This window comes from Brugia malayi (genome assembly GCF_000002995.4).
Source record: "Brugia malayi strain FR3 genome assembly, contig: Bm_v4_Chr3_scaffold_001, whole genome shotgun sequence".
Lineage (NCBI taxonomy): Eukaryota > Metazoa > Nematoda > Chromadorea > Rhabditida > Onchocercidae > Brugia > Brugia malayi.
The window spans coordinates 4,554,456-4,698,634 of NW_025062477.1; the positions used below are offsets into that span (position 1 = coordinate 4,554,456).

General features: G+C 27.4%; 25 protein-coding genes and 2 non-coding genes across 30 annotated transcripts; 11 read left to right on the forward strand and 16 right to left on the reverse strand.

The window, feature by feature from the left end:
* Window positions 1-9,655: 9,655 nt before the first annotated feature.
* Window positions 9,656-24,010, forward strand: Bm5951 (Uncharacterized protein; the record flags this gene model as incomplete). Its single annotated transcript, XM_043079976.1, has 13 exons — window positions 9,656-10,984; window positions 18,209-18,326; window positions 18,805-18,939; window positions 19,286-19,793; window positions 19,971-20,116; window positions 20,373-20,478; window positions 20,717-20,793; window positions 21,110-21,272; window positions 21,545-21,711; window positions 22,474-22,555; window positions 22,972-23,158; window positions 23,459-23,669; window positions 23,814-24,010. 13 exons carry the CDS (start codon window positions 9,656-9,658, stop codon window positions 24,008-24,010), a joined length of 3,426 nt encoding a protein of 1,141 aa, XP_042935910.1.
* A 1,482-nt stretch (window positions 24,011-25,492) lies between these two features.
* Bm12987 (60Kd inner membrane protein) lies at window positions 25,493-28,672 on the reverse strand (the record flags this gene model as incomplete). The annotated part of the gene is made up of 8 exons (XM_001902334.2): window positions 25,493-25,608; window positions 25,870-26,023; window positions 26,277-26,384; window positions 26,467-26,578; window positions 26,824-26,962; window positions 27,305-27,451; window positions 27,660-27,900; window positions 28,490-28,672. The coding sequence occupies 8 exons, from the start codon at window positions 28,670-28,672 to the stop codon at window positions 25,493-25,495; spliced, it is 1,200 nt and encodes a 399-aa protein (XP_001902369.1).
* Window positions 28,673-29,664: 992 nt separating this feature from the next.
* On the reverse strand, window positions 29,665-32,453 carry Bma-oxa-1 (60Kd inner membrane protein; the record flags this gene model as incomplete). Its single annotated transcript, XM_043079977.1, has 8 exons — window positions 29,665-29,716; window positions 29,793-29,962; window positions 30,232-30,342; window positions 30,632-30,743; window positions 30,846-30,984; window positions 31,460-31,603; window positions 31,760-31,994; window positions 32,250-32,453. 8 exons carry the CDS (start codon window positions 32,451-32,453, stop codon window positions 29,665-29,667), a joined length of 1,167 nt encoding a protein of 388 aa, XP_042935911.1.
* A 1,014-nt stretch (window positions 32,454-33,467) lies between these two features.
* Bm12986 (uncharacterized protein) lies at window positions 33,468-36,021 on the reverse strand (the record flags this gene model as incomplete). Its single annotated transcript, XM_043079978.1, has 8 exons — window positions 33,468-33,784; window positions 33,974-34,127; window positions 34,359-34,481; window positions 34,766-34,877; window positions 35,009-35,105; window positions 35,179-35,274; window positions 35,505-35,712; window positions 35,848-36,021. 8 exons carry the CDS (start codon window positions 36,019-36,021, stop codon window positions 33,468-33,470), a joined length of 1,281 nt encoding a protein of 426 aa, XP_042935912.1.
* A 1,898-nt stretch (window positions 36,022-37,919) lies between these two features.
* On the reverse strand, window positions 37,920-48,681 carry Bma-mks-6 (RIKEN cDNA 5730509K17 gene, putative; the record flags this gene model as incomplete). Its single annotated transcript, XM_043079979.1, has 24 exons — window positions 37,920-38,205; window positions 38,598-38,794; window positions 38,990-39,183; window positions 39,513-39,624; window positions 39,836-39,992; window positions 40,600-40,709; window positions 40,832-40,940; window positions 41,228-41,394; window positions 41,703-41,846; window positions 42,178-42,285; window positions 42,361-42,532; window positions 42,715-42,897; window positions 43,170-43,403; window positions 43,531-43,700; window positions 44,073-44,346; window positions 44,691-44,879; window positions 45,341-45,477; window positions 45,644-45,811; window positions 46,497-46,617; window positions 46,761-46,884; window positions 47,142-47,268; window positions 47,559-47,811; window positions 48,046-48,092; window positions 48,475-48,681. The coding sequence occupies 24 exons, from the start codon at window positions 48,679-48,681 to the stop codon at window positions 37,920-37,922; spliced, it is 3,990 nt and encodes a 1,329-aa protein (XP_042935913.1).
* Window positions 48,682-51,305: 2,624 nt separating this feature from the next.
* Bma-aex-5 (neuroendocrine convertase 1 precursor, putative) lies at window positions 51,306-57,405 on the reverse strand (the record flags this gene model as incomplete). The annotated part of the gene is made up of 16 exons (XM_043079980.1): window positions 51,306-51,449; window positions 51,833-51,966; window positions 52,065-52,222; window positions 52,402-52,501; window positions 52,630-52,760; window positions 53,182-53,282; window positions 53,514-53,726; window positions 53,928-54,100; window positions 54,337-54,425; window positions 54,548-54,618; window positions 54,841-54,885; window positions 55,302-55,400; window positions 55,856-55,999; window positions 56,339-56,440; window positions 56,715-56,822; window positions 57,211-57,405. The coding sequence occupies 16 exons, from the start codon at window positions 57,403-57,405 to the stop codon at window positions 51,306-51,308; spliced, it is 2,007 nt and encodes a 668-aa protein (XP_042935914.1).
* A 2,103-nt stretch (window positions 57,406-59,508) lies between these two features.
* Bma-lin-28 (Cold-shock DNA-binding domain containing protein) lies at window positions 59,509-60,733 on the forward strand (the record flags this gene model as incomplete). The annotated part of the gene is made up of 3 exons (XM_043079981.1): window positions 59,509-59,622; window positions 59,799-59,974; window positions 60,430-60,733. The coding sequence occupies 3 exons, from the start codon at window positions 59,509-59,511 to the stop codon at window positions 60,731-60,733; spliced, it is 594 nt and encodes a 197-aa protein (XP_042935915.1).
* A 1,494-nt stretch (window positions 60,734-62,227) lies between these two features.
* On the reverse strand, window positions 62,228-65,243 carry Bma-thoc-3 (conserved hypothetical protein,hypothetical protein; the record flags this gene model as incomplete). Its single annotated transcript, XM_043079982.1, has 7 exons — window positions 62,228-62,369; window positions 62,486-62,593; window positions 63,179-63,346; window positions 63,688-63,892; window positions 64,258-64,414; window positions 64,766-64,870; window positions 65,067-65,243. The coding sequence occupies 7 exons, from the start codon at window positions 65,241-65,243 to the stop codon at window positions 62,228-62,230; spliced, it is 1,062 nt and encodes a 353-aa protein (XP_042935916.1).
* Window positions 65,244-67,296: 2,053 nt separating this feature from the next.
* Window positions 67,297-68,601, forward strand: Bm4562 (Uncharacterized protein; the record flags this gene model as incomplete). Its single annotated transcript, XM_043079983.1, has 3 exons — window positions 67,297-67,369; window positions 67,922-68,042; window positions 68,436-68,601. The coding sequence occupies 3 exons, from the start codon at window positions 67,297-67,299 to the stop codon at window positions 68,599-68,601; spliced, it is 360 nt and encodes a 119-aa protein (XP_042935917.1).
* A 2,910-nt stretch (window positions 68,602-71,511) lies between these two features.
* On the forward strand, window positions 71,512-73,926 carry Bm6963 (Uncharacterized protein; the record flags this gene model as incomplete). Its single annotated transcript, XM_001897294.2, has 6 exons — window positions 71,512-71,568; window positions 71,811-71,969; window positions 72,095-72,250; window positions 72,783-72,927; window positions 73,249-73,522; window positions 73,785-73,926. The coding sequence occupies 6 exons, from the start codon at window positions 71,512-71,514 to the stop codon at window positions 73,924-73,926; spliced, it is 933 nt and encodes a 310-aa protein (XP_001897329.2).
* A 2,583-nt stretch (window positions 73,927-76,509) lies between these two features.
* Window positions 76,510-77,848, reverse strand: Bma-cox-5B (Cytochrome c oxidase polypeptide Vb, mitochondrial precursor, putative; the record flags this gene model as incomplete). The annotated part of the gene is made up of 4 exons (XM_001897293.2): window positions 76,510-76,625; window positions 76,931-77,030; window positions 77,208-77,281; window positions 77,722-77,848. The coding sequence occupies 4 exons, from the start codon at window positions 77,846-77,848 to the stop codon at window positions 76,510-76,512; spliced, it is 417 nt and encodes a 138-aa protein (XP_001897328.1).
* Window positions 77,849-79,230: 1,382 nt separating this feature from the next.
* Window positions 79,231-83,910, forward strand: Bma-nra-2 (nicalin, putative; the record flags this gene model as incomplete). Its single annotated transcript, XM_001897292.1, has 10 exons — window positions 79,231-79,414; window positions 79,676-79,845; window positions 80,238-80,356; window positions 80,531-80,645; window positions 81,108-81,272; window positions 81,690-81,798; window positions 81,989-82,196; window positions 82,521-82,635; window positions 83,110-83,333; window positions 83,691-83,910. 10 exons carry the CDS (start codon window positions 79,231-79,233, stop codon window positions 83,908-83,910), a joined length of 1,629 nt encoding a protein of 542 aa, XP_001897327.1.
* Window positions 81,387-81,462, forward strand: Bma-mir-100.3. Its single transcript, XR_006228140.1, has one exon. It is a non-coding gene; the product is annotated as a pre-microRNA Bma-mir-100.3 (primary transcript).
* Window positions 83,911-86,620: 2,710 nt separating the features above from the next.
* Bm1658 (Uncharacterized protein) lies at window positions 86,621-87,158 on the reverse strand (the record flags this gene model as incomplete). The annotated part of the gene is made up of 2 exons (XM_043079984.1): window positions 86,621-86,718; window positions 86,987-87,158. 2 exons carry the CDS (start codon window positions 87,156-87,158, stop codon window positions 86,621-86,623), a joined length of 270 nt encoding a protein of 89 aa, XP_042935918.1.
* Window positions 87,159-87,943: 785 nt separating this feature from the next.
* Bm18107 (Uncharacterized protein) lies at window positions 87,944-90,677 on the reverse strand (the record flags this gene model as incomplete). The annotated part of the gene is made up of 2 exons (XM_043079985.1): window positions 87,944-88,071; window positions 90,575-90,677. 2 exons carry the CDS (start codon window positions 90,675-90,677, stop codon window positions 87,944-87,946), a joined length of 231 nt encoding a protein of 76 aa, XP_042935919.1.
* Window positions 90,678-92,134: 1,457 nt separating this feature from the next.
* On the forward strand, window positions 92,135-96,816 carry Bma-gcna-1 (uncharacterized protein; the record flags this gene model as incomplete). Of its 2 annotated transcripts, none has more annotated exons than XM_001897291.2 (14): window positions 92,135-92,274; window positions 92,580-92,731; window positions 92,855-92,955; window positions 93,051-93,172; window positions 93,571-93,653; window positions 93,870-93,933; window positions 94,362-94,543; window positions 94,713-94,783; window positions 94,891-95,052; window positions 95,190-95,310; window positions 95,512-95,611; window positions 96,119-96,226; window positions 96,420-96,633; window positions 96,769-96,816. In XM_001897291.2, the coding sequence occupies 14 exons, from the start codon at window positions 92,135-92,137 to the stop codon at window positions 96,814-96,816; spliced, it is 1,668 nt and encodes a 555-aa protein (XP_001897326.2). The 2 variants fall into 2 exon arrangements, with proteins under 2 accessions (XP_001897326.2, XP_042935920.1); XM_043079986.1 differs by having other exon boundaries at window positions 94,362-94,444.
* A 490-nt stretch (window positions 96,817-97,306) lies between these two features.
* On the reverse strand, window positions 97,307-99,475 carry Bma-mrpl-15 (zgc:92856, putative; the record flags this gene model as incomplete). The annotated part of the gene is made up of 5 exons (XM_001897290.2): window positions 97,307-97,683; window positions 97,914-98,073; window positions 98,351-98,516; window positions 98,847-99,004; window positions 99,365-99,475. 5 exons carry the CDS (start codon window positions 99,473-99,475, stop codon window positions 97,307-97,309), a joined length of 972 nt encoding a protein of 323 aa, XP_001897325.2.
* Window positions 99,476-100,911: 1,436 nt separating this feature from the next.
* On the reverse strand, window positions 100,912-105,460 carry Bm7191 (Uncharacterized protein; the record flags this gene model as incomplete). The annotated part of the gene is made up of 14 exons (XM_001897289.2): window positions 100,912-101,121; window positions 101,409-101,504; window positions 101,728-101,814; window positions 101,949-102,058; window positions 102,166-102,313; window positions 102,472-102,627; window positions 102,731-102,903; window positions 103,154-103,289; window positions 103,520-103,642; window positions 103,862-103,944; window positions 104,091-104,187; window positions 104,394-104,620; window positions 104,958-105,105; window positions 105,329-105,460. 14 exons carry the CDS (start codon window positions 105,458-105,460, stop codon window positions 100,912-100,914), a joined length of 1,926 nt encoding a protein of 641 aa, XP_001897324.1.
* A 1,632-nt stretch (window positions 105,461-107,092) lies between these two features.
* Bm12983 (Uncharacterized protein) lies at window positions 107,093-110,140 on the reverse strand (the record flags this gene model as incomplete). The annotated part of the gene is made up of 4 exons (XM_001897288.2): window positions 107,093-107,209; window positions 107,544-107,596; window positions 107,839-109,239; window positions 110,095-110,140. The coding sequence occupies 4 exons, from the start codon at window positions 110,138-110,140 to the stop codon at window positions 107,093-107,095; spliced, it is 1,617 nt and encodes a 538-aa protein (XP_001897323.2).
* Window positions 110,141-111,292: 1,152 nt separating this feature from the next.
* Bma-gpap-1 (Inositol monophosphatase family protein) lies at window positions 111,293-113,858 on the forward strand (the record flags this gene model as incomplete). Its single annotated transcript, XM_001897287.1, has 7 exons — window positions 111,293-111,426; window positions 111,670-111,850; window positions 112,049-112,229; window positions 112,513-112,608; window positions 112,791-112,887; window positions 113,300-113,415; window positions 113,632-113,858. The coding sequence occupies 7 exons, from the start codon at window positions 111,293-111,295 to the stop codon at window positions 113,856-113,858; spliced, it is 1,032 nt and encodes a 343-aa protein (XP_001897322.1).
* A 1,696-nt stretch (window positions 113,859-115,554) lies between these two features.
* On the forward strand, window positions 115,555-116,917 carry Bm12982 (Uncharacterized protein; the record flags this gene model as incomplete). The annotated part of the gene is made up of 3 exons (XM_001897286.1): window positions 115,555-115,685; window positions 116,014-116,082; window positions 116,677-116,917. The coding sequence occupies 3 exons, from the start codon at window positions 115,555-115,557 to the stop codon at window positions 116,915-116,917; spliced, it is 441 nt and encodes a 146-aa protein (XP_001897321.1).
* A 1,011-nt stretch (window positions 116,918-117,928) lies between these two features.
* Bma-rpl-22.1 (60S ribosomal protein L22, putative) lies at window positions 117,929-118,900 on the forward strand (the record flags this gene model as incomplete). The annotated part of the gene is made up of 3 exons (XM_001897285.1): window positions 117,929-118,084; window positions 118,480-118,587; window positions 118,709-118,900. 3 exons carry the CDS (start codon window positions 117,929-117,931, stop codon window positions 118,898-118,900), a joined length of 456 nt encoding a protein of 151 aa, XP_001897320.1.
* A 2,313-nt stretch (window positions 118,901-121,213) lies between these two features.
* Window positions 121,214-122,216, reverse strand: Bma-rpl-22.2 (60S ribosomal protein L22, putative; the record flags this gene model as incomplete). Of its 3 annotated transcripts, XM_001897284.2 has the most annotated exons (3): window positions 121,214-121,378; window positions 121,498-121,605; window positions 122,061-122,216. In XM_001897284.2, 3 exons carry the CDS (start codon window positions 122,214-122,216, stop codon window positions 121,214-121,216), a joined length of 429 nt encoding a protein of 142 aa, XP_001897319.1. The 3 variants fall into 3 exon arrangements, with proteins under 3 accessions (XP_001897319.1, XP_042935921.1, XP_042935922.1); XM_043079987.1 differs by lacking the exon at window positions 122,061-122,216 and having other exon boundaries at window positions 121,498-121,557; XM_043079988.1 differs by lacking the exons at window positions 121,214-121,378; window positions 121,498-121,605 and adding an exon at window positions 121,684-121,689.
* Window positions 122,217-123,618: 1,402 nt separating this feature from the next.
* On the reverse strand, window positions 123,619-123,690 carry Bm14664. Its single transcript has one exon. It is a non-coding gene; the product is annotated as a tRNA-Asp (tRNA).
* Window positions 123,691-124,691: 1,001 nt separating this feature from the next.
* On the reverse strand, window positions 124,692-127,130 carry Bm12980 (Uncharacterized protein; the record flags this gene model as incomplete). Its single annotated transcript, XM_001897283.2, has 6 exons — window positions 124,692-124,912; window positions 125,164-125,377; window positions 126,086-126,180; window positions 126,341-126,485; window positions 126,743-126,808; window positions 127,098-127,130. 6 exons carry the CDS (start codon window positions 127,128-127,130, stop codon window positions 124,692-124,694), a joined length of 774 nt encoding a protein of 257 aa, XP_001897318.2.
* A 2,172-nt stretch (window positions 127,131-129,302) lies between these two features.
* On the reverse strand, window positions 129,303-132,723 carry Bma-ufd-1 (Ubiquitin fusion degradation protein UFD1 containing protein; the record flags this gene model as incomplete). The annotated part of the gene is made up of 6 exons (XM_001902930.2): window positions 129,303-129,426; window positions 129,758-129,960; window positions 130,373-130,522; window positions 131,210-131,401; window positions 131,921-132,079; window positions 132,589-132,723. The coding sequence occupies 6 exons, from the start codon at window positions 132,721-132,723 to the stop codon at window positions 129,303-129,305; spliced, it is 963 nt and encodes a 320-aa protein (XP_001902965.1).
* A 1,565-nt stretch (window positions 132,724-134,288) lies between these two features.
* Bma-imb-1 (Importin beta-1 subunit, putative) lies at window positions 134,289-141,865 on the forward strand (the record flags this gene model as incomplete). Its single annotated transcript, XM_001902931.2, has 19 exons — window positions 134,289-134,337; window positions 134,761-134,819; window positions 135,033-135,169; window positions 135,456-135,591; window positions 135,928-136,011; window positions 136,198-136,377; window positions 136,831-136,977; window positions 137,215-137,377; window positions 137,653-137,845; window positions 137,934-138,054; window positions 138,429-138,581; window positions 138,784-138,920; window positions 139,133-139,307; window positions 139,660-139,787; window positions 140,219-140,286; window positions 140,457-140,647; window positions 140,860-141,009; window positions 141,163-141,370; window positions 141,690-141,865. The coding sequence occupies 19 exons, from the start codon at window positions 134,289-134,291 to the stop codon at window positions 141,863-141,865; spliced, it is 2,655 nt and encodes an 884-aa protein (XP_001902966.1).
* Window positions 141,866-144,179: the final 2,314 nt, after the last annotated feature.

Consider the following 144,179-nt stretch of genomic DNA (forward strand, 5'->3'; position numbering starts at 1 on the left):
CTTTTTCTAAAACCCAAAATTTGATCAAAATTGAATTCAAATTTATGCATTAAATTTTAACTAAAGTTTATGTATTATATTGTTTGCTATATTTCAAAATTTGCTAATGATTTTATAAAATTTCTTTTGCTGTTGCAAATATATTATTTTAAATAAAGATAATATAGCATCAGTAAGCGTGATAGTGGCGCTCAAACGTGTCAAGATTCCGCGTGATATGCGAAATTCGTAGCTTTTCACTTTATACGTAATACGTGTTCATCTTGGTTTACATATGTAACTTTAAAAATTTGTTGCAAAAAGAAAGGTAAACATTCGATAACAATTACTTTCTCATCTCATAACAAAGCTCAACGTTCAATCTTGTTTCTTTGGAAAGATATATTGAAAACAAATAAAATAAAATAAACATATAGAATTTAAAAAAAAAAAAAATTTAAAAACAAAAAAAAATAGAAAAATTTGAAAGAAAGAAAAAAAATTACTCTTTGAAAGAATAAAATCGATAACCAAATGAATAGAAATTTTACAACCTTGCATAAATTTTTGCTTTAATTAGAAATGATGTAAACTAAGTGTGAATGATATTGATATCATTATGACAATTATTTTATTATCTTACTATTAACTATGTTAGAGTAAAATTTATCACCTCCTATAATTCAATTCACAGTTTTTAAAAAACTATTTCTATCTTTTTTTTTAAAAAGCTTCTATGCATTTCGTACCAACCATATTTTTTTTCTATCACTTCAACAACATTTATTGCAAATTACTTTGTATATTTTTTATACAAATTAAATTTTATAAGTTATAATAACTATTTAGGCACATTTAAAGATAATAATAAAATAATTGTCATGCTATTTTATTTTTTGAATTATTTCAAATTAATTTAAAAAATCTTTATCAAGAATAATTTGGCAGAACGCTAAATTATTGAACAACTTTAATTTCAGTTTAAACTTTTTTTTTAAATGGATGACCACTTCATTTCATGCAATACTTTAACTGTTAAATTGGGCGATAAAAAAATATTATGACTGTCAGAAAAAATAAAATGATAAATGGTTTCTGTTTACAATGTTGAAAAGTGCTGAAAACAAGAAACAATCATCACAACTTCAAATATAAAAGAAAAAAGACAGATTACTTTAAACTACAGTGAAAATATTATTTAAAAAAGAAAAAAAAAAAACTTGCTGAAAGTTTTGATGCATCAAAACAAAAAATAATAATAATAATAATATTGTTAGCAATACTTACTTACATATTTTATGTATTTTCATATTACCCAAAATATGTTAGTACTGCTAAAAGTTTAATGTTTGACATGATGGAAACTGAAAAAAAAAAAAAAAAAAAAACAAGTAAAATAAATTTAACTTTTTAATGGATTACAGACATTTATTATTTTAACTTTAAATAAACAATATTCCTGAAATTCTTAAACATAAAATTGGAATAGTAAAATTGCATATGACTTTATTCTTTTTCTTATATTCAATCACATTACCAAAAAAAAAATATTATTTGAGAACCATTTAGATTAATATATATGCGAGTAAGTCTAAAATATTATAAATATTCGGGCGCTAATGAACAATATGATTTTGCATAGATTAATTTAACAAAAAAAAAAAAAAAAAATACACGTTACAATTTATGCTAATTTAAAAACCTTCGGTTACAACTTATATCAAACGTTAAACTTTCGATTTTTTTTTTCCTCAAAATTCTTTTTGTTGTCGGAATGATAAATACGAGTGCACAAGGTCAACTTAATACAATTTTATCAATGAAACCATAATAAATTAGCAGTGGTTTTTTTCAAACGAAAAACAACCAAATAAAATTTTTTTGAATTTATTTTAAAATTCTTATAAAAAAAATAAGCCTAGAAAAAACAATCTGTTATGGATTCCGAACGAAAATGAAAGTTTTTTGTGTTGAATTAATTGCAAAAGATTGAATAACAACCCAATAAAAATTAAATTTAGTGGATATAAAAAATTCAGATTTGGACATAAAATTAGTAAAATTAGTGAAAGTAAACTGCAACATTTTCTTGATAGAAAATACATCAAAAATTTGAATTCAAAAATTATTGATTATTATAACATTGAAAAGTATATCATTGAACAGTTATACATTGTCGGTTTGATAAGAGACAAAGCCAACAGAATCGTTAATCCTTTCGCAATTTGCTGACCTCGTTGAATACAATAAATATCCAACCTGAATATCTCTTCACTATTTTCCGGTTCATGCCACTAACTACCATAAAATGGTATGCTATCCTTTGATATTTATCGAGAAAAAACAATTTCTCCCGCAAAAAAAAAAAAAAGAAAAAAAAGGTTAAATTAGCAAACAATGTAACGATCATATTTTGATAAACGTGAAATAATATCAAAAACGCAGTAAAAAGTAAAAACGTAAACGTGAAGTTTTAATACGTAAAGTTTGAAAATCTAATAAGCTTATTTGGCATGTGATATTATTTTTAATATAAAGATAACACCACAACATTAACTTTTATGCGCATGTGTACCTGTCTCCTTGCGAAACAAAATAGTTTTCCTTTCTTAATAGTTCAGATCGTTGACTTCTTTGTCCTCGATACTGGTAGAATCTCGAGTTTGTACTGGTTCCGTTCTGTGTACGTGTACTGTGGGAGTCTTCCTAAAATACTTTATTTTCAAACCTCAAGCTTGGGTAATTAAACCACAGATTAACATTAAATATTATACAACATTACAGTAATGAATTGATACATAACACACAAATGTAACTTAATTATAAAACATTTAAAGATATTGAGAACCAATTTGAGCAAATGAATAAGCCAAATCCTTCAGTTTTGAGAATTTTCGTCACTTTTAGCAATTACGAGACAAATTGACGCTGCACGTCAAATCCAGAAAAGATTAGCATCAAACTAGGATAGCTTGATGCTTTAATATTAGCCAAATTTTCCTTTATTAAAATATTTCTTGTAATAATAATAAATTTATTTATTCTTTGTTCATTGGATTATAGCCTAATTCTTAAATTAATGCATAAAATCCCATGCCTGAATATTAGTGTAATTAAAACCGAAAATTCTTTTATTATTCCTTCATTTCAAATCCATTTCATAGCCATGGAATTATCATATTTAAATTACAGAATTTTTTTAAACTAAGCGAATATGCAGCAATAGCAATTGGCACACAACTGAAAACTTTCCTAATAATTGGGATTGCATTCTGTGCTTGACTTACAACGTTTTCTTGAGAACTTTTATCATTTATCAGATCATTGTTATTGAAATGCTATTAGAACTGCATCTGATTATCTCATCGGATTGATTGTTGATTTGATAATTTGATCTTTTAATTTGATGGAAAACTTAAGCATCAAAATTCCAAGTAGAATTCATTTTATTTTATAAAAAAAAAAAAAAACTAATTACGAGAGCTAAATGAATTTAACTGTAAAATATGTTTTTTTACATATGCCCTTATAAGTACTGATTGCTTTTATTTTGTATTTTTTATTGTAAATATTGACTAATTAAATTCTAATAAACTTGCCCAAATTTGCTTTATATTCTAAAATAAATTGGTCAGTTCGAGACTACTAAAAAAATTTGCTACAAATTAAAAACAAATGTAACAATAATCAAATGTATTCATTGCACATTCGATAGAGTTTTGCATCGATCTTTTGATGTAGAATTAATTATATTTTAATTACATTCTTTAATTAAATTACTTTTGCTATTGTCTGTTTGGCTTCCTTTTCCTACTATATTAGTCATAAGAAAAATTTTGCTATCACTTAAGTGTGTTAACCATTTCATAATAATATTAAAAGGAAATTTAAACTATTAATGCAAATTTTGACACAAATATTTATGTCAAATTAAATTCCAACATCGATTAGCTTTATCACAACTCAATTGATCGTTGCAGTTTGTTTTTTAAATATAAAAATTGATCAATTCAGTGACCTCCGCTACCAAATTTTTAATGAAAATGTTTGAAGAGCAACTCAAATCTGATAAACATTCCATTCATTGGACTTCCTTTTGTTTTATCGATGACAAAATGAAACATTCATGCCTGAAATTACAGAATAAAGAGTATTAGCAGTGGTTTAATGCTATTTCTTGAATTAATTAAAGTAAAAATTTTATAGAAAAATTTATTTCAATTTTCTGTCTTCAAATACAGCACTGAGCCTATTTGACCTAATTGAGCCTCTGTGAAAGTTACGACTGTATTCAATGATCAAAAGTTAATTACATGTATTATATTAAGGGTAAAAAAAAAAAAAAAAAAAAATGCGAAGAGATATTTGTCAGATAACATTCCTAAAAATGTTTTTCTCTTATCAAATCTCTCTTCCTCCAATATTTTGAACTCAATTTTCTTGATTGAACTGAGAAGGAGGAATAATTTGCTCCTCGAATATCGCTTCTAAAACTTTCTCTTTTTTATTCAAATTTTCATTTTCCAACTTTCTTTTGCAATTTATCTATGTTTTAACGATTTCTATATTATTCTTTCTTTTATATTTTGCTGGATTTTTGTTTGCATTTTTTAGTTTTATTTCTTTTATAGAATTAAATTATTTTTCTTTCTTAAAATAATTCTTTTTTTTTGATATGATATCATTTTGATCTTTTTTAGTTCATCAAATAATGATAAATATTATTGCAAAAGATTTTAGAAATTTATAAATATTTGGGCGCATCATAGTTATGAAGTATAATAATATATAAATTACAATAATAATTTTTAATGAGACAACAATTAATAAAAATGATTTACATTTAAATAAAATATTTCTTACATGTCAAAAACATTTAAATAAAATATTCCTTAAAAACAATTTAAATCAATTACTTCTTATCACCAAATCAGTGATAAGAAATATGATTAGCATTAATTGAATAATCTCTAAAAATTTTTCGTTTAGTTTTTCATGCACTTTTTTTTGTTATTTCTCTTGAAATAATATTTTCTTTTTTAATGAAACGCTAATCACATGAACGTTTGATAACAAAAAATATTCGAGAGAAATTTAGCAGATATTTGGGAAAAAAAAGGATGAAACATGTTAAAGTAGGAGCAGAAGTAAAAGTAAGTGGAATAAGTAATGAAAGAATAAAAGATTTAGTTGATTTTATTTAAATTGAATTTCAAGCTATCAGATGAAATGACATTCAAACAAATTTCCTCCTCCCAATATATCAGTAATTCCAATTTTGTCTAACTTTATTATATAATTATCGATTACATCATTTATAAACAAATTAATTACTAATTTAATTATTGCTGTAATGTGCAATTCAAATATAATTTAATATATGCTAGAAAATAAAATATAATTTTGACAACACATTTTTAAAATACTTTAATATAAATATCAGCAAGATTCATTGAACAATTTTTGAATTAGCATAAAAAAATTATCCAATAATTTCAGTTATTCCTTCAACACAAAAAAAAAAATATAATATTTTCATTTATTAAACAATTTCCAATTAAACTTTTCATTAACTGTTGTATCCTTCAAATTTCTCACCCATTTATACTTCTAATCTTGTTTCTTATTCCTAATACATAACTTAAATTAATAATTTTTTATCTTATTACTCATCTTTATTAAAAAAAAGAAAAAAAAATTATTTTTCCATTTTACTTATTTTAATCTTTTACTCTCAGAATTTAATGCAATCTTTTCATGAGATTAATTTCAACTAAACAATATTTTTTTCCACAATTTACACTGTAATATTTTAAATTTTGTCATTTATATTTTTGCCAGAATATAAGAGCAAAAAAAAAAAAAAATATTATCCTAACAATTTTGGAATTTAGAAACAATATTGAAGATTATTATCAAACCTGAAGTTTTCTTCATTTCTTCTCCTCATTTCTTATCATTCTTCTTCTGATAGCAATCTCTAATTTCCTAAAATTGCTGGAGAAAAAGATGAAAGATTCACTTGAAAAAACTATTACAATGCATAATTAATTTTGTAAATTCATCCAAAATTGTATCACCAGAAAGAATATTCTCAAATATTTAACAGATATTTGTATCGTTTGACAATTTTTTTTAAAAAAAAAAAAAAAGGAATGAATCAGGCAAAGAAGTATTTTAGTTTGATTGATCAAATAGACATTATATAGATGGATATTTTAAATATATATTTCTGCCATTAAATCAAGATATTCTTTTTTTTTTTTTTTTTTTTTTAAATCAAAAGCTTTTTCTTTTAAGTAAAGATTTAATAGTTTCAAAAGAAATTGGAACAAATAGTTAAATCGCTGTAGAAATGTTATAAAAACAGGAATATTTGAAAGTTAAGCATTTTAAAATGTTACGAATGATTTCATTTTTATCAATTAAACAAATAATTAGAGCAATAAACTTGATTGATATTTCATTCTTAACATAAATATATATATTTCTTGCAGCTATTATTGTTGAACAAATTGATGTCATTCTATTCTTAATTGTAATTGCTATCATTTTCTTAACTATTATCATTCGATTATCACCTTATCTCATTGCTTAATGTTAATCTAATTTGAATATTTCATAAATTTATCATTATTTATACTTATATTTTATATCATACATATCAAATACTATTAACATATGATTTTTTATTTTCATTAAATTACCAAAATATCATAATTTTTCTCGCAAAAAGTAGGGTAAAAAATAATTTAGAATAATCGATAATTCCTGTTTTTTTTTTAAGGAATTATTTAATTTTTGTTTGATATGTTTGTTAAATGTTTTGAAAAAAGAAAACTTTAAAAACTTTATTCATGTATTGCATGACAACACTGACGACACACTCAATTTATTTCAGACATATCAAAATGCACAAAATAGGTTGAAATGTTAGTATTTGATTTTGGATGAATTCAAATCGCTTTAACAACACGAATATTGGCATTTCAATTGTTTAGAGTTTGAAAGAAGTTATCATTTAATACAATCTGTAGATAGTAATTTAATAAAAAAAAAAGTCATTCTTAGCTTAAGTAATTATTTTATTCCAAATTTCTGTATGATTGCAAAATAGATAGAAAACAAAAGTCATTTTAATAAAATTAATTTATAAATATTGATTATTAAATGGAATTTATACCAAAATATTAATTTTTTGGTAATAGAAAGAAAAGTTTTTGGGATTTTAACACTTTAAAATTCATTATCGCACATCATAAGGAACAAAATTTAATTTATTATCGATTTGATAAAGTCTGAAAAAAAAAGAAAAAATTTTGCCTTTGGCAAGCAAAACAATTTTTTTTTTTTGCTGTTGGAGAAATAAAATGAGAAAATTGCAAAAGTTTCATTTCACTTTACAAATTCACCGAGGAAATTATCAAGTTTCATGTGAAATTTTCACTTTTCCGGTAATTATTTGAGTTTATCACTTTTTTCAACATCATTTTAAGTGTAAAATTTGCTATTAAAATGTCATTTTAAAAAATGATTTATCGGTAACAAAAAAATATTTCATCTTTTCCTACAACAATAAGTAACGAGTTAAAATTTAAGTAAAAAATTAAATAGGATGAAAAGTGAAGGAAATTAAATTCTATGATAAGTCTGTTTGCACACGCATATAATTATATAATATTAACTATGTAATTCAAATGAAATGCTTAAATTGTTAACTGTTAAATGTTAATTAATTATTAGTTATATTATTAATAAAATAAAAATGACTTTAGCAAATTGAATAAGTTCATTACAAGGAATATTTATCAAACTTTCGTTCCTTTTCATCAAATGTTAATTCATTCTTTGGCTATGATCGCTAAATGTCGAAAATTGAAATTTGATTAAAAGATTATCATACTAAAATAGATAGCAATCGAATGATAGGATAAAATGAAACCGGTTATCCGGATAAAGGACAACTGGATATCTTTGTAAGCACATCTCAATCACAACTACACATTAAACTTATCCTTTCCGAACCTTTTCTCTAAAATCTTTTCCACACTTCCTTTCTTTCCTCATTCTTACAAAGATTATAAATCCTCGCAAATTGAAACTTATCAAATGATATTAAAATTGTTAATCAAAAAGTATTATCATTATCGTTATTATTATTGTTATTATTATCGCTATTATTACTACTATTATTATCACCATTACTGGTAATATTAATTGATAATATTATTATCACTATCACTAGAATAATATTATTATCATATAATATTATTATGACTAATATCATTATTTATTGATATCATTACCGCTAGTATTGATAATATTGCTTATTATTGTTATTATTAATATTATTATTTATTGCTGTTATCATATTGTCACTAATATTAATATTGTTATTTATCATCACATTGTTATTAATATTATTAATTACTATTATTATCACAGATACTAATATTATTATTTATCATTATCAACATCGTTATCATAAAGAAATTAAATAATCAAATTTGTTGGATATTAGTAAGAGTGTAGGAGGAGGAAATATTATCAAATTTTGTCAAATTTGCAGAATTTCTACTTCTTTTGCTCGTATGTCTTACCGCTATCGCTCATCAATAGGAGCCAATAGACGCGATAAATATGAGAAAAAGGGGTGAAATATAAGGTGGTCGATTAGATAAACCGAAATTCACTAAGAAATACCGAACGAAATTGTTCGTTTCGTTTCGTCGTAATCGCATGCCACTCCTTTTATCGTTGTTCTCTTGCTACACCTATCCAGATCACCTATCCATCCAGCCACATTTACCATACGTCTCGAGAATCTATTCATTCGCATCACTATTTGTCACCACCATCATCATCATCATCATCATTATTATCATTATCAGCACCATTATCACTATTACTCACATCACTATCACAACTGCCAAAGCTATATTTTGACCTTTAAAATAATCTTTCTACAATTTTATTTTTACTATAATTTTTGCTACTATTAATAGCATTATTATTTAATCTATTGTTAGCAGTATTTTAATTCTATTTTAAACAAGAAAAAAAAAGAAAGTAATCTATTTTTCTTCTTTTTTTCTGTGGCAAAAAAGAATACTATTATCTTCTTAATAATCTTATTTGAAGGATTTTTTTTAATAAAATTTTTTTCTTCTACACTGATCTCATATAACTGATATAATCGTTATCACTATCATTTACAATTATTAACGATTATAATTTCGTTTCACATTTATTATCAAAATCTCAGTTTTGTCTTAAAAAAGAAAGGAAAAATAAAGTATTTTGTCTTTTTCTTTTTCACATACAATTCCTGAAATCAATCATATTCAACTGGAATTACGGCTGGAATTACGACTCAAAAAAAGAAAAGATTCCAACGAAGCATTTTTCTTGGCTTATATATTCCTTTTCATTTTTACCTTTATTAATTAAAATGTTTGCTTTATTTCATATTCTTATTAGTGCTATCGTTTGAATTATTTTTACAAACGCACTTTTTATTGCTGTTTAGAGAGTGTTAATAATTTCATTTAAAAAAAAGCAAAAAAAGAAAGAAAAAAAAAAAAAAAAACAAAAAAGGAAAAAAGATAAACATATCTGAACGAGACAACAGCAAACATACAATTTAACGAACCATCTTTTTGCTGGTGTTCCGTTTATGCGATCGTGGAAGACGGTGGTATCACGGGGAATATGTGCTATGTTCGGCAACCGTTGCTGTTCCTTGCTTCATCATCCATTATTCCCAATGGAAATTATTTCTGCTATACTGATTATTTTAATAACTATCAACAATGGTACTCAGGTGGAAGCTATACAATCCCTTAATTCATTCCCATCATCGTCATCATCATCATCATCATCATCATCTTCTACGGTAATATCCTCAGACCGCTATGGTTCAGAAGATATTTCAGCTGGAATACGAATACGACGAAATGCTAGTGATTATTTTATTCAACGATTACATGCTTTAAGACAAGGTAGAAAATTGGATGTAAATATTGTTCAAAATGATGATGATATAAGAAGTAAACAAAGATTTGTAGAGAATGATATATTATCGATTGATCAAAGCATTCAAAATAATGATGATCGATTCTTGAGCCAAACAATTACTACTACTACTACTACTAGTACTATTAGTACTACTATTGTTGAAGATGAACAACAACAACAACAGCTATTGCAACAACAATCAAAATTACTTCAACAAACACAGAATATAGAATTAGCTAATTCACCTTCAATTTCAAAATTAATTCCATCAAATTTTCCAAGGTTAAAAAATCGACAGGATTGCAACGATAGCGATTGTTTAAAAAATAATGATGCGATATCATTATATATACCACAAGATAATAGCACCAGTGATGGACAATTGCCACCATTACTTCTGCTAAGCAATAATCCTTCAAATATTAATAGCCGAAGAGATCGTAATCCTCAACAGGGTACTACATTAAAACTTTCTAAATTGCATACCGGGATTAAGGTACTAGAATCGGATGTTCAGCAATTTCAAAAGCCAGTCTTATTACCTCCTTCATCAGATCCTTCCTATCATATTTCACAAATGAACTCAAGAAATCATGGTGAATATACTGGTGTAAAATTAACCGAAGTTGGACCAATACCACCATTTGCCGGTGGTGCCGAATTGACTGATTTCATACAACCGCTTGATACAACATTGCAAACTCATCGTATATATGAAAATATCATTCCAAATCATATTTCATCTAATAATTTATATGCCAAAAACAAGTATTATTTATTATCAGCACCTGGAAATCGCGGTATCTATAATGATTTTCACTCAGTACCATTGATACCATTCAATCCAAAATTGGGGATTTATGAATCAGTAACTACCTTACCATCTATTCCTTCTATTCATTCTACTTATTCTGCTCAAATTATCAATCATCCTACATTATTATCATCATCATCATTACATTATGGTTCACAATATGATTTGCAGTCGGTAAGTTTTAATTTTAATTACTTATATGTTTGTTTTCTTTTTACACATTAACTCTCACTTCTATTTTTTTTTTTTTTTTTGTTTGACAAACGGTAAAAGGAAAACGATGACAATTATGCATAATTTTATAATATATTCCTTTATTATTTGCATTTTTTTATTTTAATAAATTAAAATATAGAGGATGACTAAATTACAGTAAAAAAGAAAATAAAATAATGTTTATAAAAACACCTGGTAGTGTTTATCATTACTTGGTTGCTGTTTATTTGAAAGCATCATCTGTTAAGTATCATCAATTTTGTTTGTAAAAATTCAAAATGTTATTCTTCTTTTGATTTATGCTAATTTTTTCTTTAAATTTCGTAGCATTTTAATTTATTTTCGAAGTTCATATTCAACTTTTTTTTTCTTTTTTTGCAAAATTCTAGTAGGAATTTAAATTAGCAAAGAGACAGTAATACTAAGTGAACATTAAACATTTCCTCGCCTTATAATTTATGTTCGTCCGATTTGTCATAAATTTCGCTTGGACGAAATTTGCCAATTTTGTGTCATACATCGAATGATATCCGTAATCGAAATATCGAATAAAATTTGTTAGATTGAAAACGATGAAATTGAAAATAAATTTTGCAATTTTCATCAGATTATTTAAATGATGTGTGAATAATGTCATTGTCTTTTTCTTAGCTGATTAAAATTTAAAAAAGTTAAAAATAAAAGCTTTTTCATTAAACAGAGAAAAAAGAAACGAAAATTATAAAAATCAAATTAATTGTTTAATGTAATGATTAAAGAAATTATAAATTTAAATCTAATCATATGTAATTATTTATAAATTAGAAAAAAAAATCTCACATATTTCTCTCTCTTCGTCGATTTTCACAGAATTAATTGATTATTGGTTACCGAATAATTAAATCTTTAATAAGTTTAAACAGCTCTAATCAGCAATTAATTAACTCAAAGAATGGCATATTAATTTCAATTTATATTTATTCGGTGAAACAATTAGCATGAACGATGATATATGCAGCTGTAGTGCTTTATTATTATCATTATTTATTGTTGTTATTGTAGCTGTTATTATTGTTGTTGTCATCGTTGTTATTGTTTCTGTTAAAAAAAAAAAAAAAAAAAAAAGCAAATATGCTTCATAGTTTCTCTTTTAAACTATTTGTCTTAAGCATAAGATTTAGTAATATTATCCAAATTTTATGTCTGAAAATATGGAGCAAATTATTTCGATGCAAAGATTGAAACGAAATGATAACGTTAAAAATGTGAAATTTGGATTTATTTATTTTTTCTTTATTCTCTCCCTCTCTCTTCCTCTCTTCCACTTTTCTTTTTTTTTTTTGTAAAATAGTCATTTAAATGAAAATAATGATACATGTAGATATTTTCATTACATTTGGAGGGAATTTTCATCATTGTTATTTTATGAGAATTTTAATGAAAAATTAAGGAAAAGAAAAGAAAAAAGAAAAAAAGAGAGAAAAGAAACAATCAAACAAACAAATAAATGAAGAAATAAGTAAATTTGTTTCAAATGAATATTTGAATGAAATTTAAGACATCAAAAAAAAAAAAAAAACAATAATGTGTGAAATTCTTCGAGAAAATATATTTGAATTATGTTTAATTGGAATATTTTGGCGTTTACATTTCGAGAAGTAATTAATGTTCAGTAATTCATTAAAATAAAAATCTCACATAATTATCTTTTTATCTCTTTCATTCACTGATTATAAATACATTTATGTTTAATGCATCAATTAAAATTGATAAACAAAAGGAAATTCGTTCATTTAATTTTTTGTTAAGTTTATTAATTAAAAAACAATTACCTTTTATTGTTTAGTTGATTTTTTCCTACGTAATTGAATTATTTGATTAATTAATGTTTTTTGTTTTTTTTTTTACTTTCAATATTTTTTCCTTTCATTCAATTCTTTTCTTTTCTTTCTCAAATTTAAGACAATTATTAGCTTATATAAAAATCTTTTTGCATATTTCCTAAAAGATTTTCTGTAAAATTAATGGAATGATAAGTAATTTCAACATTAATAATAATAATTAATTTTCATTAATAATAATTTTCATTTATTTTTTTATATTTTCATTTTAATCTATTTCAATGATAAAATGATAACATCTACTACTGCACTAGCAAAATCAATAGCAGAAAGAAATAAAAGCAATGACAATAAAATAATAAATAAATAAAAAGAAAAGGGAAAAAATAATTTGTGGGAATAAATTTTGCTCTCTAAGATTTGCCATATCAAAAAAATAATAGAAACTTCATTATTTAATTTATGTCATTGAATTATAACTTTTTAACATCATTTATTGTTTTAAATATTCGAAAAAAAAAAACAAAATCTCATTTAAAATTTTTTTGAATATTTCATTTACTTTAGTAATCAAAAAAATTCCTCCAAATTTTATTAAAAAAAAAAAAAAAAAATTTCTGTAAAAACTTAATATATACATACATAAATTAGCAGTAATTTGTTTTGAACATTGTAAACATTAATCTAATATTAAAAATCTTTTTTTTAATTTATTAGCTTTTTTCAAACTATTTTTAAATTTTCTTTTTTCTTTTATATTAAAATTCTGTTTTAACTTTTTTCTTAATGATAAAGACGAAAGGGAAAAAAAATTCAAAAAAAAATTCAAAAAAAAAAAATCATTAATGATTGTACATCCTTTTAAATGCCGAACAAAACATTTTATTTAATTGTTTTTATCATACAAAAACCAGATGTGATCGATTTAATTTCCATTTCTTGCATTATCTGATCATTAACCCATTCTATCATATCTTCCTTTTCACTTTTTTTCTTCATCTCTCTGTTCTTTTTTTTTGTTTTTAAAAAAAGAGAGAAAAAAAAAGGCAAATTTTTTAATTTTTTTTTTTTTTTATTCTGAAATATTTAAATAAATGAAAGATATTCACTGTCATTCATTGTTCTTTTTTTTTTCGACAATTTTCTCATATATGAAAAATTAAAAATAATAAAATTTATCTAATTGAATTGTAAAATTTGAATTTTTGAATTTGTTTTTTACAGGAAAAAGACGCATTTGAATACATAATATAGTCGATGTTATGATAATTATAAGGGAAAAAAGAAAATTAAGTCATTCTTTAATTTTTGATGAGAATATTGTAAAGGGTTCAATTTATCAAAGTGATATTTATAGTTGACAAAAAAAGAAGCAATGACCATTTTATGATTGGTCATCTACGAGATAGTAGTAGTGACCATTTGTGATCGGTCTTCGATAAAATAGTATTTGTCACCTCATAAAGTTGATTAATAATTGCAAAAATTAAATCGATAATTTTTTAGAATTATCAAATTTTAATTACAAATTACTTTCATTTTTTATCTAATTTTTATCATGATAATAAGGAGAAAAGATAAATGATTAAATATCATTCTCGAACATAATAATTTTGCATAAATGATTAAATATCATTCTCTAACATAATAATTTCGCACTTGCAATTATCATAATTAAAAAGCAATTCTAGTAGAATGCAAAAAAAAAAAAAAGAAAAATTAACACTGAATATTAATATTAAATGAATATAATGGATATTAAAATATTAATAAATAATGAATATTAAAATAATATATAAATATATGCATGATTTATTTCAGTTTAATATTATATTTGCCTCAGGAAAAAAATAAGTTAAATATTATTTAGATATCTCAATCAATTAATAATTAGTAATTTTAACAATAATCAAAAATGAATTTTAATTATTGACGTAGAAAGGTAATAACGAATATAATTAATGTGTGTATCGTTTTTTTTTTTCTTTTTTTTCAAACGTTTTGTATTCATTTCCATTCCATTAATGGACATTAGTAATTATTATGACAATTTGGCAACAATAATAATAGCTTTTGTAGTATTATAATAATTACTGTAATAAATTTTTAAATTCAAATAATTTGAGGTTTCATTTTTACATTTTAATTCTATTTTTAGAAAAACTAATGGAGAAGAAAATTTTTAGGGAAAAAAACTCTTTTTTTTTTGTTTTGTTGAATGAATAATTATTCATTCAATAAGCATTTCCATTATGCTATAAAAATATTAATTTTTCTCTATTTTTTTGAAAATCAAAAAATGATGAAAATTCAACATTTTCTAATCAAAAAGTATTTTTTTAGAAAACAGATAATAAGAATGAGGAAATTACGACAATAAAAATAATATCTACGTAGTAATAATAATAATAATAATAATAATAATAATAATAACAATAATAATGACAATAATAATAATAACAATAATAATGACAATAATAATAATAATAATAATGGTGATAAAAGCAAAAAAAAAAAATAATAGTTATAATAGATTTATAGCAATTACTTTGTTTTTGTCACAAAACGTATTTAACAGTTATAAGTTCATTTCGGAAATTTATTGCTAGAAAATATAATGATTTCCTTTATTGGGAAAAAAACTTTTCTCAGAATTTTTCAGAGATTAAAGTGGGAAAAAATTTTCTTCTTAATAAAAATTTTAAAACATTTCATGAACACGTCATTTAAATTTCATTTCATTAATTATTAATCACTTCCTCATTAATTAAGAAAATGATTATTGATAATTACGAAAAAAGAAATTAATCAATCATTTGGTAATTATCACCAGTGATAACGTCTTCTTGATGTGCTTCAAGCATTGAAATCATTGCTTTAGCTGCTTGATTTCAACTTTATTTTACTTTAATTACTAATCTAATATTACAATTTAATGTTCATAGTCACTTTCATGTTGTCATCTTTGTTCAAATTTTCATAATCACTAGTTTCATCTTAATTTTTAATTTTTTTTTTTTTTGTTGTTATCATCTTTGCTTGAATCTTCATAATCATTATTTTCATCTTAATTCTGATATTATCATACTTTGTTTGAATTTTCATAATTATTAGTTTTATCTTAAGTATAATATTATCATCTTGCTTGTTTCAGCTTGGTTTCAAACCTTACTGTGTTACCAAGGTCCTTTGTTACCTGTAGTAGTGCACATCAATTACATAAATTACACTAAGCATCACTATAAGGGTGATTCCATTACAACCATAGCTATAATCTAATCACAAAATAAATTTGAGAGACAAATTAAGCGGAGAAGACTGGCTCAGTCGGTCAATCTGATGTTTATTTTGCATACAATTGAAAGTGGAGCATTTCGCTGTTGTTGTCACTCCTACTGCCTAACTGTTGTCATATCATTTGGTTCGAGTAAAATTTCTTTTTGAACTGAAATCATGTAGACAACGATGACAAACGATGAGAACGACGATGACGATGACAATGACGATAACAGTGACAACGATGACTAAAGGAGATGAAAGAGATGATTGGAAAGAAAGAAGAAAGAAGTGAACTGGCCATCAACAATGATGTGATTAAGTATTCTGTGGGGGAGAGAGGGAAATGCCCGAGTATCAGGGCATCTCATGGGAAGGAGACGGGAAAGGGTAGCTGTTGCTCATTTAATAGAACCGGATTTCATCCAAATTTTGGTTTGTTTCGACCTGTTAAAATATCTCTTCATGTCTAAATGTCCAATCATTAGGTTGTTTTTAATTACATGCAAATTTTAATTTTGCAATGAAAGAATAAGAAGAAAAAATTAACGGTGAGAAAATTTAAAAATGTTATTTTTATTATTTATATAATAGCTGCTAATTTAATAGCAATTGCTTCAAAAATGTATTAAATAATGTAAAAATATCATAAATACAAAAAATAAAAATAAAAAAGGAACTCATACTACTTGCTATTATGAAAAAGAAAGAAAATAAATTAAAAAAATATTGCTTCAATAAACTAATCTAAAAATTTGAAAAGCAAAACTAAAAAAATATCATTTGCTTAGAAATTGATGAAATTGTTCAAACATTTTACTATAACAAAATTTTAATTGAAGAAAAAAGAAAGAATAAAATGAAATACGAAAAGATAAGCATTAATGATTAATTCACCTAATATTTATATTTACCAATAATTTTTGCCTTATTTTTCTGTGTTAAAATTAGATTGTATTACTTTTATAAACTTACTTAATTTATACTAATTTTTTTTTTATTTCCATCCAATAATTCTTCTATTTTACTAATTTTTTTTTTCAGCACATAATTATTAATTACATTCTTGATCTTTTGATAGATTAAAAAAATTTTCTCTTTTTTTCTTATCAAAGAAAAAAAAAATAGGAAAAAATCAGTGAAAAAAAAAAAAAAAAAACGATTAACTATTTTTCCTTTTTTTTCTCTCTTTTTCATTATTCAAATAAAATGTAAATTTCATTTTATCGTTAAATCCGTCTCTTCGATGACATTTCTAAGTTAATATACCTGTTTCACGGCAATATTAATTGGATGATGTGCGCATTTGTCACATACCTAAGTGAACAAAATAGATAACTAATGCACAGGCCTATAATCTAAATGTTCTATGCATTTTATAGAAATAATTCCGGTTTTATTATATTTTGTTTCAGTTTTGTTTTTCTTTTTTTTTTATAGTGAAAAAATAATAAAATAAAATAAACATTTTCCGTGAATTTTTTATAATTGATTTTATCAATAATTTTTTTTTTGTTTGTATTTTCATTTTTAACGAAAAAAAATTTTTTCTTGTAATTAAATATGATAGAATCAAAAACAAAAGAGGAGTGATTTCATTTTTTTCTAAATGTTTAAATGATTTTAAAAGTTTTGAAGTTTTTTTCGTAAATTTATGAAAATAATATGATAGGTAAAAATTGTTAAAAATGTCGAAAAAATTGCTAAAATTTTTTTAAAAAATCAACATTTTTTGAAGTTTATGAAAATTTTAAGTTAATGATAATATGTGATAGATTGAAAAAAAAATGGAATAAATTTGTTATTAAAACAGTTCAAAATTTTTACAGTTTATATTTCTTTGCTTAAACAAAAAAAAAAAGAAACAAAATTTTTAATTAGGATAAATTTAAATATGAAATATGAAGAAATTATTCAATTTTTGAGATAAAATTAAAGTAATTTTTCAGTTTTTTTTTTTTTTTTTTAATATAAATTTAACTCTTTTTTCTTCATTTGAATTATTTAATATGTAAAATTTTCATAATTTTTTTTCTCTTTCTTTTCTCTCCCTCTCTCTCTCTCTCTTTTTTTTTTGCTATTTTAGAGTGTAACACAAGATGCTGCCACATCCGAGGATTCATTCAATTCCAGAAATACTGATATCAATACTTATCCATCAGTACAACTTACTACAACTAATTATGAAACACAATTAGCAGATGGTAATGCTTTTATTTTAGTTTGATAGCATAAAAAATTTTAACAATAAATCATATTCAAATTATTTTCAGTAAGTAAGTAAATAATTTCAGTAAGTAAGTAAATAATAATAAAGTAAGTAAATAATTACAAGTATGTGAAAAAGAACAAATTTGATTGATTAATTTCTTTGTCACTTATCCGGAATAACAGAAAATTATTATTTATATTATACCGGTAAACGGAATGAGAGAAAATTATTGTCACCTTTTTTTAAAAAAAACTTTACAATATTATATAATGAATTTTTCTTGAGTAATTCAAGTTCATATTTAAATCTAAATTTATTATCTTTTTTTGTGATCCTAAAAATTTATAATTTATTTCATCCACTTATCCTTTTTCTCTCTCCCCCTCCCCCCTCTCTCTCTCTCTCTTTCACTCTATCTATTTTAAATGAATATTGCATAAATTATCGCTAAATTATAAATATACTTTCAGGTAAAAATCTCGGCCCAGCACCTCCGGCAGCAATGCCTATTATTGATTATTCTGATGAACAAAAGCAAATTGCTGATATTAATTTTGATAGCACAGAACAAAATTCGAGAGTTTCAACTGATTGTGCTAATATCAGTGAGTTTTTGAATGTAAAAGATTTGATATTGAAATTTTCATCTATTAAATTCAGAGATTAGATGATATCTTCTCATATTTAAACTTCAAATTTAAGTTTAAATTTAACACAAATAATAAAAGGAATGCAAAATTTATGTAAATTAATAGAGTTAATAGAAATTTAATTTCTGTAATACTTTATTATTCAGCATTATTTGATATAGAAATCTGTTCCATTTTATTTTAAACTCTACACAATTCTCTCAATCAATTAAATTTGAATTTTTTGTTTTCCTTTCTTTTGTCAAATTATCAACTGTTAGGTTGGAGAGAGGAATTAATAAATTTTTACAATTTATTTCAGTGACAACTGTAAGTGTGGAAAACGATGAAACAAATTATGCAGCAAATATAGAATACACATTTGCTACTACATCTGAACCTATAATAACTGATACAACTGCTACTAGTACTGTCACACCTGTCACCTCTCCTTGTCTCATGCAAATACCACATGAAAATCAGCAAACATTTCCGGTAAATGCAATTTCAACAATTTCAATTAATGAAATATTATTGGAAGAAGGACGAAGTACAACGATTGAAAATACTGCTGAAAAATATGACACAACAACAACAACAACATTGACAACAACAGATTTGGAATTAGTCGATGATCATTCATCAAGCATTAAATTTACTATTAAACCATTATTAGCTGCAGTAAACAATACTACGCTATCGTTACATCAAACAACAATTATTCCTAAGACTGAGACAGAATCAGAAATAGAAATGAAACATAAAATGGATGAAATGGAAATTATCAATAAAAATAGTACCATAATTTCTCAACCATTACAAATATCAACGTAAGTCTTCATTTCATATCATTTTAATGCTATTATTACTTTTTTTTAAATTAATTTGTTTATTACCATTTGCTTCTTTTTTTTTTTTTTTTTTCAAGGAAAAAACCATTTATAAAATTCAAATTATTTATTTTTTATCAGCAGCTTGAAATATTTATTTTGAAAATATATTTCAAGACTGTCTTATCCATCATTATCATCATTATCACCATCATTATCATCATCACTATCATCATTCAATATACACAATGTAATCGAAACAACTTCAGTACCCTTACATAGTACCACAGTATCTACTGGAATTGTTCTTAATCGTTTACGTGGTCAGTTTAATTTTATTAAAATTTGAAAAAAAAAAAAAACTTAAACTAATTTATATTTATACATTGAAATTTTTAATGCATTATTATTTCATTAGTTAAAAAAATACGTATTATTTCTTACCGGTTTTTCCATACTTTTCAAATTGGTATGTTAGAAAATTTCAAAATGAAATTTTATAAAAATCAATTTTTTTTTCAATTCTTCACTTTTGGGTTATTTTTGAAAAAAAATATTTTCAAGTATTTCAATTTTTAGGTAAAGCTCGTCTAATCTGTAAAGAGGATGGTTTACAGTTCGAAATTACCACATTATTTCCATTTACCGGGCAAATTTTTGCTCATAATCGAAAACCTGCTGCTGAGTTTGTTCATTTCCTTTACTTTATTATTTCATAAATTATAAAATTAAATTTAATCCCAAAAATACATAATGGATTGGATGTTTAATTATTATTTAATTCAAATAATTAACAATTTAACAACAACATCCTACACTAAATTCAATTAATTGCTAATAAAATTTGATTTTGTCATTTTACATATTCAAAAATTTTAATTTTATTTTTCCTTTTTTTTTTTTTTTTTTTTTTTTTTTTTCAGATGCTATTTTACGTTTAATGAAGCAAATTTGATTAGAGTGACAATGCCATATTCTACATGCGGTATGCGAAATAGCGGTAATTTTTAGTGTGCTCTCTATAAAATAAACTGCATTTCATTAATAATTAAATATTTAAAAAACTTTCTCAAAATTTTTCAACCAAAAATATTCTAATATTTTTTGATAATTTACAATTTGTTAGTGTTAACTGTTATCAGTAATCATTAACTAGACTATTACGATACTGTTAAATTGGAAAATTTTAAGAAATACAATGGGATTTTAATTTTGCCATATTACAATTAACTCATTATCACTTCATATATTATCTGTTATCAGAATTACTTCATTTAATATTTGAAAAATTTCATTTAATTGAAAATAATTTTTAGGAGAACAACGACCAGAAACTCAATATCATATGCAAATTATTGTTATTTTTCAACAAAAAGACAATACAAGCACAATGCAATCATTTCTAACCCAATGTGTTCATCAAAAAGTACAATATCAGAAGCAAATAATACCGAAACATATTGAAGAAGCATTGGAAGAGTATATAATCAAATTACAATTATTTAAATATTTCTTTTATAATAAATTTTATTCGATGAAATTTTATGCTTACAGTTTGATAATTAATAATACTCTATGTCTTGATTTTTTTTTTTTTTTTTGAAAAGTTGAAAATTTGGCAATAAAGTGATATTTGCTTGAAAAAAAAAAAGGAAGTTATCAAATGATTTTTTATTTTCCATGCATTTATTTATTGACTATTATTGATTTGTCACAGAAATTCAAAACAAATGACACTTTTTTAAATTCAGATTACGCTTAATACCAATGAAATTGGAGCATAAAGCGCAAATTCCGGAATGCATGATGCGAATTGTCACCGAAGAAGAACACGGACACGGTGATGATGGCACTGAAGTAGACGTTGTCAACCTTGGTCAACCGATGAGGATCGAATGGAGTTTACTACCCGAATCAGGTTTATAAAATTATACTCTTACATAATTCCAGAATTTTCTAGCATTTTAATAATTCGTTTTCTTTTTTCTTTTTTGTACCATTGAATTAATTGATGGATAATTTAGTTTCGGAACATTCTATAAGATTAATCATATTTCTATTTTCACGTATTACATATTTTTCAAAAGTTATCATTAATTTCCTGAATTATCAGAATTCGTAATTTTAAAGTTTTGTACAATTCTACTACGTTCTTCTCTCTTTCTTCTCGGAATTCTATGTTCAGAAAAAAAAAATTTTTGTAAGATATATGATTTCTTATGCTAACGATTTGCTAATGACTTATATTTTAATGGTTGATTAGAAATAGCACATTGCACATTTGGAAAAAATAAAATTTTACATTTTTAACCTTTTTATTTTTTATAGAAACTTTTTTATATAATAAATCAATTGCATCTCATTCAATTACCTAAAATGCTTCAAAGAATTAATTATAAATATATTTAAAAAACAAAAAAAGCTTTTGTTTTGTTTTCATTTACTAATATTTCTTGTTAGCATTATTGCATTATTCTTCTTTTCTATTCTATACATATAAATAATGACTTATTTTTATTGAAGTAAATGAAACTGATATACATATATATCAAAAATATTTTAAAGATATATCTAATCAAACAATTCTAATACAATATTTTTTTGCATTCTTAAAATTCTAATGTAAATTTAATTTTAAATTAAAAAAAAAGAAAGGGAAGAAGAAAAAGAAAACTTTCAGATGCTTACGGTTTTCATGTACGGAATTGCACAGTTCGGGATACGGTTAGTAATGACGAATATATGGTGATCGATGAACGAGGGTATATTTGCATAGTCAAGCTTTTTTTTCGAAAAATCAAAAGTAAATTTCGTATTTACTGAGAAATGGTAAAAACAAAACAAAACAAAAAAAAAAAAAAAAAAACAACAATGAACAGAAAAAACAATAACAAAAAAAGTTGAAATGAATGATAATGTTAGATAATTTTTTTGTTAATACAATTGTCACTCTTTGCTTTTAATAGTATAAATGAAATTTAGCTATTTCTTTTCTCATTTTTTCTTTTTTTTTTTAAATAAAGAATATGAAATTTGAATTTAGAAAAATTTTTAAATAAATAATACAAAAAGTATAATAGTGTTATTATTATTATTATTTTTTATAACAATAACAATAATGTGAAATTTTAAACAAACAAAATTTTTAAACAAGAAATATAGCAGTGATAATTTTCAGTTGTTCAACAGATATCAATATCTTCAGTCATCCACACTATGATACATATCATGATACAGCACAAGTTCATTGGCATGCATTTAAGGTACCAGATATTAATCAGTTAAATATCAAATGCTCAATCGAAATATGCACTGATATTCCGGATACTATATCCGGTTTAACAAGTTGTGATAGTATACCATCTGTAAGTTTTCTTTTTTTTTTTATCAAAATTTTGTTAGTTCGTTTATGTTTGTTTGCTTTTTTCTTGGTATATTTTAATTTTTATGAAAATAAAACTATCATAATAATTTATTAGTATATTATCGAAAAGTATAATATCATTGTATATTAATAATATTATAATATTGTTACAAATATTTATGATAATGTAGTAAATGTGATTACTACAAATATTAGTATAATATTTTAATAATGTTAATTATTTGCAGTTTCTAAAATTGAATTATGAAGAAATTATGCATTCTTATTTTATCTATTACAGCCACCGTTTTGTCCGGATTTGATAACATCAGCTACAAATGCCCTGTTATCCGATCAAGAAGTAAAAGTGATCAGGAAACGACGAGAACACAAATCATCTCAGCAACATGTTTATGCTGATATTTGTTTCGGTGATAAGAAAGATGAATATTGTAATTCGAAGAATTATCGAATAGATCACGAAAGGCATATAAATATGCTAAAGGATAATTGTTTGTTTTAAAAATTATTAAATTTAAAGTTTAATAAAAAACAGTTTACAGAACAAAAAAAAATTAGTGAAATTTTTTGATATTTTTTAAGTTAATTACCATTCATTAAAAGCTTATAAATGTTTCAAACATACAATTTTGCAGCGTCGAAGCAATATTGCTTATCTCGCTTATGGTTAACTATTTGGACGGGTTTATCAGCATTAACAGCGTTACTGGCGATTAGTGTTTACGGGTATTGTCGTTATTCTCGACGACCACAACAGTATGGAGCAATTAAATTAGCAATACACTGTTCAAAGGTAACAGTAGTAAAGCAACAACAACAACAACAACAATAATAATAATAATAACAATAACGACAATACCAAAATTAAAAGTTATCATTAGTTCATCATAACTTCAGATAGGATTAATAATAATACCAATGATAATAGCAATACTATAATCGTAATCATTATTACCCTTCCTTTTATAGTCATTCTTCATATATTGATCTAATTTTCTTTTTTTCTTATTAATACAAATAGATATTTAATTATTAAAATTTTTTCATAAAATTAATATAACATTTTAATAGCTTTATGGAATTATTTTTCATATAATTTTCTTATTTATCAATACTTATGTGTAATTATTTCATAAAATTTATGAAATTTTTTTTCAAAAAAAAAAAATGACAATTTGTATTATTAATAAAAAATTTACATTTTTTAAACATTAGTTAAAAATGGAATTAATAAAAGATTTAGTTAAGATAAAATAAGTAAAACTAAGGGATGTAAAAAATTTTAAATAAACCTTTATTACTTTGTAACTATTTAGATCATTTTGTAATTAATTGCAATACATTTTACATACATGAAAAGAACTAAACTTCTTCATATAGCAAAATTAACACTGACAATCTAAATAGAAAAAAGAAATTTCAGTTGAAATATTAAATTTTATTTACTTTTACTCTATATTAGCTCATATCCTTTCTTCTTTTCTACTCATAGCAATATATTAACTAATTCATATGATCTTTACTTAGCTAAAAATTTCTTTGCTACAGCATTATGTGCAATTGTTTTTCTTATGTAATTTATCCAAATTACTTGCAATACCTATATATCTCCATTAATTGCATTGGGATAACTGAAGGGATAATATATTATGTAAAATAAAGTAAAACTAAACTGTTTCAACACTGAAAAACCATATAACATTTTTTTATTCCTTATTTTACTGAAAAAAATCACAGGTTAAAAATTTTATTTAGCTATTGTTATAAATTTGTTGTGGAACTATTTCAAATTTAACTATGTCACCTTTTTTCATTCAAAATATTTGCCAACAAAATTTGAAGGAATTTTTGATCATCAAGAACAGTTAAGTAAATTAAAGATTAAATTTTAAAAGAAAAAAAAAAACATAGTTGGGACGATTAATAATGAATATTTGAATGATCTTCTCTGTATATTCCGGTATGTATCTGTTGTAAATTTTGTATGCTGAGTGCAATATTGAATCTGGCAAATTGATTGTCAAAATTCATGTAAAAAAAAGAAATCCTTTCAGTGCAATGGAAATTTATCTGAAGCGCAATGAATTATGCTATTTTTATGGAATTTAAGTCTTTTAAGAATAAAATGCTGCTATTTCATAGACATTTGTTGAGAACAGTAAATGGTTACTATCGAGATTATCCAGAAGTAATTATTTATTTGCTTCAAATTTGATTAATTTACTGCAAAAATCAAAAAACTTTTTGTAGACAATTTCAAAAAACCATCAACAAAATTACAGCAAAAGCAAAAAAGCCATCAATTCATTAACTATCACTTCGCAGCGCTTGGTCTACCAGCTCTTGCAAATCTTTCTAGATCTTGTCTCTGCATTATTTCCCACATTACAGGTCGTGATCGAGCTTGTTTTTCAGTTTCTTTCTTCCAACCTGAAGAAACGAGGCGCAAAATACCCACAGTTTGATCAGCACATTATTCAAACAAAGATAAGAATAATTGTTCAAATATATCTACTTTTTTCATGACTTCTAATTCAGGGAGATTTTATCTACAAAATCTAAAATTTCACCACTGTTTTTCATCTAACATTAATATACATATATAACAGGATAATTAATTTAGTTTATTCAAACCACTGACATTAGACTGGTAATGAGTTTAACCGTATAAAATTTCGAAGAAAAGATTACCGAATGCACGCTTCCATGCTTTTTGGAACGTCACGGAACTTGATTTTGTCACTTTCAATGGAATGTCGAGAGCATAACGGATTTTAGGCATGCGTAGAGTTGTTGTTAACAAAAGATTGAAAAAGTTTGAAGCACACCAGTATATTGAAACAGCCTAAAAAATTCACAATAAATCAGATTAGTATCAAATTTTATTTTAAACTTTTAATATATATAATTTAAGCTATATGAATAAAGCATTTAATTGCGGAAGAATATTTTATTGGATTTACCAAAGGTGAGGCTATTATTATTTTAGTATCTCAGATAAATTTTCATCTTCAATTTTTACATGGAAAAAATTTTTGATATAAGAAATATCAGGAAAATTTCATGAAGCATTTTGAAAAAGTGAGAAAAAGACTTACAACAGGAACTCTTGAGCTAAAAAAGAATACACCAAGTGGTACTGCAACATATTTGAACGCTTTAACGTATTTGTTAGCAGATGCGGTACCGGTTGGATCATATCCAAGCTGCAAAACGGTATTCATGATTTCTTCATTTTATAATATTATTTAAAAAATGTAAACTGATTGCCTAGAAAAGTTAACTTACAAAAAGTGTGCATCCAATGAGAACAGATGAGAGTGCGGGCACCAAGAAATTAGGATCTGTCGTTGTTAAATCTAGAAACCATAGAGCACCGCCTGTGTCCCAACCAGGAAAACTGTAATATTTCATTTTTCCATAAGAATAAAATCAAACCAGTTTTTTAGATATTGCATTTAATTTTTCAATTCTGGTCGAAAATTTATCGAAAAAAACCTAACCCAATTAAAATTTTTTTAATCAAATGATATGTGATATCTCATTTCACTTCTTTAGCCAAAAAAAGAAAAGAAAAAATGAGATTTTACCGTTATTCGAGATCGGGACATTGTTCAAATGGAAAGCAGAACATAAAAGACTTACTTGTTCTCTGCCATAAGTATAATTCCTCGGTACTGGGAAATGAATAAAACTGAATTGAGCGCAAAATAATAATATCTGTTGGAGGATCTTAAATTATAAGTGTCTACATAAATATTTTCGTCATGCGAAATCTTCCGATCTAAAATGATATTATTCAGATGAAATGAGAAGCAGAATGAATTCAAATTATGAAATAACTAAGAAACTACAACAAAATATCAAGAATTGGAATTTTTTTTTTCAAATCGTATTTTTAGAAATTGCAAACAATATTTTTATTCTGTATTTTACATACATTACTTAAGAAAATAAATAAACGTTTTTGATATATCAACTATTTCTGAAATTTTTTTTTTGATGAAGATGACACAGTCATCATATATCGTCTCTAATATAGTTGCTTGGACAAATTTGCAGTATTTCCACCGCATCCAAAGGTAATGGAATCATCTGAAGTAAAAAAAAGAAAAAAAAAACTAACATAAAGCTTCACTTCGAATTACTTCTCGAGCTTCTTTCTTCTTATCATCAAACATTTTCAACGTATCATCATGCATCATTTTCATTGGTGCAAATCTTTGTAAGAATAAGGTTGCACGCAGAAATGCTAGCCGTAAACATAATGTGGCTGAAAACCATGAATAAATGAAAATAAAAAATGAAAGGTAAACGATAAAAGAAGAAAGAAAAAACACATTGTAAAAATTAAAATATTATCAAATCTTGAACTGCTGAACTAAAAATATACGAAAAACATTTTTAAACTATTCAGATTTAAACTATTAAATCATCAATATTTTTTGTTTAGAACAACTTGATTAGTTTTAAGAGCTTACTACATATGATAGAAGCAAACCAGGGAAGATCAAAATGATTGTGGATAAATTCCAAAGCAATTCGATACCAGGAAGCAGGTGAATACCAAGAAAAAAGCCCAGTACTTTCTACAGCTGATATACCACTCAGACCGAATAAATCCAAAATATCGACCTTTAGAAGCCATTTCTCATAAAAAGAAAAGCCTGAGCTGGCTACTGCTTCCGGAGGCATATTTATTACCGGGATATCCGGTATACCCTAAAAAAAATCTTCAAATATTGGTAGTATTACAGATGCGAAAAATTTAAATGAGTTGACAATAGAAATAAGACTCAAATTCAGCTTACCGACTTTATGCTCGCAGGACTGTAACAAGCTTAATTAATTCAATGCTTCATAGTATTAATGTTTATTTAAAGTAATAGCAAACTTTCCTAACCTTTTCCGATAGCTTTAACTTAATTTAATTTAACTTAATTCAATATGTGGCTTCGATTTCAAGAGTCCGCATAAAGAAGTTAAGATTCGGGCACTCATCTGCATTTCTCGTTTTAACAAATTCTGCTATATATATAGAACAGATCTAAATTCTAAGCTAAACTTGGTCAAAAGAAAATTTTCATCTCAAAAGTTAATTTATTATGAGTTTCTGAGCAAATTTTGTTCTAATTATTCTACTGTATTTTTTAACGATATATTTATCCGTTTCAGTGAAGCAAAAAATTATTAGTTGACTATAACTAACTCTTCCTATTCTCCGGGTAACTAAAGCTAATAATGGATTATATCAAAATTGGAATTCTTTTATGCTAGAAATAAAAACAGATTTCAATTAACTTTAACACACCGTTAGAGAATCATTTGATACGACAAAGATATCCTTCGCCGTGGATGCATGGCGAACACCAACTACGCAATTCTGTGACTGAAAATTAGAACGGCGAACCGTTGATGCAGCAGCAGAACTAATTGCAACATAAAAGCGTTGAACTGTAAGACGAGAACCACTAAGGGAAAGTGCTACCGCCATCCCAGTAATAATTCAGACAAAAGAGATTATTGAAATTTCACACCATGCGAATTGAAATCTAAAAATTATATTCATTAATAAATCGTTCGCTTGATACATCGTTACAAATTATACTTGCGCCAAGTTATAATCATTAACAGTCACGTAATCTTCGTGCTACACGTTTCGTATAATAGCGTAGTTAAATAAAAACATGTATGAATATCAGCTTAAGCAAAAGATATAAATAGAAAAAAAAGGCGTCAATCCATAATTATAATTAATATGTTTAATGTATTAATCAATCTGAAAAAAAGAATATATATATTGTAAAACAGAAATTTCAAGTACGCCTTAAACTGATTCAATAACAAAACGTTTTGTTTAAAATTTTTTTTCATATATATTTAAACAGAAACAACAAAATTAGACACACATATAATAAAGTACTGCCATCTTGAAATCCAGACTAACTCATTCATATATCGAAATTAATAGGATAAATTCTTTGGAAAAAATGTAAGAAAATATTTAAAATTGAATTTCATCACTATGTGATAATATTCATTTAATAAAAGATTAAAATAAAATCAAAATCAAAAAAATCACTCTATAATTAACTACAAACATTATTACTGAAAAAGAAGTTCTAAGTTATTTCAAAGACCAATTTTGATTTGTTTTTTTTTTCTTTGTAATCCAACTTCATAAAATACAAGTCTGGAAATCAAGGAGAATTAACAACCATATATTTTGCAACACTTGAAATATACAGTCATATAACAATCTCTTCTTCCAACTATGCTATCCTCCTTCCATTGGCTTCTCAGTTCTGAAACGAACATGAATTATACAAACTGATAAAACATAAACGAAAGAAGATAGTAAAATTAAAACACTGCATATAAGGTCTTAAAACGTTATCAGAAAAAAAAAAAAAAAAGAAAACTAGAAATATTTTACATATCTATGAAATATATGAAAACAACCTTCTGTATTCCACTGAGAGATTTCTACTCATCAGAGACACTTCTTGTCTTCCTAGTAAATGTCTCTTTATTTTGCCTAAAAATAGAATAGATCAGTAACAATAAAATCTAGTTAACTGTTTACGTAACTAATAAATATTCTTAAGATTCACTTTTGCATAGTGTCGTGATTTATATTTTGATTAAGTGCTTTCTTATACAATTGCACCTGCTTCGATGGTAACTGAGGTATCTTTAGGAAAGCACGAACTGATGGAATCTTGAATATTCCAGAAAACATTACTGAGATCATATTTGATGTACACCAGTATAAGGCTATAACCTGAAATTCTAATGTTACAAATTCTTTTAAAATTGAAATATTGCAAATTTACCTTATTTTAAGATAAATGTGCAATCGGCAGAATGCGACAATGAATCGGTTAAACACGAGAGGAGGAATAGGAACAGACATATTAGTGATAAGTTCACACCAAATATTTGAAATCCAGAAAAATAAAAGTTCTATTGAGAAACTCATACATTACAAATTTTACATTCAATATTTTTTTTTCGAAAATTACATATTTTTTGAAAATTACTCAAACCCACCGAAGAAACTTTGGTACTACATGCAAAAACCATAATCGGTCCGATTCTTGTCAGTAATTTCTGTATTTGCGGACTGACACCTTGGTTTGTTCCACCAGTCTCGGCTCCGATCTATTCGGAAAAAAGTTCTAGATTACGAAAAAAAAGAAAAAAGTGGAAAAAGCAAAAGTTGTTCTGGAATTCATATTTCCCATTCATACAACGTCTTTTTTCAAATTTGAATTTCATTCTTAGCTTTTTAGAACTAAAACTTGAATTTGTGGCACTTTTATAAAACTTCCAAGTAAATTTTCTCTCTAATAATTAGCGTACAAATTTAAATTCCCTAAAAATATAAGATTTTTCCATAGTCCTTAAAAACACCGCTGTATGTTCTGATAAATATTTCATTTGGTTTTACCTTAAATACCGCAGCGACAGTGATAGCAGAAACCAATGGTAGTAAATAATAGGGATCCGGTACAGTTAAATCTTTGAACCAGTACAAACCACCGGTGCTCATACCAGGAAAACTGAAAAAAGAGACAAAAAGATAAGGAAGACAGAAAATGAAAACAATATTTATTGTTCTAAATAGGGTAATTCACATTTCAATATCTAACATTGAAGCTTACGCAACATCGGCCATTTTTTTGACTGCAATAAACTGTGTCATGAAGATAGCGCCATTGAGACTCATAAATACAAACTGTCGATATAGCTTAATATTTTTCGTTTTCAAGAAATCTTTCAGCTCTTTTTGAGTTTCCATTGCTGAAATCCATATTTCTTGAGACTGTGATTTATTTGACTTATAAAATATATGATAAATGCACTCAGTCACAAATTTTTGATGAAATAAAAATCCTAATGATCAAAAAGCTTTTATTTCATATTAACATTTGTAGTGTTTTATATTTCAAAAGCAGAAAAATTCCAGCAAAAAAGTTCCCGCACTAATGACAGAAACACTTGCAGAGCAACTATTATCTATGAGACACTGATATAAATAAAAATACAAAGAACAGAAGGAAGAGAATTTGAAGTTGCTTCAAACCTTTGAAGAAAAAAGTTTTTGAAGACAAGCTCAATTGTATAGAAAGTGTTGAAAAGAACTTATTTCACTATATAACCAATTAGAACAGCGATTTATCCTTGACAAAAGAAATTTTTTCCACTAAAAAATGATTAAATTAGTAAAACTTTTTGAAAAAAGCACAGAATTCACTTAGAAATAAGAAAGACAAACTTTGCAAGAAATTTCCGTTTCTTTGAGCACTTTCCATTTTTTCTTTAAATTCATCAATTTCTTTTTTGTACAACTGTACTCGTGCCATAAGTCGATGAGAAGCAATAGGCACAAATATCATCAGTAACCGCAAACTTATTGTGGCTAAAATCTAACTCTGAAGGAATTCGCAACTGCAAATTAAATAATTCATTAAACATGCGGATCTTTCTACCGATTTAATTTCACTGATCAGTAATCATAGAATTCCAATTATTAACAACAATTTTTTGTATTTGATGTTTAATTATACGCACTTACCACATATGACGGTTAACCACCAAGGCAAATCAATATTAAAATGCACATATTCTAATGCTAAACGAAACCAAGATGCCGGACTCCACCATGAAAAAAGATCATACTCTTTGACCAATGAATTTCCACCAAGAAAATCAAATAAATGAAAATCTTTCACTAATGCCAGTTGCAGTTGTTCCATTAGTGTAAAATCTGCTGCATCTGTAGAAACCAACGGTGTATCTGTTGGTGTAGTCTATAAAAAATTAATTTCAAATGAGCACAGCTAAAATTTATGCAACTTTAGCCCAATTGCATTCAGTTCGATGAAATTCAATTGGAAATAAACAAGATGATGATTTAGCTTCAATTAGCGCAATTTAGCTTAATCAGACCTGAATCTTATAACAGTCTTAAAAGAAGCAAATAGACGAATTCTACCGAACTAAATTTATTACACTGGATATTGCCTTTCAGAAAAAACTATGGCATATGGCAACTATAGACTTACCAATATTTCGGGTGTTGAAGATGGAGTAGAAGACGGTGGACTACTTCCAAAGAAAGATATACGTCTAATTTGTGAAATTAATTGGCAGTGGTCAGCAACCACAAAATTTAATCTTGATGCCATTTTCACTGAGGACAAAGATGTTAATTCCGTTAGAAGATGCCGTCTAAGACGTAGCATCACCTGCAGATTCCTCGGAAGCATACTGAAATTATATGATAACCACTCAACAATTTTGAAGTATGTTGCCTTTTCTGTAATCTAACATTTTCGAGAACCAATTCGGGAATGAAATCCATCCAACTTTGTTATTACTAAAACATTCACTACAATTAATGAGAAACTGAGCACACAATTACTAGTGCAGAACCCATAACTGATTCCCACTCATGGAACATTAGGACAGTATTGAGTAAATAACAACCTCGACTCAAACAGTGTTTCCTTAGAGTGTGCAATAAATTTTTTGATGAATTTTACTTCATTTTAATAATAAAAAATTATTTAACGATTTCTCAAACATTGCACAATTTTTAAAAAACAAAACAAAACAAAACAAGAATGCATGTCATTAACCAAATGCACCATTTTTAAGTCAAACAGCATCTCTATACACTATAAAAAATTTCCATATTAAATTTTACTTCATTTTAATTAATAACAGTTCAAGTTTTAAATTACACATCCGTTTAGTAAAGCATCAGCTAGTAGGTTACATACATTCTACATTATGCTGATGGTCGAATAAAATAATTTTACCAATTATATCAACAACGTGATAAACAATAAACAAGACATGCTTTGCAGTGTTAGCTAGTTTATGAACAGCTGACATGATAAACCCTGGATTAAATTATAATGCCAATAGCGTTTAATAAAAAAACATATATAACGTTGATTATTAGAACCTGAGAGTTTTGATAGGTGTTCAAAGACTTCCATCCCTACGTTATTAATTGAAGATTGGAAGACTTTGAACAAATATTCCAATACTGCTTCTAATAGTTTAGGAATTTCTGAATTCAACTAGTGCTGCACATTATCTACTGTGCATATTACTGGCCTAAACTAATATGATTTAATCTGGGATAAAAAAATCCGAAATCAAATGAAACAATCTAATAAAAAGTTTGGAATATCATTTATCGATCCCAATTATAAAATTTGTTTATTCGGGATTTATTACGATCTATACAAAAGAAAATCCAAAGTTTAATTTCAGCCTGCCGTAATTTCATCAATTTCAAATTTTCGAGAATTAGTTCTTATCATAGAATTCGTCTTCCCAGCTTTTGTCATCACATTTGCCCGCGCTTCTTCTTGTATGTATTGTTCCATTAATTTAGCAATCTTTGACGATGACAAAGCAGCACTTTCTTTCCAGGGTTCTCCAAAAAGTGAGTCTTTCTGAATTTCGGTATTTTCTGTTTCTTTTGCAAGTAATTTGGACAAATCATCATCTTGACTTTTTTTCTCAATTTCAGCAACTTTCTTCTGAAGTTCCAATGTTTCGCTTGCTCTTTTCCATCTCATTTCTGGAAATTTGAATTCCACTACTATATATCACATAATGCCTACATATTTTTTAAAGAGAAACCCCTAAATGTTCCGAATGACTGGAAAATCAGAAGGTTTATGCATTAAACCATTAATTAACCAATCTTAAAAAGAAATCATAAAAAAATAGCAAACGACAAATCAGAAACGGAAAAATTCAAACATACCAGAAACGTAGTTTAATAACTCAGTACGACGAGTTTCCGCAGGATCTGAACAAACAGCAGGTAAATGTAACAAAGAATGCATTGTACGAGTTCTCAATACTGTTGCATGCATGTTACTAATTAAACTCGAAGTGATCCAATAAATACACACGACCTTAAAAAATAATTTTGCAAGATGTATTAATTCAATTGGAGAATAACTGAACATAAAAAAATTGAAACTAGTAATAGTAAAAAAGTGAGGAGTAAAAAGTGAGGAATAGAAAAAGCCATAAGCGAAGAAAGATCAGTATTTTGTACCGACATTAATAGCAACATAACAGTGTTCGTATTAAAAATGCTTAAATTTAAATTCAATTTTCACTTTCTTTTGCTTAATACTTACCGATGGAACGTTGCTAGCAACGAAAAATGAACATGCAGCAATTGGATATATTGTATTATATGGCTTTAATCCTAACATCCAGTTGCTTACTGTTTTTTGCATTTGCAATATTTCAATCCATTTCTAAAAAGTAAAGTCAGATTAGAATTCTCTGCCAACGAATAATACGGCATAAAAGTAACATAGACTTAATATAAAAGATAAACTTTGAAAAAGAAAGAATGAGAAAATCAATCATTTTAATATATTAATAAATGTATGTTTGACAAGTTGAGGGGAAAATGTAAAAAAAAAAAAACCCTAGAAAAGCGTCGTGAACGTGTCTCTTGCTTTGAAAAAGACACCTTGCACTTCCTTTTGACTCACTAATAAAAAGTGTCTAAACTTTCAAATTCGTGAATCACTACCTTAGTTGTGAAAGTAAAACAAATAGCAGTTAGAGTAGGCAATAAAAAAACCGGATCGGATACTGTCAGATCGGTAAATGATAACATGCCACTTCCTGTCCAGCTCGGATAACTGCAAATATCACTATCATTATAAGCGCATGAATAGTATTTCATTTGCTTCAAAATAAATCAATGTTTTAAAATTAATCAATCAAAATTTTTTTTTCTTTTTACTAAACTTCCAAGTGGAAAAAAGCGTACACAACTTCAGCCATTTTCTTAATACCACAGTATTGCGTAAAGAAGATTCCAACGTTTGAAGAGTACAATATGACCGAACCAATTCCACTGCGAATTTCTGAAAATACGCTAGAAATTTGATATTTTATACAATACAATAGTCAAAAGTTTTTAGGACAAAATGTGCTTACGATGCAGAAACGGAGAATGGACTTCCTTGGATTTCATTCTTTTCCACAAAATTAAAGCTGGCATATAGAACGTAGCCATTCGAATTAACACAGTCGCTGAATAAAATAAATTAATCAGAAAATCAGAAGTTCACATTTTAAATTTATTTGATCTAAGCTTTTTGGAAAAATGTGAAAGAAGAGAAACTGAAATTAAAAGAATTAAGGACTTCTGAAATATTTAAGGAATGCAAAAAAATATGTTAATTAATTGAATGTCAAGACAATTTATTGGCCAAAATGATAAGAAATGATAAACTACGGAGATAGTAAAGCAGAACTTTTACCACATATTATAGTAGTAAGCCAGGATAACTCATAGTTGGTATGGAGGAATTCCAATAATACTCGGTACCACGACGAAGGCTTCCACCACGTGTACAGACCCAAATGTTCAAGCGGAGTACTACTTAAGCCAGAAGTCTCAATTAAACTTTGCGCATAATTACACGATGCTTTCACCGATCGATCGAACCACTGAATGACAGGATGAGCCTTAATTTATTTCGAATTAATTAATCATACAATGATGATGAACTAATTTAATTTCAAAAAAAGCGATTAAAGCAAACTGAATTACTAAAATACCGATTAGTTTGGGTTGAAAAATAAGTGAAATGAATCAATAACCTGCAACTCGGCTGCTATATCCAAATAAGTATTATTAGAGAAATTACGTTTGTTATCATAATTTTTCCATATAGCTGATGAGGGTAAGCTTAAAACAATATTAGCTGAAGTGCTAGGAACAATTCCGCCAAATCTTTTGGAAATAAAACGACATGATATTGCGTGAATTGACATAAATCGCAACAACTAAGAAATTCGAAAAACCTGAAGTAATGACTGAATATAATCATCAAATGATTTGCACAGAGTCAAAATTTATGCTACTGAATTTGAACAACTGATGATCAATCAACCATCAGTTTTATCGTTTCTTGATTTGTAAAAAAATTAAAATTAAAAAAAAAAAAAAAAACCAATTAATGATAATAAAACGCAAAACTTTTTTCTTTATAAGAGTATGAGATCAATGTAATCTACGAACGAGTAAGCATATTTTGATTGATAAAACTAACGAATTATCACGAGATAAACGAATGATATGATTACTGATATAAGAAATAACAAAAAAGGAGAAAGGAAGGTACACCATTGTTGTACAGCTTATAATTAATGTTATATGAATAGCAATAATCCGACTAACAAATGAAAACTTTCATTTGGAATCTTTTTGTTGCATAATCGTTTCATAATAATTTACAATGAAAATTTCATTTCGTTTGATCCAATCTTTGTTTGCTTAACATTTTTTTTTTATAAAAAGTTTTTAATTGGAAGCGAAGGGATATTATGCTATAACTGCTTGTAGAAACATTAATCAAACAGTGCAAAGTGGCGTTTTGCGCCATTTATTAATCATTCTATCAGTTTTGATTCTGATAAGCTAGGAAGAATAGATTGCATTTGTTTTGCTAATATAACTTTATTTCATTACATCGAGATTTCTTGCTACTCTGAGAGAACATTCCATTTCATCTCATTGAGACTTTTTATGAAGTGACATTCTATTCTATCTCATCTCATTACATCGAGAATTCTTGTGACCTATCAATCTCTCGAGGGAACATCCCATTTCACCTCTCTTATCTTGATTTTTCTTACGTCTGAGAAAAGAAAACAATAATGAACGAAAAGTGATAAAGATAGATAAGGAAGGATTGGGGAGAAAACTTTTTAAAAAAAAGATAAAATGAATTTAATGACTAGTGAGTGACCATTACTGTTTGCAATCTCTACATTTCCTATACTAAACTCCAATTTTTAGTATCTTTCGCCAGAAATACATCTTTTTTGAACTCTTCGATGGTCTTTGATAATATATGAAATTTAAAATAGCATAATAGTAATTAATAGTAAACAAGTAGTAATTTTTACGTAATCCACGTAACGTTTTGCATCATTTAATATTCCGAACATAACCAATTACGTGCAACGATTTCACTTCAGCTGCCTCAATATAGTGAACATAGCTAAGCTGTTGTATTTTTTGAATATTTTCTTGTAATTTATAGAAATATATTTTATAATCTGAAGCCTATATTTTAATTAAATTTCAAATTTACTCAAATCTGAACTTTTTCCTTTTGAAATCATCAAGATTGCACAGATGTGAAATAATTTTCGAATAACAATGAATCAAAAAAATGATTTGTGGTTTATCAGTTACACAAGTTCTGTTTTAATTAAATTTCAAATTTGTTCGAAATTTAACTCGAAATTACATTTACAAGCATAGAAGAAATGGAAAAGTTAGTTTGCATTTCAATGATCCCAATTATTTCATATTAAATATTCAAAAGAGTGCTAATAATAATAACAACAAGTAATAACAATGAATAGAAAAGATAGTTTTTTTTTTTCGTTCAAAAAATTTTGTTTCAATTTTTTTATTTTTCGAGATTTTAATTGATTTGTTGCGAGAAAAAAAGTCAAAAAGTCACAATCATCATTAGATATATGAATGATATATAATATTGAATGATTAAAGTTATTCATTTATTTTCAATTGAATTGTTAGAAGAACGTAAATGAAATCTTTTAGAAATAATTCAAAAAATTAGAAAAAGTTTTTAGATTTAATTTTAATAAAATAAATTGATTAATGTTGCAATTATTAAATTATCAAAAAAAAAAAATCATTTTATTAATGGTTTTAGTGCAGCAATAGCAATAGAACATGATAAAATATTATTAACAAATGATTGTAAATGAACGGCAAATGCAAATTGAACATTTTGATCAGTGTTTTCATGAATTTTAAGTGTAAGTACTTTATCAATAATTTCATCGATGGTACTGTACCGATGACGGAAAGCAACGGCATTTACGTGATATGAATTACGTAATTGCAATAAATCATCTTTTATTTGCTCATTAATATCATTCGTATTTTCTAACTCTGATAAAATTTTACGTAGTATCCTGAAAATAATACGAAATGCTATATTTTATATAGTATAATTCAGATTTTTAAACTTTTTTAAATTTTAACAAAACTTATATAATTTTTTTCTAATTGCTTTTATATTAAGCATTTTATTTATTTATTTTTTCCTTTTCTTTTTACATTTCAATTCGTACAAAACAATGATTCCAAAAATTTACTTTTTGTATTAATGTTAATGTTTATGAATTATTGATTTGTTTTTGTTTTTGTATATAAACGATTTTTTGTCTTACTCATTAAATTTTAATTTTGTAATTAAAGTTTTAGATAAAAAAAAATTGCGAATTTGGATAAATGGAAAAAAAGAAGAAATAAATTAAATATAATTTAAATGAATATTTAAATTATCTTTTTTAATTTTTTATACCTTGAGGCTAGTAAGTTCCAATGTGGAATTCCATATAGACGACTTTGATCAAATTTTAAACGAATTTCACGTTCTAGATTAGTTCGAAGTTGCAACAATGCATCATTTTCCGTATCAAAATATGCAATCTGTTCCGGTTGTACCGATTCCATTTCAGTTTGATCGCTAGTAAATAATGGTAACCAATGATTGCGTTTCTGTAATTCATTCATTTATTATAAATTATACTTGAAAAACATATCTTAATGATTAATTTTTTAAAAGCTTTTAATTTTAATTTTTTTTTCTGGAAGTTTGAATGTATCTTTTAAATTGTTGAAATTAGATTTACATGAATTCGAAATAAAATAATTTTTTAAATAATTAATTTGATAATTTTTCACTAAACATACGCTTAAATCAAATTGCATTTGACTTGGATGTTCATTTTTTTGAATATTTGCATATAAATTTCCCATGCATGCAAGAGTACCAATTGATCTAATAGGACAGAATGGGTCATTTAATTTATAGCAGTTACCATCGAATGGATTTAAAATTAGTGTACCATCCGAAACCATTGCCATTACATAAGCTGATCGAGAGCCTGTAATTGTCATCTGATCATTTGAAACTTTAAAAATTTTAGCTTTTCACATTTATTTCAGATTTTCAAAAAGAAAAAAAAAAAATTCCTTTACTCCTAAAAAAAATTTTTTGTACGTCTATAAAAAAAGTTCACTTTTATTCTAAATTAAAATTACAGTATTATTAAGAATTCTACAACATATTTTAAAAAAATGAAAAACAGGAATTTCATTTTCTTTTTCTTTCTTTAATGTAAAATTTTCGAGTGAATTGTTTTTTTTTAAAAAAAAAGTGAATGTTAGTTTTGAATTTAATAAATTGGTTGAAATTAAACTTTGAATTATTCACCTTCTGGTAATGATTTCCCAAATAGAACATATGATTTTATGCCAGCATGTAGCAACCAACAACATAATAATATTGCATGTTCATCGATAATGCCACAACCAATTGATAGAAACTGAACAATTAAAACAAATGTCTTTGTTATATTAATTAAATTTGTATTTATAAACTGCATTATGCTCTAATTAATGACCTCAAAAATTTCATTTTTTCAAACAAATATTAGTACTATATTACTTAAATTTGTAATTATATGAAATACATTAATTAATTAGTTAATTAATTAATGACCTCAAAAATTTCATTGTTTTTAAATAAAAACTTACCCGATCAGCAGTAATCCAAATATCACAAAATTCTGAAGAAATAATCGAATTGGAAGTGAATGGTATATTAGAAACCATTTGACATGCAAAATGAGCTAAAGCTTGCGATGATGATAAAGATGATAAGCTAATTGGTGGCTTAATTGGTCGAATGAATCTGAAAAAATAAACATATTTGATTATTTAAATTTACATAATTTGCACTAAAAATGTATTAATATTTTAATTTAATTAATTTTTTCATTTTTCAGCATATATTTTATGCTGAAAGATTTATTTTACTAGTAATTTAAAGTTTATTAGTAATAAAAGTTGAAAAATGATATCATGAAGCATTTTAAATTATTTGTTAATTAAATCATTGATATATTATTAGTAATAAAGCATATTTCTTAAGCAATAAATAAAATAAACAGTTAAAATAGAAAAACTATTAATTCTTTCATTTTTAAAATTCCATTTAATTTAACAATATTTGTAAATATTAAAATCAATTCCACATATTCTTATTTTGAAAAGTAACGTATTTCGAGATACCTTCTATCCCATTCTCTCTCTCTCTCTCCCTCTCCTTCAACGATTTTTTTAGCACGGAGAAAAAGATTTTTTTTAAGTTAATTTTAAGATATACTGAAATAAGAAATGCATGTAAGATTTATCTGTATATAATTAAATAATGGGTGCAAGTTGTTGCCTGCATGCAGCTAAATAATGGGTGCAAGTTGTTACCTGCATGCAGCTAAATAATGGGTGCAAGTTGTTACCTGCATGCTAATATTCGTTTACCAGTAGCACATTGCACAATGCTAATATAGCGACGATCCATAAAATGATTTCTAGCATTTTTTTCCCATTCTAATGATTTCTTTTGTATCTAAAATTATTTCATAAATTAAAACTTATCATTTAATTAATAGATTTATCACAAAAAATAAAATAATTTGATTGTTTATTTTTTCTATCCAATCTTGAATTAATAATATGCATAAATTTTACTTTGCTAGGCTCATCAGTACTTGAATATTTGATGTCAACAATTTGTGGCGGAGATATATCTGGTTTAAATGCTATCAGTAATTTGAGATATGCCGGTTGATTATCAATCCTGAAAAACTGATAAATAATACAGAATAGTTTATAGATTTATAAGATTATTGAAATAATTTTTTTTTCTTTTTGCTAATTTCATTTTTTTAACCTTTAAATCCTCCAATAATTTTTCAATTAATCACAAAATAAAAATTTAATCTTTAAATGTCTTTAAGCTCTTCAAAATAATTTATTAATTAGTTTTCTAATAGACTTAATCAATTCTTAATTTACGATAAATAAATTTAACCTTTAATTTTATGCTTTTCCAAAAAAATAAAAAAGAAAAAATTGTTGATAAACCTGTAAGAAGTGAGAAATAATGGTGTTTGAAGACGTAAATAACCATCAATTTTACCACAAAAGTAAACAGTTGCTAATGGTATAAAAATAGAGCCTAGCCAACGGCGCTCTAATTGTTCGTGCACTGAATTAGGCTCGCGATCATCAGAATCAAGTTTGGTGACCACCTAAATTAAAAATTCATTTTTATTTCATTGCAACAATTATTTCTCTTCTCAACTGAGATAATTAATCAATTATCTAATTAAAAAAAAAATTTATTTATGCTAAATAACTTTAAAGATTTCAATCAATTTCTTTTATTTATTTATTTTTTAATCAACTATTATTCACAATCTTGAAGTAAAAATTATCTTGATCATGCTACCTCCCTCTCTCTCTCTCTCTCTCTCTCTCTTTCCTTCTCATTTTTCTTTTGTCATTTCTATAAATTATTTTAAAATATTGTTCAAAAAGAAAAAAAAAAAAAACTAACTCTATCATAAACTGTAATTTTTATTGAATCCGTGATTGTGCTAAAATCATTATTAGCTGCACGAAGACAATCTAATTTCATTTCAAATGTTTGCTGCCAATATGGATTACGTCCATTTGATAATGCTGTTTGCACTAATGAATCCTAAAAAATTTTTATTATTATAAGAATTAATTAATTAATTAATGATATAATTAATTATATAATAATATATTCTCATATACATTTGTTGCATAAACTATATAAGAAATACACTAAAATATTTAAAGTATTATATCATTCATTTTAATATTACACAAATGAAATGATAATTAAATTAATTAATAATTGTATAATTTCATTTATTAAATTCATTTTTCAAAATTTATTACATCATATGCGAAATTTTTGTTAAATATAATAATTTTTTGTTTCTTTATTTATTTTTTTTTTTTAGAAAAATATTAGTTTTGAAAAACGAAAAAATTGACTTCACCTGGAATGATACTTCAACAAATGATAATAATGTTTCATGTTCAGGTTCTGGAAGATTTACTGCTGAATGAATATTAATAACAAGACGATATTCCATACCACTTATTACCTGTATTACAATTTTTACCTTACACATATTAATTAATACCAGTATATGCACAGTACATTTATTTTACCGGAATACCTTTCGTTTACTTGTTTCTCGCCTTGCCGGTTTTAGCTTCCGTGATATTTCGTTGGAACCAAATGAGAATTTACTAAATGCTCCGAAAATTTTTGGAAGTGGTACTTCGTGAATCAAATTTTGTGCCAATTTTAAACTTTGCTCACGCACTGCTTGTTCGTAAAATCGATTCCTGAAAGAAGAAGAGATAATAACTAATAATAATTAATAATAATAATAAATAATAATGATAATAACAACAACAATAATAATGATAGTAATAACAACAGTAGCTATAATAAATAAGACTATTAGCTATCCGTGTTTAATACCACATGACACTAATTATATTTTTCAATAACATTATTTCATTACTTTATCATAATGGCATATTGATTTCCAATATTTCGATATCGATCAATTTTTGTTTTGTAATTATTTTGTTGATTCATTACATGACTTGATGAAATCATATCATATTCAATTTCTGAATTCAACAATGGAATTGGTTTTTTAGCGCCTCTTTTTTGCTCATTGCGCATTTGTAATGCTTTGAATCTGTAGAAAATAAACAAAAAAAAGGTAGAAGAAGGAAGAATAATTCTATTATATTCGTATTTTCTTAATTAATTATTCATCATTAAAAAAAAAATGATTTTTATTTGTTTTTTTTTTAAAAAATTGGAAAAAAAATTAATAATAGTGATAATTTTAATTTTTTAAGCATTATGCATTTCCATTTTTTATATGTATTTTATATGTGATATATATGCTTTTCTCTACTCTTCCCATATTTCGCATTTATATATTTGAATTAAAATTAAATTCACCTGATATTATTATCAAATTCTTCATCAGAGCATAATCGAACTTCCTTAGGTATCAAATCAAAATTATCACTCGTATCATTATCAGTGGACAAGTACTGTTGTTGATATGTAATTATTGACTGTCGTTGAAATTGATTTGTTATTAATGCATTTTGCTTGGCCCATGTTGCATTACAGTATAACTCACCAGCTATACATGGCCTATGATTACCAGAGCCAAGACTATTATACATTCTGTAATTAAATTCAGACCTAATTAATTTTAATAAAAAAAAGTGAACAAATTGCATAAAGAAAAGTGATAAAAAGATGATAATTAATAAATGAATTGATAAAATGAATTAATTTTACAAATGATTACCCATTTATAATTAAATCACTAGCAAATTCAATTGGTACCAGAATATTTCGCTCATCTGTAATATTATCGTCGTCTGGCAACGGTAAACCAACAATTGCAATTTTATGAGCTTCCAGTTTTGGTGCTTTCTCAAAAATTGTTATTGTTACAGATTTAGGTATTTCTTGTACCTGAAACAATAAGTGGATAATAAGTTCAAAAAAGATAGTAACATTTTAAATTTCATGCTTTTTTTTCTTTCTTTCTCTCTCTCTCTCTCTGTCTTGAATTTATTTAGAAATAAAATAGAAAATTACAAAAATTTGAATTATTAAAACATTTATCATTAATTTGTTGTATTTATCATTTTAATAATACATAACAAAAAAAGTAGTAACATTTTTAAATCAAAATTTATTTAGCATTTACTTAATATTTCGAGGAAATCACTTGGAAATAATTGTGTATTAAATAAAAGTAAAATTGCAAAGAATTCAGAAAGATTCATTGCTTTTTTTCTTTTTTTTTGTTCCTATTTATTAGATAAATTTTGTAATACTTACCTGTAAATTATAAATTTGCCCAAAATAAGCCTGAAAGTTACTATCAAGTGATCGATACAATGTTCTGCACACAATAATATCGTTAAATTCAATTTGTAATTGCAAGCGGCATTTTTGCAAATGATTAATTCGATCAATTTCATCTTTGGGTATTGGATTATTCCGTTCATTGTTATCGTTATCACTTAATACGTAAACTGGAACATGCCGCAATTCATCAAATAATTTTAACTTTTCCATAATATTTGTTACTGATTGATTATCAGTTTCCTCTCTGCAAAAGATGATCAAATAAAAAGCATTCACTTATATCACTCAATCAGTAATAATTATTAACAGTAATAATGATAATAATAATAATAAATAGTGATAATGATTAATGACTGATAATCGTAATACAGTGATTGGCAGCAGTGATAATAATAATGATAAATATGCCATATGATTACTCAGCCATATAATTAATGCATGTACGATACGACATTGTACATTTCAGATTATCACTCAAACTCAGATTATCACTCAAACCCAGATTATCACTCAAACTCAGATTATCACTGAAACTGAGGTTATCACTCAAACCCAAATTATCACTGAAACTGAGATTATCACTCAAACCTTTCTCTTTTAGCATTTTGCTGCGGAAAGGAAACTTTTTGAACGATTAATTTTGTGGTGGAATATCCTTGTATTTGTCGTAATTTCTGTAGTTTTTTCCAATTTTCTTCAATTTTATCACTTAAATCCAAATAACTTTGTTGTTTTTCCTCCAAATCAATCAATAATTGCTGTATTTGACATTCTGAACTGTAATGAAATATATTTCTTATAAGTAAAATTATTTTATTTCTTCTAAAAATATTCTAATTAATTTTTTTTTTTTTTTTTTTTTTTTTGGAAAAAAAATCACAATTATGAGCTAAAAATGTGCGTATATTATGAAAAAAAAAATATTCTGAAACTATTTTTTTTAGAAAAAAGAAAAAAAATTATAATAAACTGTCATTTATAAGGAAATTAACTTTATTTATATTAATTAATAAATATATATTAATTACAAAAATATATTAATCAATAAAATTAATCAGCAAATCTCAGTAAGCGCTCAAAAACTTTTTTTTAATACTAAATATTTCAATAAAAATTTCAAATTGAAAATAGTTGCTGAATTTTTTCAGTTAAATTACTTTAGAAATATATTTATTCAGTTTAAATTACAAGTTATCAACTATAAAATTAATTTTGCAAAAGTGAAAATATTTTCTAACTTTTCTTTTTCGTTTTTTTGTAAAATTTCTCCTTTGCGTAATTTTTTTTCGTTAATTTCAATTTCCTTCAATAATTTCAATGCTTCTTCCATTCTAATTGACTGCATTTTATGCAAATTTTGAATGGTACTGCATAACTGCAATTTAATCATATAAAATTGATATATTTGAGTAATATTAATAAAGAATTACAAGTAAATATATGATACAAATAAAAATTATAAAACAATTTTAACATTTACTATAATACTATCACTTTTTTCACTTAATTTTTATTCATAAATTAATTGGAATTTTAATAACCAAATTTTCTTGTCCAAATAACCAATGATAATTGAAAACAATTCGATTTAAATCAATATCCAATTGTACAAAATTTTGTTGCTTAAAACGATTAAGCGCTTTATGCCATTGTTCAGCTTTAAAATATCGATATGGATTGTGATAATTATCATTATCATAGCGTTCCGGCTATAATTAATTAAAATTTTATATGTATTTCTTTATCTCAATTAAATTATTAAAAAGTTCAATTAATCGAAACTGATTTTTTAATTTTATATAATCAAATGTGTATAATTTTTTTTCGCAGCAATCAAATTAAAAAAAAAAAAAAAAAAAGCATATGTATTATCTAATAAGTTAAAGTAAGAATAGAAAGAAAGAAAATGTTTGTTAATTATTTAATTGAAATTAAAATTATTTGAAATTGAATAAATTATATTCTTTTCTCAACTTTTCGCTTATCATGGATAAATCAATTATTGAAAAAGGTATGAAAAAGTAAAAAAGAAAAAAAATTATTTCTCACTTAAAATTCAAACTTATTGCATTGTGCTTTGAAAATTTTTATAATTTATATTTCATTATTTTTTTTTTTAATATTTTTTAATTTATTTTTATAATTTATATTTCATTGCTCATTTATATCTTTCATTATTTTATTATCTGTAGTGCTTATTTCAATTAGCTCATATTAAAATTTCAAATAAAAATATTTCGTACATTTCTACAATTTCTTTTTTTTCCCTTTTCTCTAATTCTTTATGTTTTCTCAAAAAAAAAAAAGGTATAAATTAAAATTAATTAATTTCATATTAAAATTTTTTTTTTTAAATCATAAATTTTTCAAGCATAAAATACAATAATTAATTACTCGTTTAGGAATTTTATCAAAATTCAAATTGCTTCCTAATACTATTCCAGCATCGTTAATAAAATGTTCGCCCAATCGTTGTTTTAATAACGCATAATTTTGTGGTTTAAATGTTGTTATACTGAAATTAATAAATTATTTCTAACATTGAAAGTAATTTATTTTTTATTCTTTTATTTTTAATGTTTAATAGTAATTACTTTCAAATGATAAATGAAATTTTTACTGCAAAAATTAAAATTTGAATTAAAATAAAATTATTACTTTTGCATTTCATTTTCATTAGTTGGTGACATTGTCACATCAAATTGCTTATTATAGGTACAACACAATGTTGCAAATTGTTTAATTTCTTCTGGCGATTGTGGCTGTGCTGCCATAAAGACAACTAAATTTAAATTATTTATAAAACAAAATTTAATTGAACAAATTTTGTTCCTTCAAATTTTATTTGCTAACTTTATTTTTTCTGCAAAAAAAAAGAAAACTACGAGGTACGTTATAAAGTGAAAAAAAGAAGAAAAAGGAAGGAAATGAATTAATATTAAATTTTATTGCAAATATTTTTTAAACTTATCAGTTAAAATTAAATTGTAAATTATCAATTTTTAAGAATTGCAAATCAATTTTCAATTTTTTGAAAACCTTTAGGAAATTGTTTCCGTTTAATTTTCACTTCATTATCATTCTGGAATTGACCGGTTACAAATTCATACTGAACATCATCCGATGGTAAATAGTGTACACAATCAGCTTTACATTTTTCTCCAAGCTATATGAAATTTAAAAAAAGAATAGAAAATTTTGAAATTGTTTAAAAATTAATTTTTTTTTTCTAATCAATAAAAACAACCAAAAATCACTTATTCATATTCAATTTGTTCATTGTAATTTTTGTTACCAAAAAGAAAAAAATTTTTTTTGTTTAAATTTATAATTTTTAATTATAACTAAACAAAAGCATAGTATAAATTAGAAAATAGAAAATTAATTACAAAATTAAATAAAACAATTAAAATTTTTTTCTAAAATTTTAATATACTTTACTAAAAATGAAAAAACCTTCATGGAATGTTCAATTTGTTTATCGAGTTCCTCTTGATTCATTTCATTAAGACTTCCCAACGAATCTTGCAACGTTAACTTATTACGTTGTTGACGTTGCAACCGTTTATTCAATTTTGCTGTGTCACGTTTCTCACTCATTTCTTGCGCTATTTTTTGACGTATTCGTTCACGTATTATTTGTTTATCTGGTACAGATGAGCCAGTAATTTTTCCAAATGCAAAACATTCTTGAGAAGAAATTGCTGGGCTAAAATATCTATTAGCTAATTGATAATACTTTTTTTAAAAAAAATAAATAAATTGAAAAGTTAGAAAAAACAATCTTTTTGCAATTTCTTTCTCTAAAAAAGATTTAAAAGTGGAAATAACTCATTAATTAATACAATTGAAATACAAAAAAAAAAAAATTATTATTATTATTCATTTTCTTTTCCTACTACAATGAAAAATTTTTCAATTAAAAAAAAAAAATGAAATGAACCTGTTAATTTGACTTATGTTTGAATTATCATCGAATGATTCATCAAGCTGAAAAGAAAAATAAATAAACAACAACTTTTCCTCTTTTTTTTTTTTTTGATTTTTGTAATTAAATTAAAGAAAAATTATTTTATTCCACACAGAGTTATTATATCTCAAATTTATTTCATTGTATTATTATTTAATCAAATTGTTATTTTAGACATAAAATAATAAAGCATTGTTTTTGTCATAGAGAGAAAAAGAATTATTATTATTGCTATTATTACGAAGGATTAATTAAGTCTAAAATAATGTTATTGTAATTTACTTTGAGAGAGAGAGAGAGAGAGATAGATAGAAAAGAAAAAAGAGAAAAGAGAAGAGTTGAAATATTTTTGTCACACTAAAATGGTGGTGTTAGTTTAGTTTAAGATTTGTCCATTCTAACCGTTGCTATTGGATTCATTTCCTGGTCCAAATGACAATTATCATTGATATTTTCAAGGCCTTCCATCCAACCATTTTGTTGATTTTTAATAATTTTTTTTGTGTCATTTTTTGTTGATTTCTTATCAATTTTTATTGATTTCTTATCGATTTCTTCCATACAATCATTTTGCATTTTTTTAGTTATTTCCATTTCCTTTTCTTCCATTAATTTCTTTCGAAGTTAATTCTGAAAAACAATGAATAAATTAGAATTATGTTGAAAATATGAAATACACATTTAACGGTAACTAAATGAAACATTTAAAAAAAATTAAAGACTAAGACAAGATCTGAAATTTGATTAATAATAAGTAAGGAATAGTAATGATAATAGCAATTTTTGAAAGTATAAATTTGAATAACTTCCCAGATATTATTATAAGCAATCTTTCCTCCAAAAATTTTTACGAACTATTTGCCAGGTAATTATCGATTTACTTTTAAGTTTTTTAATATTAATTAGATTAATAATTATTAAGTAGATCACTTTTTAAATATTTGCGAAACTAACTTTAGTTTTTTTTTTTTTATATAATAACATTTAAATTTTTTGAAATATTTGCATTCATTTCACATATTTGTTAGTTTTTTTTCAAAATTCTCTTTCGATAATTGTATTTCCAAATTTAAAATGCATTACTTGCAGCAAGTTTGCTACTGCTAAATGCATTACTTGCAGCTGCTTTTGCAGAATCTTGAAAACGTGATCGTGATTCATCTGATAATATCAGTCCTGATATTTGGAAAAATACAGGAAAGATTAGAAAAATTAGAAATGCATTTGTAGATGAAAAAAAAAAAAAAAATTGATAGCAAACTTTTAAATTCTAAAAAAGGGAAAAGATCCTTTCTTCTTGGTAGAATGTTGAAGAATGTATTTTATGAATTGCAATTAAATGACTCAAAATTCTGTGATAAAGAAAAAACAAACTGGGAAATGTGAAAAAGTTTAAAATTTAATTGTGCAATAAATAAAATTATAAAAACCAATGTTTTATCACTTTGAATGATTAATTGTCGTCAAGTATTAACAAAGTACCTTATAATATATGATTATTTTTTTTAATTTAATGACTATAAAATATAATTATCATTTGAAAAATTAAATTAAAAAACTTTTTTTTCATAAAATAGAAACTGTTACTAGCAATTGATTGAAGCAAATTTGAAGTAATGTTAAGTAAAAATATAAATTAGTGATGAAAAATTGAGCAAATCGATGAGTGTTAAATGATATACAACTGGTTGCTATTGACAACGATATATTAGTAATTAAATATTTCTGAAGAATGCAATTCAAATTTATGATATTAATTTTCATTTGTAATTTAAAAAATTTAACTGAGTGATAATGAATAAAGTGGAATATTTTTACAAATAATTCATTTAAAGGTTTCTTCTTTTTGAATGTAAAATATGAATGGAAATGATTATTCAAATATTATTTTTATTTGAAGCTAATTTCGAATTATAAATAATTTCAGTTCATTTTTCACGATAGCCTTTACTTTTTGCTTCTTGACACTCAAATATTTTTATGCCTTAGAACGTGGACCGATGCTTTCGTGCTTTTTAGACGTGCTAGACATGAACATTGCCTTGCTTTTAGACGTGAACATTTTCGTGCTTTTTAGACGTGAACACTCTCGTGCTTTTAGACGTGAACATTTTCGTGCTTTTTAGACGTGAACACTTTCGTGTTTTCTGGACATGAACATTGCCTTGCTTTTAGACGTGAACATTTTTGTGCTTTTTAGACGTGAACACTCTCGTGCTTTTAGAAGTGAACATTTTTGTGCTTTTTAGACGTGAACACTTTCGTGTTTTCTGGACATGAACATTGCCTTGCTTTTAGACGTGAACATTTTTGTGCTTTTTAGACGTGAACACTCTCGTGCTTTTTACACGTGAATACTTTCGTTACTTTGACACTTATCTCATCGCTGCAAGAAAAGAAAATTATTCACAAGAAACAAGATTCATTCATATATTAATCAGTTATGATAACTAAGTAAGTTATAGTTAGTGATTTAATGCAGCAATCAATACAGTAAGTAAATTAGTGATAATTACTTCATATAGCAATCAATACAGTAAGTAAATTAGTGATAATTACTTCATATAGCAATCAATACAGTAAGTAAATTAGTGATAATTACTTCATATAGCAATCAATACAGTAAGTAAATTAGTGATAATTACTTCATATAGCAATCAATACAGTAAGTAAATTAGTGATAATTACTTCATATAGCAATCAATATACGACAATTAAGTTATTAGCATTGATTTCATACATTAATCAGTTATACCATAATTAAATTATTGATAATGATTATTCAAAAATGCATTATTAATTTAACTATAATATTGAAAAAATATACATATGATGCTAACTTGGTCTAAAAGTCTTATCATAACGTCGTGATAACATAATTTAAGACATTTATTCGTTCCTTATTTTGATTAATCATTATTGATTAATATTATCAATGAAATTTAAAATTACATAAAATATTTCTGGTATACTCCTCCATAGTAATGTATTATCATTTATCATACTTTCCATTTCTCATAAAACATTTGTGCCGAGCAATAAATATAGATAAAATTTAAAAACATTTAAAATTTACAAAAAAAAAAAAAAAAAAAAAAATGGTTTCTATTTAAAAAGTCTGTTAACAATTTGAAAAAAGATGAAAAAATTAGTGAAATGAAATAAAATAAATAGTTTATATTCAAATTTAATCATTAATCACACTTAAATTCAACAATTACTTACATCCAAATTTAGTATTTACTCACATTCGAATTTAATAATTGTTTTCCTCTATAATGTTTTATTTCTTTATAATGTTTTGGTTCTTCTTTAGTACCATAAATTATAAGCGTGATATTGTTGACAGCACCTGTCATTGCTTTATTTGCCATACTCTTTAATATTTTAAATTTAAAATAATAAGTGAAGCAATTAAATTCATTTCACTAATGATTGGTTCCTTTTTTGCTAGTTTTTTTAGATTAAAAATCTATTATTTAATCAATATTGTCGAGGTAAATAATGAATTTTAGGAAATTAAACTATTTTTTTTTTAAATCTTTCAACATGAAAAGTCTGTCAGTCAATAATCAACAAATTTCTTGGTTAGTTAATTTTTATTGGTTAATTTTGTTGACAATTTCAAATGAATGTAATTGAATTAGCTTAATTTGCAGATAGCTTAAATTTAAGCCCTTTTCCATCGTTTTTAAAAATTTTAAAAGATCAATAATGCTACAGTGAGTGATAAATTTAGTAATAAATTAAGCCAATTAACCTTGTCCTCAATATGTAATTGCCATATTCCACGTGGATTCTCACCCCAAGTATGAACTGACATAAATGGCCAATGTTGAAAGCCAGCTGATGATTTATCTCTCCGACGAACAGAAAGAAGTTGAGTTTTGGTACCTAAAAAATAAACGATTTTTTTTTTTTAATTTTATAAAATAAAATTTATCAGATTTTTTTTTTTTTTTTTAGATTCAAGAAATACAAAAAATTTTTACCTTCTGGAGAAATAATCAAAATGGAAAGATGTCCACGTATTGGATAATATGCATCTAATACCAATTGTATATGTTCCAAAAAATTTATTTCATTTTTTTGTCCCATACAGCCATCAGTTTGAAATTTGATAACAGTCACACTTTTATCATTTATTTCACTAAATAATTGTTAATAACCTTTGCACAGAAAAAGAAATTCAAAAAAGTGGTAGAAAATTGAGAAAAAAAAAAAAGTACAGCATAATAATTTAATTCTGCTTTCTTACTGTGATATTCAAAAATTTAAAGGTATACTGTAGCAATTAAAAAATATATTACTTTTTAAAAGTGCTTTTACCGTTTTGAAAAAGTTGGAAAAATAGTGGTACAAGCATGTTGCGCTGGTACATTTTTCCATGTTTTTGCTACTGTGACAAATGCGCTTGCATCCATTAATCCTATTGAAATTTTTGAAGTATTAATAAACGCATTTTGATAAATCGCAAATTTTATTTTTGTAGCTATAATAAAACGAAAAAGCGTTTTAGTGCTTTATTTTATTTAAAATAAAATTCTTTAATCATACCAAATCCAAAGTGTGAATTTACCAGTAATCCTCGAGCATTTTTATTCCAGCCATTGTTAACATTTAGCAATGGCATAGGATCTGATGTCCAAACAGTAATATGTTGTACATCACGCCATGTTAATGATGGACTGTATTTAGTATTTTGTTTTTTAATTACTAATTTAAAATTTTAATTCATTTAATGCTTTAAATTTAATGTGTGCAATATGATTTGAAGGCATAAGAAAAATAAAGTTTGAAACTATGATATTTGTGATACATAATTTGCTAAACTTTTGAGTTTATTTGCTTTTTTTAAACAGTTTTCAGTATTTATGTATTTTATATTCAAATTTAATTAATATATCTTAATGCAATATATGTTGAAAAAATCTCAAATAATAGCTTTGAGAAGAAAAAAAAATTTCGTTTTAATAGCAATGAAAATTCATTTCATTTTATATAAAACTTAATTGTTATTCATTAAGCACGAGTGTTTATTAAAATTAAACAAGTAAATAACTAAAGTTAATTATGGTTAATTAAAAGTAATTTAAAAATTTGACAAACTTTGCATCTAAACCCAGAGCTACAATTGCTGCAGCCATTGGAGCTGATGCTGATGTTCCAGCAAATGTTCCAGTACATTTATTTTCTATGTCAGTTGTTGCCTACAAAGAATTAAAAAAAAAAAAAAAACTGCAAAATTTTAGCACAACTACAAATTTAATTTCAGATACATAGCAAAAACAATAATAACAAACAATAAACAACAATAACGAATAATAACGAGAACAACAACAACAAATAACACCAACAAACAACAACAAACGACAACAACAACAGCAGCAATAAACAACAACAAGACATACATTGCATCTCAATAAATTTGATCAACTTACTATCATTTGCTTGTCATAGTGGTCATTTGAAAATGTTGATGTCAAGGTGGCAGCACATCTTTCAGCGTACCACGGTGAGGTACCACCTTCAGTTACACTTGAAACTGATAACGTATAAATACTGTCCATGTAACCATCACAGCTGCAGTCATCATCCTGCATACCGCCATTACCTGATGCCCAAACATAGATGACACCTTTACCATTTCGACCCTATAAAAAAGAAAAAAGAAATTTTTAAATTTAACAAACAAAAAAAAAAAAATACTATTTAAAAAAAGAAAAACTATTTCTAACTGTTCGTAATAAAATAATCTCAAAATATTTTTAAAAAGAAAGATCGAATGTTTTATTATCGTATCGTATAATTTTGACAAGTATTTGCTTCATTTTTTTAAAAAACTTTTCAATTACTTGTTGAATGCCTTTTAAAATTGCTTTTTGTGTTAATCGTCCAGGACCTTCAACTGTTTTGCCATCATCCATTGGTCCCCAACTAGCAGAAAAAATATCAATATAATTAATATTATAATTTAAAGCTTCTGCTTCAATTCGATCTGTAATTTTACCATCTAACATTCGTATACCTACAAAATAACGCATAAACAGAAATTGCTAGCAAAAAATCATTCACAAAAAGGAAAGGAAAAGTGATAAATATTTCTAATAAAAAAAGAAAAATAAATTAAAATCAATTTTGTTAGAAAATAAACTAACAACAGATATTTAATGGATCAATTAGAATAATTATCAGTATTATCATATCAGTTGATTAATAAGTAAATAAAATAAATTATTTGTGTAAATAATGTAGAAAAAATACCGCCTATTTTAGCATCATATGCTATGCCAACACCACAAAATGAATTATTTGGTGTCATAACAATTTCACCAGCACACCGAGTACCATGCCTAAAAATTCATTAACTAATTATTGATATTTAGTAAATCATTTAAAAAGCTTAATAAAAATAATTTTAAAAAATTTTTTTATTCAATGCTATTATATTCATTCATTTAATCAACAAATATACCTATTCATTTTGTTAAATTTTGGCATTGGATCAGGATCATTATCATTTAAATCATATGAGGCATGAGGATCCTGAAAAAATGAAATAAAATAAAAAATTATTATCATTTAAAATTTAGCTAGCATAAACAAATTTTCAGTAATGTGAAAAATCTTTATTTCTTTGCCTTTTCAAATTTAAATTATTTATTTCAATTTCTTATAATTATAATTGCATATTTATAATTATTTCTTAATTATTTTTTTGAAATTACTAATTTTTAAAAAAAACTGATAAAGTATTAAAAAACAAACATAGTTACGAATAATATCTGTATGATTATGCTGCATACCATCATCCTAAAATAAGAAAATTATCAATTCATTTCTGAATTTTAGCAATTATTTTCAATTTATCAATGTTACCACAAATACTGCCGTAGATTTGAATGTCATAAACAAGCTAGTTAATTAATTAATTAATCAATTAAGGATAACTGAATTCGAAATTTGCATCTTCTGATAATGACAAAGTTGTATGTATCAAGTTTTAATTCAATTTTCGAATAATATTTGCTTATCAGCTAATTGAAACATATATTATCAGAACAATATGGTCAAAGGAGTATAATGCAATTTTGATAATTCCATTAGTTTTATTGAAGTTTTTTTGAAATAGTAATATAAGTTTTTGATAGTAGTTTTAATTGAAATATATGATAACAATTGAATTCGCTCGAAAGATTTGAAAAATTTTTAATAAATAAATTTTCGACCAGTATTGTCACGACGACACCTTTCCCGGTATAACCGAGTTCCCAGGCTTTTATCACATGCATACTGATTGGTTCACCACTTATAGTCCTTGAGCTTTTCTAAATTATTTCATTACTCTGCAAATTTTATCTCGCAGAATTGTCACTTTTTTATAGATTAATTAGTCTTCAGTTTAAATTTTAATTAATTTTAGACATAAACAAAATTATAAGTCTTATTTAATTTCAATTATCAGTTTAATATTTAATCATTATTTTTGTTGTTTCGTTTATTTTTTTTTTTCTACTCATTATGGTAGGAAAATTTTTTAAACTGAGGAAAATTTATTTAAATGAAATGATCACTACTTCATATAGTTTAATTATAAAATGAGAATTCACATAATCAAAATTTTATCATATGACATTAATTTTTAAATTATTACAAATTGATTCGTTCATGAAAATTTTCTTTTTCTTTAAATCTTTTCTCTCTCTAAAACTTTTCAAAAGGTCCTTCATCATTAGACACAAATTAATTAAAATATTGAATAAAATTAAAAAAAAATCATAACCAAATTCCATTGTTGAGACCAGAATGGATCATTGAAAAAAATTTTATTATTATAATTGGTATCATTACGAGTTGTAACAGAAGTTTGAGTGATATAATCACGCTTAAAACGTTTGTGAATTCGTTGTTGTTCCACCCAAAGTACCTTTAAAAAATTTTTTTTTTCTCTCTCTCTCTCTCTCCCTTTCTCTCCTTGTTTTCATAGAAAAAAGAAAGAAAAAAAAAAGGGAAAAGACCGGTTTTAAAACAATTCTTTGGTTATTTGTTTGTTTGTTTGTTTGTTTTTCTTCTTCAATGAATTATAAAATTGATAAATCTATTGGAACATAATTTGTTCATATATTTTGCAAATTAAAAATTGCAACAAAAAGAGAAAAAGAAAAAATACGAATGTGTTCAGATTTAAGATGGAAATAATTAATAATAATAATAATAATATATAAGCTTGAAATTTTAGAATTAAAAAAATAAATTATGTGCAAACCTGTTTATGATGACAAAGTGCTAATGTTGATTTATCATCTGCTTTTCGTTTTTTTCTATAATTTTCTTTCGAAAAAATATAGACATCATTAAAACCGCGAACCTAAAATAAAATTTTAAATTTGAATAGGATAAAATTTAATTTTGAAATTTAATTGCATGATAAAATATAATATTGATATACTAAAGCAAAATTATTTTGATTATTCCAAAAAATAAAAAAAAAAAAAAAAAAAAATGGAGTAAATCAAAGATTTGAAAATGTTTTAATCAAGAAATTCTACTATTTGACTTTCAATATTAAATTAAAATTTTCAAAATACTTAAATTAAAAGATCTCATCATTTAACTTTAAATATTAAAATATAGAAACATACAGGAGCAATAAATTTATATCCGACTGCTCGAGCGATGTCTTTTGCTTCTTCCAATCCACCAACTATTTCCACCACCCATTCATTATCATATTCTTCCTCTTCAGTATCCTCAAAAATGAAATTTAATTAGAAATTTCTGATTAGCATTGAAATAGGAAGGAATGTTATGATAAATGATGTTACTTCATTCAAAAATTAATTAATAATAAAATGTGGTGAAGAGTTATGATAAGAGAAATTTGAAATGAATGCATATGCTTGAAATTTTACTTTTATTTAGTTACTAGTTAGTAAGTTATTAGTAAATTAAGCAGTTCGTATTGTTTTAATTTATCAAAAGAAGTTTATGGTATAACTGCGAAAGAAATAAAATTTTAAAATTAAAATATAAGAAAAGATTTAAGCTTTATTAGCAAAGATTTCTCAATCCTTATTTAATTACTATTTTGAGTGATTAATGATTAACTATTAATCAGTCATTACTATTTTAACTTACTTCTTGTAAGTTGTCGTTCAGTTGTAGAAATTTTGGTAATAATGTAACTGTCTCCTTTTTATTTTTATTTATAGACCAAAGTTGCTGATGAAATGTTTCACATCCATTACATATGATAATAATTATGCTAATTATTAATGAAATTAAATATTTTTTAGGAATTTGAGCTAGCAAAAATATGAATTGAATCATCATTTTAATTTCTCTGAAAAAAAATTATATAAAAATTTCCGAAAAAGAACATATTGATACTAAAAACTTTTAAATATTTATATTATTTAGCATAACTTAGTAATACTCAATAAAAGAATTTAAAAAAAAAAAAAAAGAAACCTTTTTCTCTTTTTCTTATTTCACTATTCATTCATAACTTAAAAAAACAAATGAAAAAACAATTCAGCTCTAAGAAAACAAACGATTTTACAAGATTTATGAAATAACATAACAATAGAAAACGGAAAATCAGTCAAATTTCAATTGGAAATTAAAATTTTGCTAAGTAAAAAATGCAAGAAATAAAATACTCGAATGAATTACAAAAAACAAAAACAAATTACGAAAACAAAATAATTTCAAAATATATTTGTCAAATTTTCATTATATTTTGAATTCAATTTATTAAAATTATACTTATATTAATGTCATATGAATTAACCAATCTATATCTTCGTTACTTTTCTTTTCTTTTTGCTTATATAATTTAAAATGATAATTTAGGGGAAAAAAAAAATTTCTTTTTTTTTTTTTTGAAATGAAAAAAAGAGAAAAAAAAGATGGAAAAGAAGTAAATTGTTAAAGGAATGGAATGATTTAAATGTTAAATGATAACAAATTTTAAATGAAATAATAATTATCATTGAGAAAAAAATATAATAATGAAAAGAACGTGGAAAAATCAGACAAAAAATTAAGAAAATAATTGAAAATGCTTCTCCCTCTCTCTCTTTCTCTTCTCCCTCTCCCTCTCCCTCTCTCTTCTCCCTCTCCCTCTTCCTCTTTTCCCTCCTTTTTTTTTAATAACGATACAAAGAGGTAATCATATAATCCCGAAATGTACGCTACGAGAAACTTTACGTAAAATTGGTTACGTAATTTTGCTTTATTTTATCTCAGATAAAATTCAAACACAAAAAATTTGGGAACTGTCTAAACTCACATCAATTTAATAAGTCGAAAGAAATTATTATTGATATTCAAGAATAAAGTGATTGTAATTCAAAAAATAGTAGGGGAAAAGGGAAAGAGAGAGAGAGAGAGAGGGAGTGAAGGAGAGAGACAGAGAGAACTTTGAAAATTTTTTTTCTTTCTTTCAAAAATTTTCGAAATTATTCAAAAACATTTTTGGTGTAAAAATATTCTCAGTGAAAATTTCAAATCTTTAAACGACAAATTTCAAATCATCATCACCTATCACTGTTATGCTGATAATAACTTAGATTAGTGATTAAATAAAATTTGATTCGAACTATATTTTCAAATCATCCGAACAGATCAAATTAATAAATTAAATGATGTAATTCCGAAAATTTTTCATTATCATAAGCAACTTTTTCTCATTTAAACATAAATAATTTTAGATTTGTTTATTGAAAGATTTCTTTATTATTCATTTATCCATTTGAGCACTGTAATAGTTTAATTGAATAGCTTGTATAAATTTTCGCTTGTTTATTTGTTTTTTTTTTTTTTTATTTATTTTTGTTTTGATTGAAATATGTTATTATTAACTTAGTAATTTAGTATTGCAACACCATAACTAAATACAAATCTTCTAATTTAGCAGAAGGAGAATTTAATTCTTTCAAATTTCTTGATTATCTCCTAACAGCTCAGTAATTCTGTCAAATATTCCAGTGTAGTTCAATAATTCTTCTTCCATTTTTCAAGTTCAATATTTCAGTATTTCAGTACATTTCAGTATTTAGTCTTTAAATTGTTAATTCCTAATAAACTTTTCTGATAATCAATTAAGCATCTCATTGCTTCTCTTATCATGCCTCCTTTTAACAGTCACAAAATTCCTTTGGAGCAAAATATTTGCATTGTGCTAAAGTTATGGTCGTTCATCGTAATTCAGTGAGGCTACGCGATCATACAATCATTTAATGATGGCGTAACTGACGTTTTGGCGTAAAGTTAGGACGGGATTGCTTGTGAAGTGTTGAGTGAACACTTTTAGTATGTGTACTGAGTGGTTATATTAACTATGAGAGTTTTTTCTTCCCCTTTTTTTCCTTAAAAAGAACTTATTTAGCTCAATTTTGTTTTAATAAAAAGCTTTTGTAGTATTTACCATCAATGGGTGAAGGAAAGGAAGTGATACAAGTTGGGACGTGTAAATGGTTTAATGTTTTGAAAGGTTATGGTTTTATTACACCTGATGAAGGTGGTGATGATGTATTTGTCCATCAGGCAAGTGGAGTTTTTTTTATTCAAGTTTTTTTTTTTTTAATTATTTTTAATAAGTGTACTTTTGTAAATTTCAACCATTTTTATTATTGTTAGCATATTGAAAAACGTTACGAATATAGTTCTAATTGCTTATAATGAAATAGTATACTTAATTCTTTTTTTTTTTTCTGTTACAGTCTGAATTAAATATGGATGGTTTTCGAAGTTTGGATGCCGGTGAACGTGTTCGTTTTGTGATTCGAAGACGGCCAGAAGGTAACGAGGCAACGGCTGTTGTAAGTGCAGAACCTGGTGGGAAGCTGAAAGGAAGTTCTATCAGGCCTCTTGGGAAGTATAAGTCGCATGCTATAAGGTCTTGGTTTATATCACCTTTTTTTCCCATTGTTTAGAAAGTGAATGAACTGATGAAATGTAATGCTTAATTTAATTTACCTTAATTTTACCTTGTTTCCAAGCCATTCCTATGTGTTATTATAACGGATATCTGAATGACTAGGTAGTATCATTCGCTTTTATTCTTTACAAGCCTGATAATGCATGCTATTTTATAAGGGCGTTTTTTTCGTCAAACGACGTTCTATTAACTGAATTTTTTTATTTCACTTGATGTATATAAGTGGCACTTTCCTTTCAGATTAGATTGACTAGGAAGACCATTGATCCTTGAGAAAACAAAAAGTAACAAAAGATTTTTTAACTCAATGAAATGTGTGCAAGATATTATGGAAATGTTTCGGCATCTGTTTTTTTTTCCTTTTTTTTTATGGAAAGTGTTAGTTTATGTGCTTGCTTATTTCATAGTTGCAGATGTTTTAAATGTGGTCATTACGGGAATCATACAGCAGCGAAATGTAAAACATCGCTTGGAGCTGAGAAAGCGTGCTATGGATGTCATTCAACCGATCATCTGATTACTGACTGCCCACAAAAAGTAAATTTTAAGAACGGCAACAAAACAAGGAAAAACGAAGGATATGATAAGAATGAGGAAGAGGCAAAAGTAGAGAGCAATGAACAAGTGCAGTCAAAGATGAAAAAAGAAAAGACTGGTTCGAAGATGAAGGAAATCACCAATGACAAAGAGGATGCTAATAGAGACAGTAACTGTTGAGATTTTAAATCCTTTAATTTTCGAGATTCTTCCAAATTACTTGGCATCGTAGGCTACCAAAAGGGAAGACTTATCGTTTGTTGCAAATCTCTTATTTCTATTTCTTACTTTTTGGCGCGTGTCATAATAGCATATAAGGGCATTGGTTCGGTTTGTTTCAGACTAATTGGCTTTTTTTTGTTCCAAATATATATGAATATATATTTGGAACAAAAAAAACGAATTTTTTTCTATTACAAAACTACTTTTTGAAAGTTTTTTTTTTCTTTTTTTTTACATTCGTATTTCTGGTTGTTCTGTTTCGGCTTTTTTAACTCATTATGCTTTAACAGTCTAATATAAGTGCCATTTAGTTAGGACCATACAGCTATTTGATGTTATTATTCATGAACTTTAACAGTTCCTCTTAGAAGATATGGGTTTAACGTTGCGGTTAATTACCAGAAACTGAAAAGTCTTACATTTTATTTTAAAAAACATCAAGTTTTATATTTTACAAAAAAAATGAGAAAAAATTACAAATAAATTAATACATAGGCAATTGACTAGGTTTATCCTTTGTTGTTTTATTTGCATTCATAGGCGCCTAAGTGCTAGTTAGTTTTTGTAGTTTTATATTCCATCATAAGCATGTTTTATAATAGCCGAAATCTTCTTCCCTTTCTCTGTCTTTTCCTCTCTACCTCTCCCTGACTCATCATATTTTTTTCATTACAGTTTTTCTTCGTTATTCCAGCCTTACTAATCCGCGTGTTTCATAGTGATTGCTGTATACGTTGTTATCGTCATTATTATGATTATTACTCAGGAATTTTTCGTGACCTCACTTCCTTAATCATTATTTTATTTGCTGTTTGATACCTCAAAATGTAGCTTTATCATGCTGCATCACTCCTCCGCCATTGTACCTCAGGTTTAAACCTGTTTTATGAACTCAGGCAGACTTATTATTTTATCAGCTCAGTTGTGATTTTTGCTGTTGATAGTTAAATAAACGGTTTTTATGCTTTTTATTTTAAATGTGATGTTACATGTCCAGGAATAAATCAGTAGTGTTGCGATGACTTTTGGTAATATTGGAGAACGTAAACAAACACGCCTGTTAGTTCAGTTAACTGAGTAATCCTTTCTGCAAGTTGTAAGGATTTCCTGATTTGGTGTGAACTATAGGACTAAAGCTGCAGAATTATTTCATAATATTTATAAAGAAGCAAACTCGAGCAAAAATACATAAATTTTCAAGGTAAACAAAAATCTGAACTTCCTGACTTCATACAAATAAGAATGTAAGTAATGAAATGTCATGCTAAGAGCTGCTTTACATGTCGCAAAGCTCGTAAACCTTAACTGTTCAACAAATTTGACAAAATTCTGTCAATTCCATGCTCAAGCACAGTGAAGTTTCATTCATAACAATGTAAATATCCATTTTTATTAGTATATAAAATAGTTTCTTTTCCTTTATTTAATTTTCTGTTGCATGTTATATTTATTTCACATAGTAAATCCAAAAATGTTTACTGTAACTTCTCGATCACGACTGTCCAATGATGGAGCTGAAGCGTACGCAAGCAGATACATACTCGGGTGCCAAGCACACGTAAACGTTTCAGCGTTCACTCGAAGTTCATGTACTCTATAATATACAAATTAAATTTTACAACCAAAATTGAAAAAAATTTTCAAAAAAATTAAAAAAAAAAAAAAAAAAAAAAACAATGATGATATAATTTTGAAAATAGAAAAGGAAACCTTGCACCATTTTCTGCCCAACAAATATCAATGAAATGATCTTCACTTGCGCAAGCTATCAGTTGACTATCTGTACTGAATGAGATCGATCGTAGAGGGTAGTCCAATCTACAATAAACAATGATTAATTAATTTAGCAATCATATTTGATTCTACATTAAAATATGTAATAATTGATATTTGTTAAGGATAACTGAGAGATAAAGAGGACAGAAAAAGGGACATAGAGGGAGAGAAAAAAGCTTGAAGATGATGAATAACTAATCCTCCTACAATACGAAGTCAAATTATAAGTCATCTTAGAATTTATTGTGGAGGCCAAAAATAAGAATAAATGATATTTGAGCTAACAGTTTTCAAAATAAATTTAAACCATTAGAGAAAATACATTGTGCATTCATGATAATTTAGTAGATAATCAATTATTATACAAACATTATTATATAATTACATAAGATATATTATATTTCAAACTTTTTATTTTTAAAAAACTATACCACTAATTAATTATTGAATATCATAAAGAAGAAAGAAAAAATAAGTGGCATCAATTCATTTAATTATAATTTAAAATTTGAAAAATTCCGAGAAAATTTCTGTGCACGTATATATGCATACGAAAATTGCGCAGAAATTCGTCATGTTTCATATATCTTAAACTTAAACATATAACAAAAGAAAAAAAAAACGAACCTCCCCATATTTGATTCACAAATTAACTCATTAGCATCCCAAATTGAACAGACTGCATCCGATGCACCAACGGCAAAACGTCGACCATCCGGTGAAACGGCTAAGCAAACGCAAGCAGCTTGAGCAGGATGTGCTTGCAATGTTCGTCGATGTGTCACATCTGGTGACCTAAAATTTAACAACTAATCAAATATATTAAAAGAAAATCGTTTTTTTTTTTTTGGCACATTGATTTATATCAAATTTATAAGCAAAAAAAAAAAACTGAAGAAAGATGAAAAATCTATTCATTTTATTTGATCTGACCAATGAAATGGAAGAATTAAATTTGAAACTATATCCCAGTATTACTATTACAGATTTACACTAATAAAATGATTAACAGAGTTAATCAATACCATTACTGAACCAATTTTTATCTATCTTAAGTACTCTCATCTCCTTCCAACAAAAATTGAAATTATTTAATATAATATATCCATCATCCCTAAAAAATGTCCAAAACTTACGAAAAAATATTAACTTGTCCACTGCCCATAGCTACAAATAAATATTTTCCAGATGGATCAAATGCAAATTCATTTACTTCTTCCTTTAACGATTCAACTTTGATTGTTTTCAAATTTCGACTATCAAGAATACTTAAGGAATCTTCCTTGTCACCATATGCCAAATATGTACCACACGGTGACCAAGCTACATTCAAATTCTGCGCTGTAAATGATGAAAATTATATGCTATGTTATCTGTGCAAGTTTAGAAATTTCGTGTATAGGCCTAAAAAATCTATAATCTCTTTAGATTTTCTACAGAAGGACAGACCACAAAGGACAAAAAAAATACTAACGAAAGAAAAGTAAATTTCATTTTCAAATAACTCTTAGATGTAGTTAATGGCTATACGACAGTTGTAGAATCTTTCCTTGAAATCAAACAAATTTTAGCATTTCGTTTTCTAGAACAAATATATCTGTTGACAATTTCATGTTCTTTTATCTTAATTATGCTAGGCTTAAAGGTAGAGGGGGAGGGGGGAGGATAAGATGAATAAATATTAGTTAATGGTATTTGCATTTTACCTTTAGTATTTAATCTAGTATGTGTCCGTGGCTGCCGAATATCCCATAGTCGAACAGATTTATCTGCACTAGCTGAAGCTAACAAGTATGGATTAGAAGGATGAAAAGCAACCTGATCAACCTGTTCATTGTGACCAAAACCACGAAAAATCGTTTTCTGCAATAAATACATTTTGCTTCATTTTTAACTAAATCTATTGCAAATTTAATTGTATAAAAAATGTGATAAAATATTTCATCCCTATAATAATGCATGTAATTTATGCATGTAATTAATGTCATGTATTTTACATACTTGACTTACAATTAATATGTATTTAAATTAATATTATATTATTTAAAAAATAAATTGAAATAGGTTATTTCATATGAAAATGAGAGAAAAATTACTGGGATAAAAATTACTATACAAATAAGAAATATGACAGTGGCTGAAATTAACATAATATTAATGGTATTTTACAATATCATTCGCTGTTTCATTTACATATATACTGCAAATACTAACGATTCGAAATGATGAATCATATGTTATCACTGATACACTTTTTTCCGCTCCTGCAGCAAGGCGAGTACCATCACAATTCCATGATACCGTAAGAGGTCGTGGTACCTGCAATCTAGCATTAAAATATTTGATAATATTCATATTAAAAAATGAAAAAAAAAAAAACAATTAAAATAAGAATTACAAAGTTTGTACATACTTTGTTACAACAGTAATGTTGTGAGTGAAGATAAGATGAAGAAAAAATTGATATTTGTAAAAAACTTGAATTAATAAACTAATACATAAATGCTGGATATACCTGCATATCATATGTTTTAACTCGGTCATTTTTCTTGAAATGTGAAATCGCGTCGTGAAATGTTTGAATTTTTGACGATGAGGATGATGATGCTGATGATGCTGATGATGACGATGATGATAATCCGTTTTTCCGTTGTAAAGTTACTGAAGACTGTTCTCGACTTTGTGTACCCATTTTGTCACACAGACTGTAATGAAATATTTGTAATTCAATTCCATCAAATGTGATAGTGTAAGATTGAAAATATGTAATCAATCTATAGAGAAACAACAAGAAAAAAAAAGAAAAAGAAAAAAAAATATCGAAGGAATGAATCGAATCAGTAATTAATCAGTGGTAATTATTAAAAAGAAAAAAAAAAAAAAAAAAAGAAAGAAAGAAAGAAAAAAGGTACTGAATGTAGTAAAAAATAATATTATACAACAATTATCTATTTTATATAATAGAAAATAATATAAAAAAAGTTTTATAGCTATTTAACAAATAGACGAAAAAAAATAAAAACAAGTATTAATTTATGAAAATCATTCCTTCAAATTTAAAACTGCGTTAAAACTTGTCAAAAATTTAAGTCCTAATAAAACGAAACATTCAAATAAAATTGAAAATAGAAATAAAAACTCAGAAAATGCATAGAAAAATGAAATAAAAAAAAGAAGAGAGTGGCGAATAAAGTAATATGAAAATATGAGAAAATCAGAATTTATTTAAAATTCAATCATCATATTGTAATCTCATTTTCCGGAATAACAATTCAAGTATCATGTAAATATAATTTTAACATTGCGAAAAAAAATGGAATTTGTATTACTTAATTTAATACTATCAACTACTAAAACTTTAGTTATTAATTGGTGTCATAAAAAAAACATTTCAGCATGAAATTCCTACTATCGCATAATGAAATCAAACGATATAATTGGATAATAAATTATATTATATATTATAATAATTTTTGTAATAATGATGATAATAATATTATTATTATAATAGTAATAAATAATGATAATATTATATATAATAAATTAAACTATCATATAAATGTGATTTTATCATTCTTATTACAAATTGTGAGAAATTATTTTTAAAAAATGATAAGAATTCTGCTTATTTTCCTTTTTTTTTCTACTTAAAAAAATAATAAGGAAAGAAAGAGAAAGGAGTTTATAAGAGAATAAATAAGAGAGAAATAGATGACGCATATGTATGCAAACACATCGTTATCAGTATTCATTCAATCATAACCTAATCAGTGAAACAACTGACTAGTTTGTTCCTTTTAATAGCCATTTGTTTAGTAATATTATATCAATAAATTTTAACTCAATTACGAATTAGGAATAAATTTTGAAACAAATTTCTTATAAACAAAACTTTGATTTAATTATGAATTTGAAGAGATGATTTCAATTTGTAGATGTTCAATAAAATGTTAGAGCAGACGAAATATGAAATTAAAAAAAAAACCTATTGTATCGAGTAATTTTAATTCAAATTAACTCAATTAGCTAATTAATTAATTGTTTGTAGATTTTTTTTTACCATTTATTTATTTTCTCTCCTGTGATGTAAAAAATTATTTACATAATTTGTTATAACATAACTTGGTAAAAATTTTCATCCTATAATTCTTAATTTGAATAATATATCAATTCCGAATAATCAATAGCTTTTATACAGAATATAATCAGAAGATAAGGAAGAAATATAGAAATACTAAATCAATCATCTCCTATTCCTTTGTAAAATTTTAGTTGAGAAATTTGAAGTATTAGAAATCTTTCAAAGTCTAATCTTAAATAAATGTAATTAATGAGCTCAGTGAATATGAAATATTTGTAATGATAAAATTAAAGAAGAAATGCATAAAAATAACATTTTTTCTCTTTTGCTCTTTTCTCTTTTTTCTTGTCGATTAAAAAATAATTTATTATTGAAACAAATTACTTACGATTATTTCATTCATAATCTTAATCAGATAAAAGATAATATTAACAAATATATATATTAATATATTTGTGTATCTCTATATGTATGGTGCATTTTTTGTTTTTGATTCAAATTAAAATTTCGGTTTAACAAAAAAAAAAAAAATTCGACGGACAAATTTTATTAGAAATTTATCATTTCAATTATGTTCCGCAACTTATCTATCAAGCAACTTCACTATTAAAATGAAATTTGAATTTGTGATGAAAATTTAGATTAAAAAAAAAGCACATCAGTGATGTGGTCATGGTTTCATTTCACTACCAACGATATACTATTATTTCAATCATGGAAAATCGATACTACGTGGAGTAAGTAAATATGAAAAATTATTACGTATGGATCAAATCTATCATGAATATGTAATTCATATTATTAATTATAATTATATTTATAAAGATAACGTCCGAGGATTTTTAATTCAAATTCAAATATGAAAACTTCTAGAAATAGAATCATCATTTCGAGTAATAGAAATATGTTTTGGATGACTTTTCGACAAACTACCAACTTTTCCAAAAAGTAGAATCATAAGCAGATATTACTTAACGTGAAACAAGTAATTTTTACGAACGTGAAACAAGTAATCTTTACACTCTTTTGCATTGTACGTGTTCGTGCGTTCAATTCTCAAATCTAATATTCATTTTGTCGATTTGAATAACACTATTCACCGTGTGGAAACACGTCATTCAAACAAAATCTAATTATAAATCAAATCGATAATAATGGATAACATAGAAAAATTGAACATTGAATCAATTTTTTAATATTAAAATAATAAATATTAAACTTGGATAAATTTTTGGTAAGCTATAAAGTTTTTAAAATTTTAAACAAAATTAAAAATATGCCCATATCAGAAATGATCATCAGTTGTATTGGAATTTATCTTCTTGGCATATTCTTTGAAGCAATCAAATTGGCACGTAAAAAATTCACCTTAACATTTTCGAAATCATCATTAACAACAAATCATAAAACGTAAGTTAAACCTATTTATTCATATGTAACAAACATTTCAATGTATGCAAAGCATTTTCTAAGTGAATAATATTATTAACTTTTTTATATTATATCATTTTTAATTATATAATGAATTTTTCTCATATACTATCGTTTTTATGATAATATTACATTACTACGATATTTCCATGATAACTAATTATATCATTATAATATAAATTGTGTGTATATTCCTATTGTAGATACAGTACTGATTCTAATGCCGAGTTTATCACACATAGTACTATTCGATATCATTTAACTAAGCTTAATTATAATTTATATAGAAGACCATTTAAAAGAATCATTACAAAAGTAAAAATATCAGAATTTTAACTTTTCTGCTTTTTTAAAATTAAATTTTCATTTCAGATTTACGAAGATTGCCTTTATTCAGATACTTCAAGTAATCTTATTTGTGATACAACTTATCATTAATTATCTACTCATGCTCATATTCATGTCGTATTCTGTTTGGTTTGGTGCAGCTGTTCTTCTGGGCATTACTACTGGATTTTGCATCTTTACACACAATTAATTAGTAAAATGATTATTAAATTAAAATTTATCTTAATACCATTATCGTACATTGTGTCTGACCTATTTGCTTACAACAAAAAATTATGTCCATCCCTTCATGTATTCTCCACTAATAACAGTCATTTGCTCATGCTAATATTCATGTTATTAATAATAGTAGTAATAATAATAATAACAATAACAATAAAAATGATAATAGTTAATTAAAACAATAGTAAACAGTAATAATAATAACATAGTTAATAATTAAAATAGCATGAAGATATTTAAAAGGTGTAATAAAGCAAAAATGAAAATATATATGACTCAAGAAAATACGGTTTCAAATTTAACCAAACTCTATGTTCAATAAGATTTAAGATTTTAAAGTTATCAAACAAGGAAAGAAAAGGAAAATAAACGTCCAATGATAAAAAAATATTAATAAACAGCTACCTGGTGACATTTCAAAATTTATTTTGTTCATAATTAAATCACATGTGTAAACTGCATGCGTCTTTTTATTATTGCATTAATTGTTGTTAATGTTTTTGTTTCTGTTTTGCTTATTTTTTTTCTAATTTGAATAATTGTTTTCATTTCTTTTTCTTCCTTCAATCTTCTATTCTTACACTTCTCTTTCTCTTATTCTATGGTAAATTTTTTAAGTAAAAGTTATCAATTTTTAAACTGTTTATCTAACAACGTGATTTTACTCGTAATTAATCATTGATATACCAATATTTATTGAGGTATTCAGGAAAGAAGATATAATCATTTAATTTGACCAATCTCGAGTGTATAAGTTGTTTGAGTGACCAAATTTTCACACAATATTAACAAATAACTGAAAAAAATGATGAGAAAAAGGAAGAATTTTATAAAGTGAAATAATGATTAATAAAAAATTAATTATCTCTTACGACGCTAATAATTCATACTTCCATTACTGATAAAGTTTCATTGTTAACCTGTAATAATGAATGAATTCCAATGTTTAACAACACAGAATTAGGATAACTAATTAAAGAAAAATTTCCACTTTGTTAAATATTTTACAATTTCTTCAAAAATTTCATAGTTGTAATTTTATAATTTTCAATCGATAAGAATGTTTGCATGCATCAAAAGAATGGAATTTTTGCGTCAAATAATTTTTTGAAGTATATCTACTTCGATACTTCTACTTCCTTCCTCCTTCTCTCTCTCCCTCTCTCCATAAGCTAATTAATTAACCAATTAATAGACCAACTAACCAACAAATCGATCAAAGCTTTATCAAAGTATTTGTTAAGCAAAAACTGAATCAATCAAATTATTATATGATAACAACTATCATATCACTTACCTATGGTAATCATTTAATCTCTAATAGCAAAATCCTCTCTGCTCAATTACTTCAATTTTTTACTTTCCTCATTTGCTAACTTAAAAGAAACGTTTTACATCTGTGTTAATACGATAAGAGTCAAGAATTTAACTGTGTGCATCAAGCGTCAAGAATTACGCGATCAAAAGTAGACGTCAACTGAATTTTGCATTTTTAAAAAAAGAAAAAAGGAATTTTGAAGTTCGACACTTTTTCTTTATAAAATTTTTCTCTTCTATGCATATATATATATAATACAGGTATAGATAGATAATATAATTAATTATCTTTTTGCTTATTCCAATCTTCCCTATAAAAGCCAGAAATTTGGTGAAGTTTCTGTTCGATTCAACTGAATTACATTATTCCTTCCTTGTTAAACAAAACCACTAGCAATTAATTAATTAATTAATTTAGAAACCTAGCAATCATTAATGCACAGAATTATCATCATTAATTTATAGTAATAATTTAGTGAATTCAGCAATGAATTAGTTCAGAAAAGTTAATAATACAGTATTAGTTGAAAGTTAATTATTCAGCAATAAAACTTCATGAATAATTAATTAATAAACAAACAGATAAGTGATTAAATAAATGTGGAAACTGCACACTGATAATAGTTAATGCAAGGAAAGTAAACAATAAAAGGAAAAGAAGACAGTGAAAGAAAGATCGATAAAATGTGAAATATAAAAGTGCAGTGATTGAGAGACTCGAAAGATGCTTGTATTGTGAGAGCAGTAGAGATTGATAAAACCTACGAGACACACATGCACACAACGCCTACTAACCAAAAAATAAAATTTAAAAAGGATGACAGTTGGCAGGCACAGTGACATTTTGCCAGAAGGTTGGTGGATATTTTGCGATGTGTGATTTTACCTTTTCTCTTGGTGGTGGATTTTTCATAATATTCTAAATTTTATTAAATTTAGAATTATTCTCTGTTTCTCAGTTGCTCTCACTGTTCATTTTGTATTTTTTTTTTTAGTTTATCAATTTATATTAATGATTTTGCAGTAACCTTTTCAGTGTATTTTATATATTTGAGTGTATTTGTTTAATAATGTGACTTTTTTCTGTCTTATTTTAGATGATATTGAAGTTTTTTTTTTTTTTTTTAATTGCTTAATAAATTGCTTAAATAGAAAGTTTGGATAATTTTGGTTGTTTTAAAATTCAGGAACAACTCTTAATTTAACTTTTTTTTTTTCAGACGAAACAGCTCGATTTTGAAACTTTTTAAATAAATTTTGCAAAATTAAGTAAAAATAATTCTTTATATTATTTTTTATTGAAATTTATTTTTATCCTATTCTTTCTTTCAAACATTGGTTATGGAATTAGTTTGTTAGGTTTTCGATACAATTTTTCTTTTTGTTTTTTTTGAGGAAATCAATGATTTAAATTGGCACTATTTATACGGTACATTCAGTAGTTATTGACATTTTTTTTATTGCTTAAATTATCTTCTGATTACTTTAATTTCAGTTTGTGTGAAGTAAGCCGATAGCAACACAGTATCGAATTTGCTCGGCTGCTGGGTTATTATTGGGTATGACAAGTGAATTTGTGAACTGGGACTGGAAAAAACTTGGCATTAGTTGCTCACAGGCAAATTAATTCATTCCATTGAGCCAATAATTTCATCCCTCGAATGAATGATTTAATTGCGCAGAAAAAAAGTGGTTTTCTGAATAACATATATGTTGAATTTTCTTTAAACAGCCACTTCAGATGTAAAAGTAAATGGGATAATTTATACAGTACTATAAGGCGTTGCTTGGATTAAACATAACAAACTAGAATATAAATAGAAATTCGATAACTTAATAACTGAAATATTTTCATTGTAGGTGTTGCTATCATTTATTTGCTTTCGTTTCTCGCAGTTTATTGTTCGATGGTACTTATTTGGAACATGTACTTTCAGAACATTTTCATATTTTGGATGGGGTAAAAATAGGCATCACTCAAACTCTTTTGTGGATATTCATAGCAACCAACCATTGTTGGTATGTGTGATGATTTTTGATCTTTTTCATACAATTTCGCGTGAAACATTGCGTAAGCCAAATAAGAGTTTGTAAAAAATTCCTGCATTTTAAGAGTCTTAATTGAATTTAAGGTGTGATTACAGGTTGCACCTCCAAATAGGCGCTGGAGAATTAGCAATGAAGCTGTTTCATTAGGTCATTCGGTAGTGTCTGGTTTTTGGGCACTTTATGCAATAATTGTTTATCCAAAGTTGATGGAAGATATGGTAAATTATACAAATACTATGGCTCATTATTTAGTAAGTTTTCTTCACTTGTTTCTCTTAGATTTAATTAATTACAAGAGATGTCTGTTATCACATTTACCCGTCTATGCGAACTAGATAACTTTAATTTTAAGATTAGCAATTTTATATCTTTCTCATCGATATATAATTTGTGAAGGACAATAAGTACTTAGTATATAAGTTCAAGGACAGGAAATTTTCTTAGTTCTCATGCTTTCATTGCACTATGGTAATAACATAGAATAATAATGAAGGAAACAACTGAAATTTTCAATCAAAAAATGTGGTAAGTTAAAGAGATCGAAACGGTCTCTTCTATTAAGAACTCAGCAGTTTCTTATGTGCTGAAACTAGTCAATATTTAAACTATATTACTTAGTGAGTAATTAATGAAGGTAGAACCGAAAACAAAGTTCGAAAAGGAGTAATATATTCCTTTTATTTTTTTTGATAATAGAAGTAAGCTTGTGATATTCGTACCAGCTACAATGCTAAGTGAAAAATTGGTCAGTGAAAGTTATTTTTAACGATATATTTGTTATAGCTGATAGTTTCAACAGGCTATCTGATACATGACCTTACTGATTTGCTTATGAACGAGCAATCGTTACGAATCGTTGAATTACTCTTCCATCATGTCGTCGTTCTCGTAGCGTTTGGTACTAACTATGCGACAAATCAGTTTTTAGGTTTCCTTTTCACCTTTATTTTAAAATTTTTAGTTATCTTTGGAATGTTTTTTTTTTTTTTTTTTTTTTTTTTTTTCATTTTATTTTCATAATTTAATTCTTCTATAAAAATGCAATAAATACATTTGGTGATTATGATACTTGCATCTCCATGAGAATAATTGTGAGTATTGCAAGCAAGAAAATAATGCATTAAAAAAAGGTCAAAAACATATTATTTCATTAGTTTTTCCTCAACGTATTTTTCCATTTCCAGTTACTTCCTTGAAGAAATAAGTAGGGGACAGTTTTTCTGTATACATAATTATCGCTAAGTTTCAGGAGTGGTTGTTTGTGGGCTTCTGATGGAACTTAATAGTATTTTTCTGCATTCACGTTCCATGTTGAATCTCTATCGAGTTGACAAATCTTCAACACCATTTCGTATTATTGCATTGCTGAATATTGTTACATTTATTATATTTCGCATGGCTGTTAGCACTTATTTATTGTATTGGCAAATTACTACGGCGTGGAAAATGGTATGGTACCTTACACTGATCACATTTGTCGTCATCGTTTCACTTGCCATCACTAATATCGTCCTTCTATATAGGTAAGCTTCAAACAAAATAATTTTAAACATCATAGAAAATTACTGGCCATCACAGTTTGAAATATGCGTGGTGTTAAATTGTTTTAACGTATGGTTCATTCTACTTCTAATTTTCTATCAGAACCTTTATGATATCTTCCTTGCAAATTATCTTCGCACTGCTTTAAATACCATATAAAACTTTTTTTAATAAAAATTATGCTTTATGAAAGCAAGTTTTTTAAACTAGGTTAGGTAAAGCAGTTTCTTTGAAAATTTTCAGAGTTCTGGCTGCTGATGGATTATTAGGCAAGAAACGGCAACGTGGTGTACCAGCAAATCCGACTGAAATTACGACACAAGCTTCAGGAGCAGATGCAGATGATCGACTTCGTGATGAGGATGAAATTGAAGTTATTGCTTGAGAGAGAAAAATGGCATTTTTAATTATCGGTTTCTTCTAACTGAATTATATTGTGTACTGCTTCACATTTTGTTGTTTAGTTAATTTATCTGTTTATAGACAACGGCTTATTGATAGTTGCTAAAGTTTAACTTTGGCAAATATTTTTAGGTATATTTTTAGGTGCAGAGGCTTTAGCGAGATGGTGCAATTTTTGCGATATCAATCTTTGTGATGTAATCATCACTTTTAAAGCTGTGAAGCTTGAACAATGTTTGGAATTTTAATATTGCAATATTTTTTGTTTTAACTTCCGAAATTTCGTAATTCGAGTAAATTGTTTCTTTTAAGGTGCAATGAGCAAAATGCGAATTACAATGCGAAAATGCGAGATGTTAGTTTTCCAGAAAGCTATTAAATTTGTTGGCATGATTTTTTTACTTAATACGGATCTATAGTTTTTAGTTACATAGGATTCAGAATGTGAGGTTGATTTTTAAAATAATTCGGAACTCAACATTTAGTGAAGATTTCCTTAGTAAAGTTATATTTTAATTCGTTTCATCTGGTTATCCTTTTTTATTTTCTTCATATGAAGTTTGATGAGGAATATTAAGAAAAAATATACAAAGTAAGCAAAGAGAAAAAAAAATGTTTATCGGGTAGATGAGAACTTATTTGGAAAAACAGGAGAGTATCACTTTATTGCTTCCCTAAATTCTATGAAATGAAGCTATAAATTAGGTACCTGTGATAGCTATGAATTTTGCCAGTTCAGATTTCTTTCTTAGTAATTTAAGGAAATAAATAATTGATTGACTTAAAATATCATATTTCTTATGACATCTAATTCTTGTCTATGATCAGCATATGTCTTGAAAAGTATTAATTGTTGAATTTAAATTATCAAAGAAGAGAAACGGTCATCGTGTTAATTAAGGCATATTATTTCCATCTCTTTGTATGTTTGTATTTGCTGCTTGTACGTTTGTATGAATGATTGACCGAAATTGTTGAGCAAAATACTGTGATTGTTATGTTTACTTATTTACACTTCATTTTTTTGTAATTTTTTGTAATTTTATACGAATTTTCTTTATGTTAAATCTTTGTTTTTTATTCATTTCTGTTACCATTCTTGGCTTTGGGAACTATTTGCTTAATTGGTTAATAATTCGATTTTTCCTAAGGATTTCAGTTCTTTCATTCTTTTCTCAATTTAACCATTGATTTAATGGTATGATCATGCAAGTCCTGAAATTAGGTTCTGCTTTCTTTCTGATGTTGTTATTAGAGTGATAATTGTCGAACTCGTATTCAATGATTTTTATTCTTACTGAAAAATGTTATTCTCTTTTTTATCGCTTTATAATTAGGCCTACCGTGCAATTTGTTTGTTTGGTCTTTCCCATTAATCATTTCAAAATTTGAAATAATTTGGACTACTTCCCTCAGTTACTCTCTCTCACATACACGCAAACCTTCGTATTATACTCACTGTCGTGCAAGTCTGAGAAAAGGTGAGATAGAAATAGCTCAAATATTGTCTTATACTTTCCGTTTAAGCTTTAATGGGAATATTGGTGGAATGAATTTAGGGTAAAATAGGAATTATTTGGAAAGTTTATCATACGTAAATCATATATATATATAATTTATGATACGTATGCAAAATCAAGTCTAAGAAATGCCTGAGATCAGGATAAAATATTAAAATGAATTCTAATATGGCGTAGCATTGAAAAGAAGGATGAACTTAGCAGAATTATTTGGGCATTCTTGCTAAACTGGATGTCTCATGCTTTCTCTCAGTTTTTTTCGTTTTTTTAGCAATATTTTAATTGTTAAAAAAAACGACATCAGTTATTAGCTGATGTCTTATGTAGCAAATAACAACATTTGTTGTCCGTTTCTGTCATAAGCATATTTTTTAATTTAAAAGCATATAAGTTAGTGATTCTTCTTTTGGTGAAAACAATTCCCAAGAAATTTGCGATTTGTTTCCCTGCTCTTACTCACAGTCCTGTATTGTTCAAGACACTGTGCTGAATGTATTTCCTGCCGTTCATGTCTTTCTTTCCTAGTGCGTTTTAAAGTTTCTTTTTATGTTGAATCTTTTCCCTTATGTTTTCCAAAATAAATCAAATATGTCCACATTTTATTTTGAGCATCATTGATCACAATATATGGTCATTCAGTGCGGTTTTTAAAACAAGTTTATGACCCTAACTATATAATCGTACTTAGATGCTTATTAGCTTCGCAGAGTTGGTTGGTGTTATCTGCAGTACTTAGCAGTCAGATGTTTTCATGAAATGAACACAAAATATACCCATTAATCAGATAAAAGTTACTAAATTTAGACTGAAATTTCAGCTTGAAGTTTACTTGTTTTGCTCTGAAACATCATAGTGAGAATCTGAAAATGTGAATTCAAGAGATTCACAAAACTACTGTACTTGGTTCTGTTCTATATACAAAAGGAAGAAAATACAACAACAGATAATTATATCTGAAATTGAAAGGATATAAATTACCTAAATCTAATGTTCAAACAAGCGGCACTGTTAGTTCTTACAAAATATAGAAAGAAAACATGGAGGATTCAAACATGATCTGCGCCTTCTTGATCAATAAGTTTAAACCAGTGGCCACAACGGCAACGCTGCGGTTCCCCTTCATGTAAAACAAAGAGTACTGGAAAGGTTGAGTCCGGCTCACCTGCAACAAAATGCTGATTTACACACAGATCATCTCATCCTTAATTTCCATCGTTCATATTAAAAGGATACCAATGAAATTGGAATTCAAATATAATGTAGTTTGTAATATATAGTTTCGAAAAAAATTTTAAATTTTGAAAAAAAAAATTTCTTTATTGAATTTCGAAGATTTTGAAAATTCTTCCCAAAATATGTTATTTACGCAAAACCGTTTAAAAAAATGAACTCATATAGTAAACTACTTCATTAGTCCATATTCGGATGCCAAATCGATTTCAATTTTGAACTGAAATATAAACTAACAGAAGCAAGCTAGAACTCGATAATCGAAGTCTGAAGGGACCAGATTCGGGTTTTCACGTGTTGAATTTTCCAACTTGTAATAAATTTTTGTCTCATAACGCTAAAAAATAGTATATTTCAATGGAAAATAAATCACTGAAATCTCGGGCCAATTCATATAGATAGCGAGTCCATTCTCTATACGACCATTAATCCTGTTTTTCTCAAAAATTGAGACTCGGTTATTTAATAGAAGTATGTCCCAGTCTAATGCTAACAGTTGAAGTGAACAACTCACATCATCACCAGCAAGTGTTGCGACAAGCTGTCTTCTTTTCATTGATTCCTCGTGTGCTTCCAACGGATCCGTGTCTAAAAATAATTTAAACTGAGCCAAGCTTTTGTATGAGTCAAATCTTTAAGTTACAAAACTGCAAATTCAAGTAATGTGAAAAAATTAAAGAGATAAATTAACATTTCTATTAAAACTCAGCTCTTTCCATTTCCATGCAATAAAACCCTACAGTGTATCAATATCATGATTAATTTCTAAATTAGTAACTAATTGATTCCGAACTACACGTTACTATTCATATTAAATTTGGTTGACTTCGATAACTGAAACACATATCCTAAGCAATACGTATTGTAAGATGAAATTAAACACCTCAGACCATGTTCTTCATCAAATGTCACTCCAAAGAAACTAAAAAAGAAAAAAATACTCAGCTTATTATCGAAGTTATCAGAAGTGAAGTAAATATAATTAAATTCTCTGCAAAGAGTTGAACTGCTTTACAGGAAAAGCTTACAGTCGCCATAGTCTTCAGGTGAAGCAACTTTTGCGTAGGGGCGTTTCATAGACATCGCTACCGTACGTAATGCTGTCGTATTACGCGTTAAACCGGCGAAAAGTTTGCGTGCGTAAAGTTGAGCCATTTCCTTAAAAGTAAGAGAATTAACAAATAACTGCAATTATAGAAATAATAAATATCCAATATGAAATGTCCATTATAGCATTTTATGAAACTTTTGATAGAAACAATCACTCAAAAACATTCGCTTGATATTTTTATAAATTGCTAATTGTTTCGCTGTTCACTTTATAAGTAATAATTTAATAAAAGTAGTATGACGATTTCGCATATAAATTTAAATAGAAAAGAGTGGTATAAATAACTGAGAAGGAACACACAATTAACAAAATATGCTATTTGTGATATACTTAGATTAACTTATCTGCTAGGACACGACAATCTTATGGCATAATATGCAAGTATATAATAAATAAGCTTAACAAATTGCGCACCTTAACTGCCTTACTTAATTTGAGCGCTTATTGTATGGCACTTTGAGACTACATTATGTCTTATTAAAGATATATTTTTCATACCCTCTCGTCTAATTTCCAAAATTTAGCATATATTTCTATGTCTTATCCTACTCATTCTTCTCTTCATTTAATATGCTATTTTATTCACACAACTTGGAGACAAAATGCCATGAGATGAGAGGATGTGTCTGGTTGTCTGTGTGCGTGTGTGTCTGTGTCTGTGTGTATGTCTAAGTGTGTGCGTGTATGCAAGTAGTGGCCTATACGCCTTTCACTTATTTCATCTTTACTCCCTTCTACATGTTTGCACAGTTTTTATTATGTTCACGTTGATTAAAACGTAAGCTACGTTGATGCGTGTTATCACGTGAATGAGTAATATTGTTCGATGATCAGATTTTAACATTGGGAGATTTAGTGGATGGGTATAGTTGTATGTTACAATACATATATATTTTTTAAAACCTTTATTTTAAATATATATATTTTTTTAAGTCTTACGTTTTTGGCGAGTAGTACATTAGCGGGAAATATCTATTGCAAATTTCCGATTTTTTTAAGTGTTTAGTTTTCATTGTTTCAGTGATTTATGTAAATTATTGTTCACTGTAATTGCTAGATTCTTCCCTCTTTCGTTTTTAGTTTTTAATGTGTTTAAAATGAAAGTTATCATATGGTTAATCATAAGCATCCTTGTTATATATGGTATGTAAATATAATTTTACATTTTTGGTATAGATTTGGAAGTGTTGTGCGTGTCTTTCTGAAATATCAGTTTAAAATTCAAAAGGATACCAATCAATCATCCATGAAATTAGTCCGTTTATAAATAGTAATCAATTAGTTCATGAATTCTTAAGTAACTTTAGCACTTTTCAGTACTACTGCAAGATTGCATCTTAATGTGATGTGTTATTCGTTGTAATGAAGGAAGTTTGCCATATGCAAATGATGCAAAGTAAACTTTGATAAATTTTTGTAGGCAGAAATGTTAGATGAATTTTTGGACGAGTTGAGAAGCCCGGTGATGTTTATTTATGTATCAATGTTGCTAACTTGGTGTGTGGCTAGTAGCTCCCAGTTGGGTGATTCTGTTGAGTTAGAATTCAAAGCATATCGTTTGCAGCAATATGATATTGTTGGTACTCCTCATGGTAGTCGTTCTTGGCAAGGTAAGACACTTGTTGGCGTTTGCAATTTATTTTTCAATATACCATTGGCTTTTGAGTGGGGAAGATTATAACTTAATTTAAAGTCCAATATAGGCTAAGCCAGGTTTTTACGATTTGATCATTTTATAGTATATTCCACTAAAAAGGATGTGTTAGTTACCCTTTTTGTATTTTACTAGCTTTTTACACGTAATTAAATAATACTTTTTGGTTTCTGGTTCTGATATATTTTTAATACTTTTAACGATAACCAATTTGCAGTAATATATGAAGCCGTATCATTGGATAGTACTGTTCTTAGACGTTGCTTAGTTGTAAACTGGCATGACTTATTAGGTCGCGATTTGCAAGCGTTGTTTAATCAGGCCTTTGGTGCTGTCCTGATTGTATTACCAGCCAACTTGAACACGTTAACACCTTCAACAAAGACAGTAAGTTTTTGCTTTTTGTAGCAATCACTTTACTCCGGAACTTCATTTATCCCAATTATTCTGAAGTCGAATATTGGGTGATGTCAGGTGAAGAAGCAAATAATAATATTATTATTTGATTGTCTCTTTTTTTCTAAATAATTGTATTCTATTGCAGCAGTTTTCAATCTAATACATAAAAGTAGTTGATTTCTCTATCTTTATGGTCCTATTCCTTTAGGATAATAATTGACGTAGCGGTAGTTCACTATCATTCTGTAACTCATATTGCAATTGGCCCGAACGTGGATTTAGCTTTTCAAGAATTTAATAATTCCTTAATAGTTAGTTGGATGAGAGCTATGCCATTACTTGAATCTGAATTTAAAAACTAATAACACCGTTAATTGCAGAAATTGGCTTCACTAGAAAAAGATCTTTTGTATTTAAATACTGATGTAGCAGTATATGTGGTACAGCAGCAACCAGAGTTACAGGCTCTCGTTGCGGAAGTAACGGCATTTTCGAAAAGGTTTCGTGTAATTTTTGTTTGTTTTAACCATTGCATTAAACCAAATTGGATGTAAACATTAAAAAAGCTCGAGTTTTTTTTTTTTTTTTTTTTTTTTTTTGTTGGGTGAGTCTGCAGAATCATTTAATGTGTTATGAATAATCACTGTTTCATATACTGAACAACAATTTTGAGGTCTCCAACTGCCGTGCAGCAATTGTTAAATGCAATAAGTGCAAATATTTTCCAGTTTTCATCGTCAGCCTCGGTCTCTAATAATATTGTGGTACCAAAATCAGCTAACGTCATAGTAAGTTTTGGCGTATATTTGTTATTTTAAGTCATATTTACTAAAATTTCAAATACTTTAAAAGTATGCAGTTTCATCCTGATTTAATTTATGATCCAGAAAGTTCGAACGAATATTTAGTCTGTTATGACTAGTCAGCTATAATTTTTATTTAAGATAATTTCTATTTTACTTTTCTTTCTTTCATTACTGGTATGCACGTCCCAGATTTATCTTTATTGTAAATTCTGCTCTATCTTTTCTGATTTTCTAATGTTATTTTCTAGTACATGTTTGGTATTTTCATATTTTATTTAATTTTTTCAATTTTTCCACTATTTCATGTTTAGTGAAATGTAGATTTTTTCCAAAAAAGTATGTTCTTTCATTGTTACAGACTTGGAAGATAAAAAATTAAAAAATAAAGAAGGTTATTCCGATTTTGCAAATTAGTTAAGATAGAAATGAAATTCTATTTTCAAGGGACACCTATGGTCAGCGGATCGAAATTCACCATTAGTTGTTGTGGTAGCACACTATGATAGCCATTCAGCAATACCAGGATTGGCAATTGGTGCAGATGCTAACGGAAGTGGGGTAGCAGCACTGCTCGAATTACTAGCAATCTTCTCTCGCTTCTATAGTTCTGTAAGTTTATATTTTTCTGCTAGTTTACATTGTCTTTTCTTTTGTCTAACGTTGCCAACGATATTTTATATCTGTGACTATTCTATTTCCGCCCTTTTATCAGTAACTACCGTCGTTTTCGATCAACCCGTAGAACTGAAATCGTGTTTGATTTTTGCAACACGATTCTGTTCTCGGGTCGATTGCTTGCGTTCAATTTTACTTAACTCATTTCTAACTCATTTTTCTAATATTTGCTAGCATATGTTTGATTTCAGTAACACGATTTCAGCACTTTGTTAAATAGGATTTTTTTTATGGTCTTTTTTCTCTTCATATGTCATTGAAAATATTATTATTTTACTTCTTCGAATCTTCGAGTAAGAGGTCCATTCAATCCTTTTTCATTTTTTTTTTCCACATTCATCTCTTTTCTAGAACACAATGAAACCTAAATATAATATGATGTTTTTGCTGACCGCTGGTGGAAAATTCAATTATCAAGGTAGTCGCCAGTGGCTAGAAGAGCATATTGATAAGCAGAGCGGTAATTATTTTTAGCAAATTAGGTTTAACCCTACTTTTGCAATAAATTAAGCGGCAGATATTTATAACGCAGCGGAAAAGAAATGTGATTTCTGAAGTTCTGAGTGTTAAAGATGAAAAAAAATGGGTGACTAAGTTTGCGGAGTTTTTCATCTGAAGATAAAGGCGTACATATTAAAGTTGTTTTGCAGAAACGAATGTCGAACTTGTTTTATGTCTTGACTCAGTAGGTAAAGATGGCAGCCTTATAGCGCATGTATCAAAGATGCCTGCTGAAACATCTCCTGTTGGACGATTTTTTTTGCTACTGAAAGATGCTGCACCTCCAAATCGAAGTGTAGAAATTGTGTCGAAGAAGATTAATCTGAATGCCGATTTGCTTGCATGGGAACATGAAAGGTACAATTTTCCATCTTTTTCTACAAATGCTGAAAGTTCTTGAAATGTTTCAGTAATTGTTGAAAGATTGTCGTTGGAAAAGAACTCGTTCCGCTTCCTTAAGAGAACCAATTATTGCTTATTTAGTTGATCTCAAATTCTAAGTTCAGCTTATTGTCTGTTTGAAAGAAACTCAAAATAAGTGAGTTACAGATGCCCATATATATATAGTTGTTATTATTAGATTTAAATGAGAGTTACAACATATAAAATCGCTGTTTTGTTTTAAAAAATTAGTCGAGAATTCTATTTCGGATGAATCTGATTTACCATTAGAGTTTTCAGATTTTCAATTCAACGCTTACCTGCTCTCACGCTGTCACATTTCAAATCACATACTGATTCTGGTCGAAATTCATTTTTGGATACACCATCACAAGTCGATATGGAAGTTTTAGAAGTATGGGCATTTTCAGACCAACTTCTTTACCGATCTGTTTAATTTATTTAATTGAACTGTTTTTCTTGGAATCATAAAATCGCAATAGTCCTTTGGAAATGATATCCGTTCATTACTTATGTATGTATGTATGTGTGTGTGTGTGTGTGTGTGTGTGTGTGTGTGTGTGTGTGTGTGTGTGTGTGTGCATCTGTGTGTGCATCTGTGTGTGCATCTGTGTGTGTGTGCATCTGTGTGTGTGTATGCATCTGTGTGTGTGTGTGTGTGCATCTGTGTGTGTGTGTGTGTGTGTGTGTGTACAGTAATACTTTACACTGGAAATATACATGTAGATATAGTAAGAACGGACGGACGGAAACGTTTCATACACTTCCTGTTGTTGGTGAATCTAATTATAATTTATCTCTCAGCAGGTTTACTTTATTTTTATTATTTTTATAATCATTTAAATCGTTAAGTTCGAATAGTTTCCAGACAAATGTGCGAACTATTGGTGAAGCTCTTTTGGTGTATGTTTTAAATTTGCCAAATGCGAAATGTGCGCGCGAAGAAAATGTTTCAACTTGTTCAATTATGGCACCGGGAGATATTAACAGAAAACGATTATCAAACTGGATGCGACAATTTGGAAGCAAATCTCGTTCTTTGGCTGCTAATAACGATTGGCTTATATCTAATCTTAGGGATACTGTAATTAGGTATGTTATGTTGTCACAATCAAGAATTAGAAGAAAAGCGCTTCCTTATTTAATTAGATTACATCAGGGAATTGATGATACTTGAATCGTTTCTTATATTTCCACTATAATATATATATTTATTTATTTTATTAATATATTATTCAATGATATATTACTATTACTTTTTTATGGTTTCTGTTCTAAAACTAAAATTAGACCACCTGAATTTGATTGGTTATTGGGTTTTTTATTCTTTCAAAATATAATTATTTCAATTATATGTTGTTAGTATAGGTAGTTTTCGTAATAAAATATCACTCTATGATACATCTGTAGCAAATACGTTATCTTAGGCAGTTTATATATTGATTCCAGGTACACTTCTGGACAAACTGTAGTGGAACCAGTTTCCGTAGCAGAAGTATCTCTTTATGGTATACTCGAAGATCGCTTAACGGCACATCGAGCGAAACCAGCAATCTTTGAACTTTTGTTAGCTGCTATTATAGCGCTTTATTTATCAGCGTTATATTTTGTTGCACCGGTGTTACAGACATCCGTTGAAGCAGTACTTGTTAAGTTTAAAAAATTATGATACATTGATCTCATTTTGACATATTAAATTTTCGTACAGCACTGGAGTGGTACAATAATTAAGATACTTAATGTCAAAGATGCCTTATCTGTTGATTTTGGGAGTCTTCTGACAATCATTACGCATATCTCTAACAAATTCCGGTGCTCCCTTTGATCGTGGTATCATGTAGTAGTTATAGATCTGGTACTTACGAGGTATTCTTTGTTATTTTAATAGTTGTTTTAGATTATTACTAGTAAATTTATAAATTGTAGTACCATTATAGAAATAAAAGTTTCCTTTATGTGTCGTACATTGCTAAAAAAAAGGGTTTGTGTGAAGAACCAAATTGTCATATGTAGAAATAAAATCCCATTAAATGCATAGATAAAGTCCTGTTTGAACATTCCCTAGACAAATGTTTCGATGTCATACAAGAAATCATCTAATTCTTCCATGTATCCAAACTTATTTACATTATTTGTTATCAAATATTTGTTATCAAAGAATAACAGGGTGTTGGATTAGTCTCCAATTAGATTGTTTACAATTATTAAGTTCTTATTTAGTTGACCTCTTTTGTTGTTTGTCGATACCTTACTAACTGTAAATTGTATTCCAGTTTTACAAGGTTGACACTTCGTTTATTTGACCACATTTACGGCATTGTAAAATTAAAGCATCTTGTTATAAGTTAATGCTTATTATATAAAAAGTTATATCCTTTATCAAGGCTATCGTAATCTGGCATTCACTACCCTCCTACAACTACCTCAAACTTTCTTTGTTTAATAATTGCGATCAGCGATAATTTTTATTTCAATATAATAAATTGGTCAAATTTTGCCTTCTGTACAATTTATTCAAATCGACGTAAGGTTCGATATGAACCAAATATTGAGATGAATTTCTTCATCACAATTTAGTTCAAATCAGGGATATAAATTACATAGATGTTTGGGAGGAAATTGCCATTGTCCATTTTACTTGTAGTTGTTATGTAGTGCGAATAGTCAAATAACATTGTAATATATTATATAATAGCAGTTTTATGCAAAATATGGTAGTATGTTGACGTTAGGAATAAAAATTGTATTAAAAAAGATAAAATTTCTAGAAGTCTACATGTGTTATCAATTAATGTTAATCAATAAGCCATTATTTTTTTTTTTTTTTTTTAATCATACAACAAATGCAATGTTTTAAAACATCTAAATTACTCTTTAGTGTTTCTTAAAATTTGGAGCACTTAATCCACTTATTGAAAAGATAGCTTAATTCAACTGAACTTGAAAATTGAAAATTATTTTTGTATGCAGTATATCTTAATAATTTTACATTATTTTTTTTTTTTTTTTCAGTAAATAGATGATTTCTGATAAATTTTCCCCGACTCCTACAAAATCTCTTCCTAAAATACAGTAATTACAGGTGTCTAAAAAATCTCTGTTACTACTACTAAAAAGTACCTTAAGTTAGATCACAAATTATTCGAATTAATAATCGCAAGTATCTTTCTGAAGAATATTAATTATTGTTTTCTTTTCTTTTTGAAAATTTGAAATTTCCAGTAAACATAAACATACACTTTGCTTTCATTTCAACTACGACTCATTTCAATTCAATTATATGAGATGTAATTTTAGTCGAATAAAATTTCAAAATAAGATTTACAAAATACTGAAAGGTATTCATACAAATTTTGAATTAATTTCTTACACTAAGTTTACTTGAATCTAAAAAATATATTTGTCAAATTTTAATTACGGCGATTAAATCAAACTTTTTAGCATTATTTTATTTTACAAATAACAAATTTATCAATATCATTGCTTATTTATTTGTTTACATCTTTTTTTATTTACTTGTTACCGTTTACTTCTCCTTTGTTACTTATTAACCACTTTTATTATTTTTTTTATTTGCTTATTAATATAAAATCTACTTGTTTACTTCGCTTATTATTTATTAACCACATCATTTAGTTTATTATTCTTATTTGCTTATTAATATAAAAACTATATGAAACAGCAACTTTTCAATTCGTGTTTTCTAGTTGGTATATTAAATTTTATTTGAGCAATACAAATTGCGATGATTTTTTTATATTCAAAAAAGTATTAAAAGGAAAATATTACACATTTTTAGTACTGGATAGCAATAACCAGCTAATCATTTTCCAAAAATTAATCATTGGAATGTAACAGGATAATTTTTTCGTGAAAGTGACACGAATTTAAAATATCCGGAAAAGTGATATAAAATTAGCAAAAAATTTTTAAACCTTTTACTAAATTTATTGGATATTGTTTGGAAGGGAAAAAAATTTTTTTTGATGTAAATGAATATTTGTTTGATATTAAAATAATAACGTTGCATACATAACTAACTTATTTACTTGTAATACGAAATCAACTGATCATCTTTTGTTATTTTACCATAAAAAGATCAAATTCCAAATTAGTGGTAAACAAAAGTTTTTCACCTTTTTTTAGAAATATTTCTTTTAAATTATAGTGATCGTTGCAGGTATACCTGATCCGGTTAAATAATTTATCTTTCTACTTTTATACTTTGGAGAAAGCATACAATTGCTATTTTAGCACATATAATTAGCAATTTATCATTCCACAAAAGATTTAATAACTATTACGAATGATTAATTAAAAAAATTTAAATATCCTTCCTTAATTCTGTTACATATTAATTAAAAAAAAAAAAAAGAAAATTATTTATATTTGATTTTACAATCATATTCGCAAAGTACCAAATTAACATTTGTTGGATATTCGCAAGGTATCGCACGTGCATAGTTATCATTGGTATCTAAGAAAAAGAACGATAAAATTATCATCAATAAAACTGATTAAATTAATTCTTTTTTTTTTTTTTTTTTTTTTAAATTTTTTGAAAATTATAGTAATTTGTTTAGCTTGGCTTTTTTTTTTTTCTTTAAATGCTAATACATATATAAATAAATAGAAGTGATCAGATTAGTATAAACAAAGCTTTTTTTTAAAAAAAACTTATCTCAAAAAATGTCAAATATTATTTGTTTGCTTTTATTTTCCTGCAAATGAATGAACAAACTAACGTGTCCAGATGACAAATCGATGACAATGTATTTCAGTTGTATTCAAATAAGGATGAAATGTTGGATCAATCCAAAATGGCATTTCATCGTATAAGCTATCATAAGATGAATCCCACGAATTTAAATACGATCCGTTATTACCGGTTGTCCAAATGAAACCCATTCCTCTCATATGAATTAAACCAATTAATATTGGTATATGTTTAATATGAATTTGATTTACTTCCAAAAATGCTAAAAATCATAAATGAATTCGTATATTCTTAATTCGATATCAAATATTATTCCTAAATATTTCCATTTCATTTTATATTAATGAAAAATTTAATAATAATTGGATAATTATTTAAAAAAGTGAAAAAAAAAAAAAATGTGTAAAAAATAACATTCTGTAAAATTTCTTAATATTGAAATTTGTTTACGATTACGTATACGAGCGCTTATCCATGGAAATTTGCTTGAACACATTTTATTTATTAAATTATAGTGCAGTGATTCCTAAATTTTTGAATTGATTTATTAAAATTGGAATTAATATTATTATAGGAATTAATTTGCAATTTAACCAATCATTGATTACACATTTAACATTAATATGAATAAAAAGTTAAGTAAGCAAATAAGTAAGTACATAAATATTTTTCAGATTAAAAAAATAACAAAATTACTATATTAGAATTAGCAGTTCGAAAAAACTATTCGGATTATTTATAGGAGTGAAAATGATGAAGGAAACAGTGCAAAACAAAAATTAATCATTTCTAGTAGAGTAATCATTAAAATTAAAATAAAGTAATAGGTGTAAAGCAAATAATTAAATATGTTAACTTTTTAACCAAAAATTTTTAATTAAAACTTATCTAGAAAAAAAAAACTTTTTTAAACAATAAAAGAAAGAAAAAGGGAAACGTTCTAACGTTCTTTTTAATTGAAATATTTAAAATAAATTATGACAAATTATTTTTTCATTTCTTTTTTTGCTGAATAACTTACTGTTCGTTTGAAATATTTAATAACTGGTACATAGCATATCTTTCTGTTATTATATTCCCATAAAAGATACGAACATTCGTTAGACCAATCTGCTAAATTCACTTTTGCTTGATTTTTTTTTGCAAATGAGTAATTTAATTAAAAATTTTAATTAGTGTTAGCCTTTCTCTATAAATTTCTACTTAGTGTTTTATTATGATTAAATCGTGGAACTCTCCATTAATTTATCAGTGTCACTATTATCACTATTATTGTTATTACTATTATCAGTAATTATCGCAAAAATAATTGTTTGTACATAAGTCAATCGTTTCAGTTACTTTTTGTACCTGTTAAATTTGATTCGATGTTATTACCAGTATTACTGATATTTGAAATATTATTTACATTTACATTCTTTAATAAGTTTCCTGCTTTGAATTGTAAATATTTCTTATCAGTCATTTTTATTGTTGACTTGATATAATTCTTAAAATGAAATTATTTACATCATTGATATATTTGTTATCAAAATAACTATCGCATTGTTATCACTGATACTATTTTCATTTATCACAATGATCATTGATGTATATCACTTCTTCCTCATCATACTTTGTAGTTTTAAAGTAAAAGATCATAAATGTTATTTAAAGCTTTATACAATCTAAAATTATACTACTACCATCTATTGTCGAAATTTAAATTTTAAAAGTAAGTACTATTTAACGAATAGAGTTACTTAAGGTAAAATTGTTTCTCTTCTCTTAGCGAAATTCAGTCATATTCTGTTCAATTTAATATTATTTTAAAGTATATATTGCAATGGATAAATAATCTGCCTTGATTGTTAGCCATTATCACTATCATATGTCTATCATAATTATCACATATTTCTTAACAAATAATCATCCAATTATGAATTTTAATATAATAATTTTGATGATAAATTCCTAAGCAAAAAATTAATTAATCTCTGTGCAATTAGTACTAAGTAATAATACTTTTCGGATTGATATAATATTCTGAAAGGATTAATTGAGATTTTACTAAATAGCCAATATGATAGGAAAAAAAAGAAGAAGTCACTATAGCATAATAACAGATGCGAATATATTGTGATATCATTGCATCGCATTTATTTGCTTTTAAAATTGGTCCTTTTTCTGGAAAAAAAACAATTCACAATGAATAATGCAAACAGTTAAATTAAGAAATTATCAAATTTCTAGCAATAAACAATGCTAATGCTTTAATTAATAAATTTCAAAAATCGAATAAAATTTTTAAATCTAATTTTTTACAAAAAAAAAAAGCCGATTATGTAAGATTTTTTATTTCACTAATGATATCTTCGAAAAAGAAAAAATCATTGCAAAAGATCACTAACTAACTGTAAAAGTTTTAAATTGATAACATTTTTAAGAATGATTGCCTTTGTATTAATTGGAATTTAATTTTTATTTCTTTCATCTTTTGCAATTAATTTCACTCATAAATTGTAAGTGGAAAGAAAGTTACTTTACTAGAAGATCTTATTATTTACTTTTTTTATATGTATAAAATGTAAAACTAATATCGAACATTGAAAAAAAGGATTAAAATGAAATAAAGTAAAAATTAATTCATTATATTACCTTTATTATAAGTTAAAAAAAAATTTAAACATATATCAGTGGTATTGGTTTGATTAATCAGTGATAATATTGATTCATCTATAACGTTTGTATTATTGGACCAAAAGAATCCATTAATCATATCAAATGATAACCCTGTTGTTGCGTCAATTTCTTGTGATTGATAAATTTCAAAATGTTGTTGTAAATGTAAATTTAATACTTCCATATTTTGAAATGTTAAAAATAATGCTGGTTCCATGCTTACATCGTAATATTCTTCTAAATGTTTACAGCCTTGTGCATCACTTACTAAATCCTATAAAATTTTAATTTCATTGCTTAATTAATTACTTTGTTAACTTATTTTGGATTATTTCTTTGCCATGATAGATTTTATTAATTTTAAAAATTTAAAACAAAATAAAAGTTATAAAAATAATTCAAATGATGAAAAAAAATTTTACGTTTCTAACTTTTCTTTTCACCTCTTTTTTCCAAAGTAAACAATTTTAATTTTTCATGCTTAATAATTTAAGAATGTTTACATAGTGATTTGTGTGATTGATAAATTCCATAATATAACAAAGGATTATTTCTTTGCCATGATAGATTTCATTAATTTTAAAAATTTTCCCTTCATTATTTTTCCATTGAACTGTAAAAACTATTTGTAATTAGTAAAATCGTAAAACTGATATTCAAAATACAATGTTAAAAATTTTTTAACCATTAGGTAACAACTTTCAGTCTCAATTTTAATATTAAAACAATTTTGTAATTTAAGTTTCAAATTCGTTAAACTAGAAGTTATTTCTTTTTAAAAAACTTAGCACAAAGTATAGCGCTGATTATGAGAACTTTCTGCACTTCCGTATAAATGAAAAATTCAAAATATACATTACTCATTTGAAAAAAGAAAAAATATTTAATTAAATATTAGCAATTTAAAAATAAATGATATAATTTTCAGATGAGACTAAAATTAAAGATATTTTACCTAATGGATTAGCACATTCACAAGTTATTCCATTCAGTGAATCACATCGTCGTCTCAAACTTTTATTATCTAATTGATTAGCATACAAAGAAATGAAAATCATTGAAATGATTATCCTATGAAGCATTTCTACCACTAATAATAATTTAATAATTTAAAAAAAAATGTGCCATTTTATAATTTTTGATGAAAAAAAAAAGTTTATCGAATTAAAATGTAAATTTGCGATTTCAGAAAATTCATTTTATTCCAACTTTACATTAGTCAGATTTGTTAGGGTAATAAATGCAAAAAGCGGTTGAGTTAATTGTTTTTTCTTAAAATTTAATCTATTAAAAAAATCTATTTTTTTTTTTAATCTATTTTTTTTTTTCTATTTTTTCTATTAAAAAAAAAAAAAATTATAATTTGTGAAATCAAATTTTTAAACATTTTTTTCTTTTTGCCAGAGTGAATATTTTAAGTCTAGTCGAAAATAACCACGACTTAATCTTTCTTAAATATAATCTTAAATAACTTAACTTGCAACTTACGTTTAATAAATCCTTTTAAATATTTCATATTTAATAAATCCTTTCAAAAATTATAATTATTATCTGAATATGTTAACTAAATTATTTTCCTTATTATAAGAAATGTTTTTCAATAATATTTTTTGTTCAGAAATTATTAAATAATTTTACCTACTAATCGTCATTTTTTTCATATTGTATGGTTTATTTTTCCTGTATTTACAATATGATTAATTGTATTTTCTCAAAAAAAATAATTTTTTCTTTTTCATTACAATATTTTTGTTTACTATATATTCTTTTAAATCTAATCAAAAAATTTCTTAATTTTAATTTAAATTTCTTAAGTAGTTTGTTTTCAATTTATTATTTATTTTTTTGAATATTTTTTCTTAAATATATTTTTGACATTTTTTTTTTTAAATAAATAGCAATGAATTTTCATTTTTTTTAACTTAAATTTAATTAAATTCATCTAATTTTAATCAAATTTGTTTAAATTTAAGCAAACTTTTTAAAATTTGATTAATTCTCTTCAAAATTTCAATAATATATTATAAATAAAATGAAATGATAAATGGGAAATGAAAGCATTCAAATGAACAAAGAGCGCACATGCGGGTGGTATCGGAGAAATCGCCTTTAGACATTAGCGCAATTTTTGTTACAGTAAACAAGGCGGGAATGACGGATTCAAAAGGAACGAAGGGAAGACGAAGAGTGAAGGAAGTGGGATGAAAGGTGGAGGTTAATAGATGGGAATGGATTGATGGATTAGGGATGGTGATTTGTTGATTGATAAGTGATAACTAAAATAGGATGATTTATATTTTTGATAAGGAAGTGATTGGTACAATATGTGATTATCGTAAATGTGTCGCAGTAAAAAGTATTGATTATTTGTAAAAATGATAGTGTATCGTGTGATATAGGATAAGCAGTGATAAGTGATGATAATTAATGATGATAAATAAAAAATGTTTGACATTTTCATAGTCAAACATTTTTGAAATGATAATAAATAAAATTACAATTAGGTGATCATAACATGTCACAATATCAACGAATTATTATCAGTGATTCTTCAACTGACGATGACAATGATAATGATGATGAAAGTGATAAGGATATTGATGAAGTACAAAGTGATATTTACGAAAATGATGAAAATAGTGGTGGCAATATTCAGTAAGTTTATTGTTGTAATAAGATGATTTATTATTATAAAAAGTTGTAAAATTTTATTTTATGTATTTCGAAATTAAGATAAGTTTGGCATTTTTTCTAATTCAAAATAAGTTAGCTTAATTTATTCTGATTAGTTATTAGCAATTTATGATTCAAAAAAAGTGGCAACATATTGCTAGTAATAATTAATAAGAAATATGGGAAGTTTTGATTAAATGATAAAATTCAAATTGTTTCAAGGATTAGATTTGAATTTTCTAATAACAAATTTATTTCTTTATTAAAAAATAATAAAAAATTAACAGAGACATAAGTCGTTTATTGGAAACGTTGAGTTTCACGAGACGAAACACGTATGGACATCGAGTTGATCGTACGGATGATGAAGCAACAAGCGTCAGTGACGATACTTATCTGGAAGATAGTTTTCTCGTTAAGGATTACACTTCTTCTGAAGGTTTTATTCTCATACTTAATTTTCAATGTGCCAATGTCTAATTAGATTAAGCTGTAATTGGATTAAAATGTCTAACTAGGTTAAATAATAAAATTTAAAAGCGGAATTTTTTTTTTTTTTCAGAGAATTCCTCAAATATATCAAACGATGAGAAATCCTACAGAAAGAAAGAAAGCACTTACAATCGACAACGGCAAAAAATTATACGAAAGGAATTAGAAAAGGTTATTTAAGACTTGAAGAACTGATCGATGGCTTAAATATTATACGTAAAAGCGTTTTCATGATTTATTGTCTTTTATTGATCACCTTTTTGCAGGAAAGCGCGGAATTTTCGTCATTTTTCAAAAGCGATCTTTCGGATGCAAGCATTGATAGCAAAAAAGTTTCAACACTATTTGAGTTATATCCCGAATTGAAAGAGAATGTGAATCTTAAGAGGTATTTTATTATATAGCGGATTTTGATGGTGAATTTTTTTGAGTGCTGTAAAGTACTATAATGCAAGATGAATCAGGCATTAAATTAGAGTAGAGTAAAGCCTAACAATTGAGGCCAAGTAGAAATTGGACAAATTTAACGGATAATAAGGTTGAGTTATATGCAGCTATAGCTAATAGTTAATTGTTAAATTTATCTTTAAAAAAATGATCACTTCAATATCGTAACAAATGTAATTGATATATTAAGAAGATAGTAGCCAAGAAGCTCTCATGGATTAAGATTAACGACCAATAACTTATAACAGCAACTTAGAAAGCCAAGAATAGATCAAAGAGGTGTTAAAATGATTAATGCTTAGACATATTATTATGAATTTCCTGGGTTTTCTATTTCAGAAATTCGTTGAATAATTACGGTAACAAAATATGCAATGAACTTGCACTATCTGATGAGGATAGTGATGAGAAGTTTGAAAAATGTATGTCTCATACTATATTTCTGTAATGCTTTTTCTTGAGGAAAATTTTCGAAAAAATTTGCATATTGATTAGTGAGTGGCCAAGTGTGGATAGTGGCATTTTGTATAGACGCAATGGTTCGTGCTTCTCGCTTGTAACCTATTAGTACGCTGGATTCGAATGCTTTTTTTTTTCTTTTATTTTGAAATGAAAATTTGTAAAATTCCAATTTCCAGACTTGAAAGAAGTCAAAACTCAATCATCTGTTACAAAAACGTATAAGTCACACGATTTAGATGGGTAAATTTCGTCTTGATTGTATAGGTTTATCCTTTTTGTCCCAATTTTTTTTTTTTTTTTCGCTGGAAAATCTTTCTAATTTAAAATAATATAGCAGGCATTGATTATAACAGAAATTAATAATTTATTTAGCTCCACTTGCTATTGCTTCCTGTTTTTACAAATTTTCATACATAGATTCATCTTTTTTATCTCAGAATGTTTACTGAATATTTAAAAAAAAGATGTCTCAATCCTCGGGAACGTGTATGAAAGCCTGTTGAAATTTGATACAAGTTTTATAGTTATTTCAAACTATATCGCTATTCATTAAATACTAATTAACTGTGATAAGTGTTCAGTGAGAATGGTAATTCTTAATGTAGTTATTAGTATAATCTTTCTTAACGGGTAAATATTAATCAAGATTTAACTATTTATTTTTTCAGGTTAATCATGTCTGATAGCGAGTTCAACGTTGAGTGTAACTCAGAATGCGAATCAAGCTCAAGCGATGATGTACAGCTAATTGGTGAAATAATTAATAATATTGGGGATGAGAAAATTCGACATCTCCCAAAAAACATTAGCAATGAGTATGCAACATATTGGCATCATCCGCCAATAGAAAGTAATATTTTGAATGTATATATCTGTAAATTTCTAGGATTTCAAAAATTTTTGAGGAGAAATGGTATGCTATTCATTGAGTCTAAAGAAGTTTATCTGGCAGTAACAGCAATCGGAAAATTTATATTAATGTGTCTAAATTTTTCACCTATTATTTCTATACTTTTCAGAAAACATAAACAAAGATAAACATGCCAATATGCTTTTGGAATCACAAAGTGTATCAAATACTCAGAAAACGGTGAATTTGCTTTTCTTTTTTTTCATCATGATTCAATTTAAACTATTATAATGATATTAAATAATGCTGGAAAAAGAAACAGCAGAGAGTTATGCGAATTAATTCAGAGTTATCAAGATGATGATGAAATTTTCCTTTTGGCTCTTTCACAAAGTGGTCCTGTACATCGAGTTGCTCAAAAATATACCACGGCTAAATTTCCACGAATTCGAAAAGAATTGACGGCGAAATTGTTTGATGTATATAGAAGACGCTGTTTCGAAAATAAAGTAAAATTTGATAAATTTTGAATCTTTTTCATTGATTAAATTGTATGCACGTAGTATGTAATTTTGAGGGAGAAAATTTCCGATTTTCATTTTGGTTTCAACTAAATTTAATTTATGTTGAATTAACAAAATTTCAGTTAGATCCAAATATGGTACTAAATTGGAATGCACGATTACGACTAACAGCAGGTCGCTGTCGTTGCAAACCAAATGGCACAGCCGATATCGAACTTTCCATCAAAGTTTGTGATACTCCAGGTAGATCACCGTTCATTTTGCTTTTTAAAATATAACAAAACTTGTATTTTACATGCAAAATAAATAATCAGTTGTTTTATCTCACTTAATTTTATAATTTTATAACAATTAATTATGGGACATATTGATCAGTATTTTCCTTCTCATATAAGAATAAAAGAGCTTCAAAAAGATATGCAAATGAAGTAAATTTGATTATAGAACGGCTACGTGATACATTGTTACATGAAATGTGCCATGCTGCAGTTTGGGTCATCGATCATATCCATAAGGGTAGACATGGACCGGCATGGAAATACTGGTAATTCATTTGCTGAATAATACTTTAAATATGCTTTGGACTTCATGAATATTCACTAAAATAAGATTTTACTTCTAATTTCAATTTTTGATGATATTGAAACGAAGTTGAAAAACATGCTACACCGGTTGAGCGTATACATAGGTCCTCAATTTATAGCTTATGTACTGGGAACAAGCTGTAAATATTACATTTTAAACTGATTAACAAAAAAAAAAAAGAACTTGGTAAAATATGACTTATATCAATATGCTCATGAAAATAGGCTTTGAATAATAATTGGTGAAACTAAGGATGCATTTGAAAGAAAAAAAAAGATTACTTAATAGTCTTAGTATTATTATAGTATTAGTATTATATTATATGTATTATTGATAATTAGCTTCACATAATTAATAAAAATATTAGAATGAAGAAAGCATAAAATTTTTATACCAAAGCTGTTTTGGATTCAGTTTATACATATTCAGTGGGTTATTTCTAAATTTATGATTCACAATTTTTCAGGGTGCATCGATGTCAAAAAGTGTTCCCATCTTTGCCACTTATCGAACGATGTCATAATTATATAATTGATGCCAAATATTTATATGTTTGTGATCGTTGTGGACAGACGTTAGTCTTAATTTCTGCAAGTGTTAAAGTGATATTTCAAAGGTTAAAAAAAAAATGCTGATGTTGGAATAAAGAGAATATATATGAATTCATTATGTATTCCAAATTCTTTCCTTTAAACATTCATTGGTTTGCATTTTACATTGTTATTACTAATATACAAAGATACTGAAAATATCTGATTAAATTTCAGAATCAAACGACATTCAAAATCGCTTGATATTGATCGTAAAATCTGTGGCATTTGCCAGGGACATTTTATCCTAAGATCGCGTGATGGAAAGGAATTCTTGAGAAGGCGAGCCAATACATTTGCACAGTTTGTAAAAGAAAATTATGGAAAAGAACGAAAACCTGGTGTGAAGCCTGCAGAAATCATGAAGATTTTATCACTACGCTTCAAAGAAGTTTCTTTTTCTTTTTTTTTAAAAAATATCAACCAATAGCACCACACCCCTTAGAACAGTAAAATTTCTATTAATAGGAATGAATCAATAGTAATAATTGTTCACTTGTTTCTCATTAATTTTGAAATGTTGCAGCAGAAAGGAATGGCTTCCGAAACAGGAGAAATTATTACTGTGGAATAATAAAGAAAAAATTTCTCTCACTGTTGGCAGTTTTTCCTATTTTTGTTATCAATTTTTCTAATATTTACAATTGAAATTTACATTTTGTTAATATGAAAAATTTGGATCTTATGTATACTAATTCGGATCTTGAAAATTTGGGAATTTCAAGATCGTGTAGTTCTCATAACAGTTTAGGCTAATCTCAAGAAACTGAATGAGAGAAATTATTTCACTTTTTTTATTTGGATTTCTGAAATGGACAGAATAAATTCTACAATCTTCGATATGAGCATTTCAAAGATATAAATCCTTGTTGTTAAAGCTAACAATATTTACAACTGTTGTTAATTTCATTTGTTTTTTTTTTTTTTTTTTTATTATTATGACTCACAATTATTCGGTGAACAGTGCAAATGAAATATTTTAGTAGATACTGATTGTATTTCTTGCGATCTTGCTGTAATCCGTATGAAACATTGGAAAATATCATTTTTATAATATTATTAAATCATGAATATATGAAATCATTACTTCGCATTGATGTCGATGAAAAAGTAGTAGCATAAGAATGATCGGCAACAAAATTTTCTCTTGCATTATCGTCAATTCCATAATATCTTTGAAGAACAGGATGTGTTAGCGCAAAACATTTCTTATCCTTTAGACTAACTATTGAACCAGATGGAATACCAAGAAATAGTTGATCAGGCCTTTTTTCTTCCCATTGTTCTCGAGCAGGTTTTCTCTCGTATCCCATAATTTGAGCCAAATCCTCCTCCGCTTTGATCAAATCTTCCGGGTCAGCCAAATAACCACGACGCCGAGGATCAGTGTAAAGTGAAATCAGACTTTCAGGGGGGGCTTTGCGTCGTGGGATAGGTCTTCCTGTAATCAAGTCTCAGTAAGATCGGATGTCATCTTTTAATGCGGTAATACTAACAATATACTTGAGGTCAAGTAACAAACTTTTTAATTAGGAGAAATAATTTAAGATAAAGGTGAAATATTGAAATTTGAAACAACGATTCAGAATGATTTAACTGTGAGTACAAACTAGATTTTCTAAAATAAATTAAATCCAAGAGTTGGAAAAAATGCAGGCTTTTTTTTTGTACCTGATAAGAACCATTTTTCTGGATCAATAGCTGCTTCTAAAGCCGCCGCATCATAATATGCAACTCTGACTCTACCTCCAGCTTTTTCCACGGCTGCAATTGCAGTTTCTGAGGCCCACTGTACTTCCAAATTTATAGCAGTGGCAAAACAATCGGCACCCTAAAAAAAGCTAAGTAACCAGCTTTCTGAAATCAAAACAAATATTTGAACAATTTAATACATGATATTTATTCAAAATGAATATCATAACTCCAATTCACAGTCTAATAATCTTCCAATTTGCTCGAACATGTTCATAATTCCCACATGATACTCAATAAATAATTCCTATTATTCAAGCAGAGCAATGGATTTTTTTTCTTCATGAATTACAGACAACTTCAAATGTAAAGTAAAATTTAACTTCTAAGAAATATGAAGACAGATGCACTATCACCTGATCTGTCAGCTGTACTCCGAACTGTCTCAATGAAGGTTTACAATGATATCTTCGAGTATTGCATAGAGCAGTGATATCGATCAATGATGAAGTATCTAACCAACCCAAATCAATTAGTCGTTGTAACTCAACCAACGATAATGGTGGATATTCTCGCCTTAAGCTAAAAAATCATCAAACTTCTATTAAAATTCCCTTTAAAACAAGAAAATTTGCATTTTCGTGTAATAAAAAAAAAAAAAAAAAAAAGAAGACAGGACAAGAAAGTGAAGATTTTCATGGAAAAGCAACGATACAGAAATATGTCTAAAAAGTTAAGTATAAAATTATCTTGAAAGTATATCCCTCAAAGCTATTTAAAGATTTAATTATTCACTTCCAGTTAACTGTATTGCATGAAATATCAGAATGATGTGAAGCCTGAAAAGATAGGAACATTAAATGATATAACAAAATAATCAGTTGGAAGTAAAGAAATCACGAAATGACCTACTTAATATCACCGTTAAAATGTTCCTCGCCTGGAAAAAGACGTTGCCATGGTTGATAGAAATTACCCCAAATCCATCCAAGTGGAGGTTTCGCAGCATGCTGAAGCTCACCGATTGTATGCCCAGCTTGATTGTGCAAGGAAGACTTTATTTGACGACGCTTAAATAAACTCGAATATTTGATTAATTAACCATTGCGAAAAAAATTAAATCGAAGTTGCTGCCAATTTCACTCGAATTGCATGCGAGAAATGCGTCATGCATCATCTTGAAGTAAAAAAAAAAAAGTTGTAATGATATAATATCTTGTAGACGCAATATACAAAGGTATCACAAGAAATCGTCATAAAAAAACTTTCTCCTTAGCTATAATAAATTAACACAAGATCATTTTTCAATCAAAATTCTAGCAAAAAAAAGAAGCAATTCGTTTAGTAGAAATGATGGAAAAATGAACTGTTAACTGAATCAAATTCACATTTTACTAATCTCGGGCAACAGTTCATAACAAATCTCATACCTGAGTTCTAGCACCAGGATTATCTCGAAGATCTTGTCTTTGCAAACGGCTTGCATTTTCCACATAACGCAAAGCACGTTCACGTGCCGATTTAATTACCTTTGAGGCCATATTTTACAAAGTGATCTAAATAATTCACGCATAACGCAAGCAAACAAGCACATCAATCCATGCATACATTTCGAATTTTCAATATTGGTTATATACCATTCCATGAACTGATCGAGGTAAGCAAATTTTTTATTAATAATGATATAAGACGCCCTTGAACGTGCAACAATGTTGACATTGATATTAAATATTTCATTGTGAACTATAAATAATTCAAAAACTGCAAAGGAAGGCTAACTCAAAATATATAATCAGTACAGGATCGTTTACCTTCCATTTAATACAAGAAACCATGAATCAAAAAGCAGTTTGAACTTCTTAATTTAGAAATTATAACCCATCTTATGAAATCCGGTAATAAGGTGAATCTAATTCCCTCAAACTGTTAATGTGCAGGACAATTTTAAATTAACACTGGTTTGTAAAAGTTTCCACTTAACTGGTACTATATTCAAACTGCATGAAATGATGAAAATTAAACTCCGAAAAAGACAAAGAACTATATTTTTGAAGTTTTTAGTAAAATGAATACTAACCAGAGCATCAACACCGAAGTAATTTGTTGCAGCAGTTTACATTGCCATTGCAAGGAATGAATAATAATAATAATTGATAAAAGTTATTGCAACCACAATAAAATCAAATGCTAACAAATATAGATGAAATTGGAGGGATACTGCATAACAAAATGAATTATGAGTATCATACCGAAAAATAATTTTTTTCTTTTTGATTCACCCATGAGTTAGCATTTTATGGAATTTCGTATTACATTAAAGAATAAATTTACAGTTTTTGCTAGCACCTTTCTCAGTAGCATGCAAAAACGATATGCAACAGATGCAAATAAATGGATGAAACGCTCTGGAAATAAAAGTTAAAAGATGAAGATAAAAAATTCAAACATGAAGTAAAAGCCAAAGATGAAAAATTATAGGATTTTGCAGTGATAAGCCTGAAAAATATAAACAATTAATGATATACTTATGTTTTACTCAATAAATTTAAATTATGTAAAGTTACATTCTATCCAGAATTGAAATTCGCAAAAAGAAAAGTGATATTTTTGATATACCAGCTTGATCTACACGAATGATATATAGTGAGAAGGTTGCAATGGAAATAACCATTTTAAAGCTTGAATATTTGAAATACAAAAAAAAGAAACAGGAAAGAAAATTTTTCAAGTATCACTGAAACCGTGAAGCCTGTACAAGTAAAGAAAATTAAGTGCACAATTGATAAAAAGCTAGAAAAAAGCTTTGAAGATGGACCAAAAATAATCAGACATTTAAAATACTAAATCTAGTTTCATTTAATAGAGTGAAAAAATGTATCACTGATAATTCCCCAATAATTTTAACATCTTTTTTTGAAAAGGAGAAATATTGAGCAAGGAAAGAAAACCATAAACTGCACAAATCAAAAAAATATTTTTACTCAAATACTTGATAAGCAAGACCACTGAAACGTTGTCGCTTCCAAATAAAATACACAATGCCAACACCAAATGCTGCACCAAGCAAAAGCATAAAGAAGCCAAGAACAAACATCGAACCACCTGTATAACCACGAAAAGTGGGTAACGGCAACGGCGCCCATACTGATGGGATGATACCCAAACTTGCTTTTGAAAGACTGAGCATCTAAAAAAAACCAAAGAAAGAAAAATAATGAAAGAAACATTTTACTTAGGAAAAATTTGGAAGTGTACAGTGGGACATTCTACTAGCCAATAAATTCATCAAATGAAAAACCAATCAGTCTCATGGATGTCTTTTGTTAAATAAATGAACATTGTCACTCTTCAAAAAACTTGTATGTTCGTGTACAATATGCTATAAATTAAAATATCTTTACGTAACTTTTTCATTTATATAGAATTTCGTATAAAACAACTATCATTGTGATTATAAAAGAAGGAAATCCTTACCACCATACGATGACCAATAAAAATAGGGAATTTTATATCCTTTTCCTTCAATGTTGCATTTAGTAGGTTAACAGCTGACTCAGCACTTGTCTCATTCTAAAATAACAAAGTTTTTAGAGAGCTTATCAATGAAATTTAACTTGTACCAAAACTCATTATTGGAACTTTTGAAAAAAAAAAAAAAAAAAACATTGGATAACGAATAAAGAATTATTTTTTAGTTCTTCAAGAATTCCATGACGATAGTGTTGGAACAGCCCAAGAATTTGGATGAGTTAAGAAAATGTCTAACTCAAAACAGAAATACATAAATATTTACGGATCTATTCCATGCATTTGCTGGTTTAACACCAGATGCTTCACCAACAACGAAGAATGCAACAACGTTCTCTTGAATCTGCTTAAACTGAAATGATGTTGTCTAACTAGCATAAAAACACAATTAGCCATTTGCTCAAGGAAATATCAAGGCTACAAATATGCACCTATTTCAAAGAATTAAAATTGGAAAAATCATTTAAAAAAAAAAGTTTAGCTAACGAAGAAATTGGCAATTCGGAGCACAGAAACATTAGCAACATGTGCTACAGCTTCTCGCAAACCTTCTCGAACTCTTCCAATTCCAAAACTTTCCAAATTTTTCAGCGTCGCTTAAAGAAGTTACCAATACATAAGTAACGATTTCAGTGTAAAAATAAATGAAAATAATGTTTTCAATCTGATATAAGAAAACCACTCAAAAATTGAGGTTGCTTACTATTCTTGATATTGATATACAGATAACTGTCTTCAACAAGTTTAAGGCACGGATAAATGGAAAGTGAGGTCTGCAAAATTCCGTCTTCTGAATCATTTTTGAATGAATGAAGACGAATTACCGTTTTCGTTTTCTTGCCTGATTCGTTCTAAAAAAAAAAAATACATCAGAAATTCCTGACGAATACTTTTAATGACTAAAGTTGTGTAATGCAAATTTTATTAATAATTGTACATACAGCCAACGAATGGGATGGAAATTATTTTTAGATAATACACCTCGTTCAAATTTTAATTTCTAAAATACCATATGGTATTGGATTATTGAATGAAGAAAAGGTGCCGCAGCTGTTTCCACAACCCAATTTCCCGTCGTGTAAAGCAGTTCAATAACTGTTGAGGTTGTAGTTGAATTACCGACTTTTGTAACATAAACATCCAATGGTATATCATCAACTATTCGCTGAAAATTTTTATAAATTCAAACGAAAATTTGTGGAACGAATTTCATTGAAAGAATCCAATATTTTGGATTGAATTACAAAACGAAGACACAAAATCCTCACTTTTCCCGCATAATAGAATACTGAGTCATTTGAGCTCAAGAATAGTTGCGTTGGTTTCTTCAAATCAATTTCTTTCGTTGATGCATTCACCGTTTGTACATCGCCAAAATTTGCATCGATTGCTGAGACAGAACTACAAACATTATTGTCTCCATCTAGCAAATACTGAAGTCCTGCAAATCATAAAAAACCTGTTTTATTAATTTATTTATGAATATTAATGTGCTGCATTTAACAAAAAGGTGCAAAACTTTGTACTTCAAATCACCAGCCTAATTAATATTAAACTTTATACATTACTATTACTGGCAAGCAGTTGTATTTTTCGAAATCCCGAAAAGTTCGGTTTTCCACTAATTTTCATTTAACTCTCAAATTTGAATTCCAACGAAAAAATCGAAATTCTGTCTTTAACTAACGAACCGTATTGGAAATCATGAATAACATGAATGTTGGTGATTCCTTCGGGAATTGTTGCATTTCCAATGAAAGGCGTAATTTTCCCTGACCGAGCATTTAAATGCATCCAAAATATGCGTTCATTACCATTGTAATACATCTGCAGAAATATGAATAAACATTGAAAATACAATGTCATTTACTAAATCAAAAAAAACCTGGAGTTGATGCACAATTTGAGAATCCAATTTTTAAGCATTATCAGAAAAGGAATTTCAGACAGTTAGGAAGAAAATTTTTCTTTGCAACTCTCAAGATTTTTGAAAAACCTAATTCTGAAAAAAAATCAAAGACAACACAATAATTTTATAAAAGTTTATTGTAACTTACATCAATGTCGTGAACGACTTTGCCATCAACATCAATATAATCAAAGGACATTTCAAATTTATTCGGGAATATGGCAGATCTTTTGGTTGCAGGGAAACCGCTGCAGTACAATCCTTCCGGTAGCTGAGAAATTTTTGAAACATTAATATTCTTTTCAGAATTATGACCTTTCAAACCTTTCAAACGAACTAATCAGCTTCCAAAAAAGATCATGCTTAAAAAAATCGAAAAGAAAATTTGATAAACTGTAACGGGACATTACTTGCTAGTAAATGGAAAATGACAAAAATATTAAGATGAGAGCATAAACAGAATTTTAAAAGAAGCAGCCAAAATGCTCACTTCTGTCTCCAACTGTGCACCAGTTAACATCTCAAGTTGTGTAATCTCAAGAGAATCATGCCCAGTTAATATTAAATTAGTATCTGAAACAAAATTATGATAGCATCAATAAGCTGATAAAACTATGTTTAAAGAGAAAGTATAAAATCAGCAGAAATATTAGAGAATTAAAAAGTCTCAAAGATACAAAAGTTTGAGAATAACAAAAGACATATTTTCAAGAACATACCGTTAAAAGTAGCCAGCTGCAAAGACAAAATATATGGATTTTTAACGGTTGAGGAGTATGAGTTCTGAGAATGTTCACCTGCATATGCTGCTTCCAACTAAAGTGCACTCTTTCAAATAATGCGCAAGCAAAGACTTCACTTATTCTTAACATATGTTGCAATAAAAGTTAAACTAAAATATTCGCAATATCATGCTAATGGAATCATTATCAGACTTCTCGGGTAACTGGAAATAGAGTTAGTCTTTCACACTGCGTACTATTCAAAAGTTGAAATTAATAGAAGATTTCAACTTACACTACCTGTAACGTTCTATTCTTTCTTTTATGACAACCAAGCCATAAAACTGCATCAATTCCACCAACTTCTGTTTTATTCCGCAAATGACCATGGTTGAAATTGGCGTAAATGATGGATTTTATCAATTCAGCCATTGTTATAATAGTAAAGTTGTAGCTTTCCGCAAGCTGTGGCTGTAAATATATTGCTGGTAGTGCTGTAACATTTGGTAAAGCCGCACATGAAGTTTCTGAAAATTAATTTCTGAAAATAAGCTTCTGAAAAAGAAAACAAAAAATTAAAATTTAAAGGAAATAATATTCGAAACGATATAAATAAAAGAATCATGAAATAAAACAAGTTAAAACCAATCAAGCAAGTTTACTACTGCATGAACGTTCAGAATCTCACCACTCTATATAATGACAGATTCTCCAGTCCTACATAAATAGCAGTCTTTTCCAAACACTCTTACTTTTCATTAATCATATTGACTTGATTGATAAACCACCAAATACATCGTCATAAAAAAGTAAATAAAATTCTTGGAAAAAAAATTTTTCTTTCTATAAAAAAACTATTCTTACCATTATAGGTATAATTGCGGCTTCCCAGAATGAAATGAGTTGTGCCAGTGTAACGCGATTCGATCGTAATGTGAGTTTCATTTGCTGTATGCCTTTCGGTAATCAAACTTGTTACATTTGTAAGCCAATTGGTGCGTCGAACCACTGTCTACAATGCATAAATTCTCGGAAAAAAAAAATAAGATAAATAAACAAGTGGATCAATATAATGCTAAAATATAGCTACATTCCAACTATTACTCAGCTGTCGCCTAAAAAAGAACTGCTTTTAACATTTCTTCCCAAGCATCAATCAGTCAAGCAATCAGTTATCAGACTTCAAATATTCAGAAATGATATAGCAATATATCCTATATATAACATAAGCTTACCTTATAACTACCATTCAATGCCAAAGTTTTTGGAAGCAAATCCTTACGTGATCCATTTATTTGTTTTCCACATTTAAATTCGTAGCAATTCACTAACACAGCTGGTAATATCGTAAACCAATACCAAATCATAACTGCTAAGAAAAAAGTAAGTACTGGGTAAAAATTTACAAAGAGTATAGCAAATAAATCATATCATTTCCAATAATGATTGGAATATATTTAAAAAAGCATAGAAACAATTATTAGAATATATTAAACTATGATGGAAAGGTAGATAATAAGCTAATAGTCCAGGAACGTGAACAGACTACACTGATAGTTAGGTGTTATTTAAAATCAGTGGAAACAAAGGATATAATAAGTAAACCTAAGTCATTTAAATAATAAATTACAATGAAATTATGTATATTATATATCTAAAATCATTTTTTTTCATATAAAAATTTGCATCAAAATTTCCGAACGTCAAACAATGAAATTTACTTTTTTATTTTTTTCGATGTAATAAGTCAAAACAATATTATGCCTGTTTTGCAGGAATATAGCTATTCTAACCGCAAGCGTACCCACCGAGAATATTGTCATCCTCCCAGAGCATTGGCATTGAGCCAATGATAGCAGTACACTGTGATTCAAATTATCATTCCTGCTTATCATGCTTGTGTCACAGTAGTCTTGAGTAAATATGCTTCTAACCTTTGACCCTAGTTGGGATATGTACGTATATATATGCAGTAAATAAGTATATGAATTGAAATCTTACCAAATTCTATTGTATTGTAAACCTATGCGTGTCAATTGTGTCTGATAACGTGTAGTGATAGTATGATGCTATTTATTATCATATGACATTTACTTATAATGCATACATTTTATATGATGCACTTTTTAGCTCTAGGAAAACGACTGACGAAAAGTGAAATTTGTAATGTTGAAATTGTATTATTTATTATTTCTCTTTCTTTTTCACTTCTCCAACTTCTAGTTACTACTTTTTATCCCTACTATTTGTCACTCTTTTCATTTTTGTATAACTTTCGTTTAGAAAACTATTCAATTCTAAAATAATTAATTTGACTAAAATAACATACAAAAAAGTTGTAAGAATTCATGATGGATTTTTGGAATATATGTTACATGTTCTGAAATTTTCATGGTATTCCCTCTTATTTTATATTCTTCACAAATTGTAGTAAAATAGATATCCTTTACAGTATTTCAAGAAGGTAATCACATTCGTTCTGAACTATTCAACAGATGAGATTTTATGTGTTCGTGAATCCTTAACGGATCACAACTTCTATTTTGAAATTTTCGATTTTGTTAAATTTCTTGTTACAGTTAATGAAGGTAAGTTATTTTCGACGAAAATAATTGCGGAATATATAAATTCTGAAATTTTGACATTTCATGAAATTGGCAAATAAATTTTTATTTTAAATCATTTATTTGCATTTAGCTTTCAGTACTAATACTACTATTACCATTATTACTACCATTATTATTGTTGTTATTGTTTTATTATTATTACCATTTTTATTAGGATTATTATTATTCCCATTATTTTATTATTATTATCATCATTATTACTGTTATTTATTGTTGCTATTCATTATTATATCATTATTACTTTTGTTTCCGTTATTATTACTATTATTGTTAAAATGTTCTTCGTTACTATTATTATTACAATTATTTTTATTGCTGTTATTTTTATCCTTATTATCAGTTTTCAGCTTCTTCTTTCACATTAGTATTTCATTAGAATAATGCCAGCAAGCCTTTCAGCAATAGGAAAATCAGGATGGGATGGAATCTGGATAGTATACCAACTGCTTTTGTCGATGGAGTAATATCAATTATAATCTTTTTGAACTCCTGGAAAATTTGAGTTCGATTAAAAAATTTGATTAAATATAGAATATTTTAATCAATCAATATTTGTGGACTGGTTTTAGTCGTTTTTACTTTCATTACTTGTAATGAACTGTTTCTGTATTCTTATTATTATTTTATTATTATTATTATTATCATTATCATTAATATTATCATTGTTATTATTATTATTAGTATTATTATCATTAATACCATTATTATTGTCATTACTATTATTATCATTATTAATTTCATATCATTTATGTGAAGCTTTCATAGTTTTACAGTTAATCAATTAGGGTAAATTTGAAACGAAGAATAAAAATTTTCAACCAACCACAGGGTTGTCCTCATCATACGCATATCCTGACTCATTAACTTCAGCCGAAGCTGAAAAAAAAATTATTTTGTGTTAAATATTATATCTCTTTAATGTAAAAATTCTGACGGTTGTTAGAAATGATCCATTAATAATTTCAATTATTTTATGATTGTCCTAAATCAAAACGAATCTCTAATTCGAGCCAGTCTTTAGAATAATCATAATAGGCGAGAATTTTTTCAAGGCAATTTTCCAAATTTTTTTTTGCCTTTTTAAACTTATTTTTGTTTATTAAATTTGGAAGTCATACATTTCACTTTCTTGAAATCTGCCTTTATAACATTCTTCTGGGGATCAGATTCAGATATTTCTGATTCCTCTTCTTGTTCAACAGGTTTTGATGCATAAATAATCTTTTCTTTCTGGCCATTTGATAGAATTGATACTTCTCTAATATCATTCCGATCAGCAGAGTCATCATCAACTACATCATCGTTATCACTATAATCGGCTTCAATATGAGATTCTTGTATTTTCAAATCCGATTTCTTGTCAATCGCATCTTTTCTTTCCGGAACAACATCGCTGTCGGATTGATCAGAATCTATTCCTTTTGGTTGAGTTACACGATATCCTTCATCTTGAGGTGAGCCATTGGAGAATTCAGAATGATTTCCTCCACTTGTCGTTTCATCTACAGTATTTTCAGTTATTTGTTCATCAGATGTGCTTGTTGCAAGATTGTTATCTTTTGCTGATGTGCTTAATGAATCTGGCTGTTTGTTCATTGCAGTCACCTTCTTCTCTGTAATTACTGGTTGTTTTTCCTGTATAATTTTCTTTTTCTTCTTTATTATTTTTCTGAAATATGTACCATTAGCGAAATAATTTATTATACTCATCGTTTCATTTGAAAAATTTCCAGTTAACTGTCCTTTAATATTTGCGCCATCCATTGTTGTGTTTAGTGTTGTCTTCACAACAGTCTTCTTTCGTATAACTTCTGCTTCTCTTCCTTGTCTACTCTTAATCATTGATTTTTGTGCTGTTCTAAAATCTGAATTATTATCGAATTCAGAAGAATTTCCTATATTCATCGTTTCATTTGTTTTCAGCTCTTTTTTAATTTCATCTCTGAGGTTAGAATTCATCCCATCCTCGAATTCATTTTGTGCATAAGTCAGAGAGAGTGGATCGATTAGGTGACTGTATCGTGGATTTCGACGAACAGCATCACTGGTCTCTTCAATCAATTTTTTCAATTCCAAAGTGAAATTATTGATTTCCGAAATATTTTCCGCATTTAAATGTTGTTTTTTACTGCTATTAAGCTGATCATTCATGATATTATTTTTCTTCTGAAATTTTGCAATTTCATTTCTAATATGTATCAATCCGTCTTCTTTATTGTAGCCTTCATCATTTTGTCGTGTGTTTGCTTGAGAGCGATTAGCTAGTGACATTGAGTGTAAGTATGCCAATAGTGATACTGCCTTGAATATATTTCGCAAATTAGATGGGTCATATAGTTCCACTCTGGTTGCATTTTCCGGATTGGTTTGTCTATCTACAGCTTGGTTCTCACCAAAAGCCAACATTGCTGGCAATTTTTGAATAAGGGATTTCACATATTTCTCATCATTTTCTTCACTTTTCTGTGAATCATTTTTTCCTTGAACAATAAATTTGCCATGCTGGTTATCAATTCTGTCTAAATATAAATAAATTCTATCTAAGTGTACGAATTGTTGATCTATTTCGATTTACAAACAAAATTTCCTTCTTCTCTACGATGTTCTTAGTGCTTTTTTTGACTTATTGAATCTAGAATCAGAATCTAGGATCAATTTTCTATTTATTTACTGTTATTTTTCAAAAAAATATAACATATTGGAGAACAGGTACAAAAAGAAAAAGGCAGGTATATGATATAGTATTTCTAGGAAATTTTTAATCTTTTGAAGAAATAATTGGATAATTTGTTCATTTTTTTTCTTTTTTTGTCTTTTGGAACAAATGTTATCCTAAAGGAGGTGATAGTAAAAAATTTTGTTCTATTAGTAGTTTACATTTAAGGAAAGCGAGTCACATATATGTGTGCATATGTTTAAAATATTAGCAAAAATTATAATTTGCATAATGGCAAATTATTTATCACATAGTGTGGAATGTACACTTTCGATAGGTTAACGAAAGCTAAACAGCCAAAAGAATGAAAGTAATAAACATGTCTTCTACTATAAATATGTTTTTTCGTTATTGAAACTATGCAAGACCGGGTCCGGTAAGCAACAGTATTATTATTTAGAAAAAAATCTATATTAAACATATTATCTGAGTTTCACTGTCTAATGAATTTCACTACATATCAAGAAGTACGCAAATTGTGCTATGAAACCATTTATTGGCTTCATCTTCATGTCAAATTTCTATCGTAAAGAAAGAATCGATTATTCGGCTGTCTAGAAATTTTTCTGTACAAAAAAAAGAAACGTTTTTAAGCTAATTAACATCACAGTGAAAACATTTTTTTTTTCTTTCAAATTTTCGTATTTTAAACACATACCAATAATACTAATTAAACCAAATAAGATTAGTAATTTTGGCAACATTATGGGTAAAAAAGTCTTTTTATCACCGCCAAATTTGCCCAGTAAAAAAAAGCTACACTTCAGCTAAAAAAGTGTAGAAAATGAAAATAACATTGTTGCATCTTCCTTTTATATCATTTATTTACCTGAAATTATCATACGTAATACAAGTGTTGTATACATTATCTAAAATTATAAGCATAGCAGTTGCAAACAGTTATTCCAAATTTCTCTCTATCCGTGTGTAATAATGAAACGAACGATTGTATACGGCTTTTTGAATTAATGATTGCATACAGTTTTCCGAATTTTCCTCTCCTCGGGATAGTAATGCATTCTTGGCTAATTCTAATCAATCAGAAGCAATGAATAATTTCACTTCTAGGCATTTTGGTTACTTTGACTAATAAGTATTGATGTATAGCACTAATGAACTAGCTTAGTAGAAATTTTACGATAAAGAAATGGGATGATATTTATTTTTATGTTTAAATCTTTGGGATAATTATTTCACCTTGGTAATTTTAATTATATTTCTAATTTTAACTATAATTATTTGTTGTAGTTTTACGACCTTAGTAATTTTAATTATAAATGGTATGATTAAGTTACAAATCATTTCCGATGTCAATTTAATGCTATAGTATTAATCTTGGATTGATTCCGTTCTTGATATCGAATTATTTCGAATTTCTAAAAATGCTACTTTTTGTCCTTGCGAAATATTCTTTTCTTCCTTAGATTTTTCGGAATTAAAATATTTAAAAATTTTCTGAAGTTTTGGTAAAGAAATTTTGGATAATATAAAGTTATTAATAGGAATTGTAGAATTAAAATATTAATATTGTCGCTTTAAGTTAGGATCATAATTTAAAATGATTTAATTTAGACTTAGATTAAGTTAGCAATAAAAATATTAGCTTACCGAATTACTAACCACAATTGTAAATATCTTAGTTTTTAGCAATAATGCCAGTTTTGCAGTTTAGAATGTTATGCGTGAACATGTTCGAAATTTTTCTACGGTGAATTTGATAATAATATTAATGCTTACTTTAGGCACGAAATCTTTATTTATATCTTCGATTAATAAAGAATGGATCCAACTAATTGCTAGAAATTCGAAAACTGAAGCAATGAATTTCGATTTCTAGCATTAAGCCGGCAATTGGAATGTATATCCGGCCGAAACCTGCAAATCTTGCTACACTTATCATCATAATATTTTTCTTCTACCTGGGATATCTGATTTGGGAAAAAGAAGAGCATTTTCCGGATGTTGTTATTGAGCTCCATGATTTACTAAGGTTGTTAATGGTTCATTTTTTGAATTAAATTAGAAGAGTTGAAACCTATTAAATATTCAAGTTTTTTTTTTATTAAAGTCATAATTCTTACACTTAACCATTCTGAGACTGTAGTGTTTGCAGCTCTTTTTGAGTCGAGGATGAAATGATAGTGATCAGATATATCTTACAGAGAAATCGGCATATCTTATTTAATTTTTTTAACAGTTAATATCGTATTTTTAAAAAAAAAATCGTTTACAGCTATGTGCTTCTAGCTACAGAACTAGGTGGTCGTGCTATCCTAGATGTTAGTGATGGGGGAAAGTTAAATGCTTTTAAAAAAGCTGAGACGGATGTTGGTAAACCGGAACTTTTGACGAGAGCTGATTTGCTGTCAAATCAACTTATAATCAATGTCCTGAAAAGATATCCAGGTTTAAGGGTAGATTGCATTCGTTTCTTTCAAATTATTGGAGACCGAGAAAAGATTTATTTATTTCAGTAATAGATCAAAATTTTCAGTTTTTGGACGAACTTTTAGATTTCAGCTTCCAAATATAATAATTTTTTTTTTTTTTTTTGATTTTATTTAACTTTTATACTTTTAAAAAGTACAGTGAAGTGCATGATATGAATTCAGATCATTTCTGAAGAAAAAGAAGAAAAGCTGAATGCACTGGATTATGAAAAATATATGTCACAGCAGCAGGAACTTTATGATGATGTGAAAACTATTGTTGATTTATTTCCATCAAGAAAATATTTGTTATCAAAGTTAACTGTTTGGGTTGATCCATTGGATGCAACGCAAGAGTTTGCAGGTAACATTTTGGATTTAACTTGCATAACTATCTAAATAAATGCAAAAATTTCTAACTCCTTTTCTGTCTAGAATTTTAGGAATGAAAATTTGTAGTTTAAATATCTTTTCATTACTTACTGATGTTCGCCCATTGCTTCGTGGATTAATAAATACATGAAAATTTTAACGAGAGTTTAATTATGCTTATATTACATATCTCAAAACCCATTAGTTTTTTTTTTTTATCTTCCTTGTTTATATAAAGCATACAAGTTTATGGCAGTACTGTTTATATTTTCTAGAAGGTCTGTTTGAATATGTTTCTGTAATGCTTTGCATAGCATTGGATGGCATACCTATCTTTGGTGTCATCTATAGACCGTTCACTGGTGAAAAGGGTTTGTTTTCTTTTTTTTTTTTGCTATGTTGCAATTATTTGAAGCAAACTGCAATTTGGTGATCAGTAGTAATTAGATTACAAAGTGAAGTAATTCAGAAGTAATCAATGGTTTTTCAATCTTCGTTCGTTTGTTTCTTATGTCATCAACGCATTTCAAATTTATAAGTTCTTATTTCTCAGTTTATGGTTTAAATGAATTTGGGGTCGTGAAAGGAAATGGTGATAAATGGGATCGTATGATTTCGAAGAACAATTCAAAATTGATAATGGTTTCCAGGTAATTACTCTTTTAAGGTATTGTATTTTCGGGATTCTTGGAGGATTTGCTTTCATTTATTTAAATAAGTCATGGAGTTTTGTGAATGGAAAAGATAATGACTATTCTTGGCCAATAATAATGCATTTAAGTTGGTCGTAGCAGAATGACGAAAGCTTTAAAATTTCGGTACTGTCATTAACACTTGTGTTGGATATAGAAATAGTATGGCGACAGTGTTTCCATGAATCTTTCCTTTCTATGTGTCTTGGAATCTTTTCTTTTTTAAAAAAGCAAAACAAAGAAGAAAATTTTGGTAATAGAACTGCAGACATCTTTTTATTCTTCGAGTTTCACAAGAGTAAAAGGATTCGAAAAGAAAAAATATTTGGTTCATTTAATAATGGAATCTTTTTAATGGTTCCTTTTCCAGATCACATGCCGGTAATGTAAGAGACGTGGCACTGAATGCCTTCTTTTCCAAATTTAATGTTGAAGCAGCTGGTGGTTCTGGTTACAAATCGCTGAGGTTGTTGAATGGCACTGGTGGTAAGTTCACTTGTATGGCAAGAAATCAAAGAATTTCCATTTAACATTTACTTTTCTTATTTTAATTTAGTTGCTGATATCTTTCATAACTTTAGAAAAATGTATGAAATTGCGATGTCTTTTGAAGATTTAAACTCGCTGTACCTTTCCGGATCTTTTTAAGACTTCCTGCCTAGTATTTTGTTTTGACTATTTTACATGTTTAAACCACTTTAGAGCTGTATATACACAAGACTGCCATTAAAAAGTGGGATACCTGTGCCGGTGATGCTTTGCTTCGATCGATTGGCGGTTTAATGCTTGATTTCAATGGTGATATGTTGAGTTACGATCCAAATGATGATTATGTCTTACGAAATGGTTTAATAGCTGCTGCACAGTATCCTTTCACTTATTATCAACAGTTGCGACAACATTTGAACAGCACTTCGATTAAAGAATAGAATTCTCAGTTAAATCTAGAAAATTCCAAGCAATGTTTCAAATTTTCTAGCTCCTAGAATACCTCATCTTTTTAGGATTTTTTTAATCACTTTTCTTGTTAAATGGTTTTAATTTAATGAACTATGCTATTATTAAGGCATCTTTTGCTTATTCTTTTCTGATATGCCATAAATGTATGCTCAAGTATTTGGCTTTTGAAGTATCTCATTTTTTTCTTAGTTTCTTGACCTTTTTCTTTTTGAAACTTTGAATTCTAACTCATTATTTTTAAACTACTATTTACACCTTAGAATTGTTCATCCGAAGTAATGCTATTGTGCTTTATTCTGATGAAAAGCTGTAAGGCTTGGGATTGTTACATACATAACTTATTTCCAAATATTTTAATTTTTCACACCAGTGTTCTCTTGGCACAAGAAAGTTAAAAGAGAAGTACATAGAACAGTGCTAAGATAATATGCAAATATTGGCACATACTTTTTTTGGACTAACAGTTATACTGAGTGAGATTTGAATGAATTAAAAATTTTCAACCCATCCATCCAAATTCGTTGAATGCATTCTTTTGATTTGCCCTACAATAATTGTACTGATGGATAATATTTTTAATATACAAATAAAAAAGGAATTTCACATTTGACATTTAATTATTCCATATCGCTAATGCATAATTATGATTTGTTTGACTTTCATCCTTCATTTCTGACTGAAAAATTATTACAAAATTGTACAGGGTAGCTGCATTTCAAATTTTGCTTGCTTATTTTTTTGCCTTTTTTTATTTGTTACTAAATTTGTTTACTTTTCCTTATTTTTTAACTTTAGCTTCCAATAAGTTGGTCGCAGTTTTCAACAAGGGAACTTGTACGCTTGTAAATTTCTGAAAAATTAGATTAGACTTTTCTTGCTTACTTGAATGCTTACTTCTATATTTACAGTGTTTCTTTGTATCGTTGATAACTTCCATTTATTGTTAGATAATTTCTTTTTTCTTTTTTGTTGCAAGCAATGTTTTACAATTTTTTTTTTTTTCATTTTTTATTATCTATACTTGGAAGATCACTTGATTATCCTCCTGAAACTATCCACTGCAATTTATATTACCGGTTGGTTTGACGTTATGTTAAGTTATATTTTGCATATATCTCTCCCAAAAATAAAGTCATGATATAATCTTTAGTTTAGACTGTCCATCGTTTCCATAAATTGTCTTCGTTCCTTGTTTATCACTGCAACAGCTAATTGATTCAATTTAATTAATCTTATCATTTATAATTCCTATGTATTTGCAAAACAAAATTATTGTTAAATAAGCATTGCGAAACTGTACATTACCTTAAACTGCACTAAATTACGAATTTCTGGGAATATTGATTCATTCTGCAACAAATGTTTTGCGTGCATGTTTAATCATACATAATGAAAATATGTTTCTAATTTATTGCATTTATAATATTATCATTTCAAATTTTGCGCAGATACACATTGACTAATATTAATAATGCAAGTCAGTGACGCGTAATTATCTCATAATTGATTAATGAAATGTATAATACGGTTCTCACTTTATTATGATTTTTCGAAATTACTTTAAAAAACGAGTAATCATTTTTAGTTTCGGAATTCAGTTATGAATGAAGTTTTGATAGCATTTCTTTTTTATGTGGGGCATATTTCTTTTTCAGTTGAAGTGAAATGAACGAAATAGAAAAAATTTTGAATGACTTGGCAATTCGTAAATTTCAATTAGCATCAGAATTTCTAGCATTGAATAAAGAAATGCAAACAATTCTCGATAATTATCGCCTCAATCTATCTAAAACCAAGTAAAGTCTTTCATTCAAATTATTAATATTGATTGCAATATATGATCATTTGTTGTGGATTTATTGATAAAAAGATTTGTTTGGTGGAACCTGTCAGTTTTTTAACTATGATAAATGAACTTACTGATGCTATAAGAATGATTTTACATCATCTTAATTGCTTTAGGTTTAATGTTAATTTTGTACCTGAGATAAGATCTTATAGTTGTGCTATAGAGATAATAACATGTAAGATTTTCAGCAATGCACAGTTCATATAGTAATTTCAGTATTGCTTGCTATATTTAATCATAAATGTTATTTCTCTCAAACGTATGATGATTTTCAGGTCAATTTTAGGATTATCAGCAACAAGTGCTGCATTTATCGATAATCGCGATTTGGAGCCAATTATTCGGTTTGTTTCGAGATAATCATTTCTGTGGTAACTGTTGCACTGTTTGTCAGTTTCAGTTTAATATAGTTATTAAACAAAAGTGGTATGAAAAATGAAAATGCTTAAGAAATTTTATGAAGTTTTAAAATTTATATATATATATATATATTCGTATCATTTGTCTGTGAAAATATGCTTAATGAAATGGTTAAACAGTCATCAAAAAGAAACGATAAACGATTTAAAATGTTTGATGTGTTTGATAACTATATTAAAAGAATAATAAACGGTAAATTTAATAAATGTGCTAAAAAAACATCGAACATTTTAATAGCCTCTAAATTAAATAAATAGTTCGATGGTAAATTTGTGGCTCTTCTTCAGAAGATCATAACTCATAGTTATATGGGTTGATTTATGAGCTATACAAAAGAAATAATATTTTTGATAATTTATAAAAATTTCGTTTTAGAGAAAGATAGTAAAGGGATTTGTTGTTTATTGATAGTGAGTGAATAAAAATTTATGAAACAAACAGAATGGATGAAAAACATAGCATTAAATTTTATCTTCTATAAATTTTTGTTGCTAATAAACAGTTTTGTTTATTTATAGGATTGAAATAAATTCAGATGGAGTGTTTTCTGTAATACCAAATGATGCACCGAACAAAGCAGTTGGAGGTTGTCAGTTTCGTCCATTTGGTATCCTGGAACCATTATGCGCAAAAGCCGCTCGACATGACGTCATCAAAACACTGCCGCTGATTTGTGAAATAGCTAGTATAAAATACAAATTGAAAGAAGTGGATGACGAATATCGTAAAGCGAAAGAATCTTCGGCTTTGATTATCTAAACTATATTTTTATCATATCAGTCATCAAGTTATTAATGCAATTTATCTGCTGGTTAGCATCATTTAATCTACTGTAATATCTGCTATATTTCTTTAATTACGCTTCCTTAATGTCAAATATGCTTTAACATTGAACTGTGATTTTTTAAGAAGTAAAACATAATTTAAAATATAAATTTTTTCATTTCAGCATATTATCTTTTCCAGTCATAACAGAGATATTTTCTGGTTTTCCCAACTTCACATTAATTGTTTGAATTTCATCAAAACATTCTGATGCATAAGTTCAGTGATTAAAAGCTGCCATTAAAACTGCATCGTGCGTAATATATTAAATGCTAAATGAGAAGTTACAGGAAAAGCTGACAATTTAATCAGTCTAATTTCATGGTATGTATATATGATTGTTAATAACTGACTGACACACCGAAACACTGCTTTTTGAAATTATTCATTAGTCATGAAGGCTTTATTACCATAACTGATTTGTATTTTTACGATGTGATTACTATTGGTATTATTGCGAGTGAAAGGATTTAATTGGAGGATTTAATTGGTGCGAAATGAAAAATTATCCGATTTGGTTATCCAAGTTTGTTTCTTTTCAAAATCCACAGCTTCTGAATTCTTAGATAAAATCAAGACAGCTATCTTTTAAATTTGCTTCTGGCTGAAATTAGTATTAGTTTTCATTTTATTTGGTGTGACACTTGAGAAATAATTAAATTGAATTATTTTACAGCGAAGTTAGTATCTAATCTTACTACTACCTAACACTACCAACACTACAGGTTCTCTGGTAGACATACAAAAGAAACTTTGTTTTTGAGGCATAAGTTTTCATAAAGAGCTGGAACCCATCATTTAAGTTTGTGTGAGTATGAATTTGCGCGGGTATGCTTTGGATCGATTTCTGCTTGTTGACATGACTGCGTCTGTTTTGTCATCTTTTAGGTTGATCTGATCATAATTCATTTGTTTAACAGGTAAGAATGCGATAAAGCTACAATAATGGTAGTGGCGTCGAAAGTTAAAAAGCATATTGTACTAAAAAGGAGCAAGAAATCGGATAGTGGAAAGACGAAGAAAAAGAAGAAGCAAACGCTGAAATATAATATTGAGTGTAAAAATCCTGTAGAAGATGGTATTATGAATGTGAACGACTTTGTGAGTTTTTTTTCTTTTTTTTTTCGGTTGTTAAAACTTCTTAAGAAATTAGCTTTGTGGGAGTGATGTTATTGTCATGCTTGGCTCATCTTTTCTGATGTTACAGTTCTAATAAAAGTGCTGTGGAGGGAAATTGAACACCATTTCTACGGACGGTCACAAATTTTTTTTTCTGATTTAATGTGGAAGATGTTACTGCATTTTTGTGTAAAATATTTTCTTCTCTTTTGACTTCCTCTATCATAGTTCATAATCATTTTCAACGAACATTAGTAGTTGAAGGTGACCATTTCTGTTGAAGACATCAGGCATAGTAGAATAAAGAGCGCAATGGAAATGCTTGATTTCCTATGCATATTGCTGTCCCTTATTGAGACCCGATGTCTTGATTGCAGGGGACATTTCTAAATGAGCGTATCAAAGTGAATGGAAAAGTTGGTACAATGGCAGCGAATGGTGTAAGATTGGAAGTTACTAAAACGAAGCTTATCCTTACGTCAGAGGTAAGTTCTATGAATCAATTTCATCGTCTTGAGAATAAGTCATGTAAAACTAATTATATGGCTGATTACTTTTATGTCATATTGGTTAATATAAAACTGTACGAGCATTTTTTACTCTTAGGTTCCATTTTCGAAGAGATACCTGAAATACCTCACGAAGAAGTATTTGAAACGCAATTCCCTTCGCGACTGGTTGAGAGTAGTGGCTTCTTCGAAAGATACGTATGAATTGAGGTATTTCCGGATCAACCAGGATGACGAAGATATTGGTGACAATAAAAAGGATGATGAAGATGCTGATAACAATAAATGATTGCTCTTTTTTCTTTACTCTGGACTTGGATTACCTCCGAAATAATAAACAGTAGCGGAGGTAATTAGGTATCATTCTTAACACTGTTTTGTTACATATAGACAAAATTCTCCAGTCGTTCTTGTTTCTGCGTAAGAGGAAAATGATGTCCACATGGTCCTATTTTTTTGCATCATATGAGAAAATTGTCGTTGTGATGATTTCTGAATGAGCTTAAAGACTAAATGAGCTTAAGGACAGAAAATCTAACTTAGACGAACGGGTTATTTTCTCATCAAATTAATACATAAATATAAGAGGATTTGCTGTATGTGACATTGATTATATTGAGCAAGTAGATGTCTGCAAGAGTTTGGCGCTGTGGGAAAACCGAAAAAATTTTTATTACACTAAGTGTTTAGAATAATGCTATTGATTCATTACTATAAACCAATTGGTTATTCCTTTGTTATATCCCGTTTTTTTGAAACACTGAATTCTTTATCTAAACCTCAAATAGTAAATGTACATCAGTCTCCATTGTAAATGTTAATCTGCTAAGCCAGTCTACTTCCTACATCCTTAAAAATCTTTTCCAATCAGTTAATTAAAAAAAGAATCGGTGGCAGGTCTTCTCTTCTTCCTTTTCAACAGTACCACTTATTCCTTCGCCGTTTCAATTATTCCACTGTACATTGTATCAGTTCACATTTACAAAGAAAATAAATCATATCTGAGTCGATCTCGCAGATAAAAAGCAAAAGGTTCAGTTCAAATTCTACAAACTTAAAGTAAATCAAGTGAACTTATCTAACTTGAGTCATCTATTCTTTCGACCAAGAAGTTACTTCAAATTCACGACAGGCATACTTATTCGAGTGACAAAATCTATCAGTTCAGATCAAAATGCTAAGTTCTCGATATCTGAATCTGCTATAGGATTTAATTTTTTTTTTTTTTTTTATAATTTGTTTATCTCAATTATTCTGTGCTTAAGTTATTATTTTGTCGAATACAAATACAAATTAACGGTGTTTTTTCAACGGTATATTTTGGTTAATGAATAGTATGCATTCAATGCTGACGATATTTTGCCAAAAACAATTGTCGCGGATTTTTAACATTTAAAATAATATAAAAGAAAAAAAAATGAATGAGAGTAGAAAATAAGGGTAGGAGGCATGTCCTATGAACCCTTTACAAAATAATGTTTACACTTTTCCAATAAATTTTAAGTTTAAGCTGTAAACATTGTTTCCTACTTAATATTCATACCTTAATATTTTAATATTTCTACCTTTCTCCTTTTTCATTCCATTATCACTATTACCCTTCAAATCTAACAAAGAATTCATTTTGACCAGTCCCATTTTAATATTATATATATCCAATTGTCAGAATTCAACCACAAGATTTCCATTAATTGTACCTCAATTCCTCTTTATAAAATATATTGTACTGTTGTTTCTATTGATAAAAAAATTATTCTACTTCTGTGTTATCTCAGATATTAACATCTACATCCGAGATCAGGAAATTTCTCTCAGAATAATTTACTATAAATTATAAATGTCGAGTGAAATTTGAATCTCCAGCTTGCTAATTCCTGCAGCCTTTAATCGATTCACTTAAGATTTGTTTTGTCTTTCTATATTTAAATGAAATGTTGTTGCTTTCATGATTAACAATTGAAAAAGAAAATGAATTTATATCCATGAATAATTTGCCTTAAATCAACGTTATCCTTTGGGAAACTGAAATAGCGTTGGTCTGTAGAACACAGATGGTCTTGTATAAATGCAGGGGGTAACGAGAAAAAAAGCTACACATAATTGATGGATATTTAATATGATAACAAAGATATTTTAGTATCCATGTAAAGGAAACTTGTAAAAAGCATAAAATATACAGCAAAGGAAATAAGATATAGCGTTCTAATGCATCCATTACCAATTATTAACCTTACCCGCTTTTTCCTAACTTTTTTTTTTCTTTTCTTTGAATGAATCAATAACAATGAAGATTTCTTTTGACTTTCTTGATGTCAAATAGATACACTACGAACAGTCTTCTAGAACTGAATACTATGCCGCAAAGACCGCAGACAATCTTGTTCTCATGGTGGGAAACGAGAGAATAGGACCATGTAAACATCAACTTCCCCTTAAGCCAGAATTAATGAAGACTGGAAAATTTTTGTCTACACATAACTCTTAAACAGTGCTGTTAATGATGCCCAATTATAACCGAAACATTCGCATGTTGTATCAGACAATGTTAGCCACCGTTTATCATCATCAAAGTAATGCAAAATCAACAGCAAAAAAAAAAAGATCAGGATTCATTGTCACTATCATCTTCATCATCCTGATTAATCTGGAAATATCTCAATTCATACGTATCTTTCGAAGAAGCCACCACTCTCAACCAGTCGCGAAGCGAATTGCGTTTCAAATACTTTTTCGTGAGGTATTTCAGATATCTCTTCGAAAATGGAACCTGAAAATATTAAAACTGTACGTTTCAATATTAACCAATATGACATAAAAGTAATCAGCCATATAATTAGTTTTACATGACTTATTCTCAAGACGATGAAATTGATTCATAGAACTTACCTCTGACGTAAGGATAAGCTTCGTTTTAGTAACTTCCAATCTTACACCATTCGCTGCCATTGTACCAACTTTTCCATTCACTTTGATACGCTCATTTAGAAATGTCCCCTGCAATCAAGACATCGGGTCTCACTAAGGGACAGCAATATGCATAGGAAATCAAGCATTTCCATTGCACATTTTACCCTATGCCTGATGTCTTCAACGTACAAAAACGGTGTCGCCTTCAACTACTAATGCTCGTTGAAAATGATTACGAACTATGATAGGGAAACTCAAAAGAAGAGAAAATATTTTACATAAAAATGCAGTAACATCTCTCACAATAAACCAGAAAAAAAAATTTTTTGTGACCGTCCCGTAGACTCATCGAAGCATTTTTGGGCTGAAATGAGATGTGCAAGACGGCTACTTCAATTTCCCTCCATCCCCCAAAGCTACAGCACTTTTATTAGAACTGTAACATCAGAAAAGATGAGGCAAGCATGACAATAACATCACTCCCACAAAGCTAATTTCTTAAGAAGTTTTAACAACCGAAAAAAAAAAGAAAAAAAACTCACAAAGTCGTTCACATTCATAATACCATCTTCTACAGGATTTTTACACTCAATATTATATTTCAGCGTTTGCTTCTTCTTTTTCTTCGTCTTTCCACTATCCGATTTCTTGCTCCTTTTTGATACAGTATGCTTCTTAACTTTCGGTGCCGCTACCATTACTATAATTTTATCCCATTCTTAACTACTAAACAAACAAACTACAATCAGATCAACCCAACAAGCCAGACCCAACCTCACCAAACCAACCCAAAACACTGACACCAAACCTACACTCAGACCAACATAGGCCCAAATCGTGTGTCTCGACTCCTTATGAAAATTTGTGTTTCAGGATAAAATTCACTTTATATTTCTAACAGAGAATGTGGTAATATTGGTAGTGTTAGGTAGTGGTGTAATGGTGTCAGAAGAGCCAAATTGTTATATGCCAAGCTAGATTTGTATTAAATCATAAGATTAATTAATAAATCTTTCATCGAATACCATTTTGGAATTTTGCAGTTTGTTAATAAAGAATATGTGCGTTTGCTTAATGTGTCGAAAATTGCTTCCAGTTTTATGGTTAAGATCTTCCAGTTTATAGGTTGCTATCTCTTTGTTCAGCTAACATCCTTTACTCCTTTCCAAACTTATTTGCAGTGTCGAAAAATGATAAATTGTAAGTGTTCCAATCTGACAATCAGTCTTATCAGCAATTGATATAATGTTAACATCCAACTCTTACCTGTACAAGGAGTAAAGATCATCCGATAAAGCCTTGTTGTAAACTATCTCCACTCTGTATACTAAGGAAAGGACATGTGCAAGGTGGTTGGCTACCAGTGCTTTTCACTTTGTTCGTTTTCACCGCCCCTCCAAATCTACTTCTTCAGTTTTTCTGTGCATGAATAAGTTACAATATTTAAACAAAAGTAATTGCTTCTATTATTGTTACTATTATTTTACACAATAAACTTTATCATTTGTTGTGTCTAAAAACATTAATTATGGCTAAATTGGATAAAACCAATTAAAATCATTTAATAATTTTGCTATTTTATTCATTAACGACTAAACAAGAAATTTTTGACTAATTTGTTTAGACAAATGTAAAAAATAAAGAAAGAAAGAAAAAAAATGAAAAGTAACTAGAATGATTCTTTGTTTAAAAGAATTGCAGGAGAAATAATGAAATTATACTTCTAATTGTGACACAAATGGTTGAAATTGATTGCAAGCATTGTTTGAAATTAGCAGATTATTAGATTTGAAAAAAAAAAAACAAAAACAAATTAGTATTACTCAAATTGAAATAAATAATTATAATGTAATAAATAATAAATCCTATCGTTTACTAATTTATAAAATTGTTTAGCGTATTATTTGAACAATCAAATTTTTGTTATTAGTACTTATTCTGCTATTCACACCTTGTATTTTCTTGCATTTCAACCACTCTTTCTTCTAATTTTATCAAAGAATTAAATACATTAAACAATACCAACTGATACTGCATGGAGACTTTGTAAAAGAGCAAGCAAAAATGACTTGAAATTTTGTCTCAAACAAAAGTTGTCCACTCCCCGGCCGGGAATCGAACCCGGGTCTCGCACGTGACAGGCGCGGATACTCACCACTATACTACCGAGGACCACAGGGGACTGATTTTTCAGTACTTAATATCATACATTTTAGTTTTGAATTTAGTTTTTAAAGAATTACTTTTAAATGATTGTTATTAACAAATAATCTTATGAAAATTTCGGCTAATAGTGAAGAATCGATATTTCGTGGAGTTTAATTGACAAGTTGAAAATAAAATAAAAAAAACTATTTAGAAACGCGCGTAAGAAATGATTAAAATTAATTTGTTTTCAAATATTTGTAGAGATATACTATATGATTGTATGCTTTAAAGAAACAAATAAACTATGAAAAATTGAAAGGCTATGCAAATTATAGCTATCATTTTAATTGTGCTTACATTTTCTTATCACTTCTGATTGAATTCAACATATTTTGATTTTTTCTTAACATCCTAATTTTAGCCTTTTCAATTCCTATAATTCAACATTTCATTTCTGCTTAGATTCCATTCACTTCAATTTTATTTTTTTCTAACGCTGCAAATTTTACTTTTATTTCGGAAGTTTTTTTTGTATAAATATAATGATAAATGAATTTATGAAAGAGGACACGGTGTAATGTAGGAAAAGATTTATTCAAACTTAAAGTAAATCATTAAATTTATTTCATACATAGTAATAATTGCACTATGACAATGGACTCTTAACAACTACTGCATAACATTAAAATTCATTCGTCGATTAGTTTTTTTTTTTTTTTTTAGTTTGTTTTCGAACTAATAATAGGCTTTAAATAAAAAATTCTTTCCCCATTAGTCTATCATATAATAATCGATTTGCTATAAATGATACTTGAATTTTCATGAAATTTACATAAATTAACAGTCGAGTAATCATAACTGCAAATTATGTAATTGGATAATGTAGTCGGACAACAAAAGTAGAAATTTGCAAAGAGCTAAGCTTTTTATTTTGTTTTCAGTCTATCATGCTAACTTTTCTGGTATTCTTTTTTTCCTAAAATGGATTAAAGTCTTCGTAAAAGGTAGAACAGACGTTAATATGATTATTCCATTTCAGATTTGGATTTTCTAATTCGAACAGCTGCAACAGCTGATTTAGCCCGTTTGCTGTGTGCGTCTCGGACTCGAGTAACGTGACGTGTAATGGATAATTCCTGACGTAATGACTGATTTAATGGCAAGTCGGATGGGGCAAAAGAACCTTGACGTATTCGTGTTAACTCACGTGATGCACGACAGCTATCACTTCTTCGCGTTATTTGATCTGAAAAAAAACTAGCAATTAACGTGATCAAAATATAAATTTTATTATTGTGAATGTAACATTAAACCCTATCTAATCATAAGTTAATCAACTGAAAAGGAAAATTTACACTGAAAAAAATCAAAACATTTCTTTTCATTATTTAAACAAAGGTTTGGGAATATTACCATAATCTCTTTTATAAATTTAGATTGAAAAAATTCAAAATATTTCTTTCTATTAATTAGAAGAAAAAGATTTGAGAATATTACCATAATCACTTTTATTGTACCATTTCCTTGTACGGTGTCGAAATGATTCATGGATTATTCCAGATTCTTCGATACATTCTGATAATGTTTCATTTGTGTTTGCACGTGAAATTGGTCGTGAACCAATACCAGAATCTACCGGTGAGAAGTCAATACCATAGGTTGATACATCATCCATACCAAAATAACGATCAACATTTGCAAAATTATTTACCTATAAATATTACTGACAAAAAATTAATAAACAAAAAATTAATAATTTATAGATTAAAATTACAATTCGATTTTCAAATTAAAAATCTAAAATTGAAAAATTATAAGTTTACAAGCTAAATTAAAGGCGAAATTAATTGAAGTAAAAAAAAAACTCAAAACTTAATTAACATTGTGCTGTAGAATGATGACTGATAGATGTCGCTAATATTGCGAATTTATTTTTAAAACCATACATCTTCTCTTCTAAGTCAACCATATATCATATACTTTCTCACTTCAGTTTTCACCAACAGAGTTATTCTTACGATCTTATAAATGACATAACTGTGTCATCTGTCATTCGATAAAACGTAGTACAGTCACAACCAATTCCTTTCATCTCATTAGTCGATGATAAAATATGCATTCTTCCTTTTTATTACTAGTATAATCATTAAAATTATCTTGTTAAAATTCTAGTGGCTAAGTTTTATTCTTTTATTAATCATTTTATTAAAATAAAGATTTTATTATTTAAATTTGAGATGACGAGAAGAAAAGAATTAAAGGAGCTTTCGTCATAGTTGACACAATCAGGAAGAAATTATTAACAAAAAGACATGTAGAAGTGACTGATAAACTTTTAGAAGATGACTAGTCAAGTGATAAAAATTTTGAGTAAATTAATTAAATAAGTAATTGTAAAACTTTTATTTTAATTACAAACCATTTTGGATGTATTAGGTCGTTGTTTATAGTATGTGATAGTTTCATGCTTCTTCCTTACAATTTCATTTCCTTTTGTTTCTTTCATCTTTGCACCTACATTAAAATATTGTCGAATATTGCTGATATAAGATAGTTTCATTTGAAATCAAAATTTTTATCTTAAAATAGAAATTTAATTATTACAAGAATGAATGATTTTCTTTTGCTGAAAAAAGTCAACTTTAAAATTTTTATAAACAATCAGAAATTATACCTGTATTGTCAGTATTCCAAAAGTAATTCATCATCACAATTAACAAATCATGGATGAATTGGAATAAAACGATGATTATTGTCCATAAAACTGATGCAATGATTAGTGTTGATCGTGAATTTGCTGAGGAATTAGATGGAAAAGCCTTAAAAGAAAAAAAAAAGAATCTTAGCAACTAAATTAATTAATTAGAAGGTAATTTTAATATGTTGGAAAAAGAAACAAATATAAATTTCTAATATATTTGTTTCTTTTTTCTTCCGAAATTTTAAAACAAACAGTAAATTTTTAAAAGCAATATTATTCGAAAAAAATATAAAAATAGAACACAAACAGATTCATTTCTCGTTAAGTAAATTTCAAAAATTTTCAATTAAATTACAATAATTTATAAATTCGCACATGCATGCAAACTTCTTGCGCTATTTTATTTTGCCTTTTGCTATTACATCGATTACATTCATTATTCTGAAATTCATTACCTTTTAAATAATAATAAATTCCATCGCTAATATTTTCAAAGTTAAAAATTTCATTTTCAAAGAAATATTTGATAATAAGCAGATACAATTTTTTTTAATTTGATTATAAAGCAAAAAATTAGAATTTTTTAAAATGAAAAATTGAAAAGTGAAAAATGTCAAATTTTTCCATTCATATTTACGAAACTAATAAAAAACTTAAAATATCCATTTAATTAATCCATTATTCAAATTAATTATTCCTTTATACAATATAACAATGCAATTAATTATACCTTCATTTTTTTAGTCACATTTCCTTCATTCATTTATATTGCAGGAAAATATTCATACATACATATGCATATATACATAAATCTCCTTTTTTTTGCATACTAATCACCTAAATTTAAAATTAAAATTTTAATGTAATTATCGCACATTACTGCAAATCATAAGTAACAAGCAAAAAACATAAATAAATTAATAGGAAAATGAATAAAATTTGTTTTAAAGTTTTGATTTTTGCTTTTGTCCGTTTTCTTTCTTTTTTTTTCAAAAAAAAAAAATTAAAATATAAATAATAAAATGAATACTGATTTATTGGAAAAAAAAGAAAAACAAATATTTTCATTTCAATAAAAAACCTTTTGAAAAGAATGAAAAACGAAAACGAAGGATTAGAAGAAACTTTGACTTAATCATAATCAATCTAAATCAATCAATGACTAACATTACTAAGAAAATGCTGTAGTAGTTTGTTTGAACTTCTATTTGCCACTTTTTCATCCAAATTTTTTTTTTTAAATTTTAACTTGAAAAATGATCCTATTACCTTCTTCCTTCATCAGTCTTTCTTTCCTCTCTCTCTCTCTCTCTCTCTCTCTATCTGATAAGAAATGCACTTATATTAATTTACACAAGTAGATAAAACTTAAAAATAATTTTAATGGCAAAAATAAAGGTTGAAGGAAATTTTAATAGCAATTATTAATATGGCAAAAACTTGAAATTACCAAAATTTTATAAAACTTATTGTTATATAATGCCATTGGAAAGCTGATAATCATGCACTGATGTCATTTTATTTTACAATTATTATTCGTTATATAATTATCGACGTTTCATTTTCATTTTTTTTTTTTTTCGCAAACATTAAATCTATTTCTAAATAAATTTTTGCTTCTACTTTCTAAGTAAAGTTAACCAAGAGAACAAGGTAACTAATAGAAATCGGAAAAAAAAAGAATAAAGAAAAAAGTGAAACGAAAGAATTGAAATATAAACGACAACAAAATGTTATGCCACCAATTTTTTTTTAAATTAAATATACTGAAATTAATTAATTGGGTACCATATTTTCAAGCATGTTATATATAGAATTAATTTGTAAATAAAAATTTACAATAAAGGATGATATAATTAAAGAACTGATGAAAGAGAAATTTTTAAAAATTTTAGCCAAAATGAAAGCATTGTCAAATAGCACATAATATTTTTGTTTTTTTTTTGTCAGAAATTTATTCTAAGATTAAAAAATTAATATGTGTAGCTAATTGGTACGGAACTTTCATCCTTCTATTTTTCATCGTTTTGCCCAATACTTTAACCTATAATTCAGGTTATCTCAAATTACAATGCATTATAATGTGATATTAAATATATATATTGCATATTCCGTTACACTACTAACCGATATTATTTGTTGTAAACTTGCTTATTTCACATTCGCATTGATTGAATTTATTTTAAAATTTCGAAAATCAATAACACAAATCCAATTTTATACCAGCAATAAAATTTCATATATATATAAAAGTAATAATTATGACCAGCAGAAAATTGAAAAACATTACTATTTATAAATGTTGCGATGAATAAGCTAACGAATTTTGATGCATGTTAGCAAGAACAGTTGTTTCAGGAAAAATAATAGTTTGAAGAATAATAGTTGCTGATTCTATTATTTAACTTATCACTCTTCTCTTTTTCATCTTCTAAACAGTTATCGATAATGTAACATTTGTTCCATTCCGTTCAAAAAAAAAAAAAAAATCAAATTAGATGCCTAAGAAATTTGATAAATCATGACCTACGCAACTAATTAATAAGTTTAATACAATTTCTTCAGCATCTTTCTCCACTTAGTCCTTGTCCCTACCGATCAATTATCAATATTCCGCGACAAATTCACTTGCTACTTTAACTCATATCAACAGACTTTTTCACAATCATTTTTCACTCATTGATAATCTCAACAAAAAAGTGACAGAACCCGAATTATAAAAATGATCACTAAAAATTATTGTTAATTCAACACATATTTCACAACTTGTTCATTTCGCTGACTTACAATTATTTTAACTTACAAATAGCTGTTATAAGATTTGAACTCAAAAGGCAAATATTTTATACTATTCGATTCAGTGCATGTTACAAATTTCAGTTGATAAATATTATATATCACTTTATTTTAGTGATATAGCAGATGCAAACAGTTATCACCGACGAGTAGCACGTAACATATGTCCGCCACCTTCGAAAGGCATCGAACCACCGGATTTCTTTCCTTTTGCTGCGTCAGCTAATTCCTTCTCCATAAGTGAACGACATTTATACTCATACCTGTATTACAAGATAAAGTTTTAAATTAGAATATTTCTCTGTAAACATGATTTTAATAAACTACATAATCTCGACGCCAACAACCCTTCAAATTTTTAAGTGCGGACTACATAAATACAGTAAAGGAACTTTTAGACTAATCCGATTATACCACAAAATGATGATCACATACATAACATATAAAGCAAACAACAGAAGAAATAAAACAATTTCAATGGCCTATATCATTTCATTAGGAAGATTAAAACATCCTAACAATGTAGCCTATGTCTCCAGCAAAAAAGCATTGCTTTTCTTTTAATCAAGAAAAAAGGAGAGAAAAAGAGCTAACCTTACAAATTCTAGCTTTCCGGGAGTATAATTGGTATTAACAACTAATTGCGGAAGTGACCGCTCGGCTGCTTCCATTTCAGTCAGTGAAGTAGTCGATGACTTCGATTTTCCGTCCAAACGATGACCCGCACCAGTAAATGCTTTGAATCCACTACCACCCTTTCCTATTTCATCTGCAGCTGGTGTTGATGACATCGATGGCTGAAAATAACAATTAATTGACTTATCTTCAATTTCTTGACAAATCCAATTTTCGGTAGTCCAAGTTCAAATAAGACTTATTTGTTCAGAAAATAAAAACTAATTCATAACGAATTTGTTACACAATCGAACTCTTCGCTCTAATACACAGTGCGTGGATATAAGAAGTGCTGCTGTTATCTCAATCTCTGATACTGTAGATGAAAAGAATGACAGAAATTGTCAATAGTAAGATAAATCCAAAAACCTAAATTGTAATTCTTCAATGATATTTCCAATCATAAGAGGAATAAAGACAATTTGTATATAGAATTATTTTGGTGAAGGTCTTCTAATACTTATATTATCAGTATGAAAACTTAATTAATAAGAAAGAAATTAGAATGAAAAAAAAAAAGCATGCGAAACCTACTGCTGCATTTGAGCTGGATGCTGCATTTGTATTGGGTTCAACGTAACCCTCCGGTGCATCAAATTCCACATTCATGTCACATTCGATGATTGAAACAGCTCTTTCAGGTTTTACCTCCATCACCAAAAATTCCAATATTTGATCATTGTACTGAAGAAAAAAACTTTATCGATAAGAGGAAAATTATTAATACAGCGCTTCAAATACGATAAAATTTATTTTTAAGCAATGCAAAAACTATACAAATGAAAAGGTTGGAAATAATGGCAGAACTGCTATGTGGCATAGCTTGAGGTTCCTGTAATTTAATTAACTTAATTAATAATCATAAATTTCAGATCAAGGTAAAATATTTTATTGTCATTGCGCTTTCACAGTTCAAGCATTCAAACTGAACGAAGCAACTTTCGTAGTTTATAAATAGCAAAGATATCAAGATGACTAACAAGAGAGCAATATAAATTGTGATTCATATCCTATTTCTACTGACAAGCTAATTCCAGAACTGCCATGGGTATCAATCCTCCCTCAATTTTCTTTCTCACTGCCTCGTCGTAGAGGGCTGAAAATATAAAGTGACTAACCTAACGTTACACTCCTATTACCGGGTATTTAAAAGTTGTCCAGTATGTTCATGGATTTGTCACCGCACAAACTTTTGATCACTTTCAGTATCTTCTCCTAATGATAATTATTTTGCTTCAAACATTTGAAATCTGCAAACTATCCTAACTATACAACCTTAAATTATCTCAAATTCTTCTCTACAGAGTTACATTCTATTTCTATCACATTGTAAACGGTTGAGAGTGAAAATTCGGAGCTTTAAAAGCTGACCTCGACAGCAATAATGTCTCCCTTTGTAAGACATGCAAACTTGCGTAACTCGACTTCAAGTACTGCTCTCGGATTCGAAATAGCCAGAAAATCCGTAGACTGCGGCTTTAGCTTCGTATATGTAGCTTTCGGTAGTGTGGCATATGTTATTCGAACGCATTCACCTTCATTAAGGTGTAATTGGCGCATCATCTAAAAAAAAAAACTTGTTTTAGGGACGTAGTTTTGGCAAGACTGTTACGAATATGCTTTGCACATTCAGCTTGCTACATCACGCTTTGAGATATATAGCAAAGCAATTATCACATAAGTAAGACTCTTAGCATACCATTCGAGTATTATTACTTAAAATTTATGCAAAATTCGTCGAATTTATCTAATGATTTGTAGAAAAATGGCTTAGAATAACATTGCTTTTAAATACATGAATCAGTCTATTATTAGTTTCCCATTTTTCTGTCCATAAAGTTCCCAGTCCGATAATTGGAAATAATATTTTCTGCCACAGATGTTAACACTTCTTGATGAAATAAAATACTTCGTATTCATATTTTCATTTTTTAGAAGTTTCGCATAACATTTGACCTATGTTTCTATGATTTTCTGATCTTTTTATGAGTTCGACTTGAAACCAGAAGTTGCTCATTCTTTATGTTATGTCCAATAGTACTAACAACTTTGCGTAATTGTATACATTTTATATAAATTTACCCATGATGGAAGATAGCAACGACCCTCTTCAGCCAAGAATTCCAAAACGCCGCAGTGCGTGAAACATTTTGCATCAGTCAAATTTTGCACTTTGAACATCATTGGATATTCGATGTTAAGACGAACTAATAAATCTAGAGCCGATGGTGGAAGTAAAATCTGAATAAAAAAGAGGAACAAATTCAAAAAGAAAAAACTGAACTGTTGCAGTATCCCTCCGAAATTTTTTTTATAACTTCGCAATCTTTTTCAGTAGCTGCCAACATGTTAAATATTATAAATTTCCACGATTTAGGTAGTGCTTGCTCAATCAACATACATTCAGAGGCTATAGTGTAGGCGCAGAATGCTTTCAAAAACTCTTTCATTTTTTCTATTATTTTGAGAAAAAGTGGAAATAAATTTTTTTTTACTACTGCGACTGATAAAGAAAAGAAAATGTCTTTTTCTTCTATTCATATCAGAAAACAGAATTTCTTTCTCTGCTATCCACAATGAAAAGTTGGTCCTTCATTAACCGCTGTAGCTGGTAAGAAACTACTATTTTTCCTATGTGTAGCAAATCCAAAGGAATAAGATGAAACAAACAGAAGAAAATACCACTTTGTACATTTGGATTCAAAATTTTGTTTTTAAAATTTAAAAAAAAAAGATGGAATTCACATTACCTTCCCACCATGATTCAACTCATTTATTTTCTTCGTATCCGCTCCTTCATAAAATGCTGCCGAGAAGCATCGAAGTTGCAAATCAAAGGGGCGTACTGATGCCCCAAACATTATTGCTCCAAAACCATCGAACATCTTTCCAATTTGACTCGTACGCTGAAGCAATCTCTTTCCTCAAAAATTTACTCCAATTTGAAACACGGATAAAAAAACACAAGTTTATACTGTCAATATTTAATTTTTTTATCCATTTACCAGCAATCATAATCGTGATCTTACAGCAGCATTTAATTTTTAATCATACTTGATGGAAATTCAGAAAGTAATTCATTTAAATATTCATTTATTTCTCACATAATTTCCCCACTTTATATATCTATAAAAAATAAAAACAAAATAACGTACTGCTAGTTGTCAAAAAATTTCTTTTGACAAAAAAAAAAGATTAAAAATTTTAATAAGAAATAATCCAAAAGGTTGAAAATAACTGTTATTATAAAACGACAAAAAATAAAAAGGTAGAAAAAAAAAACATGAATTTGATACGAAATACTATAATTTTTGGAAATATCAATCGATTTCGTTAACAAAACAAAAAACTAGTAAAGGTGGTAGTAACATAAGATGCAAGTTTGACAAGCAAATAGTTGACAAGACTTAATCACCCCAGTAATATCTCAGACAATCAATGAAGCATTAATATTCATTTCATCGGATAGTAAAGAAAAACGAAGGGAGAAAACGAGGAACTAAATTTCACGGTATCATTAAGCAAAATCATATCCCAATCAAGAGAAGAAATAAAGATAAGAACATTTCAAACTTATCAAGTTTCAATTAAAAAATGCTAAACTTTACTCTTAACTGATAAAATACTCCAATAAATGGAAATAGTAATAGAAAAGTTATCAGTGTACAAAATGATTATAAAATATGCTAAGAGAATCATATGGGACAGAAGTGTTTTCATAGTGTGCTGTGGGCTATAGCGAATCAATTTCCATTTATATGAGTACCTCAGGTTTGTGCGGGAAATCTTTTATGGATTATTTGATGTGAGAATTTAGTCTCTTTGCTGAGATTAGTACAATTAGTGTATTTTACTGCAGGGATACTATTTATATAGACGCGGAGAAAGTATTTATGGTGGATTTCATGCAGTTAACGTTTTGAAAATTTTTTTTTTTATGAACAATTCGTTTGACTTTTCGATAGCTTTGTATTTGTGTAGAAAAGCTAAATGAGTTATAGATCTGTGCAGATTGATTGATTTGAATACACTAAATATTGTGGTGTGAAGTGAAGTTGTCTTATCAGGAAGTTAATTAGGGTTTTATTGGGTGTTTTTTCTTTTTTTTTTACTGTTGGTCTTTTACTTATTTGATTATTTAGTTTAATATAATGAATAGTGTTCATTTTGTGACTAATAAGGCAAGTTGATTTTTTTCTGAATGTCGATGGTATAATTAATCATATTTTAGCTGGTATATCAATCATATTTTGAGAATGACAAAAAAATGTAGTGTTTGCAAAATTTGATCTAAATATGAAATCCTCTAAGTTTTTTTTGTGTGTGATTTTTCGCTTTGTGAGTTGAAAAAGATGAGTTAGTACATTTAATAGAAATTATGTTCAGGTAAGTTTTCTTCGGTTTCAAGTCCTTCAAGTTAATTTCAACAGCGGATTTCAGGGCGAGAATAATGGCTCAGGAGGAGCTGTTAGAAGTATTACAGCGGACCGCTTCACTAAGTAAGTTGTTTTTTTTTTTTTCTAATTCTTATTCCTTTTTTGAAGTTATATTGTAAAAATCTTGCATAAAATCGGAATTACTGATGAGGAAATAACAAACGGAAGAGAATCGTACTATTCATGATATAAATAGAAGTGGTAAGAGTGTGTTCTTACCGTGATGTGGGTAAAAGATGGTTTGTAATAGATGCCTAAAAGTTCTGGTAGTTAAGATACTTACTATCTTTAGTTCCTTATAAGCTTATTATAAGCACTAGGAAATTTCCATTCTTAAGGTACGCTAAATAAACGCTAAATCATTTTAACTGTTTACAGTTAACGCATAATGTAAGCACACATTAAATTAAATAGCGTAGAGAGAATTGCAAGGGTTCAAATTTACATCCATAACTTTCACAGTTGTATAGTTGGTACTTTTTCCAGATCCAAATGATCAAACTCTTGCGTTGGATTATTTGCGACGTGCATGTGTTACTAATTTTGTAAGTCACTTCCTTCACTTAAATTCTTTAATATTTTTAAAATTCTTATCAAAAAGAAATAGGATTTTTGTACAATTGGAAAAAAGAACGGCACTCATTATTAGTTCACTACTGTTTGTTGTCTGATCATTTTTCTGTAATACTGCTATCTAACGTGACGGCAGGAAATGGAAGTTAGATGAGTCAGTCATATTGGTCGATAAAAATTTTCAGCCAGAATTCACGAAACAATTGTCAACGGTTCTTGCAACGCCATCCTATTCAAATTTTGTAAGGCAAGCTGCTGGTTTGCAACTCAAAAACGTTTTAGTTGCAAAAGAAGATGCAACTAAAAATGAATATCTTACGAGGTATTCTTTCATTATGTTCAGATTTTATCGAAGCGTAGTAAATTGCTTTGGCAAAAGAAAAGTGTTGAGCACGATGATGGACAAGACAAAAACATCTTGCTTAGTAGATTACCATCTGTTCTTGTGATGTGTTTGATTTCCTTAAATTTAGATCTAAGTGTTAAAATACGTTCACCATTGTATTGTGCTTAATAGCAGAGAGTTTTATTTGTATTCAATATGAATGCAAAGACAAAATCGCTAAAGCCAAAAAAAAGATGGAAATTTATCTTAGAATTGTTTTCAGGTGGCTTGCTTTACCAGTAGATGTTCGAGAGTTCGTGAAGCAAAACGTAGTTCGTACTCTTGGTACTGAACCTTTTAGGCCGTCCATTGCAGCTCAATGCGTTGCTGCTATAGCATGTGCCGAAATACCTTCACAAGTAAATTTCTTAAATGAATTTCTTGTGAGTTAACTATATGAGGTGATGCGCTGAATAAACAACTATGTTCATTAATTTAGTGGTAATGATGGTTTATATAATAAATCAGGTTTTATGTAATATTAAACTTTTATTTATTGAGTTCTTTTAGTACTTAAATTACTAGTATATTTGTATCTAAGTTTTCAGTGTTGTTTAATGTGAAGAAAAGTGTTATTGCAAAAAGAAACCTCAGAATATCCTGGCAAAAATGCTTCGGGCATCACTAGAATTAGGAGAACATAGGTCCACTTAAAATGGTAACAATCATGAAAATATATTGAAATATTATTTCAGATGTGGCCAGATGTTATAACTCATTTAAAGGATAGCGTAATAGCAACGAACAACAGTGAAATATTACGGGAAGCATCACTAGAGGTAGCGCTTTATTTCTGTTGCTTTTTTTTATGTAATTTTTCTTAATTTGCAATAAATTTGTAATAATTAAAATTTGAATATGTCTGTGATTATTTCCATAGAAGACTCATGGTGATCATAAGCGGTAATTGTTGCAAATCATAAACGATCAGCATCTACAACTTTCAATAATTTACGATTATTTAGGCTTTGGGTTACATCTGTCAAGATATATGCGGAACATTGTTAGAAAGAGAATCGAATCAAATTCTGACCGCTATTGTTCATGGTTTACGGAAGGATGAGCCATCCAATCATATTCGCCTTGCAGCTGCTAACGCCATGTTAAATTCGATCGAATTTACGAAACATAATTTCAGCAGAGAGGTCTTTTTTCCATAATGTTTTTCCACAATGTTTGTAAATATACACTTCTAATATCACTTCATGCTTTAAGCTACTGAAATTAGCTTTAAAGGTTACTTGTCTACTCATTTGATGTTCTTTATCCATTTCTCTAGATTTTTCGATTGTCTTTCTTATGACATGAAGCATAACGAACGAAACAACCTAAATAAATGTTATACGAGTAAGTAAATAAGTAAGACAGTAATTCTTTTGAAGTGATAAAATGAGCTGGTAAAATATTTTGTAAGCATTGCCTGGGAATATATTGAAATTTTGATGCACTGCGGAGGAGGTTATCTGAAAGTGATACTTTCCTTTTTGTTTATTTTTGAATTTATTTTTAAATACCATAGTCCGTTATATCATGAAATCGTAACAAGCTATCGTTTTCAATATGATGTAATAAATTTTAGAAAAGTCTATTTGTTTTAGAACGAGCGACACATGATTATGCAAGTGGTATGTGAGTCATCTCAGTGCCCTGAAACGGCCGTCAAAGTAGTGGCCATGCAATGTTTGGTCAGGATTATGTCACTTTATTATCAATTTATGGAGCAGTATATGGATGCACTTTTTCCGGTATGTCATTTGGAATTTTATGGAATTTGGATTTTGTTGTCTCTCGATTTTTGTTAACTCTCCCATCAAGTACTTAGATTTCTCTGTTTCTTTCAATTCTAAACTTGTTCCCACTGATTAAATTATATATTAGCTGCGAGAAATCCGTGGAGGTAGAGATTTCTTAAGTATCAATTGGTGGTCTTTGTAACCATAAAAAACTGTACAGTTATGCCATCATGAAGATACATATTTCAGATTAGTTTAAATGCAATGAAGTCTCAAATTAATGAAGTGGCTTTGCAAGGAATCGAATTTTGGTCAAATGTTTGTGAGGAGGAGATATCTCTGTCCGTAGAAGCTGAAGAAGCTCGAGAACAGGGCCGTGCTCCTGAAAATGTTTCGCGTCATTATGCACGTGGTATGTCTGTGTTTAATTAACCTTGCTTGAAGCCTGTGGTGAAGCAACTATTACAAATGAGTATAATAAGTTTATAATATGAATACATCTTTATTAACGTTAGGCAGGGAAGTTATAATTATCGAATGAGTGACTAGAGGAGGGATTCATCGTCAATCACTAGATCAGTCAGAGAAGGACTGATTCCAACTTCTTTTTGTGTTATTTTCAAAACTACATAATTCTAATTCTCATGGATGACTGACTCTTTTAACCTCTCAACTGCAACATTTCAGGTGCTTTAACTCATTTGATACCTATTCTCAGTGAAACATTGGCCAAACAGGAAGAAAGTGATGATGAAGATGATTGGAATCCAGCGAAAGCAGCTGGCGTATGCATAATGCTTCTTGCGCAGTGTACCGGTGATTCCATTGTTGAACCAATTTTGCCTTTCATCCAGCAACATTTGAAAAATCCTAGTTGGAGGTAATTTCTCGTATCTTATTCTCTTTCCCTAATTAAAGCAATATTACACCTTTTATCACATTTTATTTCTTTATTTCTCTTATTATAGATATCGAGAAGCATCTATAATGGCATTTGGATCGATATTGGATGGACCCAATGAAGCAGTCTTAACACAGTTAGTTGAATCAGCACTGACAAGTATTATTGCTTCCCTTTCTGATCCTCAGGTAATTCATTTTTAATTTCGAAATAATAAGCTTGAATACATTTAATAAGTCTTGTTTCTATGTGTATTAATACATGGCGTTTAAATCCGCACATAAGAGTTGGCACTTTAAAAAAAATTTTAAGTAGGTTAGGATAGTTACTATTAGTTAGTTCAAGTTTCGAAAGTGAAATTAGACTATTAAGGTAGTTTACAAAGAACTGTTCGCACCACAGAACTTTTTTTGATTCACAACATTTCAATTTTAGATATTAAAAAATAGCAATATCTGCAACAGTCAATAGCAGTATCCATAGTTGGTTACAGAAGGACTGGAAAAATATCAGTTTGTCAAAGTCAGTTAATATTATTCCATGTTCTTTTTGATACATTTAGCTACAAGTACGGGACACAGCTGCTTGGTGCATTGGGCGGGTGTGCGACACATGTGAAGAGGTGGTAACTCGACAGGAAATCTTAGCTCCGATGCTTCCAGCTCTGTCGACTGCTCTACAACAAGAACCACGCGTTGCTGCTAACGTTTGCTGGGTAATTCTTTTTTTTTTTTTTTTTTTTTTTCTGAACGAGCTTAGTTTAAATTGGAATGTAATTTGTGTTAGTAAATCTTAAGCAAAAGCGATTACTTGCATGGAAGAAATTACATAAGAAAAAAAAAATAAACTGATACGCAGGTTTTACTTTTGATAACGTTTAAATATTTTCATCAACCTCTAAAAGGGATTTTTTCCAGGCAATTTCAAGCTTAGCCAAAGCAGCTTTTGATATGGCGTGCCGACAAGGAACTGATAACAGCGGTCAACCCGAAACATATATATTGACTTCCTGTTTTGAAGGCATGGTAAACGAGCTTATTAAGGCTACTGACAGGTTGTTTTTTAAAAAAGCATGTGAGAACCAGTAAAAAAAGTACTGTTGCGTCGGATTTCTTTTGCTAATTTGATTTTTTTTAATATTTGGAAAAAAAATTTTTTTTTTGATATTTGGAATTTGAAAGTCTGGAAATTTTCTTTGTTGTTTCACTCGACTAATCGTTTATCTCATTTTTCAGAACATAAAGATCACTTTCACTTTAATTATAGACCGGATGCTCATGTGTCGAATTTACGAATAGCTGCCTATGAAACTTTGATGGAATTAATCAAGAATAGCCCAAAGGATTGCTATCCTGTAGTGCAGAATACCACAGTGATTGTACTCCGAAAATTGGAGCAGTTGCTGAACATCGAGAATTCACTGGAATCATTAAGTGATAAGGTTAAGCGATTTAAAATTAGTTTTTTCAGCTTGGTAATACTTCTATGAAAAATATTGTATTCAAATTACTGAACAGTTTTATGAACCAATAGCATGTTTTCTGGACTTTTTGAGTCTGGAAAGAAAACTAATTAGTCCTTGATGGTATTCTAAGGGAAGACGATACAGAAAAGTCTGGCAAAAAAAAAGCATCGATTGGAAAACGAAGAGTTGAATATCATTTTGATGAAAAACATTGTATTTAAACTACGTGTATCACGAAATTTCCACTTATATGAAATGGTAGTTAGGGCTGGAGAGATATATTGTTTTGAATTTTCCAATTTATTACTGAATTTTTTGTACCTTTCAGAGCCAGTTACGAGATCTAGAGTCATTGCTATGTGCAACGTTGCAATCTGTTTTGCGCAAAATGAGGCCGGAAGATACGCCTTATATTGGTGATGCTATCATGCAAGGTCTGCTGCAGATTATGCAAAGGTATTTTGACCCATAAAAATGCATTACTATAACTAAAAAATAGATCATTAGAATTAACATGATGAAAAGTTGTCAAATCTGAAATGTCAGAATTAAATTGGAAAGAGAGAAAATGAAATGAATACCGAGGAACTTTCAAGATGTAAACATAAAACTTCAGAACTGCTACAGATTCTTACTTTGTGTTCAAGAAGCTGCGTATTCATGATTTACAAGCAGATGTCATTGTTGTGTTAAGAGTTTTGAGGATAGTAAAATTTTGCATAACATTTAATAATTACTAACTATTCGTTAAATATCGGACTCTGGTATAACAAAATAAGCATTTATCACCTGTAAAAGAGCTAGAACGTATTTATCTGAGAATGTTTTTCTATAATCTGCTTGCATTCTATGTTGGGACTCATTGATCCCATTGTCGTGATTTTCAGGTGTGCTGGTAAAGAATGTGGTGGTGTCATGGAAGATGCTTTAATGGCAGTTAGCACACTTATTGAAGGTTTCTATTTTCTGAAATTTCTTTAAAAGATGATACATTTAGTTTTGCATAATCTAAGGTTGTTTAGAGTTAGATATTTTTTATATGGCGAACGCTTTTTAAAGATTCGAACAGATGCAACGACTAACTTGTTTATTTTTGTTTGTCACTTCCATGCAATATGGTTCCAGCATTGGGTTGTCAATTCGCCACATATTTGGATGTCTTCAAACCGTTTTTGGTAGCTGGCTTGCAAAATCACGAAGAAGGACAAGTATGTTCAGCAGCCATTGGTGTACTGGTTGATTTATGCCGTGCACTAGAGGCAACTTTGATGCCTCATTTAGATGAATTTATGGGGTTACTCTTTCAAATTGTGCAGGTTTGTTTTTAGTTTATAACTTTGTTCTAAAATTTGAGTTTTTCGTTAATCTAATTAATATAGTGCATTTACTTTCTAGCAAAGGAAAGATTAAGTATAAGAAAATTTGAAATTTGTCGATCAGCTTTTTTGATTGCGAAGCAAATCTAGACATGAACTTTATTGTTTCCTTTTTTGTTAGTAAAGCACTTATCTATGATTTCATTTTGCAGAGTAATAAAATAGATCGGTTAGTGAAACCAGCCGTACTGTCATGTTTTGGTGATGTCGCTTTGGCAATCGGTCCTAATTTTACTCGTTATTATGAATATGTTATGGCTATGCTAGTCATGGCCCTTTCTACTGCGAAAGTAGAAGATCCGGTTGGTGCAGATATGATAGCAGTATTTTTGCACGTTTTTCAAATACATACTTGCAACACATTATGAAATTTTATATATACATGTTTGCCATCTAATCAAGTCACATTTTAATCAAGTTAGATAAGAATAAAACGAAGAAATTTGCGATTTTAGGAAGACTACGATAATGTTGAATATGTGGAGCAACTGAGAGAAAGTTGTGTGGAAGCATATGCGGGTATTGTACAGGGAATGCGAACAACACAGAATAATGAACTTCAACAGTTGCAAGATCAAATACAAAATATGCTTGGCTTAATTGAACTCATTGCTACCAGTAATTCACCAGATTCACTGATAGGTGCAGCTTCTGGATTACTTGGTGAGTATCTCCTCTACATGCATCTCCAAGTTTACGGATATTGCAACATTCAGTCCCAAATAAATTTAATGCTCAGTTGTTGCATATATTCTTTGTCTCATACTTACTGATTTGGCTTTCTTTGTGAGTCCTGCAGTTGACATTAGTTGTCCAAACCACTTTTCCCTAGTTCCAGATAGGATTTGCTGATAATGAACAGATTAGAGTTTATAAAAGTTCTTAGCATTTAGAAAAGTTACTTGATGTTGTGTAGCTTGATCATGGTGGTACAAATGAAATTTTCCAAATTTTGGAAATTCAAAATTGAACATTATTTCAGGAGATCTAGTGACATCATTCGGTGAACAAATATTGCCTTTTGTCGATAATCAGAATATTTCGGCAATATTGACGAAGGGAAGACGAAGCAAAGCGGCGAAAACGAAGTCACTTGCCCTCTGGGCAACCAAAGAGATTCGAAGACTGAAAACAGCAAAAATGGAAAATCATAATTAAAGTGGAAAGATGAAGTCGAATTGACATCTTTCGTGAAATCATTAGAATATCTGGTTGCTCATGTTTGTTCATTTCATCAGTTCGATTGTTCTTATATCGCAGCTTTTGCTTTACCCGTCTGTCTGCCTGTCGTTTTTGAATTTGTTTTTGCCGGCTGGAGTGTTTGTGTGGTATGCTGCATTTGCTTTTGCACATTATTACTGTGCATGATTATCTACATATTTTAGCGTTGTTTTTTCATTTTTTTTTTTCACTTTTTTTTACAGAGATGAAATTCTTTGAATATTTTTTATATTTTTATAGGAATTCAAATTTTATTTTAAAGTTCATAGTTTCCTCTAGAACTTTGTTCTGACTTATAGCATGAATGCATTCTTTGTTTTCAAGAGAAGGGAGTAATGTACTCGAAAAAAAATGATCATTTCCCGTTCCCTTGATTGCATGCAAATTTTTCTGGAAAGACAAATAGTTAAATATTTTGCTCTGTATTTCAACAAGTGAACCGTCTTTTACTAGTCTTAAACTTCGCTTGCTGTCATCGTCATTCGTTTCATCATTCACCATAGTGAATTTCACATAAATGACTGAACATGATCACCTATAAAAGTTTATGATGTTAGCTAGTTAGGATATTTGTATTTTGGATCTTTGCCTTTAATGTAGTTATCTTGCCGGTATGCTTAAGACTTAGGGAGCTTTTCTTGCTCTTGCAATATTTTATCATCTATTGCAATGGCTTTTGTGAATTGGGTGTTAGTACTGACTTTTAAGTTTCATATAGAAAGCATAAATTCCAAATTTCTAAATTCTCTTCATTTTTTTCCAGTTTTTCTTCAGTTTATAGAGTTTTAATATATACTTTTTGTCCGGATTTCAAGGTTAAATCAACTGTAGACTTCATCGAAGTCATTACTCAAACCTGTTTAAACAGGTTTGATGTTTTGTAGTGAATGTATGCGTTTGTTAGCTTGTATTACTTCTATGCTTTTTATTTTAGTTTACCTTCTTTTTGAAAATTGGAAGTTTTGCCGTTTTTTTTTTTTATTTTCATTTTTTGTTATACAAACTGTTACCATAATTTCCCATACGATTCAAAGTGAAATTTTATTTGAATATTCATGAGTACATTTGTTGTTGTTGTCATTACAGATTACAAATTACGTCACTATTCATCACCGTTACGTTCCTTGCGTTCCGTTTTCCATCTCATTCTTTGCAATATAATATAGGTTTTTCCTTGAAAGTTTATCTATTTTCACTGCAACATTCGAATTTTTGAAAGTATTTTTTGTCTACATTTTTCTATTTGAAGGAAATATCTGAATTTTTCGAAGATTCTAATCATTTTTCAACGTTCACTTGATTAGGAAATGGTATGATTTTAACATATTCATTAAACTATAAGGAATAAATATTATATAATTCCCGGAATTATTTTTTTGAATCCTCAATTTTTAAAGTGCGCAGTTATCGGTGGATTCTAGCATATTACTTATTTCTCTCGCCAATTCAGATGACTTCGTTAATGCCCATTATCTTTCGCTGCTTTTTGTTACCACCATCACCTGTTCATTCTTATAGTTCTGGTAGTGTTTTCTGTATGTTTTTCTCTGTACGTCTCCTTGGTGTGTATTATTTTCATTTTGTAATTCTGCCCTTCATAATTATCTTTCTTATTATAAAAACTTGAGATTGAAACATGATTTTTGCATCCATTGTATGTATGTTTTGTTTTATTCTCTGGAAAGTTTATTTCTAGCTGTGCAAATTCATGTTTTACTTTTGCTTTTTTTATTCATATATATCACACTCCAATGCTCATTTTGTTGGCACAAATTTTCTTTTGATCTTATTCCTTTTCTTTTCTTCAACAATTTTTATAACATACTTTTGTTCTGCAACTTCTAATTGTCCTTTTCCACAAGTTTTTCTCATTTCTTTTATTTTTTATTTTTTTATTTATTTATTATTATTTTTTTTTTTTTGAGAGTATTTGATGGAATGATTGTTGTAATACATCTCTCTTACCAATATATATAAATATATATACATAGATAACTAGATAGATATAGATATATAAATTTGCATTTTGTATCTGCATGCTTTTTATAATAGTGTTTATTACCAGTTAAAAAATAGGTCTTGTATAAATTAAATAGAAAGGTTTATGAGAATAGTATATATATTGATATAGTGATATAAATGCGGTAGTTATATCTCTTTATCTGTTTGCATTAACATGGCTTATGTAAACTGATCAAAATATGTGGGATAAGAGATTTTTAACGTCAGAAGTGAAAAATTATAAATTGTT